Source organism: Sorex fumeus, unplaced genomic scaffold (assembly GCF_029834395.1).
Source record: "Sorex fumeus unplaced genomic scaffold, SorFum_2.1 ptg000051l, whole genome shotgun sequence".
In the NCBI taxonomy this organism is placed as follows: domain Eukaryota; kingdom Metazoa; phylum Chordata; class Mammalia; order Eulipotyphla; family Soricidae; genus Sorex; species Sorex fumeus.
The window spans coordinates 26,419,222-26,563,400 of record NW_026606108.1 but is presented as its reverse complement, the minus strand read 5'-3'; the positions used below and the strand labels follow the sequence as shown (position 1 = coordinate 26,563,400).

Below are 144,179 nucleotides of genomic sequence, written 5' to 3'. Positions count from 1 at the left end.
GTGGGAGGACGGTGCTACAGTGCTACAGCAGTCTTGCATCTAAAAAGATGAATTAAATGGACAAAGGACAGATTTTGGGGGAAAGATATGCAAATTTTTACTCATATGTGAAGAATTTCACATATTTTACTGATGTGTGAAGAATTTCACATGTCTAAGGGACTTCTTAGAAAAGTAGTGAAACTGCCAAATAGGAGGCAGACTCAAGGATGTCTGCATGACACAGCAGGAGGAAGAGCACAAAGGAGCAAGCATATGCCCTTTGGAAAGACAGAGGGGACTTTTGGGGAGCAGACGAGAGATAAGTGTGACAGGGTCTGCTGAGGTGTGGTGCTGAAGTCTCACCAGTGAAGGGCTTTAGGAAACCTGGGCTTTTCTTAGGAGATTGATTCTGCTTCAGAGTAGAAGAGGGGAACTTCAACACTCTCAGCTCCAAATCATTCTTATTCTTCCTGATCCCCTTCAGCGTGCCAAGTGGAGATTCAGGCTGAAGAGGATCTGGATGGTAGGAAGCCCACAGTCAGCTGAGAAATGCCACCCTGGGGGCCAGGAGCGGGTCACTGGAGACCACCCTCGACCCTGAGCAGGGAGTATTTGCTTCATGGAGACAAACCCTAGGGAACTTGGAGCCATGTCTTTTGTGCTCCCTAACGTCATGATTTATTGGAACTTACCCAAATGTCAGGAAGTCTTTCATATGTTAGGGGAAAAAAACCAGCTATGGTACCCAAATAAAAGGCTATAAAATATTGATTTAGAAGTAGATACACCTCCTCTTTTTCCAGGAAGAGTGCCTCTCTCCTGATTCCAAAGGGTTTTGTTTGTTTTGTTTCTTTTGGACCACACCCAGCAGTGCTTAGTGCTTATTTCTGATTCTCTGCTCAAGGTTTACTCCTGGAGGGCTCAGGGTACCATACAGGGCGATTAGCAATTGAACCAAGACTGGCCTTGTCCAAGTTCCTTACCCACCGTACTGTTGCTCTAGCCCTGAGTTCCTGTTCTCTGTATTTACCTCCATACAGGTCTGGTCATATGGGACTATTTACTGGGAGGAGAAACAAATAGAAAGTTGGTGGACTTTCACTCACACCCACTAATGATGGTAAGGTTGCTCGTTTTGGAGAGAGCATGATTCTTTGTCAACATAATACGTTTTATGGCATTTTATAGTTTTAAGGGTTTTACAGTTTCTATTATTTTATATACATCACAACATCTTGAAGACTATTGGGGGAGGCGGATTAGGGCTATATACAACAGTGCTCATGGTTCTGTGCTCAGGAGTGACCCCTGATAGAACTTGGCACAAGATGCAGTGTTGGGTACCAAATCAGAGCTGCATGCAAGCCAAATGTACCTTCTGTACTATCTCTTTGATCCGACATGGGAAACTTTTATCCCTTTTTTTAGGGGTCTCATGTAAAATCAGAGGACTCTAATCCTGAATAGCCTCAGTTGTGCTCTTGCTTTTGCCAGCTAAATCCAAAGAGGATGTACTTCCAGGGTTTTGCTGGAGACTACAACTTGACGTGGAGTGTGGATTTTCAGCCGATTGAGTACTCTGTTGCTTAAAAAGAGAAGAGTCTGTTGCTCAGGAAGGGTTTGGTGAGGGGACAGGGCATGGAGGGTTCTCCCAAACAGTGCTCAGGGGGCCTGAGGGCCACTCCTGGAAGCACTCAGTATGCTGGGGGCCACCCAAGCTACTCTGGCGATGCTTGAGGGATAATGCAGTGCTGCAAGCGGGACACAGTGATAGAGACAAGGGGGAAAGCAGGGTGAGATTAGGGATATGGCCCTGACAAAAAAAGGAATCACTTAGTATGGACAGTGACAGGGAGGCCTATGTGGTCCCTGATAACCTGGCAGACCCAGGTCCTGCTGGATCCAGACACCGGAAGGTAATCATCTCAGCATCTTCTCCTCCATTTTACTTATTTTGGTTTGGTGACCACACCCAAAGCCCTGTGGTGTTCAGGGCTTCCTCCTAGCTCTGCTCTCATGAATCACTTTTGTTTGGTGGGCTCGGGGCTATTGTGGGGTGAGGTGGATTAAACCTGTGTTGACTGCATGCAAGGCAAATACCCTGTCCACTGTACTAGCTCTCCAGCCCCATCTTGCCCACTTTAATGGCCCACATTCTTGGATCATAATAAGGAAATGCTCACCTTTTATACCTTTGTTAAAAAGGTATAAAAGGGGAAGGGCTTCAGCCTTTCTTCAAGAATCCTGCCGTAATTTGGAGCTTCCCTGCCTTACTCTCACTTTCCTTCTGTTTCCCTGAAAAAAAATCTTTTACTGAACTAGGCCTTTCACTATCCAGATCCTTGCTTTCAATTTTGACTGCTTGAAGACCAGAACCTGAACAGTCTGAGGTCACGCCAGCACCCAGACCTGTGTGCCGGACTGCACTCCAGCTCTTGAAGCTCTCTGACCAGCACTCAGGAAGGCTGTACCAGTGATTCAAATTATAGCCACATTCGGGCTGGAGCGATAGCACAGCGGTAGGGCGTTTGCCTTACAAGCGGCCAACATGGCCGACCCGAGTTCGATTCCTCCGCCCCTCTCAGAGAGCCCGGCAAGCTACCGAGAGTATTCGATATGCCAGACACAGTAACAACAAAGTCTCCAATGGAGACGTTACTGGGCCCGCTCGAGCAAATCGACGATCAACGGGAGGGCCTTTACCTTTTTTTACCTTCTCCATTCTGTAGACCTGATTTCATACCATTTGTTCCTTGAAGTGAGCACTTATTCCTGATGTTGAAAGTACAAAGGAAAATGTTGGTAGTCTTGAGCTGAAGGCTCTCCAAAGAATACATATGGAGTATTGTTTTCTTTTAAAAATTCATCCATAGTAGAATCAGTAGGCACATACCTACAAGACAAACTGGCCATAGAAGACTCCTTCCTTCCTGCCTTCCTGCCTTCCTTCCTTCCTTCCTTCCTCTTTCTTTCTTTCTTTCTTTCCTTCCTTCCTTTCTTTCTTTCTTTCTTTCTTTCTTTCTTTCTTTCTTTCTTTCTTTCTTTCTTCCTCTCTCTTTCTTTCTTTCTTTCTTTCTTTCTTTCTTTCTTTCTTTCTTTCTTTCTTTCTTTCTTTCTTTTTCTCTCTCTCTTTCTCTCTTTCTTTCTTTCTTTCTTTCTTTCTTTCTTTCTTTCTTCTTCCCTCCCTCCCTCCCTCCCTCCCTCCCTCCCTTCCTTCCTTCCTTTCCTTTCCTTTCTCTTTCTTTCATTCCTTTCTCTATCTTTCTTTTTCTTCTATCCCTCCCTCCCTTTTTCCCTCTCTCCCTCCCTTCCTTCCTTCTTTCTCTCTCTCTACCTTTCTCTCTCTCTCCACACTCAGTTGTGCTCAGGGCTTACTCCTGAATTTCTGCTCAGAGGTCACTCCTGTTGGGGCTTGGGGGACCATATGGGGTCTCTTGGGAGTGCTCTACCCTCTTTATCTCTACAGTCTCCATAAGCTGAATTTCATGTTGCAGCATTAGAGAAAATAATAGCCTTCAAGGAAAACATCAATACTATGTACTATCTACTAGATCATACAAAAGCATGCATAGTAAAATTGAAATACATCTTCAAGTTTCCCAAGAGTCAAAAATACTGATAGCTAAAGGATGTGTGTGCCTGACCCAATGCTTAGTCACATTTTTGACCAATGTTGCCAATAGAATTTGCTTGCAAGGTGTCATCTGAGACCAAGGCAGTCGAGCTTCCCAAGTTTAGTCTATTACACCACCTTTGGACGGTGGAACTCAGGTGAAAATCACCATATATTTCATTTCCCTCTTCCTCCATATGATCGCATGTCCTTTATTGTAGGTTGACATCTGGATTGGCCAGATTTTATTTATTCATTTCTGCCACAGCCACTCAGCTCTGATTGTGCCTTCCATTTTCTGTTGTCATTGAACTCTGAGGAACCACAGCCTGGCAAACACATTGGCTTGTTTTGTCGGCAAAGCTGACAACATGTCATGTTACACAGATCATCCGTGTCAGGGCCCCCTGCCTTATCATGCACCTGCTGTTCTTGTTCTTTAGTTGAGCCAGAAATGCCTTCACTTCCCCTGGGAGGGTTTAACAGTCAAGTGATGATTTGCTTCAGCCTTGAAAAGACCATACTGTTGGGGCTGGAGTGATAGTACAACAGGTAGGGCATTTTCCTTGTACGGGGCCAACCTGGGTTCAATCCCCTGGCATTTCCTATGGTTCCCCGAGCACTTCCAGGAATAATTCCTGAGTAACTCCTGAACATCTCAAGGTATACGCCCCCCCAAAAGAGAAGAAAGCACGGTACTATGAGAAGGGTGGGTGGAAGGCTGCTTGCCCATTCAGCACTGTTCTCTCCTGAAGAACCTTTCTTTTTTCTATCCCCAAAACCCTGGATTTTTTTTTTTAAAAAAAGTTTATATATATTTTAATTTAATCGCTGTGAAATCAGAAAGTTATTTATGACTGGGTTTTAGGCAGTAACGTTTCAACACCGATCCCTTCACCAGTGTCCGTTTCTCTTTGCCATCGCCTGCCACCTCCTCCCTCCCCATTTGCCTCACACCTACCAGTCTGCTTCTATGAGAGGAGCTTTTTAAGTTTTCTCTTTTGCCCTGTGGTTTACAGTACAATTACTGATAGAGTTTCATGCATAACATTTTACCACGCCTAGTACCTCCTCCTCCCAGTTGACCCCTCCACCACAATTATTGCCCCCTTCCCTGTCCTGTCCCCCAGCCCCCTCAAGAGGCATGTTTCCTACTGAGCTTCCCAAGTTTAGTCTACTACAGTTCTCAGGTTCTTTGTTCCATTGTCTTAGGGTATTTGTTATTTCACCATTACGTTTCTTTATATCCCACATATGAAAGAGATTTACTGGACTACAAGTCCGACTACAGCTGAACCTCACGAAAACAATGTTTATGAGAAAGAGTCTCGTTCCTGACATTCCATTTGCTCTCAATGGAACGAACATCTCCGAATGCAACAGTTATGTGTACCTAGGTTGAGAAGTCAACATGACGAATGACCTGGCACCTGAGTTGTGCAGGAGGAAGAGAGCGGCTTGGAATGCCTTCAAGAGTGTCAAAGAAATAGAGGACGAAGAACCTTCGGCTCCGGCACATCTCTTCAATTCCACTGTTCTTCCTGCATTAAACTATGCCTCAGAGACCTGGGCCCTATGAAAACAGTATGAGAATGCTATTCAGGTCTCCCAAAGAGGAATTGAAAGAGCTATGCTTAGAGTATCATGCTTCACTCAAGTGAGAGAAAGAATATGGAGTTCTGACCTCTGTCGACGATCAAGAATCAGGGACACTGTCTCGTTTGCCAAGGTGTTGAAAATCAGATGGGCTGGACACGTAATGAGATTTGGAGGCGACCGCTGGACTAGAGCTGTTACCTGCTGGATTCCACAGGATGGCAAAAGATCCACGGGTTGTAAAAGATCCACGGGATGTCAAAAGATCGCGTGGCTGCCCACCTACGAGATGGTCAGACTTCGTCAAGACCCTGAACAGTTGGTTTGAGGCTCTTCATGTTCCTGGAGCGAGCAGCCACCATTGGGCTAAACTAGCATGCGACAGGGACGAATGAAGATGTTACTGGCACCCACTTGAACAAATCAATGAGTAACGATGTCAAGTGATCAAGTGATATGAAAGAGATCATTCCTATGTAGGATATAAAAAAATAGGTCTCTCTCTTTCTGATTGACTTCATCCAGCATGACACTCTCCAGAGTCATCCATGTAGCAGCAAATTGCATTATTTTATCTCTTCTGATGGCTGAGTGGGCTGGAGTGATAGCACAGCGCATAGAGCGTTTGCCTTGCACGCAGCCAACATGGCCAACCCGAGTTTGATTCCCCCGCCCCTCTCGGAGAACCCGGCAAGCTACTGAGAGTATCTCGCCTGCATGGCAAAGCCTGGCAATCTCCCTGTGATGTATTCAATATGCCAAACACAGTAACAACAAAGTCTCACAATGGAGACGTTACTGGGCCTGCTCGAGGAAATCGATGACCAATGGGAGGACAGTGACAGTGACAGTGATGGCTGAGTAGTATTCCATTGTGCATATGTACCATAGTTTCTTTATCTAATCATCTACCTAGTACTGGTTCTGGGACACTTGAGTTGTTTCCAGATTTTGGCTATTGTGGATAGAGCTGGAAGGAACTTAGGGGTGCAATGTCTTTTTTCCATTTTCTTGAAAAACTGGGTCAAATGGGAGCTCAATTTCTCATTTTTAAAAGGAATATCCTTATTGCTGAAGAGCCCTTTATGCGAAGCAATCTAGGAAATTTCTTCACACTCCCCTGAAAGATGCCTCATGCTGAATATTTTAAAAAAATTTTTGGTCCATACTTGGCAATGTTCAAGGGTTATTCCTGTATCAGCACTAAAGAATTACTTCTGGTACTGCTTGGGGACTATCTGGGATGCCAGGGCTCAACTCTGGATTGACTACATGCAAGGTAAGCGCCTACCTGCTATACTATCTCTCTGGCCCCTGATGATGACTTTCTAACAAAGCAGTCAGTAAATAATAGCATTTTAAAAAATCCATTGTCTATGAACCCCTCCCCCCACCCCCACCTCCACTACCTCTCTCTTTCCAGAAGACTTCTGTGGGCCCTTTCTCTGAATTCAGACTAAAAGTGACCCATTGACATTTCAGTTTTTAATTAAGAATAAATGCCACTGGTTGTGATGTTTGATTGAGTTCAACCACAAGTACCAATCCTCAGCCCCTAATTTATCTGCAGAAGAGCCAGTCTCTGAGACTCTTTGGTGGCCCTGGTTGTCTTCAGGGATGCAGCCTCTGAGCCACTGTCTCCCTCTCACCTTCAGCCCAGGTATTCAGCTGCCTCCTTCCCATCTCCTGGTACTAGGGACTCCAGGAACTCCCTGAATACATCCTGCATGCATGTGGCAGGCAGCCCTGCAGATTTGCAGACAGACGCCTGCCTGCTCGTCCAGCAGGCCACTGTGCCTTGCCTCACATGGGTGAGGACACATCCTCCTTCCTGTTCTTCTCTCTGACCTGCTGTCCTGAATCCCCTGGTTCCTGACTCAGCCTTTGGAGCCCCATGTCTACTGGTTGGTTCTCACCTTAGCAGGTAGGATTGGGTCCTGCGCCTTCTTCCTGAGGGGATAGGGTCAAAGAGAGCACATGCTCAGCCTATGGGGAGAGAGAGGGCTTGGAACAGGGACATCACTTCAGGGATCCTGCACAACAGAATAGGAGTCAGTTGTGAGGAAAGATGAAGTCTTGCCATCTGCTGCCACTTGCATGGACTCAGAGAGGGTCAAGTGAAGTGAGTTAGAATAAGACAGACATCCGATGATCTCATGTGCAAAAACAAAGCAAGGGACAAACAATCCCCAATGGAAACAATCCCGAGAGAAGGTCAATAGAATTGTGATCTGAGGGTGTTGGGGGCCAGAAGAGTGGGAAGGGACCTTGGGATAATGAGATCCCATCCTGGCACTCTGGTATCAGGCATGGTGTAGCAGCATGTAAGTATAGAACAAAAGTGCATCAAAACCAACAAAACACTACTGTTCCCATCTGACCTAAAGTAAAGTAAAGTAAAGGCCCTCCCATTGATCGTCGATTTGCTCGAGTGGGCCCATCGAATACTCTTGGTAGCTTGCCGGGCTCTCCGAGAGGGGCGGAGGAATCGAACTCAGGTCAGCCATGTTGGCCACTTGTAAGGCAAACACCCTACCTGCTGTGCTATCGCTCCAGCCCTATAATGACAATAAATTACTGGGAACATTGGTGGTAGGAAATGTACACTGGTGAAGAGTGGGGTATTGAAACACTGTATATAACTGAAGCCCAATCGTGAATAATTTTGTAACTGTGTATCTCATGGTGATTCAATAAAAAAAAACACTAAAAATTATAAATGATCCAAGTAGGTTTGAAGCCCACCTCCAGCTGCTGTGCCCGCCTGGGTCTTTAGAAGGTGGTCCAGTTTTGGGGGCTGGAAGGAAAGTGCAGAGATTCAAAGGTGCAGGGCAGGTGCAAGATTGCAGATGAGGGGGCGCACCTCCTAATGACTGTAGAACTGTCTTGAGTTGGGGAAGCCTCTGAGGGGTGTGGGGATCTGCTGATGTCTTTTGGCCTTTGATGCACTGAAGCTTCAACACCTGTGCCGGCCACCAGGACGGGGTGGGAAAGGCGGGGACTCCCAGCAGAAAAGCAGTGCCGGGAAGGTGCTCAGCAACTCAGGCCAACCTGCCATGTGGGACTTGGCAAGCTTCCTTCTCGGAAACGGTGAGGCGACCTTCCTTGGTTTGCGGCGAGCTTGCCCAGTGTGGCTCTTGCTGGGAGGTCTGCACGTTCAGAAGGGTGCGTGGCTCCTTCCAGTCACTACGCTGCTTAGCGCTTCTCCACACCTGGTGGTTCTGGGATGAGCAGTTTCTGTTTTCTTTGATTCTCTGGGTGCACGGGATGGAGCCCACATTTGACACTGTACCCTGGAGCCACATCCCCGACTGTGTTTATTTTGCGAACTGTTCACAGTTAGATTCTTGTCCTCCACCTTCTGTTTTTGTTTTGGGGCCACACCTGGTGGTACCAGGGCTTACCCTTGGCTCTTTGTTCAGGGATCTCTCCTGGAGGTGCTAGGGGACAGAGAAAGAGTTCGGGACACATGAGGTGACCGGGCTTAAACAGGGGTTGGCTGTTATGGTGCAAAGCAAGCACCCTACCCCCTGCACTCTTTGCCTCCAAATTCTGTTCTGAAGGGGTTCTGGCAAGAGCCTCTGAGGTTAGAAAGGAAGAAGGGGTTGCTCCTTATCCTTTGCTCCCTAAAACATTTTTTGGGGGTGTGGGGAGTGGGGGTGTGGAAAGAGGCCTCCCAAGTTGTGCTTAGGGACCTGGGGACTATCTCTCCCGGCAGTTCTCACCAGGGTCCATGTCGGGGGTCCATGTGCGGTGTTGAGGACCCAGTCTGAGTTGTGGCAAACAAAGCACACACAAGCCCACCCCCCTTACCCCTACAGCTCTCCCTTGGCTTGGAGAAATTTTTTTTTTCTTTTTGGGTTACACTCAGAGATGCTCAGGGATTACTCCTGCCTTGAGCACTCAGGAGTTACTCCTGGTGGTGCTTAGTGGACCATATGGGATGCCAGGGATTGAACATGGGTTGGCCGCATGCAAGGCAAACGGCTCCCTGCTGGACTATCGCTCTGGCCCCGAAAACTTTTTCTTCCTGGTTCCATTGAGTATCACTTTCTCACTTTTCACCCCTCTTAAGTAGCACTTTATTTTTCTAGCAGCAGCTGAGTTCACTTTGCATTTTTGTTCCTGGCTGAAGAAGCCTCTCTGAGCAGCACCTGGTGGGCGGGTGTGCTGAGATCCCAGTGCAGCTGCTTGAAAGCACCCTTCTCCCACCCCCTCCCCAACCTTCTGCACTGGAGAGTTTCAGCCAGTTTCCCTTCCCCATTCTGAGGGTTACTGCTTCTGCATGCAGACTTGGACCTTTGCGCTGTCTCCTTTACTGTCACCAAGTTAACGATTCATTCCCCTTCATGTCACATTTTATCTGCTGTGGAATTTCTGCCTGAGGCACGGGAAATGGGCTAGATTTGAGTTCTGGTCAGTGTCAAAGTTCTGAAATAACCAAAGTGAAACCACGGAGTCTGTAAAGTAGAGATGAGTAAAATTTTATTATGCATACACTTAAAGAATCTTCAAGAATCTGAAGCTCAACCAATAGACCTCAGGATTGGATTGTTACAAAAACAGTTTATATGGGGAGGAGACATTATTTATTCATCACAGCATCTGGTTCTATTTATATTTTCTCCAGTGATGGGAAATTGGTCAGAGGTTATCTCCTATCAATAAGGTGAACAATTAATATTCTGCTTGGGATTTCCAAAGGTATAAACAAATGGCCAAGGTCAAATTAAGACAAAGCTGGTTTTATCTGCTCTGGGATTTTGCTTGTTTTTGTTTAGTGTTTGGGCCACTCCCAGCTATACTAAGTTTATCCCTGGCTCTGCATGCAGGTAGGCTCAGGGAACCATCTGGGGTGCCAAGGAAAGAACCAAAGTCCGCTGTGCACCTTACCCACTCTACTATCATGATGATACCCACTTGGGGATCTTTTCATGGCTGGTCTTCATTTCTTTTTTATTTTGATGCTTGAAAATACCAAATAGAGTCCAGACACTGTATTTAAAAAAATGTTTCATAAAACGTTTGTAATCAGCATTACAGTATTTGTAATTGGGATTCTGTCTGTAAATTTGTAAAGGATCTGCATTTACCAGAAAGTCTGGGACGGAAGGACAGTTATGCCCGAGAGAAGATAAGGAATGGAGCTGAACTGTGCTTGCCCGGATTGACTGGAAGAATTTTCCAACTGTGCTGTTAGAAAGGGAATCAGGGTAGAAGTGAGTTGCAGAAATGAGCTTGTGGGGCTGGAGTGATGGTATAAAGGGCAGGGCACTTGCCTTGGACTCAGTTGACTTGAGTTGAATTCCCAGAACCATCAGAATTGATTTCTGAGCACAGCTGTGCACAGACCAATGAAAACAAAAAAAATAAGCTTGTAAGAAAGTGGTGTGGTGAGTTTGAAGCGTAAATCACGGGAGAGGAGAAAACTCTCTTTGAAAGACAAAAGTCTCATCTGGAAGAAGGTGTTTGCAAATTACATATCTGATAAAGAGCTTTATTTAGACATCAAATGATTATTCAGAGTCCAGGAGAAGATGAGTAAATATTTGGATAGACTCTTCATGAATGGAGGTCTGCAGATGATGGAAAATAGTACATGAGGGCTGTGGTTATAACTCAGTGGGGCAGCACCTGCTCTTGCATGTATGAAGCTCTGGGCACCACATATATGAAAGCCCACCAAAAGCTCCTCAGTGCTTAGGGCTCACAGCTGGCTGTACTCTTAAGACCATATGTGGTGCAGGGATCCAATTGAGATCAGCTGCATGAAGGCAAAAGCTTTAACACCTGTGCTATCATTCTGACCCTCACCCCCCCATTTTGCGTGTATGTGTGGGGGTTGGGCCACACCCTGTGATGCTCAGGGGTTACTTCTGGCTCTGCACTCAGGAATAACCCTTGGTGATGCTTGGGGACCACAAGGGATGCCAGGGATCAAACCAGGTTGGCCAATGCAAGGCAAATGCCTTCTCTGTTGTACTATTGCTCTGCCCCCCCCTATTTCTTTTCCAAATTAAAATTTTATTTATTCTAGATGGGACGGAATGCAATGTAGAAGAAAACCAATTTTGATTAACAAAACATAAACACAGAAGGCTTAACCTGTAACAAGTAATCATAGTAATCTCTTGTACAAGGACTTAATGGTCAGAACAATAATTTTTACTAGCTTTCTTCTAAATTCTGTCTTTAGTCCAGTCTGGCTGCCAGATCATTCAGTTGCTCTTAAAATATGGTTACCATAACAATTCACTTTTTTGTCATTTCTTATTTTGTTTCTGAATCATAACTTGTTTCATTTTGAGTATTGCTCGGGGCTTACTCCTGGCTCTGTGCTCAAGGATCACTCCTGGCAGGGTTTGGGGGACCATCTGAGGTACCGGGAATTGAACCCTGTTTGGCCACATGCAAGGCAACCACCCTCCCCGCTGTCCTATCACTCCGGCCTCCTTTTCTCACATTTGCAACTGTGGTGTTCACCGGGGTTGTAATGAGGTTGTTGTACTCACACAGGACTGTGGTGCTGCCTGAGGTTTGCACTTGTTCCATGTCAGGCCTGCACATGTTCACACAAGTCTTGGTTTTGGTGCTCACCAGCGGTCGATCTTCTGAGTTACAGTTGCTGTGCCAGGAATTGCAGGCCTCAGAGCTGCCTAAAGCAGACCTTGCACACATGGTACACCAGGGATTTGAACTTGTGGCCTTGAGCTTGCAAGGCTAGTATTCATAAGCCCCTGAGCCATTCCTCTGGACCCTGGAGAGAAGTTTTTGTTTTTTCAATTTACTTTTTTTTTATTGAATCACTGTGAGGTAGACCCTTACCAAGCTGTTCATGATTAAGTTTCAGTAGTACAGGTGAGCACAGCAGCCATGTGTATGCTGTCTTCAGTCACCACAACAGTTTCAGGGTTTTTCCTTTGAAATTCACTGACAATTCAAAAATGGTCTAGAGGCAAACTTCTGCCAATCCAGACACTGGTAGGTGGAGCAGGGCAGAAAGCCGCAGAGAAGCTCATCAGAGAAGCTAAACCCTGTAAACTCCCCACTGGTTCAGAGCAATGCTTTTTTTGACAACCTTGGAGATTGCAATGGTGTAAGCAGGGGCCTGAGAGATCTCTGCACAGGAAGCAAGCACGGCGCTTGCCTTGCAGGCAGTCAACTCTTGTTTGATCTTCAGCATATAGGATCCCCAGAGCAATACTAGGTTTGACCTTTCAAAATTAATTTTTATTAAACAATGAGTTTATCTTATTATCTTGTTCTTACTCTGGAGAAACTGGCAGGCTACTGAAAGTATCCTGCCTGCATGGCAGAATCTGGCAAACTCCCTGTGGCGTATTCAGTATGCCAAGACCCAGTAACAATGATGGGTCTCATTCTCCTGACCCTGAGAGAGCCTCCAATGTGGCACTTGCTAAAATCTCAGGGCTAGGACGAAGGAGACATTACGGTGCCTGCTTGAGGAAATCGATGAACAACAGGATGACAGTGATACAGTGATTTCTTCTAAGAAACATTTTTTGATCATTCTGGAAGTAAATTGTTAGCAAATTTACTGATAACAAGCAACATATATAAATTATTGAGGGCCTGCTGTGGAAGCAGGCTTAATGGGTAGTTGGGAAAATTAGAGACAGTGGTGGAACGAAAGTGTAATGGGGTGGGATTTGTGTTGAAACATTGAATACTTGTAACAAATCATCATGAACAACTCTGTAAATCACAGTGTTTATATAAAGTATAAGTGGAAAATTTACATATGTAGGACTTACCGTGTATACTCCAAAATATATTAACATAGATTTGCTTTACAAGTGTTATTTAATGACAGGTGAGACATGATTATTACCATAACAAGATCCAAACGTGAAATTTAATGTAACATACCTTAGATTCCAGAGTTTAAAAATACATATGTAAATGAGAATAGGCATTTTAAAATATTGTATTAAATGGTTTTAATTTTCTTATTTAAAATTTATTTTTCTCGATTCTTATTTTTTATGTTTTCTTCACTTTATCATTGATATTTCTGTGATTGACTGGTGTTCACACACTTGGTTGTACTCCTCAGGGGTTGCACACTTGATTTTGACGTGCACACACTTTCTAGTTGTGGTGTTCACCAGGAGTGAGCACTTGGCTATGGTGCTCACATACTTGGTTGTGGGCCCAGCAGGGGGGATCACACCCTTTAGTTGCATTGCTTGTGTACTGCAGATCTCATCTTCATTGTGGCCCTGGGGATCAGAGCTGCTGGGATTGCAGTTGGGTACGTGGGGGCAGTGCCAGGGATTGAACTTGTGGCCTCACGCTTACCAGAAGGTGTTCTATGAAATATTGAGCAATTCTTGGGCTCCCTGTATTTTGTTCAGAACATTCACATTTTGGATGCTTATTAATACATAGGACTTCCTTATTGCCTTTATGTCCTTTGAAAAATTTATGTCACTGAAATTGATTTTAAAATTTTCATATACAAATAATATACACATTTTGTTTTGCATGGCAAAATAAAATGAAATGAGTCCACTGGGTGAATAGTCTGACTAGCTTTTTCAGAGAAAGAGGCAATTTGGGGTGGGTTGGAGCAATAGTACAGTGAACACGGTGTTTGCCTTGCACAGTCAATCTGAATTTGATCCCCATCACTCCATAGGGTCCCCAGAGCCTTGCCAAGATTGATCCTCAGGTGCAGAGCTAGAAGTAATTCCTGAGTGTGGCTCCAAAAGAGGGAGACCCAGGAGCCTGTGCAGACCCCAGAGAGAGGGTGAGTGTGAGGCACAGGAGGAAGGTGGTTTCTACAAATCCAAGAGACCTCAGAAGAAAGCAAAACCACTGATGTCTGGATCCGGGATTTCTAGCTCCCAGCACAATGAGGGAATCAACTTCCTAAAACAACCACCACAAACGTATTACCTGATAAGTTTGTTTGTATCTACCATTCCCCCTGGATGGTTTTCCTGGTGCATCTGTTTAGTTTTTTCTTCTAAGCATCTCTGATATAGACTTTTGTTTCATGGTTACCATGAGGATTATATTCATCTCTCTGCATAGATAACAGCATTTTTGTATATTGTGTGCTAGCGTTTATTAGTTCTCTTTAGACAGATTCCATTCCATACTTTGATGTTATATGTTGACTCATTTTATTCTTGTTTCAGAATTCCTACTATTTATGTCCATCCTCAAAGTTTAATGTTCATTTGCATTTTATTTTTTATTAATTTGTATTAAGATTTTTTTGGTTTGGGGGCCACACCTGGCAGTGCTGAGGTCTTACTCCTGACTCTGTTTTCAGGGATCACTCTTCAAGGTGCTCAGGGGACCATATAAAGTGCCAGGGATTGAATCCCAGGTTGACTGCATGCAAGGCAAGTGCCCTATCCACTGTACTCTCTCTTCAGCCCCATCATTTGCTTTATATTTATCTTTTTAAGCCCTCCTGTCAGCAGTGTATGGATGGTGGGGGTTGGGTCACCCTTATAGAAGTCAGAGGTGTGCTCTGGGGGTCCCCATATGGTGCCAGGGATGGGAATGGGGTCAACCTCATACAAGGCAAGTGCCTTATCTCTTGTTCATTCTCTCTGGTCCTTCCTTCCACATTTCTGGCAATGTAGGGCTGGTGGCAGTGATCTCCACGTTTTTGGGTTTGGGAAGGTCTTTATGTATCCATATTTCAGTAATAATTTTGCAGGGCAGAGCGTTATGATTTTTGTTTCTTTGGGTCATGCCTGGAATTGTCGTACCATATTTGATAGGGTTCAAATATGGTAACACCTACAAGGGTGATTAGAGGTCACCCCAAAAGCCTCTATCCCTCTCGGAAAGACTGGCAAGCTACCGAGAGTATTCTGCCCGCACGGAAGAGCCTGGCAAGCTATCCGCTATGTATTCGATATGCCAAAACCAGTAACTACAACTGGTCTCATTCACCTGACCCTGAAGGCTTCACTGACATGGCAGCACTGAGAAGGATGAGAAAGGAGAGGCTGACAAAATCTCAAGGCCGACCTAGGCTGCCACAACGAAGGAAGACAAAAATGATCGTCTGTACTTTCAATGCACGTATGCTAGCATCAGATGCATCCATCGAGGACCTGATGGTACAAGTGCAAATGATCAAGTACGACATCATTGGTCTGACCGAGACAAGAAGGCACGAATCTCACCATGCCGTTTTCGACACTGGAGAAGAATTGTTCCTCGGAACATGCGATAAAAGAGGTGTTGGAGGCGTCGGTGTCCTTGTCAACACAAACTTGGCCAAGAGCATTGATTCATTCGAATGCCTAACAACCTGAATTGGATGTTTACATTTGAATAGATGTGGCTCACTGCCTGCAGTTTCTATCTTCGTTGTCTACGCACCAACATCTCATTATGATGAAAGAGAAATCGAGAAGTTCTACATGGAGCTAGAGAAGTTCTATAAAGAAGACCACACCTTCTACAAGATCATTGTGGGTGGTTTTAATGCCAAGATAGGACCGAGAAGATCAGCTGAAGAACTTCACATCGGGACCCATGGCCTAGAATGGAACGAACAGGGTGAGAGACTGTCTGAGTTCATCATGTCGACCAAGACCATTCATGGTAACTCACAGTTCCAGAAGGCAGAATCTAAACGATGGACATGGGAGTCTCCTGGTGGACGATTCCACAACGAAATAGACCACATCATATTCAATCGACGGTTTTGCCTGACTGATGTCGCTGTTGTCCCAAAATTTCTAACGGGATCGGACCACCGTCTCCTTCATGCAAAATTCTACTTCACAGAGTGGGGAGAAAGGGCTGCAAAGTTCAAAAAGAGAACTCCCAGAATGACCACCAACTGGGAACTCTTTGGTACTATTGCGGCAACATGGGAAGATGCCATTGTTGACAACATTGATGAGGAATACGATCGACTGGTTCAGCACCTCCATGAATGTGCGAGGAACGCCAAGAGAGAGATAGCCACAAAAAGTCGCCTATCTTCGAAAACTCTTGAGCTAATTCGCCAGCGTGGTTTGGCGCATGCCTCAGGCAACCACAAGCTAACGTCCGAGCTTGCAAAGCAGTGCAGAGATGCGATCAAGGAAGACCTCAAAGAGAGAAGAGCAGAAGTACTGGTAGATGCGGCAGAAGCCGGGAAAAGTATTCGTAAGGCCCGCCTGTCCTTCGCCAACTATAAGACCAAGATGACTGCCCTCCGACGTCCTGATGGATCCATCACATCCTCCAGAACGGCAATGGAGGAGATTATCCATGACTTCTACTCAAATCTCTTCGATAGCCATGTCCACTTGCTGACATACCAAATTCCACAGGATGGGTATGTCGTTCCCAACGTTCTCCCCTCCGAAATCCGACACGCCATTTCGTCGGTAAAGAAACAAACAACACCCGGTCCAGACAAGGTCAGACCTGAACACCTGAAGAACCTGCCGTCAGTACTCATCAATACACTGGCTCGGCTCTTCACTCGCTACCTGTCTGAATACAAGGTTCCATCCCAATGGAAAACCAGCAGGACCGTACTACTGTTCAAGAAGGGAGACATCCATGACATTGGCAACTATCGCCCGATCTGCCTATTGTCTGTCATCTACAAGTTGTTCACTCGAGTCATCTGAATAGGATTGGCAGAACACTAGATGAAGGACAACCATGCGAGCAAGCAGGGTTCCGCAAAGGATTCAGCACCATCGACCATATCCACACGATAACCAAGCTCATTGAGGTTTCTCGGGAGTTCATGATGCCGCTCTGCTTAACGTTCATTGATTTAAAGAAGGCCTTTGATTCTGTTGAGACGGAAGCGGTCATTGAAGCCCTAGCCAATCAGGGCATTCAAGCCCAATACATCAGGATCCTCCGTGAGCTGTATTGCGGATTCACTACCAGGATCTCACCATTCTACAAAGAAGTGATCGTTGATGTCAAGAGAGGGGTGCGGCAGGGTGATACCATTTCACCGAAACTCTTCAGTGCCACCCTCGAGAACATCATGCGACGACTGGAATAGGAAGGAATGGGAGTGAAGATAGATGGTCGGCAACTACACCACCTCCGCTTTGCTGATGACATTGTTTTAATAACACCAAACATCAGCCAAGCGGCACAAATGCTGGCCGACTTTGACCATGAGTGTGGAAAGGTAGGACTACAGCTGAATCTTATGAAGACAATGTTTATGAGAAACAGCCTTGTTCCTGATGCCCCATTCGCTCTCAACAAAAAGACCATCTCCGAATGCAACAGCTATGTGTACCTAGGTCGAGAGGTCAACATGACAAATGACCTGGCACCCGAGCTGTGCAGGAGGAAGAGAGCAGCTTGGAACACCTTCAAGAGCGTCGAAGAAATAGCTAAGAGGACGAAGAACCTCCGGCTCCAGGCACATCTCTTTGATTCCACTGTTCTTCCTGCATTAACATATGCCTCAGAGACCTGGGCCCTACGCAAACAAGATGAGAACGCTATTCAGGTCTCCCAACGAAGAATAGAAAGAGCTATGCTTGGAATATCACGTTTCACTCAAATGAGAGAACGAATCCGGAGTTCTGACATCCGTCGACGATCAAGGATCAGGGACGCTGTCTCATTTGCCAAGATGTCGAAAATCAGATGGGCTGGTCACATAATGAGATTTAAAGATGACCGCTGGACTAGAGCTGTTACTGATTGGATTCCACGGGATGTCTAGAGACCGCGTGGCCGCCCACCTACCAGATGGTCAGACTTCTTTGTCAAGATCATGAATGATCGGTTTGAGGCCCTTCATGTTCCCTGAGCGAACAGATGCCATTGGGCTACACTAGCATGCGACAGGGACAAATGGAGACGTTACTGGTGCCCGCTCAAGCAAATCAACGACTAACGGGAATTTAAGTGATTAAGTGATAAGTGATAAGTGGGTCATGCCTGGTGGTCCATGGGGGCTACTCTTCGCTTGAGGCTTACTCCTGATGGTGCTCTTGGGACTGTGTGGTTCCAGACATCAAACCTGGACTCCTGCATGTAAAACATGCTGTCTGGTGCTTGAGTCATCTCCTTGGTCTCCAGAATAGAGTAATCCTGACCAGAAGATTTTTATCTTTTAGAGTTGCAGATATATCATTCTCCTCTCTCCTTATATATAGGATTTCTTTTTAAAAGGCTGATGAGGGGCCAGAGTGATAGCATTTACCTTACATGTGGTTGACCCAGGTTCAATCCATGGCATCCCATAGCATTCCCTGAACACTGCCACGTGTAATTCCTGAGTACAGAGCCAGGAGTAACCCCTGAGCATTGCCAGGTATAACCCAAAGAGCCAAAGAATAAAAAGATAAAAATAAAAAGCTGATGATAGCCTGAACAGGATACCATTATTCTACAATACTATTTTCCCTAGCTGCCATTAAATGTTTTTTTTCCTTTACATTCTTCATTTTTCCCTTTATCTTTCTTTTTTCTTTTTCTTTTGTGTGTGGTGCCGCAGATCAAAGCCAGAGTCTCACATATTCAATGCAAGTATCCATGTTTCTGACCCTATCACTGACTTCTGATAGTTTAACTGTGATATGTCTTGTTGCATTTAGAAATTTGGGTTTTCTGAGTAGTAGTCCATGGAGCATATATACCAAATCTTATCTTTTGATGGGTGCTCATACTTCTAAATCTTTTTTTTTTTTATATAGTGAATAGTGCTATCATGAACATAGGGAGGCATATGGAAGGAGAAAACAGTTAACAGAGATGGCTGGGAAAGACAGACACTGTCTCTCTGGTTAGAACCTGACACTTAGGGAAACAGAAATACTGTGTCTTTGAATTAGTGTTCGCATATTCTTTAGGTAAACCCAGAAGTAGAATTGCTGGATCATATGGTTGTCTGAAAGAAATTATTTTTGAGGAATATTCAGTGACATTTTTGTTTTTGTTTTTGGGTCACACACAACAGTACCCAGGGCTTCCTCCTGGCCTCAGGGCTCACTCCTGGTGAGGATTGGGGAACCCTATGGGGTGCCAAGGATTAAACCTGGGTTGGTCACATGCAAGGCAAAAAACCCTGCTGCATTGTCTCTCCGGCCCTGAATATAGTCAGCATTTTCTAGTGGCTATACCACTTTACATTCTCACCAACAGGGCCTGGGGACCTCTCTGCTCCATCCTTGCTGAAGTTTCTAGTCTTTTTTTTTATTCTTCTTTTTATCAGAATAGCCATTCTAACCAGTGAACCATGAAATTTAATGTTTTTTTTTTTGGTCACACATAGCAGTACTCAGGGTTTACTCCTGACTCTCTGTTAGGGATCACCTCGGTTGGGGGTGGGGAACCATATGGGGTGCTGGGAATTGAACTGAGGTAAGCTGGGTGCATAGCAAGCACCCTACCTGCTATACTATCTCTCTGGCCCCAGAAATGGTTTTGATGTGCGTTTTTCCTAAAAAAAGCAAGGAAGAGCATTTTGGGGCATTTGATTTTAAATTTTGGCCTTGCTTAGGACTTACTCCTGGCTCTGTTTTCAAGAATCACTCCTGGCATTTCTCAGGGTGGGACATATGGAATGTTGGGGATTGAAACTGGGTTGGCTGCATGCAAGGCACTTCAAATGCTCTACATGCTGTTCTATTGCTCCAGCCCCAAGGACATCATTTATGTGTCTGTTGGCCATTTCTATGCCTTCTTTAGTAAACCTCCCTTTATTTTTTTTAAACCTCCCTTTGAATAAATTGGATTGCATGCATTATTTTTGTTCGGTTTTTTTTTTTATCTTGAGTATTATCCTCTTGTCTGAGTTCTGTTTTTTTCACATTTTCTTTTTAAATTAAAGAAAAAAAAGATTTAGACATCATGATATGCAATACTGTTAATGGTTTGGTTTCATGAGTACAATTTCCAACACCACACTCTCCACCCAAGTGCCCCCCCAACCCCACCAATCTACGTATCTACTCTCCATGTATTTTCTTTTGATAGAAGGAAGTTCTTCAGGTTTATATAGCCCAATTGTATTTTTATTGTTGTTCTATGTATTTGTGGTTTCAAGTCTTCTAAGTCTTTACCCTGAATTCTTTTTTGTATATGGTGTATATATACAAAAAAATTAATGTTCTAGTTTTACTCTTTTGCATGTGACTGTCTAGTTTTGCAATCACATTTATGGAAGAGACTTCTTTATCATACGCTGGTGACTCCTTTATCATAAATTAAGGGTACATATATGTGTACGTTTATTCAGGGCTTTTTTGGGTGGTGGGGTTCAAACAAGGACTTCACATTTGCAAGGCATATGTTCTACCACTGAGCCACATTACTGGCTGCTTCTAGACTCTTGATTCTATTCCATGGATCTGTATGCTTGTTTCCTAATAATGCATGGTTCTGATTACTATTACTTTATCCCAAGTCAGCAAGTGTGATGATAATTCCATTTTAAAGTTTTTATGAAAAAATCATGTGAGGTTTGATGATTTTCCTTAATGGTATATACAGTGTATATAGGTTCTTTTTCATCTTCTTTTGTTATTTTAAGCTTTTGCTTTGTGGTTGCCATGAGGTTTGGATAAAAATATCTTTTGTACATATTATTATTAATTTTGTACTATATTTTAATTTATAGCAAGTTATGTTTGAATGCATTCCAAAGCTATGCATTTTATCCCTCTTCTATATGCAATATTCTTTTTGTTAAGTATTATTATGATTGTGATGAGTTTTATATTATGGGCAGCACCCAGCAGTGATCAGAAGTTACTCCTGGCTTGATGTTTGGGGGTCACTTCTGGTGGTTCTTGAAGCACCATATGGTGTTATGGTGTCATAAACTGAACCCAGGTTGGGCGTATGATCTAACTCTTGTACTATCATCTCCAGTACCTTATATAAGTTTGGTTGTTTTCTTTTGGGAAGCTACACCCAGTGCTGCTCAGGTTTTAATTCTGGTTCTGTACTTAGGGATCATTCCTGAGCTTGGGGAACCATTTGTGGTGTTTGGGTTCTAGCCATTAACTTCTGCATGCAAAGAAAGTGCCCTACCCATTGTACTACCTCTCCATCCCCTAAAATTTGTTTTTGTTTTGTTTTTTGGGCCACACCCAGTGGTGCTCAAGGCTTACTCTTAGCGTGTACTCAGGGATCACTCCTGGTGAGCTTGGAGGATCTTATGGTGTAGTAGCATTGAACTCCTATATAAGTCCTTTGAGCCACATCCCCATCACAGACCCCACATGTTTTCTCAAGGCCAATTTAGAAAGAACAGTGAAAGTGAGACTTTTGGCAGGATTTTCAGGGGTTGGAGGCCTCCTAAACTGTACTCTGGAGCTCTGGAGCCCTACCAGCAATTTTTGGCTAAGCAGGTGTAGGATCAGTGCAAGGACATGAGAATTCAAGGCTGCTCAGGCCCAGCAGTGCTGGTGATTCCAGTGCCCAGGATCAAACCCAGGCTGGGAGCATGGCAGGCTTGCACCCTCAATCTATGTGGAATCTTAGTGAGCTCTGGGGTTCTGCATGACTCAACCCGATAGCAGACATTTTTTTTTTCTCAATGGGAAACTGGGCTGTCCATGACCACATGTGGAGATTGCTGGTGTGAGGGCTGTGCTCTGCTTGCGTGCACGTGTGTGCATACACATGTGCACCTGTGCATGTGTGTGTTTGTATAGAGGTTGTACAATGTGGTTAGAAGCAGATAAAGGAAACTTATCAAAAGCAAGGTGAGGGTTCTCTTTTCCCCTCTCCCCAAATTACAAAACAGTTTTCGTATTGAAAAGGATTGGAATTCATAATTCATAATTATCAAGTTAAAAAGAACATTAATAAAGCCCATTTTGTAATGTGAAGTTTCACTACCCAAAGAAAACAAGCATTTTCATTACTTTACATTCCCTTCCAGGGATCAGTGCATGTGGCGGGGTGTCTTGACCTCAGAGTTCTCCTAAAATCTTGTGCTCTGAATTTTTTCAGTGAACAGGATAACATCAACTATCTCTACTGTTTTCTCTACTGTTCTCTGAGAAATGATGCTCTCCTAGAAGACAGAATGAGACTGACAGCAGACCCTAAGGAGAATTTCTGTGTTGTCAAGAGTAGGTAGAAACAAATTCTCAGGGGTCAGGCCAGAATGCAGACCTTTTACACACTACACCCAGAGTTCTGTCCTGCTACTTCATGGTCCCAAGCACCACCCCAAGAGCTAAGGAGGCTACTCTCACTTGAGGCTCACTCCTGATGGTGCTCTGGGGATTGTGTGGTCCCAGATATAAAACCTGGACTCCTGCATATAAAACATGCTGTCTGGTGCTTGGAGTTATCTGTACACCCAGAATTCTGTCCTGCTACTTCATGGCCCCAAGCACCACCCTGATGGTGTGTGTGTGGGGGGTGGGGGGTGGAGGCAGTCCGTGCAGTTCTGGGATCAAACTAGGGTCCTACTTATGCAAAGCATGTTCCTCTAGCCTCTTTGATATCTTCTCAGCCCATAAATGTTCAATTTTTATCTTTCACCACAACAGTTTGAATTTTTGCGAGGAGATTCCAAATTTTTCCCTGGCAACTGCACTAATTTACATTCAACAGTGCACAAGAATTTTCTCTATGTCACTGCCAACATTTTTTTTGTGTGTGTGTGTCTCTAAATGGTTTACATATTTTGGGCCATACATGGCAGTGCTCAGGGATTACTCCTGATACTGTGCTCAGGGATCACTCCTGGTGTGGCTCAGGGCACCATATGTGGTGTCGGGATGGGACTTAGGATGGCAACATGCAAGTGCCCTGCCCGCATTTGCATGTGGTAAAGCACTGACACGGAAGTTTTATAAAACTAGAATGTTAAACTTGGAAAACATTTATTTATTTATTTATTTTTGCTTTTTGGGTCACACCCGGCAATGCACAGGGGTTAGTCCTGGATCTGCACTTAGGGGACCATATGGGATGCTGGGAATCGAAGCCGGGTTGGCCGCGTACAAGGCAAATGCCCTACCCACTGTGCTATCTCTCCAGCCCCAAACTTGGAAAACATTTGAAAGAATAATGCAGTTCATTTGAGAATGTACTTGTCTGTCACATTTGTGTGCTTTGGAGACAATTTTACTTTTAATCCTCGTAATGATACTTTCTCTTAGTACTTCTCACCTTACTAGTAAAATGGGGGTAATGGCCAAATACACTGTCAGAGGCCACATGGCTCACAAAATGTGGGCCTACAAACCAAGCATTCGTTTTCTTCAAAATTCTTCTCTCTACCCCCAGCCCCCAAGAAGTTAAATCATTTATGTGTTTTGAAAATGAATTCTTGGGAAGAAAGAAGCATGGGGAGGTACTAGTGTTAGAGAAGAGGTGAGAGGCAGTTAAGAAGACTGTAGTCTTATAAGTAGTTATGAAGCAACAACACAAGTGTTAGCAGCGCCTTTTAACCAATGGGTATTTATTAAAAGCAAAGGGTGCACCAGGCACAGTTCTTGTCCAGAAGGCTAACAAATACAAATGACATCACCAATTCACTTATTAGCTTATTTGATTGAATAAAATACATTTCATAGAAATGATTATAAAATGCATTGCAGATAGGAACAGAGTATCTCTTATACTTACAAATCTTTTGGTACCTAGAGAGTCACTAATAAAAACCCAGTCAACCCTTTTGGAAAGTAAGAGTTAGCAAACCACCAGTAATTCATTTTAGTGAAAAATAAGAGCATGTTATTATTGCTATCTCAAATGGATTTTCAGCTTTGAGTTCAGCCATCCTGTTAAATTCCAAATATCCTCCATCTATGATCTTAAAACAATTTGGTGTTTTTCATCTTCTATCCAATCATTGTGCTGTTTTTGGCTTTAAGATTAGTTTGGGTTTCAAAGTTTAACTGAGCACTTCAGGATTCTTGACCTGGGTTAGGTGAGACTCAGCCCGATTATGTTAGAGAAACAAAAAAAAAGAGGAAAGTATGGATGGGATGGGAGAGGTTAATCTTGAGAGTTCACACATGCAAGAAGGCCCGAGGAGAACATCACAGCAGCAGGGAAGAAGGTTGGGATTGGGGGAATGGTTGGAAGTGAGTCTGTCCGTTGGAGCTGCCAGCTTTTGGCAGCCAGGACGAGTGCCTCTGGGGCAGCTTGAAGTATGTTTGCATGTGATGGAGCCTTTACTTTGAAAGATGATGAAAGCAGTGACAGAAGAGAAGAGACTGGGTTTTGTTTTTTTGGGGGGGTATGGGGGAATGAGGAGCAGGGAGTGGAGTGTTGGCTGACTGTCACCACCACCATTTGAGAGGCACCCCTGCCCCTTTCTGAGACCTCCCAGAGAGGTTAATGTGCTGTAGGCAGCAGCTGGGAAAACTCAGAGCCAAGGTCAACTTTTATTGCACAAGAACTGAAGCTCCCCCCACCCCTTGCCTGAGCGGACACCTCCTTGGTGCACATGTGCCCCTGTCCAGCTGCCCGTCTGCTCGCTCACTTGCTCCTCCGCCAGCAGGGAGCACTTTCCACTTTCCTAGGCCCGGTCGGGAGCATTGTCTTCTAAGGGAAGCCTGAGGTTTCTGGGAGGCCCAGGTCCTCGGGTTGGTCAGTCACCATTCTCAAGTAGCTTTTGTAAGTTGTTTTGTATCTGGAAATAAAAAGAAGTTCCTAGTGTGAAACAGGATGAAGTACAGAAAGGGCAGCCTAATTGCTGTGGCTAAATGCTGGTAATTATTCTAACTTGACAAAAAATTTTCATAGGTTAAATGTAGATGAGGTGATTATACATAAATATCTATGACTCAAATTGTTTGAAAAAAATCCATTTTAGTTTTTGTTTTGGGGCCATATCCAGTGTGCTTAGGGCTTCCTCCTGGCTCTGTGCTCAAGGATAACTCCTGATGGTACTTGGGGGACCACAGGTGGTGCATGGGATCAAGGCCTGTGCCTTAACCCTCATCTTAGCTCTGACCCTCTTGGGATTTTTTTCTTTTTTGTGTGTTTGATTTTAGAACCACACCAGCTGTGCTCAGGGGTAATTCCAGGCTCTGCACTCAGGAATTACTCTTGGCAGACCTCAGGGGCCCAACCATATGGGGTAATGGGGATCGAACTTGGGTCAGCCATGTGCAAGGTAAGTGCCCTGCCCACTGAGTTCTCTTGCCAGGCCCTCTCTTGGAATTTTCTTAACCTCTTAGTGACTTTAAGAATACAGCACTTAGTACATCTACCAGGTGAAATGCATCCGCCTGTATGTTGTGGGGAAGGCTCTGGTCTGGACCTGTTGCATCACCTCCGGGCTGTGCATTTGTCCAAGGGCCTCTAGGAAGATGCTAGAGCAGTCAACACACACACACACACACACACACACACACACCTCTCCCCCCCCCCCCCCCCCCCCAACACAGGATTCATACTAAGCGCTCCTGAAGCAGCTGCGTACAATCTATGACACTCAGGAACTTTGGAATATGCATGCTGGCCCCAGATCCACTGTTCCCTCCCGCAGTTTTGGAACAAGGTGGTTTTGGAGGGTGCTCTGGCCTATGAGCCCAGTGGCTGGACTCCAGTCAAAACCTGCCTTGCTTCAGCCCAGGCCTGCTCCCTGCCTGGGGGGAGCAAGCACCTCTATTTTTCTGTCCCAATGTCATGTCCCATCTTATCAGAGAATTTGGTGTCCTGGCCAAAGCCTGCAGGAGAGGAGAGGAAGGAGGTGTGGGGGATTCAGTGCCCTCTGGGCCAAAGGAAACCATTTGTATATCAGAAGGAATTAGAAGTACAAGTCTCCAACCCCTGTTCTTGGTAAGCCTGGAAGCCAAAGATCCGCAATTACTTTATTGCAAGCAGACAGGGCTGGGGGAGAGGGCTGTGGGTGGGGTTTCCTCAGCAGTTGTACATGTTTTGTATGGATTTTGCACAGATGAGGCTTGACATTAGTCGCCAGCACCAAAAAATGTATCTTTAGTCCTCAAAAACTATATTTTAGAAAAGAAACAAATTCTGATTGATACCCTGTATTTCTCTATTTTTAATCTCCTTTGGTGGGGCAGGGGGACATTCCCATCAATACTGGGTCAGGTAAGGGCCAGAGCGATACTACAGCAAATAGGTATTTGCCTTGCACGCGGCCGACCTGGGTTCAATCCCTGGCACCCCATATGGTCCCCCGAGCACCGCCAGGAGTGATTCCTGAGTGTAGAGCCAGGAGTAACTCCTTAATATCACCGGGTGTGATCCAAAAAAAGCCAAAAAAATATATACCAGGTCAGGTGGTTGCCTGGTGAGGGCTCACCTGGGCCATGCAGGGTTATATGGCCTGAGTAGTGCTTTGGGGGCTACAGGGGTCACACCGACTACCCATATTTCTTAATTTTGGTCCCCTCTTTTAAAAATAATTTAATCACCATGAATTACAAAGTTACAATGGTATTTGTGATTGAGTTTCAGTAGTATACTGTTTCAACAGCAATCCCTTCACCAGTACCCAATGTCCCCAGTGTCTCTCCCACTCCCCAACCTGCCCCTCTGTGGCAGGCACTTTTTTCCCCTCCCCCCCATTGTCCTAGTGTTCCCTCCCCTAAATTACAACCCCCCCACCTCCTGCCCCAGTGCCAAGCTTCCTATTGAAGACCAGCTTGTGAGTTTAAAAGAGAAAATTGCTGAGTTTGCTCCTAGGTGTATGCTGCTAGCCTAGGATCATCTGTCATGCCTTGGTTTAGAAACAGAAGCTCTCTTGGCTCTGTCTTCCTTCAGTAGTTAAGCGCTAGATAAGTTATTAATGCGAAACAGAATATTGTACTGGTTTGTTTCACATGTCTTCCAAGTAAGCATAATCCCACACTCACAGAATACCACCAAATACTGGGCATTCGTGGTCACAGTTTTAGTGGAAAAACCTAACTCTAAGCTAGGATGAAAATGAATGATCAAATGGCAAGTGATAGACATGCTTATTGGGCTTCACTTTGCCATGTTTCTGGTGGGCCAGCCTTTGCCTGGTCACGTTCCTCTGCTGTGGAATACTTAAGCATGGGCTTGCCCTAGAGCTTCCCGTGGGAAGGTGCTGAGGAGGGAAAGGAAGCTCTGTGGCCTTATCAGCAGATTAGATTCTGAGGAGAGGTGACCAGAGCACAGAGCCACGTCGGGCGGACATGGTTCACTGCCCCGTGTGCTGCCAGCTCACTAGGCGCTTCTCCCTTAGCAAGTCTAACAGATAGGAATTTGGGCACATGTCTCCAGGACTGCCACAGGGATGGGATGCAGTACTGTGTAAGAGCCAGGGAGGGACACGGACACTATCCCTGCAAGGACTCTGTGTTGGTGGTCGCATACAACCCTAGAGACAAATTCTGAACCAAAGAGGAAAACCAAAAGACCAGTAAGAAGGCTAAAACCTTTCTTTCTTTCTTTCTTTCTTTCTTTCTTTCTTTCTTTCTTTCTTTCTTTCTTCTTTCTTTCTTTTCTTTTTCTTTCTTTCACTCTCTTTCACTTTCTTTTGTTCTTTCTTTTGTTCATTCTCTTTCCCTTTCTCTTGCTCTTTCTCTTTCTCTTTTTGTTTCCTTCCCTCCCTCCCTCCCTCCCTCCCTCCCTCCCTCCCTCCCTTCCTCCCTCACTCCCTCCCCCTCTCTCTCTTTTCCTTCATTCCTTTCTTTCTTCCTTCTTTTGGGGCCTCACCCACCTGTGCCTTAATCCCAATTCTGTGCTCAGGGATCACTCCTGGAGGTGCTTTAGGGGGACTGTATGTTATGCTGGGGATTGAATCCAAGTCGGGCCACATACAAGGCAGATGCCTTCCCTCTGTAGTATCTCTCTGGCTTTAAAGCCCGTCTTCTGTGTGGAAGTGAATTTTCCCATTGCTGAGTATGGGACCTGCAAACTGGGTGTGATCAGTGAGGTTTTCTTGTACACCCATGCTGGTGGCCCTGAGCTGTGGCAATCAGTGGCATGACACATTGGCGCCCGACACAGGAAAGAAATCAGTCACCTTTTCTAATTTCATTATGTTAGCTGTAAGCTCTTGGCAGAGGACCTCCACATTTAATTGAACTTGTGACCCCAGGCCGGATGGTGCTGTCTGTCTGTAAGAACAAAGAGAAAAATGATCGTGGGCAGGAACGGCAAAGACAGAAGCCGACTGCACATGCTTTAAATTCATTTTAAACAAAGAAATGGCCACCAGAGAAGAGAGCGAGCATCTAACTTGTGAACATCAGAAAGGCCCTGCGGTAACCCACAATTGCATAATTGGTTAGATCACCACTTCTCACCAGCTTAGCTGGAAATGTCACGGTAGAGGTCAGTGGCTGCCTTGGCATCCTGGCAAAACCCAGACAGTTCTTCTGAAGCATGCAGTTTCTCTCTGACACCATTTAGTATGGTAGCCTCTGACACCCTCTACCCGCACCCCCACCCCGCCCCCCAACAGAGATTTGTAAGAATGATGGTGATTCTCAGTTTTCAGTGAAGCTTTTGGAATGTTGAGGAATGTCCTTTTAAAACATCAATTGAAATGTGAGTATCTTAAGAAGTGCCACACAAGTAGAACTACCTCTATCAGAAAATGTAAGCATTAATGTACTGTAATATAAATGCAAAAAAAAATATTCTGTTCTTTTAGTCATTTGCAGAGGTGGGGAATATCCTGTATGTGAAATCCTGGGATCTGGCTTAGTATATGATGATGTTTCTCGCCAGCTGTCTGTGGACTGTGGACTTGGATTGTGTGGCCTGTGAATGACATTATAAATATTCAATGGCCCTTGGCATAAAAAAGTTTTCTGCCTCTGATTTATGGTCTGATTCCACCTATACAGGGCTCCAGGCCAAGGCCTAAGGCCACTGGATTTTATTTATGTCAGCTGAAACTATAGAAGAGGGGAGGATGTACATTTTCTTGGAGAGCTGATCTAAAGTCATTTGCCAGGTCTTCATATTAAGACTAAAAACCATGGCCTGTCTGTATCTTATCTCTGTGAATTGGATGTAAATTAATCTATCGAGTAGTTGGTTAACAACTTTTTTAGATACAGAAACTTGGTAAGCTGCTAATGGCTATCAACATCAGTTTTTCCATTTACCAAAACTAAATTCTTTCCCTAGCCTTGATCTGTACTATCAAAACTCAAAATCCCTTAAAAAGGAAGTGGAATCAAAATATTTCCATTTCTAGATGAGAAATCTGAGACCCAAAGAACTGGTTTATCAGTGTGAAATTCTGATAGCCTGTAGGCTGAGAATGTATTAATAAAGCTGGTACAACACATGGATTTAAAAGAATCAGCTGCAACTAAAGAGTGATTGTCAGGTCAGTGTGCCTTTTCCTTCTTGGGTGGCAGGGTGGGCTTTCCAGGATGACTTATATCTCAGAACGTCAAGTCCTGTAAATGTATTTTATGTATTTTTACTTTTTTCTTTTTTATTGCTGTGGGTTCTTAGGGGGCCATGTGGCAGGGATTAAAACAGGGTCTCATACACATAAGGCAATTGTTGTTGAGCTACATTCAAACCCTAAGTCTATTTATTTTTATTTGTGGCCACACCTGGCTATGCTCAGAGATCTCTCCTGGTGGGGTTCAAGCGACCATATATGGTGCAGGGGATGGATCCAGGGTTGGCTGCATGCAAGACAAGCAACTGACCCACTCTTACTCCTATGTATGCTTTATTAATAGATCTTCTGGTAATGGGTGTTTTCCTGACCTCATGTCATCTTTGAGCTTTGTCATTTTTTTTTTAAAGGATTCCATTTCAGACTGTACTCTCTCCTGGGTCGATTATCAAAATAAATATTCCATTTATCTTCTAAGAGTGGAATTTCTCCCTCTTATCACCTTGTTCATTAAGCAATAATAGGATATAAAGTACATTTCCCTAGTAAATCAGCCACTTTTATAATACTGAACAAATAGCAACCATCTGGTCACCTCCTAGTGTAATATAACATTCTCAATGAGAGGTGAAAGCAAGGACAGAGTATGCATATACATCTGTTTCCATTAATAAGGCTTTTGTTATCAACTGAGATGTGCATTTATGTGAAAAAACACCCTGTGTATCAGCATCTGCATGAGTCACAGAACCAGACTCTTAGGTGAAATTAGGTTAGAGCATGATGAAAATGTGGCACCTAATTCTCAAAGTGATGACCCCTGGTTATCCATATCACCTGGGAACCTAAACACAACTGCAAATCCTCAGCTGCCACCCCAAATTGATTGGGGTGACAGTGAGGATGGACCTTGCAGAATCACAGCTCCATTTTCTTTCTCTTTTTGTGTCATACTCAGCGATGCTCAGGGATTACTCTTGGCTCTGCACTCAGAAATTACTCCTGGCATTGTGTGGGGGACCATATGGGATGCTGGGGATTGAACTCAGGTCGGCCATTTGCAAGGCAAATGCCCTACCTGCTGTACTATTGCTCTGGTCTCTGCAGCACCACTTTCTCTCAGAACAGAGCCTGGGTTTTGCAGCTGCAGCCTAGGGTAATGGTTTTCAATCTCTGGTCCAGGGACCAGTACTGGTATTGCAGGTAGAGTAGGGCTGCAGTCACTAGTCTAGGGGATTCCCCCTACCCCTGCACTAAAATCTCATGTTTGCATTCTTCCTCTCACACATATTTGATGCACCCTCAATCTTGCTGCATCTCCCAGGAAGTTTACACACTTTTCCAGGACCCCAATTTTTGCTTAAAAGGGCATTGCTAATTTCTTATCACTGAAGTATAAATGATAATGCAACATAAATTAGTTTTAACTAATGATCTGACTTTAAAAAAATCAAGGCACCATGACTTACGATAATGTTAATGTTTCATAAATGCAATGTCACTATCATGATTTGACATCTGTACACAATGTGAATATAATGACTCCCTCTGATGCAGAACAATAAATCTGTGCCTCTTTAACCTTTAACCCTTTCATCCACGAGAGCCTCCTCTCCTCCAGAAGTTACCATAGTTGTTTTCTGTATCTGAGTTTTGTCTACTGTTTAGATTCCACATCAAAACAGTATTTTTCAGGGCCAGGGAGACAGCATGAAAGGCTATAGCACACTATTTTGATTTTAACAGCTTTATAGTACAGTCATGGAGTTAAATACTTTGCACTTTGGTGGGGAGGTGGGCTTGGGTCACATCCAATGGTACCCAGGAGTCACGCCTGGCATGTGTGACCAGGAATCAAATGGGTTCAGTCACATCCAAGGCAAGAACTTTACTCCCTATCTTACTTTTCCAAGCCCTCCCCACAGTTTTTTTTTTCCTCTCCAGTTCCCATATTTTTATTCTGAGAATTGCATTGGTTATTTGAGGAGTTTTACTATTACACACAAATTTTAGTGGCATTTATTCTAAGTCCTTAAAGAATGTCATCAGAATTTTTAAGGCAATTTCATGGGATCAGTATAACGCTTTAGGTAGGATAGTCATTTGACAATGATGATTCTTTCTATCCCTGAACATGTAAAAATATTTACCATTTTTGCAGTGTGTTCTTCTATTTCCATAGTGACAGAGTTTTTGACAGGTAAATCTTTCATATTCTTTAAGGTGATTCCTAGCCTAGGCATTTGATTTTGGACACATCTTAAACATTTTTTTTTATAACTTCTAGCTTGTTGTTTGCATCTAGAAATGCAACAAAATTTTGTGTATTGCTTTTGTCACCTTTCTGGTGTATTTATTTGTCAGAGTAGCATTGCACTGTAGCACTGTCCTCCTGTTCTTCATTGATTTGGTCGAGTGGGCTCAGTAACATCTCTAATGTGAGACTTCTTGTTACTGTGCTTGGCATATCGAATACGTCACAGGTAGCTTGCCAGGCTTTGCTGTGTGGGTGAGATACTCTTGGTAGCTTGCCGGGCTCTCCGAGAGGGGCAGAGGAATTGAACACGGGTTGGCCAGGTCGGCCGCGTGCAAAGCAAATGCCATACATGCTGTCCTATTGCTCCAGCCCATTTGTCAAGAGTATTTATAGTAAAGTCATTAGGGTCTTCTATGTATATTATCATATATCATCTGCAAATTATGACACTTTAATATTTGGATTAGTTTATTTTCTTTCTTTGCTTAATTGCTGTGGTAAGGACTTCTAAGACTATATTGGATAATAGTGGACAGAGGGACATCTTTGTATTGTGCCTTATCAGAAGGAAGGCTTTCAGTTTTTTTACCCTTGAGTGTGATGCTGGCTGTGGGTTTCTTTACAGTACCATTACTATCTTGAGGTACATTCCTCTATCCTTATTTTGTTTTTTAGCACGAATGATTGTCAGATCTTGTCAAAAGCTTTCTTTGCATCTACTACTCATGATTTTGATCTTTTTATTTACATGGTATATCACATAAATTGATTTGTGTATATTAAGCCATCCTTGTATCCCTGAAATGAATCCTCCTTGATCATGATAGATGATCCTTAAAATACTTTTTGATTTGACCCACTAAGACTTTGTTGCAGATATTTGCATTGATGTTCATCAGAGATATCAGCCTACAGTTCTTTTTTTTTAGTAATTTCTCTGCATTTGGTATTTGGGTAATGCTGGCGTTATAGCATCCTGTTTGAAAGGCTTCCTGTTTGTTCAATGTTTTGGAAAAGCTTGAAAAGCACAGTTAATAGTTTTAAAATAAAGGTTTGGTAGAACTCACTAGTGAACCTTTCTAGACCTGAACTTTTGTACTTGGGGAATGAATGTGCCATTACTGTTTTCATTTCCTTACTTGTGATTGGTATGTTCAGATTTTTTACTCACCCCTAATTTAGTCTTGGAGGTGGTACGATACTAAGAATTGATCCATTTCTTGTAAGTTCTCCAGCTCAGTGGGAAAATTAATCATACAACCTCTTATGCTCATTTCTCTCTTTTTCTCTTTGATCCTATTTATTTGGATTCTCTTTTTTCTTGTGAGTCTAACTAAGAGTTTGCCAATCTTGTTTATTCACCCTTTGCTTGTTCCTCATCTTAGAGTAGTACTTTTTAAACTTTTTCCACCCACAATCCAATTTTGCCTGATAAATGCAACATGGGTGAAACAACTGATTCACTGTGAAGTTAATATTTATTTTGTCTTTGGGCCACACTCAGTTGTGTTTAGGGATCACTCTGGGCAAGGTTCAAAGAACTGCATGTGGTGCCAGGGATTGAACCTGGGTCTGTTACATGTTAGGCAAGTATTTACTGTACTATTCTCCCTTCTTATTTTGAAATCATTTTAGGTTTGTGCATTTGGAAACCTTTTACTGTTGTCAAACATTTCCCATCTCTTACATTCGGTTACCCAGAGCTTTAAGGAGCTGGGGCTTAAGGAACAGAGTGATATTGTAGTAGGTAAAGTGCCTGCCTTGGGTCTTGATCTGATTCAGTCCCCAGCATATGGTCCAAAGACTCCATATGGTCCTGTGAGTCCACCAGGAGTGATCCCTGAGCACAACCGGATGTGACTCAAAAACAAAAAACAGACAAACAAACAAAAAAAGGAAGCTGGGGCTTAAAGGCTTTGAGTTTTTCACCACTGATTATGATGTTAGATGTGAACTTGTTACAAATGACCTCTATTACTTTGGGATAGACTCCCCCTAAAACTATTTTGTTGAGGTAAAATTTTATTGACTTTGATCCTGCCATCTAACTTAGCTTCAGGTGTTAGAGTCAGTAAAATAAGTGTCCGTACATCCACATTAACATTTGCCACAATCTTAATTCCCTCTTTCAGATGATGGATCCTCTACCTGATTGGCACATTCATGCTCCTTCCCTTTTGGTAACTACTAATTTTCCCTTCTAGTCTCAAACTCATTTTTGTTTGTCTAGTCTACTCCTTTGTTACCTGTTTTTACTTTCTTTCTGTCCACACTTTTCTGGTGCTCAGGGAATCATGCACTACCAGGAATTGTTTAGAGTTCCAGACCTGAGAGGTACCCCAGACTGTAGTAAGCATGGCGGGGTGCTTGTTCAAATGAATGTCTCTGCATTCTTCATGTATACACTTACAAAAGGTGGATAACTAGATTACATTTTCTTTTTCTTTTCTCTTCCTCTCTCTTCTTTTATCCAAACTTCTCTCTCTAATGACCATAACACTTGACACTCCCACCAGCAGTGGACAAGGGTTCCCTTCTCTCCACTTCCTTAACAGCACTTGTTCTTTGTCTTTTGGGTGAATGCCATTCTTACAGGTGTGAAGTAATAACTCATTATTTTGCATTTCTCCAATAGTGAGATGAATTTTTTTTTCCATCTGCACGTTGTTTTTGGAAAAGTGTCTACTCAAATCCCCTGCCTATTTGATAGTTTTTTTGGTTGTTGAGAATTCATTTTTTAATTTGGACATGAATATTCAACCCCTTGTTGAATATACACTGTGCAAATACCTTTACTTATTCAGAAGTGTCCTTGTTTTGACGCCAGTGCCTTTCAGAGTGCAGAAGCTTTTGAGTCTGGTGTTGTCCCATTTGTTTATTTTTGCTTCCTTGCTTGGGAGTCAGGTTCCCACCCACATCTCTAAGGCTAATGCCCAGCACATTGCTTGTTTTTTTTTTTCAGACCTTTTACTCAAGTCTTTAATCCATTTTGGATTTACATCTGTATAAGACAGTGGTCTAGTTTCACATTTTTGCATGTGGCTGTCCAGTTTTCTCAGACATTCCTCACTCTAGTGTAGACTTTTGACCCCTTTGTTGAAAATGGATTGTCAATATGTGTGTGAAATTTATTTCCCAGCCTCAATTCTGTTCAATTTCAGAACCATGATATAATGATATTATTTTATAGATTGATATAATGTTGGGAAATCTGAGGAAAATGGGCACTGGTGGAGGGATGGGTACTTGATCATTGTATAACTGAAACCCAAGCATAAAAATTTGTAAGTCTGTAACTTTATCTCATGGTGTTTCACTAATAAAAAAAGAAGTTCTTTGATTTCCACATTATTATCCTTGTGACTTCACTAAAGAGTGATTTTTGTGTATATAATAAAATCTGCAAGAGAATAATTTTATTCCTTTCCAGTTTGGATGCCTTTTATATCCTGTTTAATTATTCAAGGACTTTATCACTGGCATGAATAATTGTGAATGAATACCCTTGTTCCTGATCTTAGAGAAAAGGCTTTGCTTGTCACCACTGAGTATGATGCTGGCTCTACATTTATTCTAGATGGCCTGCATTCAATTCAGGTACATTCCTTTTTTATCCATTTTATTGAGGGTTATGATGAAACGATGTTGTTTTGTCAAGTACATTTTTTTAACCTTGGTGCTGTGTTTTAAGAAATGTCCCCCAGTTTTTTCTACTGAAATTGTAGCTCATTCCAATCTGGTTGGTGTGATTTCAATCTTTCTGAATTTGAAAACTCTTTTGTAGCCTTAAAAGTGATTCATCCTGGAGGGGGCTGGAGCGATAGCACAGTGGGTAGGGCGTTTGCCTTCCACGTGGCTGACCTGGGTTTGATTCCCAGAATCCCATTTGGTCCCCTGAGCACCGCCAGGGAAAATTCCTGAGTGCAGAGCCAGGAGTAACCCCTATGCATCGCCAGGTGTGACCCAAAAAGCAAAACAAAACAAAAACAACAAAAACAACAAAAAAGTGATTCATCCCGGAGAATATTCCTGTACAATAGAGGAATATGTATTCTTCTGCTTTTGGAGGGACTCTTCTGAATACACGGTTTGCTCTAATTAATTATTTAAGCTAATATTTCCTTGATTTTCTGTCTGGATCTGTCCAGACAGAAAAGTGGAGGATAAATAAAATTAGAGGATAAATCTGTTATTGTACTGATGTATATCATTCCTTTAACATTTAAAAATAACTATTAACATTACTCTGTATTTTTAGCTATTCCTATATTGGTATTCCTGGAGGCAATACCTGGCTATACTCAGGGGACATATATGGTTCTGGGAACTGAGCCCAGATTCATTTCCTCAGCTCTTTGCACTGTAAATGCCCCACCCACTGTACTATCTTTCTGGACCCTGGATGAGTTATTTTTTAAGTCTGTCTAACCACTCTACACTTAAGCTTAGTATTGGCATTTTGTCCTCCTTTCTATCTTGTTTCCCTCTCTGTTCCTTCTGCAGTTTGATAAGTTTATTATTACACAAAAGATAAAAGGAAAAGAATATACTGTAGGTTTTTCCGTGAGGTTTTTGTAGTTAATTTTTTTTTCTTTTTGGGTCATACCTAGCAATGCTTAGGGGTCACTCCTGGCTCTGCACTCAGGAATTATTCCTGGAAGTGCTCAGGGGACCATATGGGATGCTGGGAATTGAACCCGGGTTGGCCGCGTGCAAGGCAAATACCCTACCCACTGTGCTATCGCTCCAGCCCCAATTTTTTAAAAAAGCTATATTTTCCTGATACTTGTAGGAGCTTTGGGCCACACCCAGCATACTCAGGGGACCAACCAGGATCATTTGCATGCAAGGTAAGTACCTTAATCATGTACTATCTCTCCAGCCCTGTTTAACATTTAGTAAAAGGCTGGTTTGATAGTGAGAATTCCTTTAGCTTGTGTGGGGTATTCTTTCGTTTCTCCAATTCTAATTGAGAGCATTGCTGGTTGAAGGATTATTTATGGTTAGAATGTTTTAATTTCCATGATATCAAGTGCTATTCTCTTCTGGTAAGAAATCCACTGATTTTTCTTATGGAGGTGGGAGCAGTCCTTGGTAAACAGCAAGTTGATTTTCTCTTTCTAGTTTTAAACATCTCTTTTGAACTTACTTGGAGTTTTGGGCTTCCTGGGACAGAGGTCTTATTCCTTCTACCTTTCCTGGTTTGGAAATTTTAGTGTTTCTTCAACTAGGTTTTCTATTCTTTTCTCTTCTGTATTTGCCATGACTGAGACATTACCGCATGGGCGCCGTAACTAGAGGTACTTCTCTCCAGTTCCACCAGTTAATTAGTAATAAGAAAATATATGAAAGTGTCCACTTCACTGATAAAGGCAAATTTTTACCTTTAAGGAGATGAATAATCATTTGAGGTTAGTATGAAGGTTAAAGGGCAAATTCAGAATAAGGATGTAAAGGTAGGCAAATGACTAAGATAAAGGCAAGTAGTAAAAATAACTCTCATAGTAGTTCTAGATATTAAATTGTTAAGAATACAGGTGGGTTTCTATTAACTTTATGGTAATCAGAGGGCAGACACCAATTGTAGGTATAGAGGCTAAATGAATTTAAGCATCCCTTCTAAAGAAGACAGTCACAGGCAGAAAGCTGTGACCAAAATGGCAGGAAGTACATACTGACCATAATCACCTTACTCAAAAAGACTATATGTTCTAATCAGAAGACATTGGATTTCTGGGTGTGAGAATTTCTCAATTAAGCATTTTAGCCTGGGGACACAGTTCAAGTAGAGTGCTCAAGCAGAGTGCATAAGGGTCAATCTCACCTACCAGGAGTGGCCCATACAGAAAATACATGTATGTATTTCATATTGTGAATTTCTAAGTACTAGAAAAATACTACAAAATTATTGGCATACTTAGACTTTTTTACAGTTTAATGCTTTTATTATGATTAGAGAGTATATGCTTTATAGGAAGTAAAATTTCACATGATCTAGCAATTCACTTCATATATGTTATTTCATTAACACAGATTCACTGCAGCATGATTTGTAATAGTCAAGATTTGAAAACAACTTTCATGTCGACTGATAAATAAGCTATAAAGAACAAAACATTGGCATCTGGACAATGTGGTTGGCATTAAAGGGATTATGGTAAGTAAAGTACAAATTCCATAGGATATCATTTATATGTGGGATCTTAAAAAGAACAAATTTCCAGTTATAAATAAGCCATAGGGGTGAAGGGAAGGAAAAGGTTTGTAAAGTACAGCACAGTGACTGAAAATGCCCATTTGAATATTGTTGAGGGTAGATATTAAGTCTTGTATCTATGGAAGCTGATGAAACCAGACTTGTATACTTAAAAAAAATCCAAAATGGGTAAAAGTATGCATTCTAACATGGAATAATTTAATTTTTGGCACATTTCCCCCTTCATATAAGTAGATAAAAAAGATAATCCTATGTCTGAATAGATTTAATTAGGCCAGGCATCTAAAAATATCTGGGATGGAAAATACTCAATTTCACATAGAACTCAGAGTCAATTGGATCTTTGCAGTAGTCAAGAGGTTTGCAGAGATGAGTTCATAGAAAAGAATTACACATGAGTTATTTGAATTTCTGCTTTTCAATAAATGTCTTGACTCACTGACATTTTACTCACTGACATTTTACAAAGACAAATTTGTATATTATATATAATAATGAACTGAGACCAAAACTGAGCCTTAAGAGAAAAACTTAGTTTTACATTATCTGTTATCTCGTCTTGTCTCCAGGGCAAGAATATACAGAGTCATATTATTCATTTCTACGAGTTTCCTACTTCTTTCCATATATTAATCTCCCCCTGTACTCTTAATGCAGTTATCAGCCTGACTGCATCCTTAGGTTTGCTAGAATCGATGCCCAGGTCAAATAAACATGGTATTCATCTGAGTATCCAGCAGATGGTAGCACTATCTTACTCATTAGGATGGGTGTCCACATTGGTGGTGAGTGACCCCAGCCGGTCCTCCAGGGTATTAATTCTGTATCTCATGTAGAAGGTCGAGATGATTAGTACACAGACACTGGAAAAGGATAAAAGAGAAATTCTCAGTAAGTCAATGGAAAAAGCTCTGCTAGTACAACATCTGAGGACAGACATTTCTCCAAAATCACTTGGTCAAAGAGACTACGAGAAGATTTTTTTCAACAGATTGATGCTTCTCACTAGGAGACTGAAAATCTTTTTTGGGGGGCAGGTCATACCAGGTGATGATTAGGGGACCATATGGGATGCTGGGGATCAAACCCAGTCTGGCTGTGTGCAAAGCAAGCACTGTGTGCTGTATTATTTCTCCAGCTCCAGAGACTGGAATTCTTTTAGCCCAACATTCTTCAATCAACTAATACTGTCCACAATGACAGGCTTCCTCAAGGCCAGCCAAGTAGATTTACTAGTTGGTGACCTTGGTAAATTCACATGCAGATGTGAACCTGGATCCCTGGGTTAGAGAGAGCCAGCTTTTCTTGTTCTTTGGTATCCATAAACTGAGGACATTCCCCTTAATTGTGAGGTACAACCTTGAATTGGGACAGGCTCTTTTCAGCTCAACTGGTCACAGAACTAGAGGCTGAAGAGTAAGTTAAAAAAAGTCAATGCCCAAGTTTTCAGTAAAGGGAATGACACTGAGCATTGTCTGGACCTCTCTGGGCAAGGGCCAAGATGCTTCATAAATCACAAAAAAACTTTCCCATCCAGTAGTGGTGACTCTAAGTCCTTTCCTGGACTTGGCACACGTTACTTTCCCTTCTTCCCTTCTCACTATTTATTTAAATGAGGGGAAGAATATGGAAATAGGACTGAAATCTATGGGGGTCAGGGGAAGAGGAGACAAAAAGATCTTGGTCATATTAGAACAACTGAGAGTTTTAGGGGCTCTTGGCAATGTGGAGAGAAGAGAGTGTACCTTTGGGAGTTATTTTCTTAACTACTTATATAAAGCCATTTACTTACACAACTGCATAGAATATAAGAATATGATGGAGACTCAGACATTTCTGAGGTTTTACTTTGTGTAGGATCCCTGTGGTTTCTGGCTGACCTGTTGAGTAGAAAGCAAAAAAAAAAAAAAAGCAATAGTTTGAAAAGTGCAAAACACCTTGCCTTCATCTAGCAATATTGCTATGGGGGAGGAGGTATGTGAGGGAGAGAATGGTTTCTGAGTTTTACTACTCTATTTTATAATTAACTGAAGGCTGGTAGCATTGTCTTTTTCCCCTGGGGTGATTGATGATTCTTTAATAGCTTTTGTTCACTCTGCACATAGGGAGACATTTCACATTGGCTGGATGAAAATAACATCCACATTACTAGTGTGGATGTTAACTTTGCGCTTTTTCACTGTCACTTTTTTGAATTGGTCTTGGAATTGTGAAGGGAAATGCCATGAAGACCTTTTGCACTGTCCCCCACCCCCCTCCAGTTCATACTGGAGAACACAGAATTGAGTGTTGTTTGTTGAGTGAATAAATGCATAAAGGTCTACAACTGGAAGGGAGTGGAAAGGAAATGTGACCCCCCCCCCCCCCCCGCCCCACCTCAACTGACACAGCTAATAATCTGTTGATTACCATGGGCTGGGAGGCTTTTAGCTTTTCCTTCAGGCACTCTGTTCACATGGGCATCTACCCGCGCTGGCTTGACTTCTCCCTTGGAGACATTCAAAGCTGCCTGGGATTCGGCCACAAGGAAATCTACCAAGTGAAAATGGGGCTAGGTTATGTTTTATCACCAGTGGATCTCAATGCATGGGATCGCTGACAAAGCAAATGAATCCTTGACCATGTATCATGGCCAAGAATATAAATGGATCTTCTCAGAAGCTGATTGGGACCGAAATCCATTTCTCAAGCAAGTAATTGATAGAAAAGACTTTGACAAAAGGCGATCCTTACTCCAACTCATGGGGACCACTCGGCAAAATACTACTGCTGAAATAAGAAAGCAATAATGTTTCTTTCTTGCAATCTCCCTAGATTAAGTGTGTATAAAGGGAATTGATTTATATATTTATTTATTTTTGCAGAGGGTGGGGTTTTGTTTCTGTGCCACACTTGGTGATGCTCAGGACTTACTCTTGGTGCTTGGGAGACCTTATAGGATGCTGGGGATAGAACCCAGGCCACATCTAAGGCAGATGACCTACCTGATGTACTATTGCTCTGGCCCCAGTGGATTTTTTTTTTTTTTAACCACAAAGGCATTTCTTTTCAAACTGCTTGCTTCAGATTTCCTTCTCAGTTGTTAACTAGGAAGGCAAGCTTCATTTATAGAAGTTTATTTATTAATTTGTGTGATGCCAGGTGATGCTCAGAGGACCTGGGGCCACTCAGTCAACCAGGCTGTACCCTGAATCCTCAAGAGGTGCCATGGACAGAACCCAGGTCATCCCCTTGGGCCTTGCATGCGTCCTAATCCTTTTACTAATAGATGGGATTAAGGACACGCCAGGGAGAAGTACATTTTAGGAAAGAGAGGAAATGTTCCCAGACCTCGAGAGTTCTCTGATTCTGGGGTCTGAGAACCAGAACTGCTGTAGCCTTCCATGTGTTTCCTTCTTTGCCGAACCACTCCATCCAGGTCTGAGAATTCATCGTTGAAATCCTGAAGGGAAAGCATGAAGAGTCTGTTTTCCCACATGAAACAGGCAGGCCTTTGGTAACCCCAGGCCTGACCTACGAAATACGGAAAAGGAAGGATTACCCACTGTGACTGAGATTTTCCCAACAAATTGCTGAGTATTTGATTACAGAATCTGAGACTTTTCTTCCCCAGGGCACTTTGAATTCTGTCACTCAGTGGCCAACTTGTTTGAAACAACACATGTCTATATGAAAACCAGCCACTGGAATGCTAATGATTGAGAAAGATGCTTCTAGGGTGAAGCTGGAACCGTCTCATAGGCACTGGGATAGACAGGTGAGAGAAAAACAAGGAAGAAAGCCTGAATGGCATGTCTGAATGTGTAGATGGAGACAGGGATTTATAGTTTTAAAAGATGTGTTTTTTGGAGGGGTTGGGGGGAGGGAGTCATTCCTAGTGCTGTATGCAGTGACTATATGGGATGTCTGGGATTAAATTTCTCCTTAAAGATGTTTTACAAATGAAAATATTATGTTTTTACAAATTGGATCCTGAAATTAAAATTTTAAACTTTTTTTCCCTGTCTGCTAAATCAAAATAGTATTCAGTGATATGCCACACAAATGAAAGAATGGTAGAGTAGTAGCAGGAATAGGTAAAGGTAAAGGCCCTCCCGTTGATCGTCGATTTGCTCGAGCGGGCCCAGTAACGTCTCCATTGGAGACTTTGTTGTTACTGTGTCTGGCATATCGAATACTCTCGGTAGCTTGCCGGGCTCTCCGAGAGGGGCGGAGGAATCGAACTCGGGTCGGCCATGTTGGCCGCTTGTAAGGCAAACGCCCTACCCGCTGTGCTATCGCTCCAGAATGTTACATCTTGTGTGTGTGTGTGTGTGTGTGTGTCTGTGTGTGTCTGTGTGGCGGGGGGGGCACACCTGGCTTGGTGCTCAAACCCAGGAAGGTATATGCAAAGCATGTGGTCCAGCTATTGATGTATCTCTTTGGTCCTGTGTCACTTTCTACCTTACTTGTTCCCCCAATGTACCTCAGAACTGAAGAGACAAGAAGTGTTACTAAAATGTCCGAGGCAAAAAAAAAAAAAAATCAACAAAAACCAAAACAGGGTATTAGGAAAAGGTAGTACAGTGTACTACTTTGTACAGATATTACCTTTTCCCTATTTCTTTAGTTGCTAAAAGACTCACAATCAACCTTTCACCTTACTCTTTTTCAATTACTAGTTATTAAATACATACCTGGCTTTATGCAAAGATCTTTATGCCGATGACCAGACCTCTGACCCTACCTCACCTTTACAGCCACATCACGAGACTGGCGTTTTCATGGAGAGAAAATAAGTCAGTGGTCAAAGAGCCCATCTGGTGGCATAGTTCAGTGGGGTGGAACCCAGATTTGACTGGGGATTCAGCAAGGCTGATTTCAAATGTGTTTTTATTCTGTTCTGTACTACTCCCACTACTTTTGCACCCCTTAAATAGATTTTTTTGGGAGGGGCAGATTTTGGGTCACCCCTGGTAGAATCATTATATGATGTTGGTTCAGTCCTGTGCAAAGTAAGCATCTTTTTGTTTGTTTTGGGGCCACACCCAGTGATGCTCAGGGGTTACTCTTGGGGGGCTCAGAGGAGCAGATGCAACCTTACCCATTGTTCAATATCTCTGGCTCCATATGATGAATTTTATGTGAATTTTAAGTGTGTACATATATTAAGTGGTTTTTTGGGCTATAAATCACCACTACATCATTTCAGACATTTCCATCATCTTAACAATGGTCTCTTTACCATTAGTAACTTCCTATTTATACTTCATTCCTTTTCTGGGAAAATAATATTTTATAATGGATATATTAAATTTTACTCTTTCAAAAGGTGAGAGACATTAGCAGTTGTTTCTACTTTTTGGCCACGGGGAATAGTATAGCTGTGAGCTTTGTTGTATACATTTTTTGATCCCAGTACATTTGTTTTGGGGTTACACCTGGCTGTGCTCAGGGGACCACACAGGATGCCAGGGATTAAACCTTCATTATCTATGTGCAAGGCAAATGTCCTACCTGTATATATTATTGCTCCAGCCCCTATTCCACTACTTTTTAAACAACATCTTGCAAAGAGATGAATAAATCTTGAAACCATAGATTCATACCACCTCATCCAAGGTATTTCAATATTTAACAATCATCAGCTAGGGAATGGTCATTTCGACAAGATGAATAGCCTTCTTAACATCATACAATATGGACAAATCTGTGCAAATGAAGGGGAACTCTACAGGCACAAAGCTCTAAAGGAAACAAAAACATCTCTCTGTGCCTGGTAAAGCGTTCTTCTTCCACAGTTATTTCTGAGTGCTCCTCAGCTTTCCAAGTTGTAAAGTCTTTGAAGGCAAGAACGAGTTTTGATCTTTCTCTGGTGTCCTTCCACTGCACAACAGTGTTGTGCCTTTCTGTAGCGGACACTCAAACAATCTGCAGGAAGGAATCATGTCCTTCCCCAAAGCGATTTTCTGAACCAAAACTATTTTGCTGGGAACTGGAGAGAAAGTACAGGGGGTGAAGTTGTATGCAGCTAACCCCTGGCTCCATCACTCGAATTGAACCATCTGCCTGGTTGGTTGAGAACCACTAGGTATGGCTCTGAACCACTTTAGCACCAGTTGGGAGGCCCCCTACCAAAAAAATTGAGAAGCAAATGTGGCTATCTCCACTACTGTGGTTCTCTTTTGCTGGACAATCCTTCTGGTACTTGGAATTCCCTTCTCCAAAGTTGTTTCTTCAACTTAGCCTTTAATTTTATGGTCCTGAGTTCTCCCTCCCCCCAGAGAGGTAGATGTACCATGATGGGGCATGGGCTCTTTGCACTTAGTTACATAGGTAACTCACCAGAGGCAGTGACGAAGGGCGGTCTGCCCGGAAACTGTTCTCAAGAGAAGACGGGTTGGGACTGTTAGCAACACTTGTATTCTGAAAAGATAAAAAAAAAAAAAAAAAAAGGAAAGAAAAGAAAAAAGCTGGTAAACTATGGACTCCTATGAAAGAACGTACAGACCCGAGATGACAACTGTGACCCAGAGATGCCACACTCACCTCTAAGTGACTACACACAGATTTTATTAACTTGTAAGTGGAATCTCTGGAGAGCAGGGAGACAAATATGTACTGAAAAACAAAATGGAAAAATCATTGACCACTACTGTCTGGCAAAATGAAAACTCATGCTAAAAAAAATTTTTTTTTTTTGCTTTTTGTTGTTTCATTTCTAAGTGATATAAAATAGTTCTTTGATCTGTATTCTCATTCAGCTGACTCAGATTATGTATCTCATTTCTGGAAGGAGGAATATATTCCCTCAGAGTAGCAACAAAACCCTTAAACCCAATTTAATTGGCAAACGTCAAACAGAATGAAAGCTCCTGTATACCCCGACATTGGTGCCTCAAACATGCTTCAAAGAGACAAGATCTTTAAAGTCTCTTGTTTTTTTGTTTCAATAACATTTCCCAAGGGCCCACTTTCCCTACTCTGACCTAATTTCCATTAAAAACTTCCCAGCAGTTCTTCCCTAGTCTAGTTCTTTTTCCAGCCACTTCCAGATTCTTCCTTGTACAAATATGGAGATTTTTCTAGTGGAGGCTAAGTTGTGGGAAATAAATAAATCCAGAGCTAGACAAGTAATCTGGAGAATAAAAAAGCTCACCCTTTCCTCATGTATTTGAGCCATACAATTTTCTTTTTGGATTTTATCCCCACAAGTCTGTGCTATGATTCCCCCTTCCCTCTTTGCCCTCAATCACTATAGAACTTTATAAGATTCTCCAGCAAGTATTGTATTCCAGAGTAGCTAATCTCATGGGTTCTGGCATTAGACATTCCTAGTTACAAAGTCTGAGTCTCCTACTTAGCCGTTTGCCCCAAGCCATCCATTTACTTAGTGCCACACCCTCCCCCCTTAGCTTCAGATTCTTTACATCTATACTTAGTAGCTGGGGATCTAAGGAGAGAACATTTAGTGCATGCTTGATGCTGTGTTTTTTTTTTTTTTAAAAAACCCACCAGGTGTTTGATCATTTTGTGATTGTAACCCAAACATGAAAGTTTATAACTATCTCATGGTGATTCAATAAAATTAAAAAAAAAACCACCAAACTCAGTATATATTAGTGTATTTCCTAGAACATCAGAATAGCCTCTTTTAACTTTTATTATTTGGTTTTGGGCACTCTCCTCTGGCAGTGCTGGGAGACCTGTTGTTGTGCCAGAGATCCTTCCCAGGTCAGCTGTGCGCAAGGCAAGTGCCCTACCGTCTCTCTGGTCTAACAACTACACTGTAGCACTGTCCTCCCATTGTTCATAGATTTGCTCGAGCAGCCACCAGTAACTTCTCCATTGTGAGATTTCTTGTTACTGTTTTTGGCATATTTAATACGTCATGGGCAGCTTGCCAGGCTTTGCCGTGCGGGCGATACACTCTCGGTGGCTTGCCGGGCTCTCTGAGAGGGGCGGAGGAATTGAACCTGGGTTGGCTGTGGTCTAACAACAGCCTTTCAGAAATATTTCCTTGCCCCCTCCTTCCTCTTCAAGTTAACTAGCAAGGTCAGAAACAAAAGAAAGCTTTTATGCTTTCATAGAAATCTTAGATAAAATATTAAAGTATGCTGTTTGGAGTGAAAAGGGGGTAATATGCTACTCCCTCTCTTGCCAAGCTCAAAGATTAATTTCAATGGAGGTATTTCTGGTTCTACATAATTCCAAGAATTTCTACAGAGAAGAGGGGCAGGTGACACAACCTGGAAGGGGCTGTGAAGGGCCCCAAAGCTCTCCCAGCAGAGAAGGCTGGATTTGGAGAGGTCCCACTTAACCCCCACTCTATCAACCAGGTGGTAGTGCTTTCAAATCTTATTAAACTGCATGCGTCTAGGTAGTTCAGCTAGCAGATGATAGGAAAGTTGAAGTATTTGCATACTTTTGATCTTAGTCAAGCAAGTATAATGAAATCATCAGGAATTTCTGAAATTGGCGACTTTTCTGTTAGAATAAACTGCCTTGTGAGAGTTAAGAACACAAGGGAAGTGTCTGAAGTCTGTGTTTGTAAAAATTCATTTTAATGCCTTCTGAGTCATCAGAGCAAAAGGAATTTCCAGCTCTGGACCTTGGTTCTTGGCCCAGGGCCTTTGAGGATCTGGTGCCCTGAGCCCCAGCCTGACATGTACTCACCCTGTCCGTGACTGTGGTGATGACCAGGGCATTTGGCACCAGCAGGGCAGTTTTGGTTTTCTTGAGCTGGGTGACCGAGAAAGTCGGAATGGCGATCTGAAATAGAATTATCCAGAATTACTATAGTCAATGTTGTGGTTCAGGCTTCACAAAACTCTATCTCTGAGCCTCTGAGTGAAAGTAACAACAAAGAGAAAGAAACCCAAACCAGCCACATAACCATTCTCAGTAATGTTGGGGGATAAATTCAGACCACTGGTTGTGCAGTGGGTCCTGAAACTCTAGGAGACCATAAAAAGGGCATGAGGGAGCAATGAACATTCCTGCAACCAAGGATTCTGGATTAGATTCTGGAAAAGGAGAACTGTAGAATGGAATGGGCCTCTCAGAGCCCTAGAGAGGAAAGCTAGAGAGAGAAAGAGGTGAATCCCAGTTAAACATTTTCTAAGGATTTTTTTTTTTTTAGTCAACTCTATGCACAAAAATGAAAGTGGGAAAGAATTTGGAAATTGTAAGTTGGGTAACTTTGGGAAAAAATGAATTCAAATCTATTAACCTGAATAATGTGAGAATCAGTTTAATTTTGCTTCTGAGCTATACAATTTTTTCCTCCACAGTGGAAGGCAAGGAATACCCCTTAGGAAGAAATTGTTAGTGGCTACATTTATGAACCTCAAATGACAATTAGAGAACCTTTGGGAAACAAAGTCTAATTCACTTTACCCTTTGAGTTGTAATGGGATGTGGCAATGCATTTGATTATCCTAGATTTGAAGAGATAGACTAAATGCTCCTGAGGAAACTAAGGCAACACTTTATAATTTCAGGGCGCTTAGAAAATGTCCCTCCTAAAAGCAAACTTGTTGCCTGTAGTTTATATTGGGACATAGTGCACCAAGGTCTGTTGGATAGATATTCTGTCACAGAATTTAAGCCCAAATGTCCCTGACATCCTCAGGAAGGAAGAACATATGTCACTTTCTTTTCTTATCTTCCCACCTGTTACTAATTTTCAACCTCTTGTCTGTGAGATTACATATAGCAAAAGCAGTATGTGCACACCTTTAAAAAACCAGAGTGACTCCTTCCAGGTAGAAGTAGGATTAAAAAAAATGATTGATAGAGTTATATTAGCATGAAACTGCACCTACTGGCCCTTTGAATTCTCCATCACTGTACAGAAACTGAGTCTCTGCTCTGAGGTCTCCAAACCTGCTGATCTGGTAAGAGAGACTAACTTGCCCTGATTCTCTAAAAATTATCTCCATCAGAGTGAACTAGAGATCCAATAAATACCCAATCTCCATCCCTACTCCATGAGCAAATTTTGATGATTCAGAAATCTAGAAATCCTGGGCTGGAGAGATAGCAGAGATAGCAGGGCACTTGCTTTGCATGCACCCAGCATCCATTATGGTCCCCTGAGCATGGCCAGGAGTAAATCCTGAGTCCACACCCAGAAGTAAGAACCAGTACTGCCAGGGTTAGCCCCAAAACCAAATGAACAAAAAAACAAAACAAAAAATAAAGAAAAAAAGTCTGCCTTGCATTATTCTAATTTGGATAATACTTAGATCAAAATGTTGGCTTAAGTTTCTCTATGTAATAAAGGGATGATAAAAAAAAGACTGAAAGAAGGGTGTGCTGGTCTGTTGATGCAACGTTAATAAAGTGAAGATTTTTCATATTTGTTACATGATCCTTCTGTAGGATGGCCAGTGGCTTTCAGGAAAATAGTAAAAAACAAAACCAAAACCAGAACCTACCATGTCACCCCCATAGAACAAGGTTTTCAGTTTTATCCTTCATAAGTGTAAAAGCTGCTTCTTCAGAACCTTGACTCAGAAACCCCGAAAACTTAGTGAGATCAGGCAAACCCTGGGTAGTTTCTCTGCCTCCTGATTGGACGGTGTGAGCATGCCAAGTGGTACCCCAGTCTAGAGGAAGAGGTTCCAGCCGGCAGGAATTCTTTTACTTCCATGGGGAAACTGCCAGTTCCTTCAGGCTAGTTCCTAGAGTTTCAGGTGGCTATGGGCCTCTGCACCCTCAAATCTGAGCTTTGTGAGAAGGGCAGGTGCTAATCAGTGTCCACTTGGCACTGGGATCAGAGGTGCTCCACAGACTGGCTGGAAGGGTGCCAGTTTTTGTCCTCTGATATGTCGCCTCTCCCCTGCTGGCCACAGCACCAGGTGAGGGCTGATAAGGAAAGAGCTGTTTGCTAAGACAAGGCTGATGGTAACTGGGATGACTGCACCCAGAATTTAGGGCTTCTTGTACATCTTTGAAATCGACAATGGCACATCCTAAGCCATCACCACAGCTCTCTGGTGATGTGGGGGAGAAGGATTAGTGATAGAGCAGGGGCTACTTGAAAAGAAGATGAGACAGTGGTGTTTGGGGGAGAGTCAATCCAGACTCAGTATGAACGGAAAACTTGGAACAATAAGAGAAACTTGGCATAATACTAATACAGGGACTTTATACATATTGCTTTGCTAAAAATATTTACAATATATAATAAAATACGTTAGCTTGAAAAAAAATCACACCCACCTTGGTGTCTTTCCCAAAGACCTTGGAATGAAAACAAATCCAGTTTTCTGATACGAAGAGCTTTCCTTGATACAGTATTTCTTTCTGGAGAGCACAGGTAAAACCTGGGCAAAAAGACAGAGGTATAAAACCATAAAACCATTGAGAATTTCCATTGGAGATAACAGGCATTGCTTACACAGCAGTGACGGGGTGGGAGGAGTTGTGGGGAGGCAAAAGAGAACAAACACATGCTTAATAGATTGTCACTTGTTCTTAGTCACCTTATTCCCTTCATATGGAGCAAGGCTGAGAGACAAAAAGTCTGGTTCTTAAAATCAGCCCTGAGATGATTTTGGCATGAAAGTCAAAATAGACCAACGAGTCTGTCACCACAAGTGGAAATGAAAAAATGTTTTTGGCATCTGCATTGGGGGAGGCGGTTCTCCCCCAGGGATGACAGTGGAGGAAGCCAGAGTCTCGCATCACTTTTGGGAGGAAAGAGGCTGGCTGGGGCCTGGGCTGGAGCAGCAGGACTCGGGGAAGGGAGAGCCTGGCTGGGGGTGAGGTAGGGTGGTTAGGGCGTCCCTCTGCCCCACACAGTACAGGGACATGGCCGACTTGGGCCTGGCCATTCAGGTCTCTGCTTCCTTTTCTCCTGCTTTTTGTTTGTTTCTTTTTATTTTTTTTGGGGGGGGGTCAATCCTAGTGGAGGTCATGGAACCATATAGGATGCTGGAAATGGAACCCAGGTTGGCTGTGTGCAAGGCAAGTGCCCTGCTAGCTGTGCTACCTCTCTGGCCCTCTGCTTGCTTTGCATCTTTGTTACGGTCTCTCTCATCCAATCCCGTTATCATCAGTATTGGGACCATTTAGTCACAGTGCCTTCTAGCAGGAAGTGTGGAAAAAGGAGGGCATGGTTCTTCTGAAACCATCTGGAATGACCTCATAGTCTGGACTGGTTCACTCTCTTTTACAAACTTGTCTTTGTTGCTGCTTTGTTAGGCCACACCTGGTGGCACTCAGGGCTTACTCTTGGCTCTGTGCTCTGGGATCACTCCTGATGGAGCTTGGAGGAGCATATGGGATGCCAGAGATTGAACCCAAGTCAGTCATGTGCATGGCAATCACTTTACCCACCTCACCCACTGAACTATTCCTCCAAGCCCATCTCTTATACCTTTTGAAGGCACCTGGATAAAAGCAGAATGACGCTGATCCTATTTCACTACCAGGAGGTAGAGAGATACACTTGTGATTCAGTCCCCACACCAGTGCCCCCTTCCTCCCATTATACCAACTAGCACCCTTCCCAATATGTCACCTGAAAAGTCAAGAAGGGACTGGGGAGCTCAAGGCTTCTTTGGCAGAGCACAGGCGAGGCATGCGGGAGGCCCCACATCGGACCCCTGGTACCACATGGCCCTTGGAGCACAGCCAGGAGTGGCCTGGCCTGTCACCCCCAAGTCTCAAACCTGAGTTAGCATCACTGGGCTGCTCCCCCTCACCCCCACCCCCCACCCCACTGGGCAGGACTGCTTCCTAAACAGCAGTGGTGGGAAGTCAGCACTTACTTTGCTGCAGCGGCTCCTCTGTGGGGACGTCAAGAAACAGCTTGTGGAAGTGCATGTTGGCTTTGTACTAGAATGAGAACAAGCAGTGAGAGGTGAGGGGCTTGGCGCCCTCATCTTCCCGACCATCGGGTCTTCCACACAGCCCCTCAGTGGGAGCAGGGGGAAACCTTCCCTCTGTTGTTCATTCATACTCCTACAGTCACCATGCCGGGGGAGGTGGGGGCGCCGGACAAGGACACCCCTAACCAGAAGTGACATGAAATTCAGAGGCATTTTGGCAGGGACGTCTCGGGGGTCTCAGGCCACTAGAGGTGGGAAGGGTGCCCTAGCGAGAGCGAGAGCAGGGGCCTTCAGGCTGCGGTGATTTAGGGACTCATGGAGGTCGGGAATTTTAAGTCTTGGAGAAATCTTTCCTTTGGTCTGTCTACTGAGCTTCAGTCAGCTAACTTCCGTCCAGGCCCGCCCCCCCCCCTTCCCCATGTGCCAGAAGACAGAAATGGTGCCTGCCTTGGGGAGCTAGAGGGTGCCAAGAGGCTTAGTGGAACAGTGCCTCAAGGGCTAGGCCATATGGTCCTGTCGCCATCAGTGGCAGAGGCAGCTGGGGGAGGGCAGACAGATCTCCTGCAGGAAGCCTTTCTTTTGACCTAGGCCACACACAGTTTTGTTTTCAAGACACCTAGCTGCACAGCTGGGACTGTGACGGATGTGGGATGTTTTCATGCCTGCAATCACCCAGGGATGGGTGTCCCCGATCCCTGGGTCAGGACAGCGCTTTGGGGAGCTCTGTGACCCCACAGGTGACTCCTGGGCCTCCTCCTATGCCAGCCCTGCACCTCACATTATGCCCATGATGAGAAGTCCCGGGAGTGGAGCTAGGGGGAAGCACATGAGGCCCCTCGGTATCTCTGCAGGGAGATGGGCCGGGGGACGACACACAGGGAGACTATGGACATCACCCAGAAGACAGCAGTCCTACCTGGGCTATCAAGGGACAACCCCCCCCCCCCACACCCCCCAGCAAGCCACCTCATACCACATCACCTTGCCTTGCTTTTTAGAAAAGGTATTTTGCATCCAGAGAAGCACTTGGTTAAAGTTGAGGTGCTCTATGGGGACTTTCCTGAGATTGGGGTTTTTGTTTATTTGTTTGTTTTAACCTTCCTGAGAGTTCCCAGAACTATACTCTGCAGTTCTGGGGATCAAACCCAGAAGGCTGAGTGTGGGTTAAACCATCTCCCTGGCCCTAACATTTGGTTTTATTGTAGTTATTTGTGATGCTTGGGATCAAACCCAGATCTGAGAGTCGAGTCTGGTTTTGATGGCCACTGTGAGCAGCCATTGCAGAGAGGATTGCAAATACACACACACACACACACACACACACACACACACACGTATAAATATTCTGAGCTTTTATCTCTCCCTTTCCATTCATTAAACTTGTGTTTTTGAAGACATGTGGTGTCTTCAAAAAATCAAAAGGTGGTAAGACTGATCTAAATTCAAACCCACATGGCAAATAAATATCACAGGGCTCCCAGAGGAGATTTTTGTGGAGAGAAGAACACCTCTGCAGAGGGCATCAGTTACTGGGACTGAGGGAACAGCTATTATTTAAGTTCAGATTGGCATGTCATTACTGTGTAGTTAAAGCTGTATGGTTTGTCCAGAGCTTTCTCTTATGGTTCTGAGAAGACACACTTTAAAGCACTTAAAGGTGAAGTGTCCAAAAAAAAAAAAAAACCATCCCTGGGGCTGGAGCAATAGCACAGCGGGTAGGGCATTTGCCCTGCACTTGGCCGACCTGGGTTTGATTCCCAGCATCCCATATGGTCCCCTGAGCACCGCTAGGGGTAATTCCTGAGTGCAGAGCCAGGAGTGACCCCTGTGCATTGCCAGGTGTGACCCAAAAAGCAAAAAAAAAACAAAAACAAAAACCAAAACCATCCCTAAACTATTGGCCCGGATGTCCCACTGACCGCTATGACCCAGGAGTGGGCAGGGTTGCCTCTCTGGCACATGCTGGGGCAGAGTCCCCCACGGCCTTTGCCAGAGTAGCCTTGTCCCTTGAATGCAAGATGTCACTCCCTTTATTCCCCTCCTTGTCACCCCTAACTGTCAGACAAGTAGCTCATGGTCAGGTGATCCTGATCCCTGTTGGGTTTAGGGGTCACAGTTCATCTGCTGCTGGTGGCAGGGACCCAGGGCTCTTGACCACTTGCAGGGATGCAGTGATGAAGATAGGCCGGAGCCCCTCCAGCAGTCTTTGGCTCTTTCCAACCTGAGCATTCCAGCAGGGCTGGCGCATTTGGGGATACCCTCCAGCATGGCCTTCGCCACTGACCTGGCTGGAGGAGGAGGATGACTTTTTCCGGTCCATCTTGGAGTCATTCTTGTCCTCTGTCTTACAGTCGTTCTTCTCACGCACTAAACAAGCATTCTCAGAACTAGTGGACTTTGACCTGGGGGAAGAAAATCCAGAGGGGGGAGGTGTGTTCCTATAAGGTGGATTGTTGATGGGCTCCTACTGAATTTCATCTGGATTATTACACCATCTCACGAGAAAACGGGAGGCCTTTCTCTTCTGGACAACGACAGCCACACAGACACGCAAAGGATGCGGGAACAGCACGGGTGGTGGGAGATGGGACTGGATTTGGCAGGCTGACGGCGCCAACTGCAGGGAAGGTGATTCATAGAGGGGAGAAGGAACCAGCTGAGCGATACAAGCAATGATGTCATCTCAGAAGCATTTTTATCTGTGTGAAGACACTAGAGGCACATGTTTTGCTTTGGGGTCACACTTGGTGGTGCTCAAGGAGCTGTGCAGTGTATGTGCCCCAACCTGGGGTTCTGACGTGTAGAGCAGGCTCCCCAGCTCCCCAGCCCTCTAGGGGCAAATTTTAATTTTTTTTTTCTTTTTGGGTCACAACCAGCGTTGCACAGGGGTTACTCCTGTTTCATGCACTCAGGAATTACTCCTGGCGGTGCTCAGAGGACCATACAGGATGCTGGGAATTGATCCCGGGTCAGCTAAATGCAAGGCAAGTGCCCTTCCTGCTGTGCTATCACTCCAGCCCCTAGGGGAAAATTTTAAACAAAATTGTAGTAATAGTCCAATCAAAGAACTTTCTGTTTCAGACTCCTATTAATATTTAAGAAGGGTTAATTGGATGGGGCATTGGGTTAAGTGCCTTGGAGCACATAAGAGTCTATTCTTTTTTGTTTGGGGATCCTACCCAGCTGTGACCAGGTCACACTCCTGGAGAGCTTGGAGGACCATATGTGGTACTGGGCATCGAACCTGGATTGGTTTGTTCTGACTACATATCAAACATCTTTTTTAAAAAAGGCAGTAAATGATGTGAGAACAAAACAATGCAGGAATAGGGAGACAGTATGCTATGACAAAGAGAAAGTGAGATAAGGGCCCAGAGGAGAATAGGAATTTCATATGCTGAGACCAGAGGATGAGCAAGAATTGCATGTGCTGAAAGGAAAAAGGAAACATTTCAACTGAGGAAAACAGTGTCGTATAATCAGGATAAACCAAAACCATGTTTGGGAGTTGAGTCTTCCTTTGTTCTCCCTGGGCAGAGTTCAGAGTTGCTGGGGTTCTTTCTAGAGGATTCTGCCCCTGGCTCTCCATTTTAGCAGATCTTCAACCCTACGATGAAAATCACTTCAAAGTGGAATGCGTGTACAAGTTTGAAAGGCATATATAAGAAACTTATTTATATGTGTCTATATATATATACAAATATAGGTATATGTATTTTATATAATTTATGGGAGGGGGGAAATGGTGCAAGAAAATAGTCATTACATGATATAATTTCTTTCTTATTTTTCTTTTTGGCTTTCGGGATCACACCTGGCAATGCTCATGGAATTACTCCTTGCTCTGCAATCAGGAATTACTCCTGGCGGTGCTTGGGGGACCATATGGGATGCCGGGGATCAAATCTGGGTTGACTGTGTGCAAGGCAAATACCCTACCTGCTGTACTCCAGTCCACCATAATATGATTTCGTCTTAAAAAATAATTTCTGAGGTGCGGTGGATTGAACTCAGAGACTCACACATGCAAGGCAAGTGCTCTACGCCTGAGTGGCATGCCCCACCCAATATGATTTCCTAGAAGAAGCTGGATTAAAATCTTAAAGAAATCCATGGTATAAGGGTATGATAGCAGGACAGGCATGGGGAATCAGAGAGTCCAGCTCTAGTCTTTCTGGCCAGGTCATATGGACGGCATGATGTCCACCTCCCCCTTCCAGCCACAGCAATCGAGTGGCTGATGCTAAGGAACAAGCATCAGCCACTGCAATATCTCGGCAACTGTGGGTCACCTGATAGGGATTCACCCTCCAACAACGGAGCCAAGCCACAGCTAGAAATTCCTTTGGAATTCTATGGATCGTATTTTGTGACCGCTGGTGTTCTCCCTGAAAAACAAACCCATATCGTACAGATGTCAGGTGGCTGAATATCTCCTGTGCAGTAAGTTGAGCTTCCCTCCCTCGCTGATTCAGATGAATAAATAGGAACATGATTGTTAAAAAAGGCATCAGAGCTGGCAGTCCTGTGGGTTGGAAGCAAGTTTTTCTGGACAGGACAGCAGGGCCTTGTACCTTCCTGGAGGAACAAGCGGGCGGGGGCGGGGGGCACATGTGCTTGGCAGTGAGGTGGGCTGGGAGGGACTAATTTATTTGAGCCTCTTCAGCTGGGAAACTCTCCCTTCCACAGGTGCCGGTGAGCAGGACTGGAAGCCCAGTGCCAAATGAAAAGGTCGGGACGAGTAATTTCTGACAGCGAGAATTGAGCATTAAAGCAGGAGCAGGCCTCTCTGAGTCACGGCTGGTGCCGTCGGACACACGTGCCCGCCTGATGAGTGTGTCATTGTTATCCCAAGCCAGGGGACGTCAGAGGAAAACCAAGAGCACTTGTTTGTTTTTTTGATGGGGCTGGGTGGGGGGAGCTCCCCGGCATTGCTCAGGAGGTCCAGGGTGGGGATCCCTCCTGGCGGCACAGCTGTGTGGGCGGGCAGCTCGGTGCTAAGCGTGGCATGCCAAAAGCGTGTGTCTGTCTGTCTGTGCTCACATGCAAGTGTTTGTCTGCTGGAGCCAGGCAGCAGACGGCATGCTGTGGGTGGCGGTGAAGGTGGGGGTGGGGGCAGCTTGGATGGGAAAGCAGCTGGAGGGGAAACAGGGGTCTGAAGGTGATAGGTGGCAGAACAGGCATGCAGGCGAGAGGGAGGGTGCCAGGGAGGGTCAGAAAAGAGCACGTGGAGGCCAAGCCAAGACTTACGCGTGGTCCTGAATGAAGTAGAGATTTGGAGAGAAGATGTGGGCTGGGCAGCCAGGAAGGAAGGGAAAAGCAGGAGTTACTGAACTGATGTGGGAGAGGAATCAGGGATGGTTGTTGAGAAGGGCAAGAGTGACTGACTCTCATGGTTCCTCCTCACCCCCTTCCCTCCTTCTGCCCTCTTCTCTCTCCTTTCTCCTCTCCTTCTGGGCTCTGGGCTCTCCATCACTGTTTCTCAACCTTTCTCTCACCATGGCTCTTCCAGAACTTCAGTTCCACCAGATGGCCCCTAATCCTGTGCCCTGGCCCCTCCACTTATTCAGTTTTCACCGGTGCCTCTCTTGGAATGTACTGGGGGGATACACATGGTCCAGGCTGAGGGGTGCTGCCCTATATGAAGGGCCACTCCCAAGTGGAACAGAGTGGGGCTGAACCATCTCCTGTGGTGGCTGAAACACAACCATAACCCTACTAGTTCCTTCTGTGAAACAAAGCCCGTCTACAGCTCTCTGAGACCCATGGGGACCCCAGATCCTCAGCCTCCTCTTTACCCCAGGGAGAGGGAACAGATGAAGGGATGGGTTTATTTGGGGGGGGGGTAAGGAGGAGAAAGGGAGAGAGGGGACTCAGGTGTCAGGCCAGGCCCCCTTCTTCCTCCTCAGGGGTGGTGTCTGCCCCAAGACCTTCTTGCTCTGTCTGCAACCATCGTGAAACTGCAGACCCCCTCCTCCCCCCACCCCCAAATCATGAGAACCTTGAGTGGCACCAAGGACTTACCGCAGGCAAATGATTTTCCTCTGGTCTGGGGACTCGGCCTCACTGGACAGGGTGGGGGACTGGATCGTGGGCGACCTGGACAACCTCTTCTTCTCCTCCACGCCATTCTCAGCCTCGGAGCTGGAGAAGAGACAGAAACGCTTCACCTTGGACATCCAGAGGCGGGGAGAGTGCAGAGGTGGGGCGGTAGCCTCGTGGGCCTGGGAGGTCCCAGCCTGGTGGCCCGCGAGCTCGGTCGGGGGCGAAGGCTGTGCCCGCTCCCAGGGGCCATGCACACCTCTCTCTGCCAGCACCTCCAGGGTCGCAGCTGCTGCTCGCACCTGCCTTCGGCAGCTAAAGGTCCAGTTTTATGCTGCAGGTGCACGTCAGAGTGAGCGGCCGGGCTGGCTCTGCAGCCCTGTACCCTCCGGCACCTGCCATGGGGCGGGAGTGGCCAGGCACCTGCAGGCCGTGGGAGGGCCACTGTGTGCCAGCACCACATGCCCCACGCCCTCGCGTGTGGCCTCCTGCCAGGTGTGAGCTGCTGGGCACCCGCAGGCCCTTTATTGGCACTGTTCTCTGTCACTCATCAGCCTCCATTGTCCTGGCACAAGGCTCGCTCAAGGTGGGCAGTGCCTGTCAGGAGCTCATTGCGACTCACAATCCTCATGGGTGCTAGGTAAGGTGCATGGCAGGGAAGGGGGGAGGGTTGGGGGGGTGCCCTTACACGCGGCCTGTCTGCACTTGCAGGACTGGCATCTGAGTTGGGGATGGAGCTCAGAACTCAGGCCTGCCACTGTGGACGGACACAGACGCAGACACATGCCCTTCGTCGTTCGCCCACGCTCCCACCCACCTCTCTCTCTCTCTCCCTCGTGAACTCGCAGTGGGCCTTGCAGGACGGGACCTGCACCGGAGGGACCCTGTGACCGTGCTGGCCTCTCTTCCAGAGAATGAGGTTTGACCTTGGCATGGGGCTAAAGAGGGGGAAGTGGGTCAGGAGGATCTGGACCCCCCCAAAGCACTCACAAATGGGGATCCGCAGTGTGTGTGTGTGTGTGTGTGTGTGTGTGTGTGTGTGTGTGTGATGCTATGAGCATCCTTGATCAGGGAATGAGGAGAGGAGAAACCTGGTCTTAGGGTCACTGACTCCTGGCATCACAAACATATGCCGGGGCACAGGCCAGCCCCTCACAGCACTCACAAGGAAGACCCCCTGAGAGGCCGCTGCTCTGCGGGTTTGCTATTCTGCCCCTCTCTTGGTGGTGGTGGACTGTCTGGTGGTTTCGGCTGCTAATGACCGCCCGGGCAGGAAATGTTCTCAGTTATGCTGAGCTCTGTGACCACTTGTTTCATACTTTTCCCAGCTCATGAAAATTCTCCCCCAGACAACAAGTCCTATTGTGTCACGTTCATGACCATACACCTGGCGAGACATCCCGGGAATGATCCACACCCGGGCAGGTGCTCGCAGCTAGTGGTGAGCACTGCTGAGCGCTGAGTGGGGTGCCATCCCAGGCCAGAGGCCCAACTTTCCACAGCCTTCATTTTTGTTGTTGTTCAGGGATTTTTTTGGTTTGCTTTTGGGCCATGCCAGGCATGAGTGGGGAACGATATGTGGTGCCGGGGATTGAACCAAGGTAAGCTGCATACAAGGTATACCCACCCTCTTCAATCCATCGTGGCTTTTATTTTAATGAAAAAAAGCATTTTGATTGTGGAAAGGGCCTAGTCCTGAGACTGAACTGCACCGTGGAGAAAAAAGGTTCATGATGCTCTTGAAATATTATTGGATTAAAAATGGCATAGGTTAAAGATACCTTTCCTTAAATTTCACTGTCATCACTGTCATCCTGTTGTTCTTTGATTTTACTTCAGTGGGTGCCAGTAATGTCTATTCCTCCAGGCCCTGAGATTTTAGCAGCCTCTTCTGACTCTTCTTTTACCAATGACTGGGGCACAGAGAGATGGTACAAAAGATAGGGCACCTGCCTTGCACACAACCAACCCAGGTTCAATCCCCGGAACTCTATTTGGCCCCCAGAGCCCCACCAGGAGTGATCCCTGAGCAAAGAGCCAGGACTAAGCCCTGAGCACTGCTGAAACAAACGAAACAAAACAAAAAAGCTCTTTTTCAGTGTTTCCCAGAGTGGGCTGTCCCACCATACCTGGACTGGTGCCCTCCTGTTGCTGGGGCAACTATGGCAACACCGAGAGGTGCCCTGGCCTGTGCGTGTGACAGTGAGGCCAGGGAGAGGAAATGCTTCAAGGCCTCATTCAAGTTCCTGTCAGGGGGCCAGCGAGATAGGGCGCTGCAAGAGGTTCTTGCTTTGCATACAGCTGACCAGGGTTTGATCCTTGGTACCACACATGGTCCCTCCTGTGCTCCTGAGCCCCGCCAGCAGTGACCCTCGAATGCAGAGTTAGGAATAAGTCCTGAGCACTGACAGGTGTGTCTACCTCCCCCGCTCCGTAAAAAAACAAAACAAAACAACAATTGTACAGGAATTATGGAGCTTGCCTTTCATGTGCCCAGCTCCAGTTGGATCCCTGGTAACATATATGATCCCCCAAATCCTTGAGCACAGAACCAGAAGGAAGGCCTGAGCACTACTGGGTATGGTCCAAAAACCACACGGATGCCCACGCACGCGTGCACGCACACACATACACAAATAAAGTTATTGTCAGGGGCCAGAAAGATAGCACAGGGGTCAAAGTGCTTGCCTTGCATGCAGCCCACCCCAGTTTGCTTTCTGGCACTGCATTCTGATCCTTTGAACATCACCGGGAGTGATCTCTGAAAACTGAACCTAAATGACAAGGGCAGAAATGATCATGTCTTTAAATCATGACAAGACAGAAACTTGTTTTTGTTTTGCTGTTCAAGAATACACAAAAATAAGGCCCTTTCAGGGACACGAAGGGGCAGCTTAAAAGATAGAGAAAACCAAACCGAAAACCAATCCTCTTCTTTGACATCATGTTTACTGGAAGGGTCGCTGCGAGTCCCGATCTAAGGCCCAGAGAAGCTACCAGAGAGGCGGGGGACAGAGCGTCCCTGTCATCATCAAGGTGTGCCATCTCAGGGGCTGCCACCTGGTGGTGGGGCACAGGCCGCCTACACCACAGCCACACTCCTGGGACAAACATCTCACCAGCTCCCAGGGGCACGGCTGCTCAATGCACAAGTACAGCTGGTCAGTGGCTGAAAACAGGTTGGTGTTGGCCATTGCTGGGGCCTCACCAAGTCTGAGGAGGAGTTGACTCCAGTCTGGCAGATTTTCATGATTTATAATTTTTCGCTGGAGCCAAGGATCTTCCTTCCTGAGACGGGCTCCCTGGGTTTAGGGTAACTGAAGGCTCCTATTTCCTGTCCCATCTTCTGTCCCCTCCCCTGTCCCGTCCACCCACCCCTGTTCTTTCCGCCTCCTGTTGACAACAGCCTTGTGTTCAGGCGTTGACAGGAGCAAGTTAGTAGCTTCCTGGCAGAAGGCTGACACCACTGCCTCACCCGTCAGAGCAAGCCGGCAAGTGGCACGACCTAGGCGGCAGAGCCCAGGCAGGAAATCTACCTGCAGGCTCAGTGGCTCTAAGCCACAGCATCCAATCTGCCATCTCTGCGGGGTGGGGTGGGGGGCTATTTTATAACTGCTGCCTGAATTAAAGAGCCCCCATCCTTTCCTACTACCGCCTGGAGAAGCAACGCCAGTTTTTTTTTTTTTTTTTTTTTTTTTTTTTGCTTTTTGGGTCATACCCAGTGATTCTCAGGGGTTGCTCCTGGCACTACACTCAGGAATTACTCCTGGTGGTGCTTGGGGGACCATATGGGATGCCAGGAATCGAACCCGCGTCAGTTGCATGCAAGGCAAACGCCCTACCTGCTGGACTACCGCTCCGGCCCAGCAAGGCCAGTTTTGAAGTCAGGGTTCTAACACCAGTGAATATCATACTCCAGAGTCCCTGCCAGCGAGGATAAAACCCTGGAAGCAGGACCTTCATGTAGACAGTGTCAGAGAACCGAGAGCACTAACAATAGCTGGGCTGGCCCAGATCTTGCCACTGGGCCTCCTGCAGGCAAAAGGTGCTTGCCGAGCTGCCTGCTTTAGGGGCCCCTGGGGCTGGCAGGTCAAGGTAGAAATACTTGGGGAGCAAAAAGTTGGGTTACAGGGAAAGGAATGGTCTCCAGGGAGTATTAGGTAGGTGTCTGAGGACAGGTGAACACATCAGGGGCCTCACAGTGGGGGTGCACCTAGGGGGAGATGAATTCAGAGAATCCAAAGCCCAGAACAATACCCGAATCTCAGTTATACTAGCAGAGATGGCAGGGACAGCCTAATTCAGGCTCCAGCTGGCCCAAGTCCTCTTTGCTCAGTCTTGGAGTTGCTCTGCTGTCATCACAGTGGACAAGTCAGAAGGGATAGACACACCTTCCTATGTACTCCCCACTTCATCTTTCCCAACCACTACTTTTATTCCAAAGCCTAAGAGAACTTACAGATCTCCAAACAGGCTTTCCAAGACCAAGATTTTGAAGATGAAAGAAGAAGAACCCCAACTCAACGTTTCTGTGAAAACCACCACCAGCCACCTGCACTCAGGGACTTAGCTTTGGCCGCTGCTGTAAGACGAGGTCAATCCGAGACAACAGCTATAGCTGGCACCCAGGCAAGACCTTTGGGGTCTGCCCCTCTAGCTTTCTGGGTGCTCAAGTCCCGATTTCTGCACCCAGGATTGATCTCCTGACGTTGGGCCTCTGCTCCCACCAACAATGGCTTCCAACAATGGCCCAACTGGGCCCCAAGCCCTCAAAAGTAAACTACTGCTCAACTTTCTCCCCAACCCAGCCCTCTCGCAACCTTATTTTTTTTTTTTAAAGGAGTTGGGGGAGATTCTGGAGGCCCACAAGGGGCCAGCTAAGGAACCTAGCTGAGGGATGCTGCTCTGGCTTCTACAGTCTCCTGCTACCTTTCTAGAGCTTTCTCCTCTAGCATGTAGCTTGTCCCCTCCACCCTCACCAGAACAATGCTCTCTGTTCCCTCCTCAACTGCCCCCACCCACTGTTCCATGCGCAGCACACACCCTCAGATGGATGGACCTTGAATAACACAGGTCTGAATTTGTGAAGTTCACACTCCATACACCAATTTTTCCCCAGCTGAGCCCTCAGCATTTAGGGGCTCACCCATCAGAACGAGGGTGGGCTGAGTTGGGAAAGTGGAATGTGCCTCTGAGGAGAGCTGTGATGCTATGGCCTCTAGAGACTTTTTTTTCACGGTGTTGGGGTTCCACACCTTGAGCCCTGTGTTGTTCAGAACAGACCAACTCTCAGTTCACTGGATGCCGCTCCCAACCCTCTGCTTCTAAAAGCTAAAAAGCTGTGTTTCCAGACAGAAATAGAAATGTTACTCAAAGGAATGAAGCCCAGGGAACAACACTCAAAGCACGGCATTAGTAAATCTTCTGCTATTATGGCAAATCTTCAAAAGGTGCAAGAAGTGATTGAAGATACGTCAGGAACTTTAGAGCTATCAGTGAAAAACCTCGGTGACAGAGCTGGTAATTTGGGCCTCTGGGATTATTTGCGGGAAGGGAGAAAATATAGAAATAGAATGTACCATGTGATATGCCCTGTCATGAGGACTGAATAATTCTGGATGATTAGTGAATGTTTCCGAGCAATGCGTGGGAGGCCCCTCCCCACCCTTACCCCCCAGATCACGTCATGGGAAGTAGATTCCTCTATGTTAGACTCCTCTTGAATAAAATGCTGTTTCTCTCTCATTTCATCCCTCCACTCATATCATATTAAGGGGAGGGGTGAGTCTCACACCAAAAATACATGTACTTAGCCCAAATAGCCTAGTCTCCCTATTAATCGTGCAGGAACATTCCAGGTCACCCCTGGCCCATTAGCAACCAATATAGTGCTAGTGCTGTGTGTGTGTGTGTGTGTGTGTGTGCGCGCGCGCGGGAACGCACGTTTGTGCGCATGTGTGCGTGCAAGAAGCTCTTCCTGGCCTGCCAGCCCCACAGATAAGTTGGCTACTTTGGCCCTCAGCTGTTTGAGGAGGCATTTGGACTTGAACCATCTGAGATAGGAGTTGTTTTTTGCCACCCTGCTGTCATCGTGATGACTAAAGTGCATTCTTACTCCTAAAGTTCTTCATTTCCTGGAACTGTGTTTTTTGGTTCCATACAGGGAAAATGAAACTCAGAGAAGAGGAGGGAGGCAGGTCGCTCAGTGGCAAAGGGCACCTGCCGGCCAGAGTAAAGCCACACATTCAGTTCCTCTTAGGCTAAGTGCCATCCCACGGCTCAGCCGTCTGCAGTCCCCGGCACCACAATGTCATGTGTGCTTCCAAAATGTCCAGAGTACTCCCACAGTGTCAGGTGTACTCTTGGGAATAGAGCCCCAGGCTTTGCAAGCACTGTCACCACCCAGGGGCCGCCATGAGAGGCATCACAACTCCAAGGTGTGAGGGTACCTGGATTGGGAGTACAGTGCAGCTTGCCTACAGCATTGAGCAGGACCCAAATGTGCAGGAGTACTGCCAGGGGCACCTCACATGGTTGTGGCTATTGTTCTTTTTGCAAAAGAAGGTGTGTGGTCATGATGTAAAGGTTAAAGGTAAAGGTAAAGGTAAAGGCCCTCCCGTTGATCGTCGATTTGCTCGAGCGGGCCCAGTAACGTCTCCATTGGAGACTTTGTTGTTACTGTGTTTGGCATATCGAATACTCTCGGTAACTTGCCGGGCTCTCCGAGAGGGGCGGAGGAATCGAACTCGGGTCGGCCATGTTGGCCGCTTGTAAGGCGAACGCCCTATCCGCTGTAAAGGTTAATTGTGTCTGAATTACTCGGGTTTGCTGGGTATGTGGGGAAATAATAGTGCATGAGTGACACCCCCCTCCCCAGCATTGAAACCTGTATACAAACACCACAGTCCATGTGGGTAATGGTGACACCCTGCATTGAGGCTACAACAAAGGGAAGGGAAGAGGACTCTATATCATGTTAAAAGGAGAGACAGAAATAATACAGGGCTTACTGCACTTGTGGGGCTGGAGCGATAGCACAGCGGTAGGGCGTTTGCCTTGCACGCAGCCAACATGGCCGACCCGAGTTCGATTCCTCTACCCCTCTCGGAGAGCCCGGTACCGAGAGTATCTCACTCGCACAGCAGAGCCTGGCAAGCTACCGTGATGTATTCGATATGCCAAACACAATAATAACAAAGTCTCCAATGGAGACGTTACTGGGCCTGCTCGAGCAAATCGATGAATAACAGGAGGACAGTGACAGTGACTGCACTTGCATTGCACATGACCGAATCTGGTTCAATCCTTGACACCACATATTATTACCCAAATATCACCAAGAATGATCCCTGAGCAGAGCCAGAAGCCTTGAACACCCCAAAATGCCCTCCCCTGCAACCCCCGTCATTGAAAATTTTTTTTTCTTTTCAATTTTCCATTTAATTTTTTTAAAGGGATGCTAACACTTTTTTTTTTCCTTTTTGGGTCACACCTGGTGATAATCCTGGCTCTGTACTCAGGAATTACCCCTGGCGATACTTAAGGGACCATATGGGACCTGGGTCAGTCGAGTGCAAGGTAAACGCCCTACCCGCTGTGCTACTGCTCCAGCCTGAGGATATTAATACTTTAGAAGAAACCTGTTTTCCTTAAAAGATTTGGGTTTAAACCACTTCTAAACTATAAACATGAAAAAAAAACTATAAACATGAAGAATTTTTGCTAGAGTCAAAAAAGGGAAAAAAATTAAAAAGGGCTTTTTAAATGAGTTGAAGTTGTCTCAAAAGTGTTCATAGAACCTACTTAGGGAAAGCCCATTTATTAACTCTCTAATCTGTATTTGTTTTTCTCTGTAACCAATCCCTGTGTTATGCACATATTAATGTGAATGATATGGAATTGTTTCATATCATTGTCATATATATATCATTCTGATATAAGTATTGATTTTCTCCATACTGTGGTACATAATTATATAGGATCATTTTTACTATATGTATAAAAGCATGAACTAATTAGCACAACTTCTCAGTGCTGTTGAAAAGCATTTATCCCAATGCTTCACAGACAAATAACTTGCCTAGGGGAGAAGACTTAGAATCAGTGTCATTTGTACACGGCAATTAGTACTTCACTTTAGGAAGTCAGCGGTGAAGCTAAATCTACTTCGCTTAAATTGTGAATCTCGACAGCCTGACCTTTTGCTTCTCCACCATCAAAAAGTACACTCCCTGCGTTGGTGCTCGAAGTTGAAGGCTCTGGAAACATCTGCTCTCTTCACCTTCACTCCAACCTTCCTACTAGCCTCCCAGGAGACCTGACGAATCAAATGGCAGGGCTGGTGCTGGGCCTCACGACAGCCTTCGAGGCGAGAGTGTAACACAGGTGTTCCCTTTACCACATGATGAGGAAATGGGGTAAGAACACAGAGGGATCTGAGTGACCAGGATCTGAGTGACCGGGATCCCCATTACTCTCAGACTTGGCTCTGTTCTCCACACCCTGGCTAGGCTCTCCCCTCCCTGTCCTGTGTCACCTCTGCTGTCCTGGCTGGGGCTGTCAGGGTCTCTGGTTGGGGCTGTCAGGGTTGCTATTGGGGTCTCTGGCTGGAACCACCTCTACCATGTCACCTTGAGTTATGTGCAACACTTGCTAGTTCCACTCCCTCCTGTGTGAAGGTCACTTTGCTGTGGGATCGTTTGATCCAGCCCACGAACAGTCCCTTTTGGCTTTCCCTCCACCTCACTGGAGCGAGCTGAAGGAAAGCCCAGCTTTCTCCTGGCCTGGGCAAACCCTGCTTCCAACAGTCAGCTCTGGCAGTGTGTCACCTGGAGAAAGGCTCCCCAAACCCATTCTGTGCCCTCCCTTTATCCTGTGCTTCTCCCTAACCTCTGACCACCGTGGCAACTGGACACTTTCATGTGCAGTACATTTTCATGAAAATAATGGGTCGCCCACTGTCATTCTCTGCTTACACCACAAAAGCCCCATCTGTTTGTCTGTGTCCTGGGGGGTCAGGCAGATGCCCTACTCATCTCTAAGAATTTCACATTTCTTTTTTTGGCCTTTTATCGGGGCGGGTGGTGGGGTCACACTTGGCGATGCACAGGGGTTACTCCTGGTTCATGCACTCAGGAATTACTCCTGGCAGTGCTCAGGAGACTGTATGGGATGCTGGGAATCGAACCCAGGTTGGTCGTGTGCAAGGCAAATGCCCTACTCACTGTGCTACCACTTCAGCCCCAAATTTCACATTTCTTGCATACATGAAGCCCCATCCTTAATAGCAATGCAAATCCTCCAACTAGTTCCCAAGGCCAGACTTTCTGATTTCTAGCCCTTCCTGGAGACAGCATAAATAGCAACAGGAAGGACTATTTCACTCAAAATTCCTGGCCTTAAGAAAACTGGCATGGGAAAGGGCAGAGAAGCTGTGTGTGTGTGTGTGTGTGTGTGTGTGTGTGTGTGTGTGTGTGTGTTTCTCTGCTGGTGGTAAGATGATTATATTCTGACACACAGCCAAGTGAGGAGGGCTGTGGGGTTCGTGAGGCAACAGCCCGCCCTTCCAACTCTTCTAGGCAAAGCCCTGACAAGTCAGTCCTGCAGAAGTTGTGGGCAAAGAGGAACCCAGTTATCATTTCTTCCCACGGAACTGGGTGAGAGGTGACAGTGCCAGCCTGGGCGAGGCCAAAGTAGCCGTCATTACTGTTGACAGCACACAGCTGAGCACTCCACGTGAAGGGTTTAGAGAGCAAGGACAGGGTGTGGGTAAGAGGGGGTTCACTTTTCCTCCTTCACCCCTCCTCTGAAAAGCAGAAGGCAGAGGAAATTCCCTAGCCTATGGCGAGTGGCATCTGCTGAGCAGCATGGTGCTGGGGTCTGAGAGTGGCTTGTCACAGGGATGTTGATCCTGCTTCACTGCTGTAAGTGGGGGGCTCGCCCCCACACCATGTCTCCTCTCCCACAGTGCACAGTGGCCACCAGCCACATGAAATGTGGTAGAGCACTTGCCTTGCAAGTGTCAGGTCCTGGGTTTGATCCCCAGCACTGCAAAAGCAAAGAAACAAAAACCACAACCCCAGAAATAGTACAGCAGGGCAAGTAGTTGCTTTGCAGGAGGCCAACCCAGGTTTGTTTGTTTTGTTTTTTTAATCTATCTTTTAAAAAGTTTTAAATTTATTTTGATTTTACTTTTTAACTTTTTTTAATTGAATCACTGTGAGATAGACCCTTACAAAGACGTTCATGATTAGACTTCAGTCATACAATATTCCAACACCCATCTCTCCACCAGTATACACTTCCTAGCACCAGTGTCCCAGGTTCCCTCCCATCACCCCCAACCCACCACCCCCTAGTCTGCCTCTACAGCAGGTGCTTTTTTTCCCTCTCTGTCTCTGTTTCTCTCTGTCTTTCTGTCTCTGTCTTAGTCTCGCTCTCTTTCCTTTTGGGCAATGTGGTTTGCAATAAGGATACTGAAAGTTTATCACGTATATCTCTTTACCTACTTTTAACACTCAGATCTTGTCCAGAGTGGTCATTTCCAACTATTCTTGTCATACTGGTCTCTTCTCTATCTAACCTAGGTTTTATCACTCGCACCACATGTGGCTTCTCAAAAACCACCCCGAAGAGTAAGCACAGAGCCTGGACTAAACCCTGAGCATAAATGGGAGTGGCCCCAAAATTCACAATCACAATCATTCTGTTGTTCGTCGATTGCCTCGAGCAGGCACCAGTAACATCTCCTTCGTCTGAGCCCTGAGATTTTAAAAAGTACCATATTCAAGGCTCTCTCAGGGTTAGGAGAATGAGACCCATCATTGTTACTGGTATTTGGCATATTGGGTACGCCACGGGGAGTTTGCCAGACTCTGCTGTGTGGGCAGGCTACATTCGGTAGCCTGCCAGGTTGTCCAAAGTAAGAACGAGGTAAGAAGATGTTTCAAAAATTAAAAACAGAAATGAAAACCAATTGGGGGTAAGGGAGTTTAGGGAGTGCATGCATTATGTATTTGTCCAGGGAAGAGAATCAGTCACAGATTTCATTATGGAAACTCAGACTGTCCTCCATTTCTGTGATTAACATTTGATTTATATCAAGGCTGGCTGACTGGGTAATTAAGCAGTGCCCATAAATTTTCATAAAGTGTGAAAATTTTATGGTGCAGGCAAAAGTATTCAGAAGAACAACTACTTCTGGCCAATCTTATTTCAAGTATATCCCTGCCCACTCTGCTTACCTTCTGTTTGTTTTAATTGAAATATAATTAGCATTGGCTTAGAATATACAATGCAATGATGCAACATTTGTATGCATTACAAAATTTTTAAGTTTTTGGGTCACACCCAGTGATGTTCAGAAGTTACTCCTGACTCCACTCCGGAATTACTCTTGGTGGTACTTGGGGAACCAAATGAGATGCTGGGGATCGAACCCAAGTCAGACACATGCAAGAAAAGAGCCTTACCCACTGTACTATCTCCCCAGGCCCTGCATTGCAAAATTATCACTCCCTCCCGAAAAAAAGTAGGGACCCCCTCTTGGAGATCCGGGCAAGTTACCGAGAGTATCTTGCCTGCACAGCAAAGCCTGGCAAGCTCCCTGTGATGGAGTCAATATGCCAAAAACAGTAACAACAAGTCTCACAATGGAGACATTATGGGCTCCCGCTCGAGCAAATAGATGAACAACGGGAGGACACTGACAGTGCTTCCTGTGGCTATGTCGTCCTCTATTCTCTATCACTTCCCAGTAGTTTTTAAATCTATAATACAATTTTACTGAGTAGAGTCTTTTACTATAGATTGCCTTCCATGACTAATTTCGCAACTAGAAGTTTGTGTCTCCGCCTATTTATTGGAAGCAAATCCCAACCTTATCTCTGTATCTGTAACTACTGTATTACGTAACTCTAAATGATAAGAATTCTGGGGGTGTGTGTGTGCCAGGAATTGAACCCACAACCAGCAGAGATGAGCTCCATAGCTCAGCCACATTCTTGGCGGAGGAGTCTTTTGGCCGGGGCCAGGGGCCGGCCAGTCAAGCAGGCTGGATGGTTCAATGCAAGGGCTGGAGAATGCAATGCTGCTTATGTTCTGCAGTGCTGGGGGCCCTGTGGGGCACACCCAGCAATACTCAGGAACCAGGTGGTGCCAGGGACCAAAGCCCCTATACTACCTACCTGACTTCTTTATGCTTTTACTTTTTTTTTTTTTTTGATTTTTGGGTCATACCTGGTGATGCACAGGGGTTACTCCTGGCTCATGCACTCAGGAATTACTCCTGGCGGTGCTCTGGGTGGGAGGGGGGGCATATAGGATGCTGGGAATCGAACCCGGGTTGGCCGTTTTGCAAGGCAAATGCCCTACCTGCTCTGCTATCACTCCAGCCCCTTCTCTATGTTTTTAAAAGGTAAACACAAAACCAATAACAAGCTCATCAAAGATGAACAACTGAAATCACTTAGAAATAAGTGCAGCCTGGGTATCGTTTTGTGGGGTACTAGCAAGTGTCCCTGTTTGAGAGTAGGACAGGATCCCTTAGGATGCCACCAGGGGGATTATTCTGAGCTGCAGGCCCTTGGAGAATGTGGGGAGAGGCTTTGTCTGCACTTCCCTTAGCTGCCTAATCAGGTCCTCCAAGAGGCACTCAGCTGTTCTAACCCTTGCCTCTCCATGGTTCGGCAGCAAGGGAAAACTGACTAAAGGGTAAAGATGAGGAGAGCAATTTGATGGCTAACTATCTTCTCTCAAATGATCCTTTTCAGGGAAGTATAACAGGAACACACTAGCCCTTTGGGGACATTTCCTGTCTTCCCCCCTCCCCCCACCCCAGAAATTGCTCCTGAATGCTTATTGTCTTAGAGGTTTTTTTAAGGCTCTCTCTGTAATCATTTAATTTCCCCTTCCTTTCCCTTCATTTTTTTGGGGGGGTCACACCTGGCGATGCACAGGGGTTACTCCTGGCTCTGCACTCAGGAGTCACTCCTGGCAGTGCTCAGGGGTCCATACGGGGTGCTGGGAATCGAACCCAGGTCAGCCGTGTGCAAGGCAAATGCCCTACCCACTGTGCTATCTCTCCAGCCCCACCCTTTCCCCTCATTGCTGTTGCGATGGCAGGGTTGATGGGAACTACTTGGTCTTGGATGCTTACAACCTTTGGGCTCTCTGGGGGTTGGGTGGTACCCTGGAGAGGCGCGTTGTGCACTCTCTGGTCACAGAGCTTGTATATCTTTAGCTGTGGTGTTTGTGCACACCTGGATGACTGCTGAAGCTCACACACCGTGCCAGTGCCAGATGGTAAAGACCATGCTGGGTGCATGTGGGCAGTACCAGGGATCTAAAGTGTAGCACTGTGCTTGCAGAACATGTGCTTTTGCCTCTGAGCCATCATACCTGGGTCCCTATAATGATTTCTTGGGAGTCTTGTCAAGATTTCTTTGGGGGGATGGGGTAAGGAGGTAACCAAAGGGCTGGAGTGCATGCCTGGCATGGAGACGCCCTGATTCAAGCCCCAGAACCACACGATCCCTTGAGCACCACAAGGGGTAGCCCTGGTGGCTCCCAGTATTAATCCAAGCACATCACACAGTCCAGCATCAGTAGGGGTAGCCCTAATTCCCTAGAGCACTACATGTGAACCTCTACTGTCCTCCATCCATAATAGATTTTGGAGTTGCACAGAACTTACACATTTAGGAATTTAGGACTGGAAATAAAGGACAGTGGGTAAGGTGCTTGTCTTGCCTGTTGCAGACCTGAATTCAATTCCTGGCACCTCATATGGTCCCCTGAGCCCCCCTCCAGGAATGATTTCTGAGCTCAGAGCCAGAAGTAAAGCCCTGAGTGCTGCTGGGTATGGCCCCAAAACCATTAAAAAAATCCTAAGAAACCACCTATCTTTACAATGCTCTAGTTTCCTCGTGAAGAAGGGAAATCTTATTTATTCAAGTTGTCTCCTTTTTAGTGGGTGCGTTTTTTTCAGGTTTAATAAATTTATTTGGGGGAATAATATATTTCTGTGGCTTGTCTACTTTTTCCATCATTTTCATTTTTTTAAATTTGTTACCGGGCTCGAGCGATGGCATAGTGGGTAGGGCCTTTACCTTGCATGTGGCTGACCCAGGTTCTATTACTCCGCCCCTCTCAGAGAGCCCAGAAAGCTACCGAGAGTATTCCGCCCGCGCAGCAAAGCCTGACATGCTACCCGTGATGTATTCGATATGCCAAAAACAGTAACAAGTCTCACAATGGAGACGTTACTGGTGCCCACTAGAGCAAATCGATGTACAACAGGAGGACAGTGCTACAATTTGTTATTGCTGGTAAGGATGGTCACTTGTTTGGTTTTTCTGAAATTTCTCAGGGACTCAGTCAAGCTATTGAATTACTTCTGCTTCTAATCTCTGTAATGTTAGTTCATTTAAATTTAATGAAGAAAATCAATCATTGCCTATACTCTGCACACAGGAAGCCCGCTCTCCTGGGATATGCTCCTGATTGCCCTTAGCAAAACACTGATCACTTTCCCTTTCTTGAGGTCTCTGACAACTGGATCTTTCAGTGTGCCTGTGAGCGGCACCCAACAACCTGGTGGTCATGCCTGTGACCTTTGCTTTGACTTTGCATGGATCATGGTCAGGGCTGGCTTTCATCACCACACAGCTTGCTCCATAGAAATGCTCATGGGTCAGCCATCTGCACCTCCTCTGGTTTACCTCCTTCCTCCTTACTGTCTAACGCCTCTCCCTCACCACTCCCACTGCTTGTGTTTTTTGGCTGCAGAGACTGACCACATTGTGCTTGCTGGTTCCGCATCCTCCTGGCCTTTTCATCAAGGGACTTAACTTCCTTAAGCGGGTCAGACCACACAGGTGTTTGGTCACCTTCAGTTTCCTTCTGCCACACCTGCACAGCACAACCCCCCCACCTCCCCATGTCAGCTCAAATGTAAGTCCACCTTCTGACCCTTGGATACTGGGCTCTGTTGAAGGGGGAAGATTTAGCCTTGATTGTCAGCTGGGGTTTCAGGAGCCACTGGACTTCCTTCTTACCTCGTGATTTGGACTTGGACCACTCTCTATGCTCTTCAAGTCCCCAACCAAACACAGATCACCTCGGTGGAGGAGAGGGGGCCACACCACCATATCATAAAGAAAATTAAACATGGAAGGGGCCGTTGAGAAAAAAGAGAGTGTAAGTTACTTGGCTTGTATACAGTGGAACTCTGGTTGGATCCTGGCACCGTGTCGTCTCCGAGAATCACCAGAATAGGTCCTAGTGTGGGCCCCAAAACAAACCCAAGAAATACAAGTATTAACAAAAGCCCAGTCTGGCCATGGCCTCTAACTGCATTGGCCATGCCTAGGTGTTCCTCTAGTTCTTTCTAGAAAACACGGATCATCTACACTCAATGATATCCACTCTATTTCCTTTAGCAGCCGCCTTCTCTCTCCTTCACACCTTAGCCAAGCCTCATTGAAGCGAAAGTCTGCACACGCTGTGTGGCTTGCTCCTTCCCCATTAACCCAGTTCACTGGGTCTGACCCACATCACCATTGCGCCACTACAGCTGAGTTCTATAGTGCTAAATGCCATGGGCATTTCTCAGATTCCCTTAAGTGCTGCTCTTGGTAGCACTTGTCACTGGTGATAAGATTCTCCTTCCCTAGCCTGTTTTTCATGATTCTGTTCTTTCTGTTTCATTTGGTTTGTTTCACCTACTGAGTTGCTTCTTCTCCACCATTTTTGTGGCCTCTCCTTTTAATCTTTATCCTAGCATTGTGTGGTTCTCCACATTTCTCTCCACTGGAAAATTCCATTTATACTTATGGTTTTAACTATAACCCATATGCTCACAATCTTCAAATTTATCTCCCAACACTGACCTGGTAAGTTTTCTGACACCAACCACCAATTCCTTGATTATCTCTCCCAACTCCACCTGGGGATCCAACACCTCAATTTTATTTTGATGCTGCCTGGAGTTAGCACAGATACAATTGGGAGATGGCTGTATACCACAAGAGTGTCCCAGACCAGCAAGCTAGCAAACGGAAATATTTGTGTTTCCTGGGTTTGTTTTGGGGATCACACCAGACTAATGACTCTCTCCTTGGAGAAGGCAATTTATTACCAGAGAGCAAAGAACCAAAGGAAGCCCTTTATATGTTAATTTTTCAGGTTATTCTAAAGAATAAACTCTAGAACAGCTACATGAAGAGGCTACATGAGGCTGGGGTAGGCTGACTGTTCCCATCTTCTAATTTCTTGGTCTCTCTGGTGACCAGTCCCATCTCAAGCCTAAGGGTTTGATCCAAGTCACCTCAATAGCACAAATCCCATTTGGAATTAAGCTGTTTTCTATGAATAATAAAAGATACTCTCAGATCATTCAAGAAATTCCAAATATTTGAGAAGCTCTCTATCAGGAATTAGGGACAAAGGACCAAACACATGTTTCATTTTTAGCACAAACCTCCAGCCCAGTATCAACTTGCACATGTGAGGCCCTGGGTTCCATGTAAGGCCATGAGCACTGCTGGACTCAAGTGCCACCAAGTATGGCTTAGGTGCTTCAGCACTGCTGGGTGTGGCACCATAAGAGAAATATGCCTCTACATATTCTTATCACAATAGGCTGAAATGAACATTTACTGTTCTTCTGCTCAAACACACTGAAATCTGTTCTAATGCTCTTGAGAGCCAGGCTCAGTATAATACATTCTAATAATAGAGAACAGCGGTCACGGTCCTCCTGTTGTTCATCAATTTTGGCTGCGTGCAAGGCAAATGCCCTACCGCTGTGCTATTGCTCCAGCCCAATAAAGAATGGCACCTTTAAAAAAATAGGTTTTGGGGACTGGAGCAATAGCATAGCGGGTAGGGCATTTGCCTTGCACGTGGCCGACCTGGGTTCAATTCTCAGCATCCCGTATGGTCCCCTGAGCACCGCCAGGAGTGATTCCTGAGTGCAGAACCAGGAGTAACCCCTGTGTATCACCAGGTGTGACCCAAAAAGCAAAAAAAAAAAAAAAAGATTTGGGGCTGGAGCACAGCAGGTAGGGTATTTGCTTTGTATGCGACTGACCCAGGTTCAACTCCCAGCATCCCATATAGTCCCCTCCGCCAGAGTAATTCCTGAGTGCAGAGCCAAGAGTAACCCCTGTGCATCTCTAGCTGTGACCCAAAAAGCCAAAAAAAAAAAAAAAGGATTCAAAAGTGAATACCCAAAGTCCTGTGCTCAGCTATCAATGAAAATAAAATTATTTAAAGGATACAAAATATTTTAAAAGTTATATTATAGGTCTGGAAAGACTGATCAACAGACTGAGTTCACGCTTTGCAAGCAGGAGCCTATAGTTGGATGCCCAACTTGGCATGGGGATCAAACTTAAAAGCATCATCGGGAGTTGCCCCTAGCACTGCCAGGTCACTGTCACTGTCATGTCACTGTCCTCCCGTTGTTCATCAATTTGCTTGAGTGGGCCCAGTAATATTGTGAGACTTGTTACTGGGTTTGGTATATCGAGTATGTCATGGGTAGCTTGCTAGGCTTTGACGAACAAATTCCTATTATGGGGTTGGGGATGTAAGTCTGTGGTACAGCACTTGCCTTGCATTTGTAGACCCTAGGACTGATTACCAGTACCATACAGTCCCCCAAACACTAAGCCAGGAGGGTTCCAAAACCCTAAAATGTATTTGAGGGTCAGAGAGACAGCACAGAGGGTAAAGCACTTCTTTCCATGTGGCTGACCTGGGTCCAATCATCCACACCACAAACAGTTCCCTGAACCTGTCAAGGAGTGATCCAGAGAACTGAGCCAGGAGTAATTGGGGTGCCGTCCAAACATGAAACAAAAACTGTATTTGAGAGAAAGATGATTATTTTCAGACCTCTGAGGTATAGCACAGAAACTTGTAACTCTATTGAGAATGTGGTCCCTGTACAGATTTTAAAGTATTAGGCATGGTTAGTCTGAATAGCCTAGAAAGCAGGAGGCCCTCCCCACTGCAGCCAAAGGCTGAAGCACAGTTGTCTGAACGCTGATGGTATCTGTAAATGCCAAGAGGGGTAAGAGGAGTTTTTAGAATGCTCTGGCCTGGCCCTAACCAGGTCTAAGTTTACACAGGGGTGGGTAGGAAGAAAAATAAAAGACAAAAAATAAGAGACCAAATCAAGTAAGAAAGCTAGGATTCAACTGGTATATAAAGAGCCTGCCTTGCTTGGCTCAGTCTGATAAAATTCTTTACACAAAGCCTACCCCAACAGCCTGAGAAGTAGGGCAGTTTCTTCAAAGACTAATTAATACCTTCAGGTTGAACAGGATTGAACAAATCAGGTCATGCAGCCCTCACTCTTTACAGAGGACGAAACAAAACCCTGAGAGAAGTGATTTCCCTGAACGTCTCAAAGAATCTGCAGGAGTTTCCAAGTTGAAAGGGAAGCCCAGAGGAAAAGCAGATATTCTAAAGAGGGGCTCTTGGTCCTTCCATTCAGGACTCCTGCAAGTTTGTCTGGCCCAGCCAGTCACAGGAGATCCTGAAATAATTGTTCATGAATAATACTAATTTGGACTTTCCAATATTCTGTCCTTTTTCTTCCCTTTAACTTTTATCCCACTCACACTTACCCATAAACCTCACTTCAAACATCACCCCTGATAATGCAAGGGAAAAAAAAGAATTGCCTGGCTGTCTTTTCTCACCGGGGTCTGATGACAGCTGTGGGTTCATATCACAGGAGACGGGTGTGTGTGTGTGTGTGTGTGTGTGTGTGTCCTTTTTCCATGTCCCTGGGAAGCACTAGGGAAATGCTGCCGCCCCTTCCCCATTATCTCTATTACAGCAGAGGAGAGCCACAACACATACAGGGTACCTAGCAACACATAATGGCCTTCAGACCTAATTCAAACGCTGTGCTCAAGAATCCACTGTGGGGATTGGAGAAATGATACAGTGGGAACACACTTGCTTTGCATACAGCCAACCTGGGTTTGATTCCTTTTATTTTTTTTGTGCCATACCCGGCAGTGCTCAGGGGTTACTCCTGGAAGGCTGGGGAACCATCTGGGATGCCAGGGGTCGAACCTAGGTCAGCTTCATGCAAGGCAAGCACCAATACCCACACCAGCGATATATCACTGGTGTATAGCTCTGACCCCCCCCCCCCCCATGGGTTAGATTTCTGACACCTGGGCTGGAGCGATAGCACAGAGGTAGGGCGTTCGCCTTACAAGCGGCCAACATGGCCGACCCTAGTTCGATTCCTCCGCCCCTCTCAGAGAGCCCGGCAAGCTACCGAGAGTATTTGATATGCCAAATACAGTAACAACAAAGTCTCCAATGGAGACGTTACTGGGCCCGCTCGAGCAAATCGACGATCAACGGGAGGGCCTTTACCTTACCTTACCATATGAATGCAAAGCCAGAAATAAATCCTGAACACCACTGATGCGACCCCCAAACAAAAACAAAAAACAAAAACTTCACTCTCACCACAAGACAGTACTTTGCCACATTGTTATGAAGGGACCCACCTAAAAGAAGAATAAGTGAAAAAGGCTGTAATAAACTTTCATTTTCTATGCTATCTTAGTTCACGGAAACTTTTCCATTATAGATGGAAAATCTACAATGAAATTACAATGTACGATCAAATTTTCCATTTTAGTAGGGTATATTTTTGAAGAAAGATTTTTTCATATTACATTTGGAACCTCAAACTACTTTAATGTTGATATATGCTCAGCACCTACCTGGACATATTATAGATGCTGAAAAGATGATGAGGATGGAATAATATATTTTAGTTTTTATGAGATCACAAAGAATTGAACTCATAGAAGATGGAAGTTGGTTTATCAGTATCAGAAATTTAGTCTTATTATTTTATGATCGTATCTTGTTTTAAATCAAAGTTGACCCTCTTCATGAACAGTTTAAAGGTTTTAAAACTATTCTTACCCACCGTTTAACCCAATTTGAATTCAGACTGCTTCCAAAAATTGATTCATTCTCAAAGGAAGTGAATTTTGCCAACCTTATAACTATTCAGAGAATGGACTCAAGGCATTGCAAGTAAATTCGCTACAAGAATTTCAAAAGGGTTTTGTGCAACTGCAGCATTTCTGGAAAAGTCCTTTGGTTCCTTTGGTGACTATTTTTAAAGATATTACATTCACATCTTTTTGTTTTTCTTAAACAAATCAGTTAATGTTACTTTATAGAAATACTCTGAACTTCTGAAAAGAAGAGCTGAATGATGGTGTATAAAAATTGGAATCTACAGATGCAAATCATCATGTAAAACTACAACCGAAAAACCACGAAGTCTCCCATGGTCATGCCTGAGCACATGAAGGCAGAAGTGCCCAGAGAGCACCTGGGCCTGACAACGTACAAAGGAGTTTCAGTGCCCAACTGAGAGCTGGTGGTTCTCTCTCTACCCAGCCCACTACAGGAGGCAGAACTCTCTGAATGTCAGAATAGCAAAATATTTTGTTCTAGAGTTGAGAAAATAGCTCATGAGAGTTAAGAGATCTACTCAATAACTCACAGACGTTTTGCTTCCAGCCTTAGTTCTTCCACAGTCTAATTAGGGTGCAGAACGGATGATTTTAGCAGGCTGATTCAGATTAGATTACCCTTGAATTGAGGCTTTAATAGTCCAACAGCTGGTGCAACCTTGGGCCAGCCACTGTCTCTGCTATGCACTAACGGAGTTAACTGCCCAACCTCACTCTATTTACATATAAAATAGCACTTGGAACAGTGTCCAGCACTTAACAATGATTTTTCCTTATTTCAACTAAACTTTGTGATGGATTTTCTGAAGCTACAGTATCTCTTCTTTGACAGAAGCTCAGATCTCAAAACAAAATATTTCCCTCCTATATTGTCCTTGTAGAAAAAGGCTGTATCGTATCTTGGTGACAGCCGTAACACAGCATGGTGCCCAACACAGATCAGATCCAGGAAATGTCTTTTGAGAACCTGCGTCATTGTCCCTGAAAAGTATCCGCTGTGAAATTCTATCTTTCCTGCAAGTCAAGACCATCTTGTTCTCTCTCATTTGGGGTTCTGATAGAAAATCTGGTATTTTGTGATTTTTAGAATCTGAATTCAGGAAAAGTGTGATAATTCTTTTTTTTTTTTCTTTTGCTTTTTGGGTCACACTCAGCGACACACAGGGGTTACTTCTGGCTCTGCAGTTAGGAATTACTCCTTGTGGTGCTCAGGGAACCATATGGGATGGTGGGAATTGAACCCGGGTCAGCAGTGTGCAAGGCAAATGCCCTACCCATTGTGCTACCTATCGCTCCAGTCCCTTTTGCATAAAATCCAGAAAGGATAAAATCAAGGACAAACAGACATCTGTTAATGTCATGCCAAAACTGGTACAACTTTCTATATTAATGAATTTCATTATTAAGAGAGAAGGGAGGGGAAAATGTTCTTGATAGTTTATGTGAGCTCTCAGAGTATTACAAAGTTACAAAGTATAGAGCACAATGTTGAAGTTGTAAGATTAGTTGAGGACTTGTTCTCCAGTGAATTATCAAAACAAAACTGTCAATTGAATATCCAATGGAATAATGGAAGTTGTCATAAAAATTTGAAACTTCTTTGTACATTGTCAGGCCCAGGTGCTCTCTGGGCACTTCTGCCTTCATGTGCTCAGGCATGACCATGGGAGACTTCGTGGTTTTTCCATTATCCTTATTTCAACTAAACTTTGTGATGGATTTTCTGAAGCTACAGTATCTCTTCTTTGACAGAAGCTCAGATCTCAAAACAAAATATTTCTCTCCTATATTTTCTGCATAAAATCCAGAAAGGATAAAATCAAGGACAAACATAATGGAAATTGTCATAAAAATTTTTTTGCCATCACTATTGACAAACAGTAACTCAATTCACTACATACTGGGGGTTTGAAAATAATTTGTGGGATCACACACTAATTGCTTTCAGATAATCTAAATAGTCAAAAATTAAATAAATGAATAAATAAATAAAAATTATTAGCCTATGTCTGAGGTTCTTTCCTAGCACAGGATGTAAAGCACAAGTTGACACGCTTACAAGAAGACAATGAGGATAATCATGATATACTGATGTGGGTGGAAATCCAGGAAGTCCAACATTTGTACAAACATCAAAATCTGCTTTAGGGAAGACAAGACACATCCACCACCCACTGCAGTGCCTGAGGTCTCTCTGCAGAACACCCATAGAAAGAAGACAGAGCCTAGGCCAGCATACAAGTGGGAAATCATATGGGTTATTAGTAGAACGGTGCTTTCCTTTTTCTTTTCACATTAACTCACTGTTCACCGACACCCACCCCTCTTCCTTTCTTCTATTCCCTCCCCATCTCTTTGTTCACTGTGTTGCCTTCACAGTTCATCTTTTCTACTAGTATCACCTCTTTTTTCTCATCACTACTGGGCTTCTCATGAGTTCGGAGGGTAGTCAGATATGGCACCTCCTCCGGGCCTGTTTAGGGATATTCAGTTAGAAGAGGCAGAACCAAGAAGATAAGACAATGAATTGACAACTGGAGAATGACTCAGGCAGAAGTCAGCTCTCATACTTAATACCACAGGTCCACTTGGATAAGGTCATCTTAAAAATGCTGTGCTCCCCAAAAGGAGAGATAGAACAAAAGGGAGTGCCCTGCCACAGAGGCAGGGTGGGACGGGGGATGGGGGGTGGGAGGGATATTGGGATTGGTGGGGGTGGAGAATGGGCACTGGTGGTGGGATGGGTACTGGATCACTGTATAACTGAAACCCAAGCACAACAACTTGAAAGTCTACAACTGTACGTCATGGTGTTTCACTAATAAAACAAAACAAAACAACAACAAAAAAGAAATATAGAAAAAAAAAGAATGCTGTGCTCTGATGAATTGGTTTATTCACTTATAAAATTTGTGTGTCTTGGTTTGGGGCCACATCAGCAGTGCTCAGGGCTTACTCTTACTCTGTATTCAGGGATCACTCCTGGTGGTGCTCATATGGAGTTCCACAAATTGAACTGAGTAAGATACATGCAATGCAAGTGCCCTATCCACTGTTCTACAAGCTGTTCAACACTATCTATTGCTCTATATACCATAAAAGTTCCTTTATTGGTAGCTAACTCTTTTGCAAGGGCATTTGGAAGACACTTAGTTCATGGGAATATTAGGGAAGGTGGGAATATTAGACTCAGATGCTATTAGATTCTACCATTGACTGAACATGTGCGGTGCACCACACAAGCACATTGAACCCTCACAAACACCTCACAAAGGACTTGGTTTTGTAAAGTCCACATATTGACATGCACACATATATTACATTAAAATATACTGCATCAACATGAGGTATGGGAGATGGTTCAAAGGGCTGGAGCACAAGCTTTGCATGTGGAAACCCCATTTTTGATCTCTGACACCAGTTGGTCCCCGATACACTACCATATCTAACCAAAACACATCCAAACACACACACACACACACACACACAAATTCCACAGAACTGAGTCAGAGTGGGGGAATGGGAGAGATTTGGGAACAGTGGTGGAGGGATGTGGGCACTCAGGTGGTGGAGTAGTGTTAGATGATTGTATACATTGACGTATGCATGAAACACTGATTAGCAATGCTGCAAATCATAAATCACCTCAGGAGTAAAAACTGGGGGAAAAACATCAAAATGGACAGAGAGATTACGGTTCAATTTTTACATTTATTTGTATAAAATAATTTTGTCATTTAAAAAAATCTTAAGAAGTTTTACATGCAAAATGTTGGGGCTGGAGAGACAGCATATCAAGTAAGATGCTTTCCTGGCATGCAACTGACCCAGGTTTGATCCCTGGCACCCATATAGTCTCCTAAATCTTGCCAGGAATGATTCCTGAATGAAAGCCAGGATTAAGCCCTGAGAATCACTGAGTGTGGTCCACAAACCAAAACAAAACAAAAACAAGCAAAATTTTAAGAGATTATCTATCTAGCTATATTTCCATCCATCCATCCATTCATCCACCCATCCATCCATCTATCTATCTATGCCCAAGAGTTTGAGTTTGGATAGATAGCAGGTAGAAAGCTTGCCTTGCCAACTCAGGTCTGATCCTCAGCATCCTATATGGTCCCCTAAACAGTGCCAGGAGTATTGCTGAGTACAGAGCCAGGAGTACTCCTGAGCATTACTGGGTATGCCCCACCCCCCCCAAAAAAAAACAAAACAAAAACAACCAAAACAAAATAAAAGGAACCTAAGAATGACAGTCAAAGTAATATTTGACATTGTGATTTGGAGAAAACCAGTTTGACAGTTCTTCAAACATAGAATTACTACATGACCCAGCATTTCTACTTCAGGGTATACTTCCAGAGAAATAAACTCATACATTCACATAAAGAATTGCACACAAATTTTCACAGCAACATTAATCTCCATAATATAATATAATAGAGAAGGGGAAACAACCTCAATAATCACGGAAAGGTGGAAGAAAACCAAAATGTGGCCTTTCCATATAATAGAAGAGAGTCCAGTCACACAAAGGAATGTCACATACTATCTCACACATGAACCTCAAACATACGATGTTAAGTGAAGGATCGGACAGAAGAGACCACATACTCTCATTCCATTTATCTGAAATGCTCAGAAAAGGCACATGGAGCTAGAACATAGATTTGTGACTAGGTGGTGGTAGGTGGGAATGGAGATTAAATATAAGCGGGCCCATGAAAGCTAAGGCTTTAACCAGGGAACGTGGTGATGCAGTGCTTGGCTTTTCTGTTCGTTTGTTTTCTTTCTTTCATTCTTTCTTGTGAAGCAAAATCTTGTGAAGCAAACTGACTCAATGTCTTTTTTGTCTGTTTTCTTTCATTCTTTCTTGTAAAGCAAAATCATTTTTATTGAAAGAAATTAAGAGAGATATGAGGGGGGAGCGAGAGAGAAAGATAGCGTTCCAGGGAGAGTGGCTACTTTCAGAGTAGAAAAAGCTTCAATGTCCTTTTTTTTGGTTCACACCCGGCAATGCACAGGGGTTACTCCTGGCTCTGTGCTCAGGGGACCATATGGGATGTTGGGAATTGAGCCTGGGTCGGCCGCGTGCAAGGCAAACGCCCTACCCGCTGTGCTATTGCTCCAGCCCCAGCTTCAATGTCTTTGACCAGAACATGTGAAAAGGGTCAATGTTACAATATATAAAATATTATCTCAATAAATGATAAAAAAATCTGTATCCTGGGACATCACGAGAACATGAGATTAGTTCTCCCTAAGGACTGCTGTGTAAATTGGTTTTGAAGCAAATTATACAATGTCCACCACCCCCCCCCCCACCCCCGACCAGCTCCGCTGTAGAGCTTGTCTCCGAGCGAGGTTCTCAAACTTTGTATCAGTTGGACAGCTTTAAAAAATTCTCAGTTCCTAATTATCAACCACCCTGCTGAGGGCCAGACCACAGCCAGACAATGATATCAGAATAATCTGTGGGGGGGGGGGGGGTGGTGGCAGGATCCAGACTCCAGAGAGTTGGGGGTTGCTCCTAATTGGTGCTCAGAGGACAGTGTGGTACGTGGGACTGAACCTGGACCTCCTACATACAAAGCATGAACTCAGCCCATTGAGCTGCCTCTCTGCAACCCTTAAACTTTGATATTTTTAAGTCTGTTCAGATGATTCCAATGGGAAACTTAACTTTGAGAACCACCAACCTAGCATCCAGGAGCCCGAGGGTTCATCCCCAAATACTGAAAAATTAAAAATAAAATCACCTCCCTCCCCCCCACAAAAAAAAAACCCACAAAAAATCCAATCTCTTTCTTGTCTTTAAGGAGAAGTATCCTTAAAGTGGCTGTGGAGGGGTACCTGGAGAGACAGGATAGTGGGTAGGGCCCATGCCTTATGCCTGGCCAAGCTAGGTTCAATCCCCAGCACCACACATGGTCCCTGAGACCTGCCAGGAGTGAGCCATGAGCACAGGGTTAGGAGCACAACCAGGTGTGGACCCAAAACAAACAAAAAACGTGTCTGTGAAGAAAACTCTCTAGGACTTGCACACAGTCATTTGAAACAAGTGAAAGCAGAACATTAAAGCATTAGGAAGACACTGAAGGAGACCAGAGATTAGCAAAGGAAAGAACTGGGCAGTTTAAAATGGATAGAAAAGTTCAACAAAGAGACTGAAAATCAGTGGATCACAGGTGAAAAATACATGTTCATCCCAAATCCAGAAGTGGTGGCATGAGAGCCATTTGCACAAAGCACACTCTGAAAATGAACAGGCCATGCTGGAAATGTGGGAACACTCTGCTGCTCTTTTTTTTTTTTTTTGCTTTGCTTTTTGGGTGACACCCAGCGATGCACAGGGGTTACTTCTGGCTTTGAACACAGGAATCACTCCTGGCGGGGCTCAGGGGACCCTATGGGATGCTGGAAATTGAACCAGGTTGGCCGAGTGCAAGGCAAACACCCTACCCACTGTGCTATTGCTCCAGCCCCACTCTGGTGATTTTATGTCACTGTCACTGTCCTCCCATTGCTCATCGATTTTCTCAAGCAGGCCCAGTAACGTCTCCATCATGAGACCTCGTTGTTACTGTGTTTGGCATATCGAATACGTCACGGGTAGCTTGCCAGGCTTTGCCGAGTGGGCGAGATACTATCGGTAGCTTGCCGGGCTCTTCGAGAAGGATGGAGGAATCAAACTTGGGTCAGCCATGTTGTCTGCGTGCAAGGCAAATGCCCTACCCGCTGTGCTATCGCTCCAGCCGGGTGCTTTTATGTATTTTTTAAAAATTATTTATTTATTGCTTTTTGGGTCACACCCAGCATTGCACAGGTCTTACTCCTGGCTCATGCACTCAGAAATTACTCCTGGCAGTGCTCGGGGGACCCTATGGGATGCTGGGAATTGAACCCCGGTCGGCTGAGTGCAAGGCAAACGCCCTACCCGCTATACTATCGCTCCAGCCCCCACTCTGGTGCTTTTAAAAACAGCCCCAAGTTCTTTGGGCAGTTTTCTAGTTTAATTACATTTTATACCTTCCTCACCCCAGCACACATCTCCCAGTCCTCCAAGGAAGCTACAGTTAAAAAAAAGTCTGTCAGAAAGCTAACAATGAAGGCTCTAAGAATATTCTTGTTTCCATTTATTTATTTAATTAATTTTTGTTTTTTTATGCTTTTTGGGTCACACCTGGTGTTGCACAGGGGTTACTCCTGGCTCATGCACTCAGGAATTACTCCTGGCGGTGCTCAGGGGACCATGTGGGATGTGGGAATCGAACCTGGGTCAGCTGTATGCAAGGCAAACGCCCTACCCACTGTGCTATTACTCCAGGCCCTCTTGTTTCCATTTTAACTTCAAAGTGAATCTATATGCAACAGCTGACTAAAGTATCATCCTTTCCAGAAAGTGAGGCAGAGAATTAAAGGTGCACCTACCAAGTAACCTGCCAGGAATTAAGTAGCTTGACAAGGTCACACTTCTCTCAGGTAGGAAAGTCAGATTTCAAATCCTAGTTTCCTCAAGCCTGCATTCTTAACCACTTCCTGTAATAGCCTCAACACTTGCTATCTGCCTCATGGAGCCCACTTGGTTCCCTGAATTTCTTTCTAAGATGTTAAAAATCGTAACACCTGTGTGTTTGTCTTCATTTTTTCCAAACTGCTCTATTGATGGTTTTACTCCAATATTTATATTCCCTAATAAATTTTTATTTTTCCTACCCTACAGTGTTCATTAAAATGAGCACTGAGTAATCTGTCAGATGTGGTGACCTGGAAATTAAAAGGGAAAAAGCATATATACACATTACACATATGAACACACCCATGTAAAGAGACTATACATGGTGTAGTTTCTCTTGCTATATGGGCGCTTTCAAAGTCTGCAGTTAAGTAATCACTAAGAAACTGAGCTATATTTGATAACTGTTCTTTTGTTTCTAATCAAGAACAGATCCTAAATCTAACCCTTTTCTGCTTGTCAAATACTCACTATATGCCAGGCATGAATACTTGGATGATACATGCTATTACTTGGGGCTGGAGCGATAGCACAGCGGGTAGGGCGTTCGCCTTACAAGCGGCCAACATGGCCGACCCGAGTTCGATTCCTCCGCCCCTCTCGGAGAGCCCGGCAAGCTACCGAGAGTATTCAATATGCCAGACACAGTAACAACAAAGTCTCCAATGGAGACGTTACTGGGCCCGCTCGAGCAAATCGATGATCAATGGGAGGGCCTTTACTTTTACTACTTTACTTACTATTACTTGAATTCGTTGTTCGTAGTCAAAATATGTCCTCAAATCCATGATCACTTCTTTATGTTGCTTAAATTGTGGGGGGGGGGGGCGCACATTGGCAGTGTTGGTGGGGGCATGGCTTGTTGGAGAGGCAATCTTGCCTTGCTGAGCAAGACTTGCACTCTACCCCTTACATCATAAAACCAGAAGCCCATGATCACTTATTATTTATTTATTTATTTATTTATTTGGGGACCACACCTGGCAGTGCTCAGGGTTTACTCCTGGCTCCATACTCAGGGATCACTACTGGCAAGCTCAGGGGACCATATGGGGTGCTGGGGATTGAACCAGCTGGCTGTATGCAAGGCAAGTGCCCTACTCATGTACTATCTCTTCAGCCCAACTCAACCATTACACTTCTTGATAACACCAAAGGATTTTAAGAAAAATGTTTAGGTTGTTTATATCCACTCTCTTTCCCTCCACCCACATATATGGAATTGAATCACTTTCTTAAATTCTTATGTCCAAGTTATTCAAGTTTCAACATTAAAAATTTGAATTACACATCTGTCTGTCTGTCCTCCCGTTGTTCATCGATTTGCTCAAGCGGGCCCAGTAACGTCTCCATTGTGAGACTTCTTGTTACTGTGTTTGGCATATTGAATACTCTCGGTAGCTTGCCAGGCTCTCTGAGAGAGGCAGAGGAATCGAACCCGGTTCGGTCGGGCTGGCTGTGCGCAAGGCAAACGCCCTACCACTGTGCTATCACTCCAGCATGTAGCTGAGCCAGGTTCGAATTACACATATAAATAAATATATATTTAACATGTAACTCATTATTTAAAACAGAGGTTATGGTTATTTTTACAGAATTAGAGAATTTTAGAAATCCATTGAAAGTAACCAATTAGATTCTTTAAGAAATTAGTGCATTTTAAAGACTTTAAGAAATAAAAAAAGTGGACCAGAGAACTAGTACAGGGGTTGTCTTGCATACAACTGAGTGTGATATAATCCCTGGCACCGCATATGGTGCCTCAAACATCCCAGGAGTGATCCCTGAGAACAGAGCCAGGAGTAAGCACTAAGCACCACCATGTGTGGCCCCCAAACAAAACTACTACAACAAAAGAAATAAAAGTGTACCTTGTAAACAGTGTTCAGTGAGTCAGACCATTTTAGAACTATGTAGTAGTTCAACATAAAATTCCAAATTAAAAAAAGTTAAAGTATGGGAAAACTAAGACTGATATGGGAAACAAGGAGTGAAACAAGCAACTCCTGGCAAGGGGAGCACACTGTATGTTTTAATCAAAGAGGCAGCTGGGTGATGGGTTAAGTCTGCAGCCTCTCTTTAAGCTCACAGACAAATAAACCGTGGTTCTTGGACCAGTAAACATACCAAAAAATATTTTAACTGCTACCAATAGAAAATTGGGTGAAGAGATTTTTAAGAGTAGAATTTCCCCTGAGATTATCAAGCTGCATATCAGCTCAGAGAATATGAGCAATCTTAATTAGGAAGCACTGGGCTTGGCTGCCCGTACTCACCAACAGGTGGTTATTGAAGGTAATTATTTGTTGGACTCTTGGGAAAAATTCAACAGGGGAAAACAAGATTGCAGTTTGCAATAAAGTTAGGGGGGAAAATGACTAACAGACACATTGCACTAGTGTGTGGGTTTACATAAATGTAAGAAAAAAATCCTTTGTACACAAAAAGCATTCAATAAATGCAAATTGTTAATTAATAATATTATTAGCAGCAGATCAATATTGTAGGGCTGACCATATGTTTGGAAAGTGAGCACTGATAAGGGAGATGAAAGGAGAAAGTCCAGAGAAAGGAGAGTGGGGGCTGCTTGAACAAAGGAATCGAGATGAGAGGAGGAGAAGCTACCTTTTTAGGCAAACAAAATTTGTGCTTGATTTAGATTTCCTTAGTGTCCCTCTGCTCTCCTTTTTTTGTTTTGGGAATCCGTGCTCAGTCATGTGTCTCTGGCGCCTCCTGTGATGGGTGACAAGGCTTGACTTTCCTTTTTTATAATGACCTTGAGGGCATCCACCCTTTAACACATTTGTTGCTTACTCTTCTGCATTATCACCTCCTAAGCATGAGGCTGTTCGTATGACTGTTTGGCTATGGAAGCTGGTCCTGCTGGCTAGACATCAGGTTGAAATGATCTTGGCTGATGGGTCTGCTTTAGAGTAGGGCACTGAGGGTCAGCCTTGATTCTGGAGTTGAAGGGTAAAAGTAATGCATTCAAGTTTTGACTGCACTTTAAAGGGTATTTATCTGAGCTTGAATTAGAGTCATTCTTTTAATTGACAGTGTCTCTGCTTAGTTGCGTTAATTTTCGGAGCGTACGTGTTCTCTCGTATGTACAACGGAGTGAAGAGTAGTAACAACTTCAATCAGTAAGAAAATGAATGTCAATTATTAAGCAGCCCATCAGCCACGTGGCACACATTCTTAATCAACAGCAATTGATATTACTGCGAGGGTGGGGGGGAGGAGGCAAGGTCACAGGTGACTACGCCCTTGTAGCAAGAGATACAGACATGGGAACGGGGTAGTATTTCTTTAGACCAAACATGATTGCCACTCAATGTCTCTTTTGCAAACCACAGCACCCAAAAGGAGAGAGAGAACAAAAGGGAATGCCCTCTTACAGGGGTGGGGTGGGGAGTTGGGAGGAATCCCGGGAGCATTGGAGGTGAGAAATGGGCACTGGTGGAGGGATGGATACTCAATCATTGTATAACTGAAACCCAAGCACAAAAATCTGTAAGTCTACAACTGTACCTCATGGTGTTTTACTAATAAAAAAAATTTTTTTAATGCATGTTATTCCTATATTCTTGGGAGAAAATCTTCATTGAGACTCCTGGACTTCAAGAACTTTGTACTCAGTGACAAGTTATGAAGTTCAAAACAAAGAACTGAGACTGGTTTCTAATACTGAAATTGGCTACTAAAAATAATTTCAAATGTGAAACTATCACAGCAACGTGTCACTGTGATAATGTATCAAAGTCCCTCTTACAACTACTCTGTTAACAAAGCAGAGATTTAAGAATTCAGAAGAGGGTGTCTAAAACTTTAAGACGAAATCAAAAGTAAGTCCAACAGGGGCTGGAATGTTATTACAGCAGAGAGGGCATTGCCTTGAATAGGGCAGACCCAGGTTCTATTGCTCGCATCCCGAGCACCACCTAGAGTGATTCCTGAGTGCAGAGCCAGGAATAAACCCTGAGCACTGTGGGTGTGGTCCCCCCAAAGCACAGACAATAAAACAAAACAAAAACCAAACCAAACAAAACAGTGAATTCAACAGGCCTGGAAATGACCACTTTGTAGGTGAAAACAAACAAAAGAACCAACGAACCAAAAGAATTTTATCAAAGACTGCAAAGCATATTAACCAAGGAAAAGATTGAGCTATAAGTCAAAACTTTTATTACTTGTTCAAGTTTAATTTGCAAGGGTCACCAATGTTATTAGAATACAGTAAAATATACATTGACCATCCCCCTTCCTCTCCCATACATTGTTCTTAGCAGTCCAGAAAAGTTGATACCAAATTTTCGATCACATTCATTCTAGTATCTCCCAACAATTACTGAAAAAATAGTTGCTATTCCAGTATTTGTTGAACTGACATGAATTAATGAAACTGTGAGTTCCAGGGACTGGAGTGATAGCACAGCGGGTAGGGCATTTGCCTTGCACGTGGCCGACCTAGGTTCGATTCCCAGTATCCTATATGGTCCCCTGAGCACTGCCAGGAGTAATTCCTGAGTGCATGAGCCAGGAGTAACCTCTGTGTATTGCTGGGTGTGACCCAAAAAGTAAAAAAGAAGAAAAAACAGAAAAAAAAAAGAAAAAAGAAACTGAGTTCCAAATGAAGGGCTATGTAGCAGCCTTGAGCTTCAGTACTTATCTTCTACATTATTTTTCTAGCATCTAAAGAGTTTAAGTCAAGAGAATTAATCTGAGTGCTACAGAAGAGGTCTTTCTTTATTGAATGACCCAGAGTACTTTTAAAATTATAACTTTAATTTTTTTTTTATTTTTCTTTTGGGCCACACCCAGCTATTCTAAGAACTTACTCCTGGCTCTGTGCTCAAGTATCACTCCTAGGGAGTTCAGGGGACCATATGTGGTTCTGGAGATAGAACTTGGGTTGACTGCATGCAAAATAAGCACCTTACCTTGTGTACTATCTCTTGCCTCCCTCACCCCCCACCCTCACCCCCACTACCTCCCACCCACCCGGCCCCATCACATGGATGAGGGCCAGGTGATCATAAAGGCAATTGATCTCAGTATCATCTGGGGCAGGGTTTGAGAGAACTGAGGCCGGAGGATTTTTAAATCTGTTGAGATGATTCTAATAAGCAATCCACTTTGAGAACCACTGTCCTAGAGCACCTTTCACTGCATCAAATGATTGCCTTAAATGAGCATCTACAAAAGTATTTCTCAAAAGAGGATCATATGGCCCCAATGAGCCCACAAGATATTCTGAGGGGACCACAGATGGAAACTGCATAAATGAGGTAGAGGGTTGGCACAAGGCTAGGGACCAATTTCTAGGATGGTGGTGGTGGTGGGGCTCACAAGAAGTAATCAAGATCAGAATAGAGCCACAGTCAGAAAAAGGTTGAGAAACACTGGTCTGATTAGTGATCTTCACCAGTCAGTCAGTGCAGATGCAGGAAGGTTGTAGGAAGGTAAACAACTGGTCTACCGCCTTGGTTGTAACTGCTGGTCTGTGGACCCAGAACTCATCTGCAGGGGTGAAAAAAAGGCTGAAGAGCCAGTAATCTAGATGAGTAGGACTGTTAAATTCCAAAGCTCAGGAGCCCTGTAGATTTGAAACATTCTGCTTTTTGAACTCAGTACTGCCACTGTTGAGATCTGGATGAGTTTAAAGTCCAGGGTTCAAGTCTTGCTAGTGCCTCTCAACACGCCTACCATCTACGAAATGATGAAAAGACTACCCACGATATCTCTTCTTCAGGAAAGTATGGAAAAGCATTATACAACATACAGTTATGAGAGAATTTTTCAACCCCCACTCAAATTTTTTTAGTATGAGATTAGGATTTTATTTTGGGGTGAGGAAAATAAACATTTACTAAGGACTGTGCCTATAGCAAATTTTTTTCACTTTTTTGTAAAAGGAATCACTTTTGTGGACCATACTGAGAAGGGATTTCTGCCAAGGAAACAAACACAGCAAGAGAATATGACCAAAACCATTTAAAGAAATCACAGCTAATAAAGCTATTCTTCCAAAACCTCAATACAAACTCCATAGAAATACACATGGTATATGTATATGTGTATAGCAAAGTTGTTTTACTTAAGGACTATGAGGAGGGAGAAGAAATTATAAATTCAAAAGAGAAAAAGGGCTTCCACAGAAGGGAGAGAGCCGAGAGTACTGTATACAGTACAAGAAAGGAATTACACATCTTAAAGTTGAGATGTGGGTGTCCTTAGAACGGGGATAAGCCCGAATGTGCTTTTATAAACACAAGAAATGATATAGAATCTGGCCATGAGTTTTAAACTGTGAGCAAATGCTAAAACAATGAACAATGGTAACTGAATCTTCATCAGTAGAAGATGTTACCATCCTTTTATACAAGTATCAATGAAACATTCTAAGTACTACCAAAAGCTTGGTGCCATCAAAAGGAAACTGTACCTATTATTTACCTTAAGATTACTTAATGTAAATTGCAAGTAAGTAAACATTACTTTCTTTACTTATTTGCAGTAATGATTCTTTTCTTCTATAGAAAAGGATGTTTGTGGAGTCTGAGAGATAGTACAGCAGGTAAGGCGCTGGCTTTGCATGTGACTGACCCAATCTCCAGCAGGACTGATCCCCAGCTGTCACATATGTCCCCTAAGCACAGAACCAGGCGTAAGTCCTGAACACAGCCTGTCTAGTCCTGAAAGAATTTAAAAAACAAACAAACAACTATGTTTGGAAATATCATATACATAGCTACACTTCGGGATTTAAAAAGAAATCAAAGAAGCAGGGAGCAGAAAACTATTATGGCAGGAAGCTGATCCTTGTAATATAAAATACTTTGTTTCCATCCAGCTTCTCAAACCAGAAGCATTTTTTATGGGTCAAACAATGTGCAAATCCTGGTGTGTACAGAATCTTTTAAAAAGATAGTGACAGCCCAACAGTTAAGGCGTTTTATTATCTACTCCTTGCGCTTCCGCTCCTCCTCCCCTCTACCCGCTCTCCCCCTGCTCCCCCACACCCTCAAAACTATGAACTTGGTGCTGAGTATGCAACTAGAGGCAGGCAGTCTTGGGGTGGGGTGGTTATGGTAGTGGTGGGGGAAGAATATTTTCCACTTGCCCTCTCTCTGGAGGGGAATCATGCGGGGGTGGAGGAAACTCCTCTCAGGCTCCGAAATCAGAGGACAAGCAGGCATAGCTATGAGGCCAGTGACCAGATGTCATCCGGAGACAACTGCATCTTCCCACACATCAGGAAGAAGTAGGACAAGTGAAATCAAGGTTGGCGCCCGGTGCCTTCCAGGACTGCGAGATCCGAATGTGAGGAGGTGGGTGCCCACCCTCCAGGCCTCCCTTGGGAGGACAAAAACCAAACCAAACCAAACTAAAAGCCGACCACAGCGCTCTCGGCTCAAACAGTCCCCATCCCCACCGGCCCGAGAGGCTGCTGTATCTTAGAGCCACTGAGATACAGAATGGATAAAAAGCGACCGCGCACCACCCCCAAGCCCCTCATCCCACCCCAAGCTTCTGCCCGACTCCAAGCTCCGGGAATTGTTTTCCACCCCGACTCGGGAAGACCCGGCAGTGCGTTCCCCGCCGGCTGGGATGGGACGGCGCGGAGGCTACTTACGGGGCTGAACCAACTTTGCTCTCTCTCTTCCCCAGCCCTTTGACAGGCTTTGTGTCGTCCACATCCTGCTGTAGTTCAGTCATCAGGGCCGCAGCCGGGACGGCACCTTCAGCTCTGGGGTCCCCGCGGCTCCCACCGTCCCGGGCGGCGACGCGAACCGCGCCCTCCCCTGCGCGCTGCGCTCATCCAGGCCGGCCGGGCGCGCCTGGGGCCGCCAACCTGGACACGTTGGAGGCGGCGCGATTGGCCGGCGAGAGCGGGGACAGGCCGGGAGGGAGGGCGGGAAGGGGGCGGAGGGAGGGCGGGAAGGGGCGGGTCGCAGCCAAGTGACAGCCTCTTGCCCCAACCCCGGCGGCCGGGGAATCGGAGACGCAAACCTGTTGAACGAGTCTTTCTGGGAGAGGGAGCTAATTGGCCGCGCAGGTGAAACATTTGCCTAGCCAGGCACGCTATATTTCACCTCCTGCTAAACGACGCTTTTTCTTTTTCTTTTTTTCCCCCCTTCTTCCTCCGATCTGGAGGTTGACTTGGGGGACTGTGCAACGCGCAGCGGCGGCAGATACAGGAAATGGATAGGAAAGAGTAAGGGGCGCGCTCTCTCGCGCACACATCTGCACTGTGTGGGCTGGCCTCTGCCCCAGCCTAAATTATTCAGACAGGATATTGCCTCACTGAGCAAGGCCTCTTCGGGGCTTAAACACCGGGTCTGCTCGATAACAAAGGTAATGAGAGATAATTAGCATTTCTGGTCTCTGGGTTACGCGCCAGTCTTTGGGTGAGGGAACACGCATCCAAACCTCCTTAGCAACTTGACTTCCTATGCAACCGACCACCCGAGCAACCGAACCCTCTTCTTCCCGCCTTCCCAGGACTCTGGCTTTTGCCTGGTTTTGTAGTTTTCCAGTTTGCCAAGAGTAGTTGGGAGTAACTCGCTGAAGGCTGATTTTAATTCCCCTCCTGAGTAACCAGGGCAGAGCATGACACACTAGGAGCCCACAACAACAACAAATCGACCCAAGGCTGCAAGACTCTATTTTTTCTTTTATAAGTCAATGTATAAATATAAGAACAAGTACAATGGGTAAGTGAGGCAATTGCCTTGCAGTTGACTCCAGTTTGATCCCCAGCACTACGAACCGTCAGTGATTCCTGAATGCAGAGCCAGGAGTAAACCGTGAGTACGGACCAATGTGCTCCCCACCTCCCCAAATCAAATAATCATCATAAGAGGGCCAGAGATGTGGTTCAAGAGTAAAGCTCATATTTGCACAGACAAAGAAGCTCTGGGTTTGATGCTGGGGCCACCAAAAGGGGAAAAAAAGGTTATAAGAAAAGCAGCCGGTCTCCACATTGGACTTCTTGGACCCTCTTGTGGTAAGTGGCCTCTATCCTTTCTCGCAACCCTTAGGGAGGTCTTTTTCATGCATGTGTGCTTAAATATCTGGTTTGGTGACAGAGAAGGAAGGAAAGAGCAAAGACCAGGCACTGCAGAAAGATTTATTCTAATATACTTTTCCTACCAACTGATGCTTTAAGCTCAAGCTTGGAGTAAAATGATTTAGGGGGACAAGTTCACCATCTTCTTTGTTGCTAGCACCTGTATAAATGAGTCACCCTGTCTAGTACATTGGTTTGTTAGCTGCTCACACACTGGAACTACATTTCCAAGTCAAAAGCACCTGGAACTTCAAAACAACTTCAACCATTTGAGAGATGCAAATTCTTTCTGTATTTTTGTTTTGGACCACACCTGTGTGGTCAGGGTTTACTCCTGGTACTGCTCTATGCTCAGGGATCACGCCTGGTGATGCTCCTGGCAATGCAAGACAAGTGCCTTACCTGCTGTACTATCTCTCTAGTCCAATGCAAATTCTTTCTGAATCTTTCTGGTTCTCTATTAATTAGTTTATATCACTGGATTAAGAGAACAGAAGTACCTTGCCTGTGACCGATCTGGTTTTGATGCCTGGCATTGCATGTGGTCCTTGAGTCCTACCAGGAGTGATCCCTGGCTCAGAGCTAGGAGTAGTCCATGGGCATCACTGGGTGTGCCCCTGCACCCCAAAAATAAAACAAGAAGTCAAGGAAAAAAATATAAATCCCATAGGAGTTGTTTTATGCTTTCCTGATGACAGACCCCATCCATTCACAGGGTTCCAGGCCAGGCGGAAAAACCTATATCCAACCTCTTCCTGCTCCTTTCTCCTACTTTTATCCTGTCTTGGGACTGGGTAGGATTTGGAGTATAGATAAGACTGACACTATCCCATGCTCTGGGTGGGTGGTGGCTAGGGGACATCTCAGCTGCCCCATTATTAGGCCCAGATCAGAAAGAAATGGGTCTTTTCTGTTTGTTTTTGGGGCCACACCCAGAGTATAGGGTGCCGAAGATCAAACCTAGGATGGCAGCATGCAAGACAAATTCCTTCCCCTCTGTACTATCTCTCCAGTCCTGAGAAAGAACTCACTCTTTTTGCCTTCTCCACCCCAATTTTTTAGTTTGTTTTTAGGTTACCACTGGTTGTAAATTTGTTGTAAATTTACATGCTGAAAATTTGTTCCTCACTTTGGGAATGAGGTTGTTGAGGTCGTTGAATAGTGTGGTCTTACTTGAAAGCAAGAGAGGAGAAGGTAGAAGTAGGCGGTGCAAATCGCAGAAGCAAGGGGTGCAAATATGCTACCTCAGCTCAGTGCTCAATGGTCACAAATGGTGGTGCTCTATGGACCATGCAGTGTGCCATTTGGTAGCCCTGTCAGTGTACAATCATCACTGCTACCTATACACCTACATTCAAAACTTGGTCACCTCCACTAGAAACACAATGCATTCTATGATAACACCTCAGTCCCTCATCCCTTGGTATATCTCTTCTATGTCCTATCTTTCTGAGTTAATCTATTCCAGGTACCTCACGTAGTTAGAAGCCTCCCTTATTTTTTCTTTGGTGCCTGGCTTATTTCTTGAAGCATGATGCTTGCCAGCTCCATGCATGTTGCAGCACACATCGGTAGAGTCATATAGTGCTTCCTGGTGGTTTGGTTGACAATGGACAGCCAAGGTTGACAATGATGGCCATCCCAATATGCTACCTCCTATAGCCCAGCTCACCATCTTGGTTTGTGTCATTACATTCTATGACTATCCCACAACAACACAGCCACTTAAAGAGACCTTTCTCAGAATTCATCAGTCTTTACGCAATGTCTGACTGTACTTCATTCCATTCTATGGCTGAATTTGTCCTCGTGTATATCCCACATTTGCTGACTCATTGTTTACTGGTGAGCATGGCTGTTTCCATCAACAAATTTAACTTAAAGCTATGGTGAATAATTCTGCTATGAATACTCATGCACAAATCCCTTTCAAGTCCCTACTTTTAATTCTTTTTCTTGTTGGGAGTGGGCGGTAAGTGTGTCTCCCTAGTGGTGCTTAGGAGGCCCCTCTCAGCAATTCTCTGCCCACAGGACCAGTAGTTTAGTGCAAGAGAGCAAGGAGGTGCTACTGCCAAGCTCTTACTGTGTAAGAGTCTTGGACCACTCTGGAGTGCTGGAGGGAGTGAGGGGCCTCCTGGGCTACACTCAGTAATACTCTACCATGAGGTGCTGGGGATTAACCCTGGTACTAGCTCTCTGGCCCCATTTGATTCTTTTGAGTAAATATGTAGGAGAGAAATTGCCAGATCATATGGGAGTTCTGTGTTTAATCTTTTGAGAAACCATGGTCAGGTCCATTTTGACTCCTGTTCTATAAGGCATCAAAGTATCCCCAGCTTCCCTGGTATGGGCTGACTACTCAGTGAGATTAGGAATACTCAGATGCCTTAAAATCTGTTCTTCACTTTGGGAATGAATAGTGTGCTCTTACTTGAAAGCAAGAGAGGAGGAGGTAGAAGTAGGGGGTGCAAATAGCAGATAGTCCTTTTCTAGAGTGAGGAAGAATTAGAAAGGAACAAGGTAAGGACATTATTTTGCCTAATGGCATTTACTTAAGTCTGAAAAAAATATTGTTAGAACCAGGGAAATAGCTCAGGGGCAAGAGGGCATGCTTTGCATGTGGGAGCCCTCAGCTCAATTCCCAGCATTTCATGTCTCTTGCAGAACAATTAAAGAGATGTCTGAGCACTAAATTGAAAATAGCCTCTGTGCACTTCTGGTGTGGCCCCCAAATAATTAAGCAATAATATTGTCAAAATGCATCCTAATTAGTTTGCTCTTGGGGTTATTATACAGTAAAATGAAATGCAGTCTCTAAAAGTCAGCAGCAGGAGTGATAGAAACAGCAGGTACAGAGTTTGCCTTGCATGTGGTCTACCTAGGTTTGGTCCCTGGCATCCCATATGGTTCCCCCAGCACCATCAGGAGTAATTCTTGAGTGCAGAGCCAGGAGTAACCCCTGAGCATCTCTGGACGTGATCCAATCAATCAATCAAAAGCAACAAGAGGAGAAATTTCATTGCAATGTATAAAATAGTAAGTATATATACAATGATGTCAAATATTTGGGGGGGATTCCTTTGACCTGTTTCTAATAAAAGATTCTTTACATTGTCTTTCTCACAGCTCTGGAAACATAACTTCTTATGGCTACAAACAAGGCGAAGTTCAAGAGTTGGGAATGTGACTGAGTAGACATATATGCCTTGTAGCTGCAAAGCCCTGGATTTGCGCCCTTGTACCACAAGACCCTACCCCATATTACCAACTGTGAATCCCCTTCTCAGGAATTATAATCAGCACTTTCTCAACTTATTGGATCAGGTCTCGTAGAGAATGTCTAACCCATCCCCTTCCAAGACATGTGCCTATTTATCATTGATGAGATTATTGATCAAAAGTGGGTGTCTTCTTAACATTGTTCAGATTCACTATGTATCTGTCCTTAGGCTCAGAAACAGTTCAAATATAAGTTTGGAAATTTGAGAAGAGATTTGATTGCAATGTGTCATCAAATAGATACTAAGTTTTTAGCACATGGCAGTGTATGTTTTTATTAGCCCATGTAAGTATGTATAAGGTCATCAAATGCCTGTCATTTTATGTATATTGTCTGATGACATATATTTTAGAATATGTTGATCAAGATTAACTTGGAAGCTCTATAATAATTTGACTGTATGGTGTTTAACATATAATATCATAAGTCAAAGATTTCCATGAATGCCCATCAGGCCACTCCTGTTTTCAATTTAAGGTCAACATCCAAAGGAGGGAAAGGCGAACAATATGGTAACACTGAAGAACTAATTATAAAACCTAAAAATGAAATTTAAGAATGGGTGTGAAGAAATATCATATATGGGAAACTTTACTGAAAAACTCTCAACTAGAAAGGAAAATTTCTTTGTTGAGGGGGTGGGGAGGGAGAGCTAGACCACTCCAGCTCTGCTCAGGGCTTACTCTTGGCTCTGTGCTTATCGGTCACACCTGTTATACCTGGCAATGCTTGGGAAGCCATAAGCTGCGCCAGGTATCAGCTGCATGCAATGCATGTGCTTTGCTTCTGTACATCCAGAAAGGAAAGGTTCTTGATGAATACAGTACATATATAAGAACCTTCCCTTTTTTGAATACACACACATATGAATATATATATATATATGCACACATATACAGAAATAGATATATTTAAACAGAATGTTTTAAAATTTGTATTTCCCAAGCCAACCTATCCTGGATGTGGAAAATTTGAAATTCTGTCTCTCACCTACTGCTTGAGTGGAAGTGACAGGCCATGTTCATCAGGCATGTGAACAAATAGGTTTTTTGGGGGGGCTTTTTTGGGTTACACCTTTTTTTGGATACACAGGGGTTACTCCTGGCTCTGCACTCAAGAATTACTCCTGGTGGTGCTTGGGGGACCATATGGGATGCTGGGAATTGAGCCCGGGTTGGCCGCATGCAAGGCAAATGCCCTACCCGCTGTACTATCACTCCAACCCACAAATAGTCATTTCTAATAGCACTTCTTTAATGCCTGAGATAGAGAAGTGAGCAAAATGGGCAAAAGAATGTTCTTGAGACACTTATATCCTAATAGAAAAAAACTGAGGGTGGGTAAGTAGGGGTGGGAGAGATAGTACCGTGGGGGAAGGTGCCTGCCTTGCATGTCGCACACAGATGACCTAGGTTCGATCCCTGGTACCATATAGGATTCTCTGAAACTTTCCAGTAGTGGTCCCTGAGCACAGAGTCAGGAGTAAACCCTGAGCACAGTCTAATGTGGCCCCAAACAACAAGAATACCAATAGCAACAACAGCAAAATCAAGCACATGAAAGATGTAGCATTGACAGAGAAGAGGTAAAAATAGAAGACTAAAGGGATCTGCATTACAAAGATCATCGGAGAAACTATTTTGTTGTGTTTGTTTATTTTGGGGAGCCACACCCAGAGGTGCTCAGTGCTCACTCCTGGCTTTATACTCGGGGATCACTCCCGGTGGAGTACTTTCTACACTCCAAGATCACTTCTGGTCTCTTGGGGGACCCTATGGGATGCTGGGAATTGAACCAGGGTTACTCCTGGCTCTATATTCAGGAATCACCTCTGGTCCCTTGGGAGACCCTATGACATGTTGGGGATCAAACCTGGTTTGGCCGCATGCAAGGCCAGCACCTTCCCCACTGTACTATTGCTCCACCCCCCAGGGAAACTCTGAGAGGTCACATATCAGAGGACAGTTGAACAGAGGGGGAAGGAAGTCTAGGTGGAGTTTGTCAGCCAGAGGGATGAATGTGGGTAGATGCTGAAGGCAGGGCTGAGCTGGGCTTATTCTAGGCTTATTCTAGAGACAGGAAGACGCCTCAGGTCTCCACTGAGTCTGGAGTATAGGGCGCAAAGAGAGGAAAGGGGCTGGGACCTGACCTCAGAGAGACATGTTCTTTGTCTACCTGTTTATCTCTCCTTTCAAACGAGAGCAGAATCTTCTCAAAACCAAGGTGCCTAGCTGCTATGTTCACTCAAGTATCCAGTGTCTGCCTAATTCATGCCAGACATGCGAGAGGTCTGTGTCCAAACGACTCACCCTTGAGGCGGCTGACCCTCACCACCCTCCTTGTACCTGCACCTCCCACAGTGTTCTGAGGTCAATGGCATCAGTCTCCCCACCACACCCCTCAACTTGCAAGGGGATGTAACAGAATCGATGAAAAAGAGATACAACTGGGGGCTGGAGCAATAGCACAGTGGGTAGGGTGTTTGCCTTGCATGCGGCCGACCTGGGTTAGATTCCCAACATTCCATATCGTCCCCTGAGTGCCACCAGGAGTAATTCCTGAGTGCAAAGCCAGGAGTAACCCCTGTGCTTTGCTGGGTGTGACCCAAAAAGCAAAAAAAAAAAAAAATGAAGAAATGCAACCTAAATCCTCCCTCGGTCCCCAGCCCCCACCACTAGAATTCAACCTTTTGGTTTGTGCTATTGTGGCTAGGTGGCTGGCTGGTGGACCGCAAATGCTTCAAATGGGTTAGCGAGGTCCCTGTGCTCCCAGATGGTGTAGCTCTGGTGCAAGTCCGAGCAACACTGTTTATAAACCACAGGCAGCAAGTGAGAGTTATGGAATGTCTTGTATTTTCTTAGAGAAACATTCACACAGTAACTTCCTCTCCTTGTTTTGAAAACTCAGCTCATGCCATAGGCCTGTGCTGTTTCCTCACACCCAGTATTCACTGGCGTTGGTCTGCATATGACTTGGAAGCCGTGGGCCGCATTTTTCTGCTTCTCACATTTTCAGAAAACATAATCTATACCTCAAACATTCTGTTTTCTTCTTTCACATGCTTTCATTTTATTCCTCCTTTTTTGGGACAGTTACTTTAAGTGCTTTGTCATCTTTTCTTCCAATCTGTTCTTTAGCTAATACGACTAATTAATTTTTTTAATCTAGCAAATTAACCGGAAAAGAAGGAACAAGGAAGAGGAGAACTCAGACAATACCCCAGGCAGATCAAATTTTTCTTTTTCTCTGCAAGAGCTACAAATGTGCTTTACATTTATGCGTTGATTGACTTATAAAGAGGTTTTTCATTTGAGCAAATTGTGTAGTCTGATAGCCTTTCCTTCCTTCCAACCAAAATTTTGCTTATGCCTTTGATGTGGAGGTGGACTTTTGGGTGATGGAAATATAAAAAGAAGTAGCTGTGCTGAGTGCATGCTTTGCATGCCAGAGGCAGTTTTAATCCCTTGCACTGAGTTGTCTGTCCTTTGAGCATGACTAGAAGAAGCCCCAGAGTACTGCCAGGTATGGGTCAAAAACAAAAAACCAAAGAGAAAAGTACCTGCATGTGAGAGATTATGATTTAATCCCTATAATACCACACACCCCCAACCCCCAACACACAAATAGCAGTACATATGATGAGATTTCAGGCCCATTGAAGGAAGAGAGACCAAAGAGCAGGTATTAACATACCTTATGTTATGTTAACGAACCCTAGTCAAAAAAACATCATGTGGGACCAGGAAGAGAGCAAGCAGGGTAGAGCACAAGCTTACACTGTGGGAGGCTCTGAGTTTGATCCGTGGTACCACATGACCCCCACCCTGCCACCCTAGCATGGTACCACCTGTCCAGAAAACTAAACCATCCATGCCAGGCTGAGGGGCTCAGCATAGCTGGGTGTGACTCAAGGCACCCCACTCATGTATCAAGGCCAGACAGTAGCACCAAGTGACATAATGACACCAAAGGGTGGGAGGGGCAGAGATGTGTATGGTCTGTTCTGGGTCACATACAAAGTCATTCCAGGTTCCCATCTATCCCAATTCCTGCACACACATAGAGGAAGTGGGGGGGGGGAGAGACAGAGAGACAGAGACAGACAGAAGGAGGGAGGGAGGAGAGAGGAAGGGAGAGAGAGAGAGAAAGAGAGAGAGAAAGGCATAGAAGCATCTGTACACTTGTCAAAAAGGCCCTCGGCTGGAAGTCAGGAGAACTGGGCGCTAGTCCAGGCTCTGTGCTTTGTCCAGGAATGTGAATCTATTAATGGAATACAGCCTTGAAGTAAGAGAATGCCGGCCCTGTACAGGGCCCCATGGCCTCCTGGCTATAGCCACATCACTCTCTGCCTCACATAAACTTTAAGAACCAGGTTTGCAGGGGTGGGCACTTTTTTTAACATAGAAATATTGCATGCACCAAGTGTAAAAATGGGAATTTTAAATAGCTTTCACGATGAAAGAGTAATGTAAATTTAAAGTAAAATTTATTTCCTCAGGAACCTCAGTGCATTTATACTCTTTCTACTGAGTTTTTGTGCTTCTTTGCATTTGTTTCAGATGAACATAGAATGTTCCCCTGAGTGTTTGGGACACAGACAGGTCAATATCAGAATTTAATTTTTATTGTTGGTAGTAGTCCATTACAAAATGATTAAAAGGTTTCTTTTTCCTCCATGTGAAAAAATAGACTTGCGAGCAGAAAGTGGCTCAGTGGCTTAAGAAGTGCCCAGGTAAGTGGAGAGCCTTGAGTTCAACCTCCAGGTTTGTGGATTCCTATGTGGGGGGCGGCGGTTCATCCTAACCCCACTACTATCTGGGGATTCCAGGTGGGGAGACACATACAGATACACACACACACACAGACACACACACACACACACACACACACACACACAAAGACTTTCCCTCTCACTCTTTAATAAGATACATAGTAGAGGGAAATTTGGATATTGGATCCCCACGGCATTCTACAGCCTTTGATTTTTCTGCCCTGGATGTCCAAGGGATTGCTGGTGGTACTTTCCCAGTAAGCAATGCCCTTTACTTGAACTAGTGGAGTGAAGGGTCCTGGCAATAAAGGACTACTGAACTAGAGGGGCTGGTAGGAGGGAAAGAGCAAGGTGATGATTAAGATGTGCAAATCCTAATAAGCATCTTTTTTTTTTTATCATCACTTAATCTTTTTTTTTTTAATTAGTGAAACACCATGAGGTACAGTTGTAGATTTACAAATTTTCGTGCGTGGATTTTAATTATACAATGATCAAACACCCATCCTTCCACCAGTGCCCATTTTCCACCACCACGAGTCCCAGTATCCCTCCCACCCCCCCACCCCCCATCCCACCCTGCCTTTGTGGCAGGGTATTCCCTTTTGTTCTCTCTCTCCTTTTGGGTGCTGTGGTTTGCAAAAGAGGCATTGAGTGGCAATCATGTTTGGTCTATAGTCTACTTTCAGCATACTTCTCCCATCCTGGGAGGATCCTCCCAACACCCTTTATTTGGTACTCTTATCTCTATCTGAGCTCCCTTATCTGGGAACATAAAGTAACAAAATAGGAGGCTAACACCCTAGAGTGGCCGAGATTAGTACCAGGAATTTTGCTCCTAATAAGCGTCTTGCAACCTTGAATGAGTTACGGACCTCCTCCAAGCCTCCTTGTTCTTAGTTGGGGTAGAGATGGGAATAATGCAGTACTGATTTTACGGGTCATTGGGGGGGCTTTAAAGAACTAATGTACAGATGGAAGTTCAGTATGTAAGCATTCAGTTTGTGAATTGCTTAATCATTGAGCAGAATAGTTTTTCTTTTTCTTTTTTTTTGGGAGGGGTGGGGAAAGGGGTGGCCGATGTTGGGTAGTATTCAGAAGTTACAAGGCTCAGTGATGGGGGGAGGGGTCCCTACCAGCAGTGCTGGGGGAGCAACATACATTGGTAGATATGAAACCTGGGCTTTCTGTGTGCAAGGCATGGGATCCAGCCCTTGGAGCCACCTCCACAGAATAGGTAAAGGTAAAGGTAAAGGTAAAGGCCCTCCCGTTGATCGTCGATTTGCTCGAGCGGGCCCAGTAACGTCTCCATTGGAGACTTTGTTGTTACTGTGTCTGGCATATCGAATACTCTCGGTAGCTTGCCGGGCTCTCCGAGAGGGGCGGAGGAATCGAACTGGGGTCGGCCATGTTGGCCGCTTGTAAGGCGAACGCCCTACCCGCTGTGCTATCGCTCCAGCCCCCACAGGTAGGGCGTTCGCCTTACAAACGGTCAACATGGCCAACCCCAGTTCGATTCCTCCGCCCCTCTCGGAGAGCCCGGCAAGCTACCGAGAGTATTCGATATGCCAGACACAGTAACAACAAAGTCTCCAATGGAGACGTTACTGGACCCGCTCGAACCACAGAATAGAACTGGAAGAAATTGGAAATTTTGCCCTCCTTCTATTCATTAGCTCTCTGCAGTGACCGCCCACAGTGTCTTATGTCACATATTGCAGCAATGAGATAGAGAGAAGGTAAAACCTCTGTTCCCTGAGTACTCAGCCCTCTCAGGCTGAATTCCATACCTCAAAAGCTCAGACTGGATCTTTAGATTAGAGGTATTGGAATGTTTACGTTTCTAGAGCTCAGACACGATTATTTAGCTCCCTTCCCAAGACCTCTGGCACCTTATTTTTTGGCACAAAGCTTTATATAATAAAGAAGACATTGGAATTCAGAGTTCAGCAAAGGGCTAGAGAGATAGTCTAGGAGGTAAGACACTTGTTTTGCATGTAGCCAACCATGATGAAAAAAAAAAAAGATGCTTATTCAAAAGATCTTTGAATGTCCAACACCACACATTGTCCTCTGAGAGTCCCCTCAGCCCCCCCCCCCCCAAAAAAAAAGAATTAATCAACGTGATTGCTCGTGGAGTAAAGGATTATGAGAACCAGAAGGGTCATATGTCCTGGTTTGCTTGGGACTGTCCTGAAGCACTGTGTTGTCTGACATAAATACAGGAGTCCCCCTTTCAATGTCAGAGGTGGTTCTCTTTGGAGAATTTGTTTAAAGCCAAAATGTACTACTAACCAAATGCAAGTAACATATTAGTTACAATGAGATGAGACAGCTTATCATAGGCTTAGACGAGACACCTACTGACTAAACTCTTGGTCTGACTGGCTTGTCTCTCACCCCCACCCTACCACTTTCCTCCTTCTGGCAGACTGTGGGGGCTCTCAGTGTGGGGGGAAAACAAAAGAATGCAAGAATTTTAGCTTTTACAACAACTTGAAAAATAGCTCAAAGCTTATGCTTAGTTGGTGTCAAACCAGAAGCCTCTCTGTGCATGGAGTTGATGGTTTCATGACAGAATGAGGAGATTGAGGGAAATATGGGCTTTAATGTTTCATTAAAGCCCCTGCCCTTCCATCTATGAATCAGTGCCTCACCAAGGACCAGTGTGAATTGATGACTTTGCTGCAGGCTGTGAAATTCTGGGATTCGCTGGTTTCAGAGAAGCAAGCTATTGTTTAATTTCTGAAATAAATCTCAGAACTCAGAAAAGTTAACCTTGGAACTTCAATAGCAGTGGAATATTGTTTATGGCATGTAGACCTTTGAGACAAGCCTTCTAAATATGTAGATACAAGTGGTTCATCCTGCTTTGGCCAGACTGTGAGTTTTTATTTTTAAGTAACATATTTTAGCTCCATTGTTTTAAAATTCAAATGCTGTTAAGTGCCTACTTAAAAATTTTTTTAAAAATGATATTGTTATTCCACCGTGAACTTCACAAATTGTTCTCTTTCAGACAGTTGCTTCCTTATTAGCAGAACTTGAGAGTAAACATATCCATTTAACAAACCTCTCTGGCCATGTTGAAGGCTGGGAGTCTTTTACGTTACTAAATATAAAACTTAAGAGTGTGACAACTTTTTATTTCAGGAACTATAAAGCTGCCTTGAAAGAAGAGGAAACTTACCATAAGGAAGTTTGGATGTATAAAATTACAAAAACAGTGTGACTTTCCTGAATACCTCTTTTTTTTTAACTTTTATTTATTTTATTTTTATTGAACCACAGTGAAATACACCATTACAAAATTGTTTCAGTCATATAATGTTCCAATACCTGTCCTTACACCAGTGCACATTTCCCACCACCAGTGTCCCAGTTTTTCCTGAATACTTAATGTGATGTTATGATGAGCTAATTTTGTTGTTTTAATGTATTATTTATTTTTAATTGTAGTTTAGATAATATGGTTACAACAGTGTTTCAGTTTATAGTATTGAGGTATGTAGTTACTGCATACCAGCAGCATCAAAGAACTCTTGACCCTCACCTCTGTCTCTATATCACCTCAAGTTTGATTTCTATCCCATCATCTGTCATTCCACTACTTTTGATCAACAATTAAAGTTTTGGTGCATAGTGTCCTGGTACTCTAATTCCACCCGTGTGTCCTAGCCTGTCCATCTATGCTGTTTCTGGATGAGTTTACTGTATTTAGCAATGTTACTCATCCTGCCTCTACATTTACCCCCTTCACATCTAAGGGATGTGAAGCTGTTTCACTATCTCTTGCTCTATTCCTTCTTGATCAAGAAATAATAACAATCAGAAAGACACTAAAGTGTATAAGTCATTTAGGCATTGCATCCGACATTAGACTGTATTTCATTATTTGCTCTACAGGATGCATTTTTTCAAAGGCAACATGGGAAAGACTGGAGAGATAGTACAGCGGGAAGGGCTTTTGCCTTACATGCAGCCAGTCTAGGTTTGAGCACTGGCACCCTAATATGGTTCTCCAAGCATCGCCAGGAGTGATGCCTTGGCACAGAGCCAGAAGTAAGCCCTGTGCACTGCTGGGTGTGGTCCCCAAACAAGAACGAACAAACAAAAAAGGGCAATGTGGGGGCTGGGAGATAGTAAGTGGTTAGGGCTTATGTCTACCCTGCATCTGATCTGGATTTGAGTTCCAGCACAGCATGGTCCCCTGAACATCACTGGGTGCAGTGCTGGAGGGTTCCAGCACCTCTGAGTGGCCTGCATATCCATGGCACTGCACGATCTGAACAGCCTTGCATCCTGGGCCTTGCTCTGAACCAATGGCACAGTTGGCTGAAAATTTCCAGTGGGGCCCCTGGACCTTCTCAGTACCACTTTAAAAACTCTCTTCCCACTCCCCCTTCCCCCCACTCCCCACACAAAATGAGCAACATGAAAAGAGCTAGGCTCAAATCCAGAATAAAAATTTCCTGGGTTATATTGGGAATCAAATCATTACTGAAAACCCACAAAATTCAAGATTAGATTTTTTTTCTCTGACTTTTTCCAGGTTAATAAAGATATGAAGAGATGAGAAACCAAATCAGATACAAAGAGGTAACTACTGTGTTCTCCCATGGTTGGGGGAGATGTTTTTAACTCCTGGCTATATAAAAGCACATTCCTTCTATGAAATTCCCCGCTAAATTATGAGTACTTCCAATTTCCATAATGTGACCTTCTCCTTTTAGCCACACATCCTGTATGGAAAATAGCGAAGGAAAACTCTGGAACTGATTTAGAAGTGACTACAGATCCACATGTCTTTATCCCAAACCCATGGGGCCAGATGCGATTTGCAACTCAAAGATATTTTTGGAGTTTTTCAAGAGGTAATAGGGCACATTTGCTGCAAGAGAATACAGAATCTCAGGGTTCGTGATCCAATGTGATGATGTTTCTTCCGCTAAATTCATGATTATTTCTGCCGTGATAAAAATGACAGTGCTGAGAGCCTCATACCACTCCCATTCAGGTACTGCCAGCAAAGTTAGCCAAGCCGGCTGATTTTCCAAGCTTTCTCTCTCCAAACTGCTGAGAAGAATTTGTAAGTAACCAAGGAGATTTTTGTCTCAAAGAAGAAAATGCAGGTTGTCTCAGTTTTGAGCCCTAGACAAGTTTCAGAATAACATGACCCTCCCAGAGACAGAGGTGACCCTCTTCTGCAACACACACACACACACACACACACACACACACACACACACACACACACGATCCCCTTGGTGTGAGTCTCTAGGGTCAACGGTTGAGAACGAGCTTCAGAATGAAATTTTCCATCGCCTATTCATTCAGCCCACAGCCGCCTTCTGAGCTGACTGAAAGAAGTCTCACATCAGAGAATAAACATCTTTTCACAGGAGCTGGGGCAGCAGGAAGCCCCAGACCACAGAAGCCCCCAAAAGAGCAGGCGATGCTACAGAGGACACTGGGGTGTGGGGATGCTCTGGAACCATGAGTGGGCTGACCCCTGATATGGTGTGGACAGTCCCAGGCTCTGATCTCCCGTGGTCTCATTCAGCCATTGTCAAAGAATGGCCTTTAGCAGAATGTGACAGCTGGTATGTTTCCTTAGCCTGTGTGCACCTCATAACAAGCAGGAGCCTTTTGAATGGGCTCATGGCCCCATGGTTCTTATTATCTTACCTCTGTGACATCCATTTGTGTCATCTGCTAGGATTAGAGTCTGAGGACCCCTGTGTGACCTGAAGTTATAAGGATTACTTCCATATTTCATTGTCTGAGTCTAACCTGTTGCAGTGATACCTTGATTATTCTGAGGAGATTGTATCAATTTAAGACATGTGGTTAGAAAATTAGGCTGGGAGGGAGAGCTCAAAGGGCTGGGGCACATGTTCTGCCTCTAGGAGCCCCAGATTCCATCCTCTGGCCTTGTGTGGTACCCTGAGCACTTCCAAGTGTGTCCCCAAACCAGAGAAATTGAGGAAGGAAGAAAGGAAGGAAGGAAGGAAGGAAGGAAGGAAGAAAGGGTTGTTAATAAAGTCATAACTGCTCTATTTGATAATAAATGTCCATGTTTAAATACTGAGTACAGCAGATTTATATCTGGAAGTTTCCACACAACTCCTACTCTTGCTCTGGAAACTGAGTAACAGGTTCGGTCCCGCTGCTTTTGGCTTTCCAGCCCCTGACACTGGTCTTTTTTTCTTTTTCTTTTTAAAAATCTCCTAGCATTGGCTAATGCATGCCTGAATAATAGATTTGGGGGTATTAATTTTAGCAATCAAGAAAATCTTTAGAAAAAAATCCCAAAAAGAAATGAGCTTTTGTTAATGTCAGTTTATTTTCCGTGCACACATGTTTGTGAATTCTGTGTTGCCTGGAGCCAGGCTGGGCCGCTGAGTGCGGCCAACCTCCTGGAATTCCCCCAGAGCTGTTCCTTCTGCCTCCTGTCAAGCTCCAGGGGTCTTTTTGGTTACAACAGGTCATATTTTTCCAAAATAAATCAGTTTCCAAATCAACACCATGGTCCAAGATCACAGTTGTTAAATTCAGATTAAGGCAAAATGAGCCTATCATAAGGTGTCTAGATTAGGAAAGGGATTAGAAAACAAATTTAATGAATTAAACAGGCAAAAATAGATTGTACTTAACCACATGGAAACACAACCCCATCCAAAAGAGGGGCTGGGGAAAAGAGCTTCAAAGACACTTCACTAAGATGTATGTTTGGCCAAAAGGGACATGAGAGGGAAATGCTAATTATCAGTTATGGTCTGGGAAATATAAATCAAAACAACAATTACCTCACCACCCCCACCCCTCTCCAGAATGACATATATCAAAAAGACCAGAAACAATAGGTGTTTGTGAGGTGTGGAGAAAGAGGAATCTTCATACATTATGCTGTAATGTAAATTGGTTCAGCCTCTAGAGAAAACAGCATGGAGATTCCTTGTTGTATTAAAAGTATTTCTACTCTACTCCAAGGTATGGGAAATCTCGAATTCAAGAAGAAAATGTGGAAATGTTGCCTTTTACAACAAGAATGGAACTGGAGAGGATCATATTAAATGAAAAGAGTCTAAAGAAAGAGGAAAGTCCTTTGATCTCTGTGGGCTACAGAGACCCAAAACGGGGTGGATGGGGGTAGACAAAAAACAATGGACTTTTAACACTAAGTGCTTATCCAGGGTGATCATTTCCAAAGGGATATACATGGTAACCTTTCAGTATCTGTAATGCAAACCATAATACCCAAAAGGACAGAACAGAGACAGAGATTCAGAGAGAGACAGAGAGTGAGGTAGAGAGAGACAGAGAAACAGAGAGAGAGACAGGAAGAGAGGGGTAAAGGAGACACACACACACACACACACACACACACACAGAGGTGCCATAGAGGCAGCCAGGTAGCAGGGAGGGTGATGGAAGGAAAGATGGGGACTCAGGTGCTGGAAAATGTACACTGGTGGAAGGATGGGTGTTTAAACACTGCATGACTGAAACCTAATCATGATCAGCTTTGTAAAGGTCTATCTCACAGTAATTCAATTTAAAAAATCTACGAAAAACACAACAAAACAATGGACTCAGGTGACAGATTGAGTGGTTGGCAGATGGGAAGGGAAGGGGGCTCTCAGGACTGTGATGGGAGGATATTAGTGCTGGGTTTTGGTTGGGTATGGTGACATATAGTCTGTAGAGGTAAGAAATAGCACCCCTAAAGCAATGCACTCATGTCAGGTAATAATGAATGTTATTTAAAAACAACCACAAGCCAAGATTATTTTTAACCAGCTTAGTGTAGTACATCAAGGGCCTTAATTCTGAGACTAAATATTAACCATTTTAAAGCATCTTTTTTTAGTATGTTTCTACAACATGTACCAACTTTGTGTTTCCTAACGCAAAGCACTACTATTTCATATTTTCAAAGGAATAGTATCTTCTAACCATAACACACACCTATAAAATTCTAAGTTATATGAACTATAACCCAAAGCAAAAGGATTATTATAACTAGTTCACTAAGGAAGATAGGCTTCAGACTTTTTCCTTAAAGAACTGTTGAACTTTAACTTTGACCCAACAGCATCCCACATTTTCTTTAAGCCAGTCTTATGTTGCTTTATTAAAAGCTATTAATCTGGCTGGCTCATTCTTGCTAGAAAAAACTTGCTTAGGGCCCTCTAAATACAGGATAACTCCCAGTTTCCCTCACACATACCCTGCCCCCTAGAATTTGCTTTTTGCTATTAGAAAGAACTGCACAGTTCTGGAGTCCCTTCTTTTTTTTTTTTTTTTCTTTTCTTTTTGGGTCACACCCAGCGATGCTCAGGGGTTACTCCTGGCTCTGCACTCAGGAATTACTCCTGGCGGTGCTGGGGGACCATATGGGATGCTGGGAATCGAACCTGGGTGGGCTACATGCAAGGCAAACGCCCTCCCCGCCATGCTATCACTCCAGCCCTGGAGTCCCTTCTATGTACCAAACAAATCATACACAGACTTCAGGTGAAAGCAGGAACCATGACTTTTCCATTTACCTGTGTTCCCAATGTGGAACACTGAGAATAGAAAGTACTTGGACCAACACAGAATGTTCCCACAGAGACTCTCAGGGAGGCTAACTATGAAGATTCACCCTTAGCATAGCAGGAGTGCAACAAACATGCAGAACCCCCACCAAGCACAATGAATAGAAATAATAACATAGAAAGCTCTACCAAAATTCTGCAAACTCTCAGAGAGGGACTTTAGTGACACCACATTGAGGATGTTGAATGAGCTCAAAGAAAGGATGGCACAGGCAGTCAGCAAAAGAAAGTATGATGGTGCAAATGAGAAAATTACATTTATGACTGACAGAAATAACGTAAGAAACTCGATAGAGGGCCGGAGTGATAGTACAGCAGGTACGGTGTTTGCCTTGCATGCGGCTGACTGGGGTTCAACCCCAGCATCCCATATGGTCCCTGGGCACCACCAGTAGTAATTTCTGAGTGCAAAACCAGGAGGAACCCCTGAGCATTGTTGGGTATGACCTCCAAAAGACGAAATAAATTATAAATAAATTAAAAGAAACTTGAAAAAGAGAGAGAAAATAGAGGGTCTGAGCAGTAGGGTAACAGCAACTGGTTGGGGAATAAAAGGTCATGATGTGTAAGAAAGACGCAACTTCAATAAGGAATTCCTGCACGGCCTCATAATGATCAGGGTCTAGTTGGCATCAAGGTTATTCCCTGAGGGACTTGGTGGGGGTGTGGGGGGATGGCTCAAAGGGCTGGAGCATGTAAGAGTCCTGGGTTCAGGGATCTGTCCCTAATACTGCATGGTCCCTGAGCACTGATCCAAGAACCACTGGCTCTGGCTCAGAAATCAAAAGCAGATTAATCCTTGAACCGGAATTCCTTCCTGGAATTTCAATCTGCCAGTATTGTGCCAGTGTATTTCTTTTTTTTTTTTTTTGCTTTTTGAGTCACACCCAGAGATGCTCAGGCGTTACTTCTAGCTCTGCACTCAGGAATTATTCCCGGCAGTGCTCAGGGTACCATATTGGATGCTGGGAATCAAACCCAGGTTGGCCGCATGCAAGGCAAATGCCCTGCCCACTGTGTATCACTCTAGCCCCAGCCAGTGGATTTCTGACTTGGGAATCCAACCAGTCACTGTTTCTTGGACTTGAAACCTAGCTCAGTCTATTCCAGCCTTTTAGTCCTCTTTCTCTTCTCCCAGATCTGTTCTCACCAGGTGGGGGGTTTGAGATTGTTTCTCACGGCTGAGCAGGAGAGTCAGCTTAGGAGATCCGACACAACTATACTTAGAAAAGCCTGTTTGCAGGGTTGACCTTTAGCTGGCTTTGGAGAAAGAACTTGGAAGTGTGTGTGTGTGTGTGTGTGTGTGTGTGTGTGTGTGCGTGTGTGTGTGTGTTGGCGGTGTTGTTCTATCCTTACTAGTAAAGGTGGCTCCCTGGGCTGAGATTTATGGCAAGCACCCTTGTACCCTCTGGGAGTCTATTTTGATGTATAAGCAAGGCAGAGACTAAGTGATTAGCCTCTACTAATACCCTTAGGTCCTGGCCTCCAAAGCTCTTCTCAGGGCAGAAACATCATCCTTATGCTGTGATCTTGTTGCTGGGGAAACGCTTCCTCCCATGATCCCACATGGGCAGGAGAGAGGCTATAGAAGCCTGCACATAAGGCTTGCCAGAGCCACCTGCATCCTCTGCCCCACTGGTTCAGCTATGATACCTTTGGAATCAGTCGCAGCCACATCCACCACTGTGGGCTGAACTCTTGGAGCCCTTCCAATGACCCTCCTAGAATAGGGTGGTTTTGGGAACCCCAACATAAATCCCTTCTTACACTATCGACCGTCCCACCTCCTTTTCCTATTCCCACACACTTTCAGTGAAAGGATGAATGAGTAGAACTTTAGAAAAGTTAAAGGGCAAAGAGGATATTCACCTCAGAAGATCTATTCCAATGAACAATGTCTCTGTCCTTTTGAAGATCATGAAATCAATGGATCAGTCATGAAATATTAGTTACGGACTTTGCACTTAAAGAATATGAGCTTTGTAAAAAGGAAATTTTGGAGGATTTGTCAGTAGCTTTTTAAAAATTAACAGTTTTGTTGAGATATAATTCATATGTTGTAGAATTCACTTTTAAAAATAATAAAATATTTTATTTTATTGGATTAGGGCCCATAAAGCTCTTTGCAGTGCTCAGAGTTTATTCCTGGCTCGATCCTCTGGGGTTACTCCTGGCAACGCGTGGAGGACCATATGTGGTGCCAGGAATTGAACCAGGGTCAGTCACATGCAAGGCAAGCACCTTACCACTTGTATTATCAATATAACCCCTGAATTCACTTTTTTTAAATGTTCAATTCATGGTTTTAATGTCGCTCAACAGAGTTGTGCAGTGAACACCAGTGTCTAAATCTGGAAAATTGTGGTTATTTTCATTGCCCCAAAAAGAAACTCTCTACTCACTAGTAGTTATTCCCATCATCCCTTTCTCCAGCCCCCCCCCCATGACTAATCTTTCAATCCATATAGATTTGCCTTTTCTGAACATTTCAACACCCATGCTGCAGCACAATAACAGTATCTCATCCTTTTATTTAGTTGAATATTCCAATCTATGACTGTACCATATTTCATTTATCCATTAATCAGTAAATGGACTTATGGATTATTACCACTGCTTAGCTTCTATGAATAATGTGATTATGTACATACACATGCAAGCAATTGTATATATGCATATATAGACATTTATATATACAAATGGAATTGCTAGGTCATTATAACATTGTTTAACTCTTTGAAGATCTGCCAAACTATTTTTCAAAGTGGTTAAATCATTTTATATTCCTACTGATAATGTATGAGGGTTCCAATTCTTATACTCTCAGTACTTTTTGTTATTTTCTGTCTTTCCTAGCCATTCTAGTAGATATAAAGTGGCATCTAATCATGGGTTATTTATTATTTTATTGCTGTTATTATTATTCGGGTTTTGGGCCATACCCAGTACTGCTCAGGGGTTACTCCTGACTCTGCATTAAAGAAGTACTCCTGGCAGTGCTCAGGGGATCATATGGGATGTCAGCTTGGCTGTGTGCAAGGCAAATGCCCTACCCATTGTACTATCTCTCTGGCCCTTCTCATCATTGTTTTAATTAACATCTTCTGAGTGACTACAAACTTCTCAATCACATTGAGAAACATTTTGAATCTTAATGACCATATCTTCTTTGGAGTAAAAGCTATTCAAAACCTCCCCCGCTTTTGTGATTTGGGGGTCAGACCTGGTGGTACTCAGGCTTTACTCATGGCTCAGGGATCACTCATAGTGATTCTCAGGGGAACTATATGTAGTATCAGGGATTACATCTGGATCAGCCACATACAAGGCGAGTGCTCTATCCACTGTACTATCACTCTGACAACTACTTGTTTATTTATTTAAAATAAAATTGTATTGAGTTACTACTGTTTTTAAAAAAAAAATGTAATATTTAAAGTTCCCTACATCACCACCAAAGTTCTAGTGTCTTTTTTTACTATCTAAGCAAGCCCTTCTGGGCTAGAATGTATGCTCTGCATGAAGAGGTCCTGGTTCAGTTCCCAGCATACATGTTCCCCGGAGTATCATATAGGGGAACCCCCCACATTCCCCCCACCCACCCACCTGTCCCCAGCACTATCCCAAACAGAAACAAATATACAAAAAGAGCGCACCTCCTGAAGACTCAGTTTTCTGCCAGGAAAATGGGCTACTGATACTTAACTTTTTTTTTTGAAGTTAAGGCTGAAAGAACTCCGCTTCGTGCCTGGTTGTAACACAGGAGACATTTAATAATCATTAGGTTGCTGCACTTAAAAAAATTATTGGGCAGGAGAGATAATATAGTTTGCTTTACATGCACTGGCGCATCAGGGTTTGAACCCCAGAACTGCCTATGATCTTCCAAACCCTGCCAGGAGTCAGCCCTGAGCACCACCATGTGTGACCCTCAAAAAAAATTAAACAAAATGTATGAAAAAAGTGATTATGAAACCAAGGCTGAAATTAATCAAAAATTGCCTATGAAAACTTTATTTCTCATTTGGGTCCAACCCATACATTTCCAAGAAAGAGACTGTCAAATTACAAAGAACTATAGCGATGGTTATGATTAGACTCTGAGTATTAGAGAAAGAAAACCTGAACCAGTATTCCTCCTGACTTCAGGGACCAACAGTGGCATGGCTGCTCAATATTCAGAAAAAAAAAGCCCTTCCTTGGCCGAAAGGCTGTGGATGGGTGTAAGGGGGTAGCTCATCCCCGTGTAAGCCACTTGTATTTCCCGTTGATGAAGGAACAATGTTACGTAACTCCACTGATGGAAAAAAAGCAAAGCTCCTTCCCTGTCACTTAGATATAAGACTTTAAGAAAGGTCACTTGATATTTCTGTTAAATATTTACCTTGCTTAATAGCATTGCCTCAGAACTTTCATATTAATGACTCAATCATTTGGTGTTCACAGGTATAGAGTAGTTTAGAGCCATAATGAAACAACTGTTTTATTATTATAAGCCTGGATACTGGAGAAAGTTCAAAGTCAAATAATCTTCATTTAGTCTGATCCTGAGTGACAGGTGAACTAATATATGAGGACTCATTGTTTAATAAAGATTAATAGCTTATTAATACTTAATAAAAAGAACCCTTTCTACAATTTTTAACCAGCTCAAAGTAAAAAACTGTTACTATGTTCACTCTTAACTTTTAAATTCTGGATTTATATGCCCTAACGTGGAGAACTTAGCAATATCAAAACACTTTTATGAAAAAATCCCCCAGTAATATACCATTTGTGATTTTGTTCAGTTTTATCTTCGCCTGCAAACCACCATCTGCACCCCCCGCCCCATATCTTCAAAAAACTTACAAAGGACAGAAGACTCAATATTTTCAAGAACTTTACAAAGGACAGAAGACTCAAAATTACCTTAGGGTAATAAGTAAGTGACAGTGTCTTTACTAAAAATTACAGGCTGGAAGCAAGATGTGGTCACTCGAGGGAGAATGACAAAGATAAAAATGCCCATTGTGACCAGGTTGTGAGATGCCAGTTTGAGATAGAAATCAGCTAAAGCTGTCTGAAGTTATGCTGTTGTGCTTATTATACAGGCTGCATTTCTTCTAAGCACTTTATGAGTACGGGAAGCACACTTTAACTGGCGAGGAAGCACCCAACAGGGGCAAACTCCTACCAGATGAATTGGGAGTTCTCAACAACTGGATTTTATGTTACTTCTCAGTACAAATACAAATCAGTGGTAGTAGGGTAGGTTTTGGATTTCTAGACTCTATTTCTTTTTTCTTTTTTTTTCCTTTTTTTAACTTTTTGGGTCACACCTGACAATGCACAGGGGTTACTCCTGGCGCTGCACTCAGGAATTTCTCCTGGCAGTGCTCGGGGAACCATATGGGATGCTGGGGATCGAACCTGGGTGGGCCGTGTGCAAGGCAAACATCCTACCTGCTGTGCTGTTGCTCCAGCCCCTGGACTCTATTTCTTAAGAACCCCTACAATGTGGCATACAGTGATATAGGCAAACAGAAGATTCGATGATATTTTTTCACTGTGGAGAAGAGTAATAAAGCTGCTACCACTTCTGTCTATATTTTACTCTAAAATAAAATTCTGTTTTACTTTTGTGTATGTTGTTTGTGAGTTACAAACATGTATAAGGTTAAATATGTATGTTGTTTGTGAGTTACAAACATGTGTTAGGTCAAATATCTGATCAGTTTGTGTAGGAATATATTTTATTTCCATATTTTCCATGAATCAATCATTTTGAAAACCCCTTTTGTGTTATAACTATTAGTAGATAATCTCCGATTTACTTGTATGAAATCAGTAACAATGATAATATTTAAAAGCTGTCTAGGTTGTTAAATGTATCCTTTAACTTACAAAAGGACATGCAAAAGGACAAATTCACATTTGTAAAGTTTGAAGTATATATCCACTTTTTAAAAGAAAAAATTACAAAATTTGCTATGAACATTTAATATTGACTCAGCAGAGATTCATCCAAGTTTCAATGTCATTGATTTCATAGTAAATCTACCTGTTCTGAGAGTAACTAAAAGTAATTTTAAAAACCTATTTCATAAGTGGGAGAAGGGAGGTGGAAAATACCAAATGAATAAGAATAGAAGATTCCCTGAAAATAATTCAGCCTCCCCAAGAAGGAGCATAGAATGTTAAACTTTATATAGATTCTCTCATCTAATTTCCTCCTCATTTTAATTTCTCTATTAATTTCTGGAACAAAGTCCTGGAACAAAGTCCTGCTCCCCAAAGACCTCCCTGTTTTGTGAAAGGAAAAAGAAGCATGGGGCTTAGCCCTGGGCAGAGATATCAGTGAGTACCAGTGCTGGTACTTAGCCCTTGACCTTCTTTGACTCTCAGCATATGAATTTGGAGAAATGAAAATTTGATTCCCATATGAAGGTGTGTCTTTATCCTTCTTTTGCCAAGGAAGGATCTCAGGTTGGAGCCATGTACAGCAGAATCAAAGCACAGACTCTCAGGTTCCCAGGAGTTCAGAATACTATTTACCCTGATACACAGTAGAAAAGTGGAGAAAATGTTTCATTTTAACTTGAGACAGGGTTTGACCCTTTGGACTTGTCTTTTTTTTTCAAACTAATTCCTTTCCCCCCAGATGAACTATGACTTTGAGAAAATTCCTTAGCTTTCTCCCCATGTGTCTTTTAAGTCAGAGGAGATTTATGTGACAGGGAAGGAAAGAAATAAGTTGCTATTGGTTGGACTCTTCAAGTACGGATCTTTTTTTTTTTCTTTTTGGGTCACACCCGGCAATGCACAGGAGTCACTCCTGGCTCTGCACTCAGAAATCATTCCTGGTGGTGCTCAGGGGACCATATGGGATGCCGGGAATTGAACCTGGGTCAGCCGTGTGCAAGGCAAACGCCCTACCCGCTGTGTTATTGCTCCAGCCCTTCAAGGACAGATTTTTTTTTTTATAAAGGAGTACTGCTATTTATTCAGCCACTGATTAGCTGATTGAATTGGGCATGAACTCCACCATGCTTTTTTTTTTCATAATTTTATTTATTTATTTATTTTTCTCTTCTTATATTTATTTATTGAATCACTGTGGGAAAAGTTACAAAGCTTTCAGGTTAAAGTTCGGTCATACAATGATCAAACACCTTTCCCTTCACCAGTACTCATTTTTCACCACCAAGAACCCCAATATACCCCCCCACCACTCCCAATGCCTGTGAGGCAGATGATTTTTACTTAACTTTTCTCTACACTGATTACATTATTTTGCCAAAAGATGCACCATTATTTAGAATTCCCCACCCCCCCAACAATCAGAATTGCTGAAAAGGCATTGTGAAATACTTTGTTTTCTATAGCTGATTATGAGAGTCATATAATGATTTTGGATTTCTGCAAAGAGCCAGATAATTACAAGATTGCTTTCTGTTCATCTGGTGTTATGTGTTATGGCTGTGCCATAGAGCCACTTGTGGGGGGCAACTCGTGACCTCCTTAGAGTGTGAAGGATGAGCCGGTACTGCCCCCCTTCCCAAGAGACTGCAGTTGCCCCGTCACCACTGGCTCATACCTGACTCTCCTATAAGCTCTGAGGCGGCAGCCACCCTGCTGCTGGGGGGGACAAAGGCAGAAGGGAGCAACACCCTTTCCCTCCCAGGGAGGCATGGCGCCATAGTTTAATGCATGGTGCATTCACTTTTCTGCCGCAAGCTGTTGGGCTCTAGATTAAGTCCTTTTGCCTCTGGAGCCATGGCCATGCCAGAGAACCGCTCGTGGGGGGCAACTCGTAACCTTGGTAGGGCATGAAGGATGAGCCGGTACTGCCCCCCTTCCCATGAGACTGCAGTTGCCCCGTCACCACCGGCTCATACCTGGCTTTCCTATAAGCTCTGAGGCAGCAGCTATCTTGTATGTGGTTTAGATGCATGAGATTTGTTTCTGAGTCTCTGGGATCATGGCCATTAATCAGCTTGATCAGGAGCCAGGGAGGCCGTTTGTAGGTGGTGACTTGGAGTCTCGTTGGGATGGGGAGGAAATGGCCGGTTCCACCCCCTTCTGGTGAGGCCCCGCATGTCCCATCACTGCAGGCCCAAACCTGACTGTCCAGTGGCCTCTGGAGGATGGTGGTCACCGGGCCACCAGGGGGAACAGGCCAAGGCATGGAACCTATTCCCACCTGGAGTGGCCCAGCGCCAGTAAGCTACTGCAGGAACAGGACGCATTTCTGCCAAAAGCCTTTGGGTTCCAAGATTCATTTCTGAGTCTCTGAGATCATGGCCGTTAAGCAGTTCAATCAGGAACCGGAGAGGCCATGCTTCCAATTATATAGCTGAGCCAGAGGTGGTTTGTGGGTGTGTCTCCCACATACCTGACTTTTGGCCATTTACTTTCTTGGTAAACTTTGCCCCAAGTTTTTAAGTTCTGGCCAAAGGTGCAGAAGCAATTTTGGGGTATCTGAAAGTCTGACGGTGCCATCAGGCTGCTGATGCACTCGTCTCACAGGTACAGATTGACCTGCTGGCAGCACCATACCCCCTTCAAGTACAGATCTTAAGTTCCTCATGATTTTACATGTATTTAGAAATATGGAAGGATAGCCATCATAGAGACCTACATTTCCTCAAAACTATTCTAAAAGGCAGGGTTTGTTTTTGCTTCATCTTACAAATGAGGAAATTAAAGTCTAAGAAAATAGGTAAATGGACCAAAGTTTCAGAGTAAATTGAGACACAGTCCTTGATGTCATTGATAGTTTCTTGGAAGTTCTGATTTTAAGAGAAATATCATACAATAAAAACTGGTTCTCAATTATCACTGCATTCAGCATTGGCAAGATTCCTCTTTTTCTCATCAGCACGAGAATGAAGATATGAAATGCAATGATACTATTTGCGGAACTTGAGGTATATGTCTGAGCATCTCCCATGTATTATTACACTGTTAGCATCTACCACTTCTCAGCTAAATAACTTATGGTAGAAATAGTGTCACCTTAGCTATCTTGGAGGCCAACCTCAAAATGATCCCCTTTGTTCAGTGTTCTCACCCTCATCCTGTTCCTTTCCAGGTGTAATGTGCAGGATCACCTCCTGTACCCAGTGGGATAGTGAGGAAATGATGACATCTGATTTCTGAGACTGACTCCTGATACAATGGGTTTCCTAGTACACTTTACCCTCAGACAACACAGTATCAAGGGTATCAGATGCCCATACAGTCAAAAATCCTTCAATAACTCTGATCCCCCAAACTACTAACAGCTGCTATTGACATACAGTAATGTTGGTTTAATGTTCCTCCCTCCCTCCCTCCCTCCCTCCCTCCCTCCCTCCCTCCCTCCCTCCCTCCCTCCCTCCCTCCCTCCCTCCTTCTCTTCCTCCTTCCCTCCTCCCTCCCTCCCTCCCTTGCCTGCAGCATTTCTCTGTCCCAAGGGCAGCCTGGCTAACACACTCCCAGGTACTAACCCTGCAGGAAGATTCGAGGTGAGATCACCGCATACTGTGTTAGGAGGCCCCGAACCAGGCCACAGCACCAGCCACCTTCTCTACACAGACTTCCTTCCTCAGTTTGGAATGCCCTGGCCAGATGGTTTTCCTGCTCATGTCAATGACTAGTTTGGAGTTCAAATCTGCCTCTGGATATGGGTTCTGCATGATCTCAAGCAAGAATTGCTAGGCAGAGCTGAAGCAGTGATGGGTGAGAAAGCTACTAAAGAGACAGTTCCAGAGATGGCCTGTGGAAAGTGGAGTGTGACCTCAGTCCACATCAAGTGAACACTCTAAAGGGACAACAGAAAGAATGATACTATTTCTGTGGAGTGTTTCATTTTGTTAGAACTGGGGACAAGATCAAAATTTTGAATTTCCTTTTCATTCTTTGGTCTTTTAACCTGATTCTCACTCCCTCTCCCCCAGTTCACTTCAGGGTCCCAGTGCTCTTTCAGCCACTTGATATTCATTTTTCTCTTCTAGAGAAAATAGTAAGTGCTATATTTCCAATATGGTCTCTCTCTCTCTCTCTCTCTCTCTCTCTCTCTCTCTCTCTCTCTCTCACACACACACACACACACGCACACACACACACGTGTGCGCGTGCACACATGTGCTCTCTCCTTCCTCTCATTGTCAACCCCTTTGTCTGATCTTCAATTTTCATGTTAGGCCTCATTCTTTTTTGGGGGGGTCACATCCAGTTGTGCTCAGGATTTACTCCTGGCTCTGTGCTCAGGGATCACTCATGACAATGCTCAGAGTACCACTTGTGTGCTGGGGGACTGAAGTGGGGTTGGCAGGCACCTTACCCCTGGACTGTCTCTTCAACCAGGTTGAGCTAGGCCCGGTTAGCTGAGAATCGCTGGGTGGTCTCTGGGCCTCCTGATCCCGGGCTTTGGGAGGCTCGACTAATAAACAAATAAATTAATCGCTTAACTCTCCAAACTAGAATTTCCTTTTGTTCAACATGTCTCTCCGCCTCCCCATGATACCATCCTGAACTCTAGAAATAAACACACGTTTCCCAAAAACCTAATAGGTGCCAGGAGCCCCCAGAAGAAACCCTCTCTGTCGCTCCTTCTGGTGAAGCCACAGGGGCAGAATGTGCAGCCCAGGAATAAGGCTGGCCCTGCCCGGGGAGTCCATCTGCATGTTTGCTCATCTCACTGCTCTCCTTTGTACTCTGAGGAGAACTCTCAGTGACCTGGTTACTATTCCTAATCACACTCTTGACCTCTTCATGTCCTTCTGGGAGCCTCCCACCTCAGTCATGAGTGTCCTTACAGACCTTTGCCCTCTCTCCTCTCCTGTCACCCCATTTGTTCTTTGCTCTCTATGCTTCCTCTGCCTAGCTGCTCTGCACAGCTTATGTCACAAAGTAGACGAAAACAGAAGGCTCTGGAGGAGATTGTGTGGTGGGTTGTGGACAAATAGTGACAGGCAAAGATTCACCAACAGTGACAGGTAAGGCTGACCCTCTCTGGGATGTTGCTGACAACACCCCAGAAGGACCCAAGCTTAGCTAGGGAGTCGGCATCTGGGTCAGGAGCGTGTGCAGTGCAGGAAGAGGTGCGTGGGACGCTGGAGTGACATTTCAGGCTTCTGACCACACCCCAGGCCTTTCCACTTGGCTTTTGGAACATCTGCAGGGGGCTCCCAAAGATTCTGTCCTTGCTAACGGGAACAAGAGTGAAGTAAAAAAAAAAAAAGAAGAAGAAAAAAAAGAACTACAAGGAGCAGCAGATGAGGCTGAACTGGTACTTGCTTTTCTCATTTAAGCAGAGAAGCACAGTCCACCGTTACAGTGAAGAGCCACCAAAGATTCTGGGCTGACATCTGTAAAAAGGTCCCATGAGAGAAGAGATGGGAGCTTATGGCTGTCACTGCTGGGGAAGGTCAAAGGGCTCACACAGCTCTGGAACTCCCAGATTCCCTCAGGCAGCTCTGCCTAGTTACTTGAGGAGCAATTCCAAGAACTTTCAATTCTGTTCCATTTGCCAGGGTCTATTTTGATAAACATGGGGGTGAAAGAGAGAAGGAGAGTGCGAGGTCAGAGTAAGGAGGGAGAAAGGGAAAGATGTAGGTGTGAAAATGAACTTGCTCAATTTTTGTACTCTGTTATGATAAAAAGCTTTTGTTGTTTGGGGGTCTCATTTGGGCTCAGGGCTTACTTTGGGCTCTGCATTAGAGATCAATCCTGGTGAGTCTTGGGGGACCATATACTGTGCTAGAACCTGAATCTGAGCAACGGGCTGTACTGTCACTCTGTTCTCTGATTAAAAACCTTTTAATGAACGTGGGGGCCTTTAAGTTGAACTCATTCAAGACAGATTTTCACACGGTTCTGAAACATCTCTTAATAGTGGGTCAAACTTCTTTTAAAATGGGGAGAAGGCTCTCAGGGCCAGTGTACAACAATTTGCTTGCAGGAGGCCCAGGTTCTATCTCTCTGGGGGCACCACAGGGAGAAAGGGAGCCCCAGACATCAAGCCCCTCCACCCCACCAAGAAAAAAGTGACTCAAAGATAAGAGCTTCAATTATTCAGCTGTGATTTTTTTAAATCATCACAAAGTCACAATAAAGCTGTTATAGGTATTCTGAAAAGTGAGTACTGAGCAAAGAAGGTTTTTGTAAAATTAGTTTCCCTGCAGTTTCAAAATTGCCAAAAATAAGGGACTGGTAGCAGGCAATCACCTACAAGCCAACGTGCACTCTTTTGGGATGTCATTGTCCCTGCACCCTCCACAACTCTGGGGGCCCAGTGTGAGCCAGGCCTGCAGAGACAAGAACTCACATCTGTGGGAAAACACAGATGTGGATGCAGAGTCAGGGACAGGTGGGCATAGGAGGGTTAGATTCTAGAGTTTTAGCATCTTTGAAGAAAATGAATGAATTAAAAAGTGATAAATAAAATATTAGATATGGGAGTGAATATTTAGAATGAGGAAAGAAATCAAATACCTGATTTTAAAAATCTGGTACACTTTTAAAATCTGGAGCAATAGCACAGTGGGTAGGGCGTTTGCCTAGCACGCGGCCAACCCGGGTTCAATTCCCAGCATCCCATATGGTCCCCTGAGCACTGCCAGGATAATTCCTGAGTGCAAAGCCAGGAGTAACCCCTATGCATTGTCGGGTGTGACCCAAAAAGCAAAAAGGAAAAAAAAAGAGGAAGATGAAGAGGAGGAGGAGGAGGAGGAGGAGGAAGGGGAAAGGGAAGAGGGGGAAATGTTTGGTGTAGTTACAATTTTTATCAACTGGATTAACAGGGAATATAGACTTAAGAGAGAACTTGTTTTGACTTGGCATTAACAAGAATGCAACCTACCACTTACTATTTACACAACAGATGACTGGAAGAATTTGCCAGATTCCTGGCTCCATGCATTTCCAAATGTTCTTTCCCATCACTCATGACTTCAGAGGCACAGCACTTGTGGAATATGCTTGTATCCTGATACCATGTCTCAGCCTGCCTTACTCTGTCACCAAGCTCTATGAATTGGCTTAATGGATTCTGGGAATATTCCTAGAGCCAGGATGACCTAGCCACTACCTATGTACATATAGAAATGATAACTAATTATATCGATATATTCCTCTAGTCACAAATTGCATCGATATCTACAAACAACTTCTCCTTCACTAAGGCCGGAATTGCCCTTGACTACTTGACCAGACGTGTGACAGGTGAAAGGTTGGAGTGGAGAGAGACAGCAAATGTTTTTTGTGTCTGTGAACTTACAAAAGTTTATCACTGTGACCATCTAGCTAGGGACAATTCCTAAGACCATGAGGCCTTAGAAGAGGCCCATGTAAATGTGGAGAGAAGCTTAAGTTCGCTGATTTCATCATAAAAATAAAACTTTGTAATGTGCATGTCAGGCTGACAGGCCAGGGAAAATTGAGGTTAGGGTGGGAGGGAATCTCGGAGCACTGGTAGGGCGAGTTGACACTGATGGAGGGGTTGGTGTTAAATTATTGTATTCCTGAAATGCAAGTATCAGTAACATTGTATATCATAGCTCTTTAATGAAAAAAAAAATATCCCTGATGGGAATACATTCTGAGAATTGGTTAATGCAAAGTATGCTGCCAATATATAAGAAAAGGCTTCTGAGGGGTGAATGTAGTAAGCCACAAGGAAGTATTCCCAGATTTGGGTTTTATTTTGGATTCAGGCCACACCCAGCAGTGTGCATAGAATGGCCCATGCTCAGGAGTGACCTGTGGGAGTGCTGGGGGACCACATGTGGTGCTGTGGATCAAACCAGCATTAGTCTGTGCAAGGTAAATATCTTCACCACTATACCAACTCTCCAATTCTTCTCCCTAGATGTTAACCTGGACTTTTCAAGAAGCGCATCTTGAAAAATGAGTACATGCTCAGGCAGAGCCTCATGCACAAGTGAAATCCGACAAAACCCAGGTAATGTGGAACTTTGTGACCTTGGACTCTGAGTTCAAGGGGACCAGGAGCAGAGATCCTCTGCCCATTTTCCCCTATCTCCTGGTGTTCCAGGGGTCACAGCCATAAGCCACTATGCCAGTGCCAGATAATCTTGTCATTGGCCATCCAGATCACACGACTTTTTGTCCTGGAAGGGAGCAACAAGACGCCCGCCATAGCCATGCCACCGAACTCCACACCGGGCTGTTCACTCGGGGCGCCCCAGAGGAGGACACGTGAGAACCCTCCATGCCCCAAGGGACCCTGCCCCGGCAGCTGAAAACCCCCACAACCCAACCGTCCCCAAGCTCCCCACATGCTCGGGCCAAGCCTCACCCACAAGTGAATGTATTCCTGGACCGTAAGACACTCCCTATCCATTCTCCAAGAGCACCACACCACATTTGATAGGATTCAAATAGTAGGCAACCAATCAGAGAGGAAAAAAATATATGTATAGATATACATATTTTTAGATATGTATATGAAAGCTCACATCACTCAACCTTTAACAACATGTTGATGATATCCTACAGAATGTTTTAATGGCCCCTGCTAAAATAGAACAATCCTCATACTGTTTCCTTTATGCATACTTTTTTGGTAGCATTTTTAGCAGTTTTTCATAACAGACAATATAAAATATATTATTTCAGTTGTGCATTGGGACAAGGCTTGGAGCTTGGGATGGAAACATCCCTAATTTGTTGGTGGGAAGGTGTAAAGGTTGTGGGATTGGTGTTTGAATATTAAATGTAATCAAATATTGTGAACTACCTTATAAAATAAAAAAGAAAAAGAAATGTGAGTAGTATTACTCTGAGGCAATCAAAAGGAGCCTCATGCTTGTTCAAAGATAGAACAAGTATACCGAGAGGGCGGGGGCGCCCTGTGTATGTGTGGGGGAAGTGCCTGGAGCACTTTGGGATGGAGCAGGCGGTCCCTTCTTTCCCATCAGGCTTAGCTGCTGGGGCATTTTGTTTGCCACTGCTTGTATAATCTTCAGCTTCCCATTAAAGGGCCCTATTCTTCTCTCCTTTTCCCCTGCACTCTCACTTTCATAGCTCCCCCCATTCCGGGGGACCTCCATCTCCATAGGCCTCCTGTGTATCTGCCCTTCATTTTCTGAAGCTGGCTGGACTCAGACTCTGTGACAGACCCGGTCACCCTGACTTCCCAGGCTGACTGACTCCCCTCCCTGACAGACCTGCCTCCGTGGGGATACTAACAATCCTTACTTTATATCCTCCTAGACCATCCTATTTTCTGTTTTCTGTGACTACCACCCCTTAACCTTGCTCCCGGGGAAGGGAACCCATTTCTGAGAACCCAGCCTTCCGCCAGCTTTAACTCCAAGTGAGGCTGATTGATCTAGTGAAAACCAGCAGGACCCGCACCCACAGGGTTTTTCTGTTGTTCAGGTGCCAGCCAGTGCTACCGGGCATTCCCTAACAGCTGGTCACTGTTAGGGATGGGGGAAGGGGAGTGGATCTGACAACGGGTAAAACAAGGCTCTCGAGAGGATAGAAGAGAAGCTGCAAACAAGATGGGCTTTCTTTGGACTGGCCAACGCGGCCATCATTGCTGTGACCTTAAGCCTAGAGCACAGCTGGAGTGGGAACAGATGCAGGCTGGCCTCACCTTCCCACAGCCCACAAGTGGTGCTTCATCTGGGCCCTCCATGGAGGCTAAGCGAGCTCCTTCATTCCTGCAAAGCCCAGGGCACCTGCTTCTCCACACTTGCCTGGCTGAGCGACTTTCACATGCTGCCTGAAACAGAAACTGACAAACACTGAGACAAGGAAAATATTTAATATTTGTTGTGACCCGGGTTTGATTCCTCCATCCCTCTCAGAGAGCCTGGCAAGCTACCGAGAGTATTCTGCCTGCACGGCAGAGCCTAGCAAACTCCCCATGGCATATTTGATATGCCAAAAAACAGTAACAAGTCTCACAATGGAGATGTTACTGGTGCCCGCTCGAGCAAATTGATGAACAACAAGACAGTGCTACAGTACTGTCAGATGTGGGGGCTACAGCCTGCAGTGCTGGGGAGAGGAGACCTGTGTGGTGCCAGTGATGGAAACTGGAGTCTCCCACACACAAATATTCTACTCTAGCCTTATCCCCAGCCCCTAACAGAGAAAATATTGGGGAAAAATAAATTTATTAAAAGCATCTCAGATGGGCTGGGGCAATAGCACCGCGGGTAGGGCGTTTGCCTTGCACGCGACTGACCTGGGTTCGATTCTCAGCATCCCATATGGTCCCCTGAGCACAGTCAGGAGTGATTCCTGAGTACAAAGCCAGGAGTAACCCCTGAGCATTGCAGGGTGTGACCCAAAAAGCTAAATAAATAAATAAATAAATAATAAATAAATAAAAGCATCTCAGATCTCAATACTAATATGTATTCAGTAAATTTCCCACAGCTTATTCATTTGATATAGATTCCATATTTTTATTTGCTACATGACTAATTTATGGAACTATGAATTCATCAGAGCCTTTCCTAGTCAATGACTTGTAGAGTTTATAGCAATTCATCTAGTTTTTTCAAGGGTACCCAGTATTCTGTATTTTGGGGACCTGGATGATTTCTTGTGAATTCCAAATGTTGAGGTACTATGAAGCATTATGAATGTTGAAGATTATCAAATGGAGATCAGTTCAATGAAGGTCAGGAAAGCAATCTACAATTTCAGCAGCTTCTGAGAAAATCTCCATTAGCAGGGATTTTTTTGTTTTTAACTTGCAGAAGCCTGATAAAAGCTGAAATATTAAAAGTATTCCCTTTAAAATCAGAAACAAAGCAAGAATGTCTGGAATGACTTTTGGTGTTTTGGGGGCCACACCCTGTGGTGCGCAGGGGGTATGCCAGGCTAAGTGCTTAGAAGTTACTTTTGAAGGTGTTGAGGAACCATATACAGTGTTGGCGATATAGTTAGGATTAGCTCCATTCAAGCCTTAACTCCTGTACTATCTCCCCAATCCTGGATTGATTGTCGATTTGTTCGAGCGGGCCCAGTAACGTCTCCATTGGAGACTTTGTTGTTACTGTGTCTGGCATATCGATACTCTCGGTAGCTTGCCGGGCTCTCTGAATCCTGGATTATACTACTTATTTATACTTAATATAATAATGGAGTAGCATGCTTTATAATAACATGTTAAAGGTAAGGTAAAGGTAAAGGCCCTCCCGTTGATCGTCGATTTGCTCGAGCGGGCCCAGTAACGTCTCCATTGGAGACTTTGTTGTTACTGTGTCTGGCATATCGAATACTCTCGGTAGCTTGCCGGGCTCTCCGAGAGGGGCGGAGGAATCGAACTGGGGTCGGCCATGTTGGCCGCTTGTAAGGCGAACGCCCTACCCGCTGTGCTATCGCTCCAGCATGTTAAAATATTTAAAAGAGGGTAAGGATCAGAGTTAACCATTTTGGTAAATACTATTTTTTTAAAATTTATTTATTGAATCACTGTGGGAAAAGTTACAAAGCTTTCAGGTTTAGGTCTCGGTCATGCAAATATCAAACACATTTCCCTTTACCAATACTTATTTTTCACCACAAAGAACCCCAATAAACCCCCACCCCCCAACCCTCCCAATAGAATTCATCTGTGAGGCAGATGAATTCTAGTTAACACTCTATCTACTTTGACTAGATTCATTGTTTCGATAAAAGATGCACCATTATTATTTAGAGTTTACACCCCCAAATCAGACATGCTGAAAAGGCATTGTAAAATGATTTGTTTTCTACAACTGGGTTCAAGAATTAAATGATGTTTTGGATTTCTGCTATTTTACTTATTAACCCTGGAAGTATTTCTGCTGAGAGTCAGATAATTAAGAGATTGGTTTCTGTGCTCTGGAGCCATGGCCGTGCCGGAAAGCCGCTCGTGGGGGGCAACTGGTGACCTCGGTAGGGCATGAAGGACGAGCCAGGAACGCTCCCCTTCCCATGAGATTTTAGTCGCCCCACCACGACCAGCTCATACCTGGCTTTCCACAAAGCTCCCAAACGGCTGCCATCTTTCTTTCCAGAGGGAAGAAGGCGGAAGGGACCAACACCCTTTCCCCGCTGGGCAGACAAATACTATTTTTTTTTTACAAAGAAAACCTCTTAAGAATCTAAGATCAATTTAGAAATTAGCATTTCCCTACAGCATCAGTGAAACAAAATGCAATCACAAATATATTTCTAATAATGTGAAAGGTGTAAAACAGATGGTAATAAACTTAAATTATATATAAACTTTTATTTTTTTTATGGTGTGACATGCTCTAAAAAGGGGCTGGAGCGATAGCACAGCGGGTAGGGCGTTCGCCTTACACGCGGCCAACATGGCCGACCCCAGTTCGATTCCTCCGCCCCTCTCGGAGAGCCCGGCAAGCTACTGAGAGTATTCGATATGCCAGACACAGTAACAACAAAGTCTCCAATGGAGACGTTACTGGGCCCGCTCGAGCAAATCGACGATCAACGGGAGGGCCTTTACTTTTATGCTCTAAAAAACTTTCTTGAAGGCTAAATAAGAGGAGGGATATTGGATGCAAAAGGTTAAATTTCCTCAACTGAGTTGTAGATTTAAGGTACGTTCAATGAAAAAAAAATCTTACTCAACAAACATTCTGAAGTTGAAATGGAAGAGGAAATGTTAAAGAGTAGACAAATACTTCTGAACTAGGTTAGAAGTCTTGTCTTATCAGAGAACAAGACTTTTATTATTCACTAAGAGTAAGTAATACAGCAAAGTATAACAAAACTGACATGGCAGATTTGTAGAGAAAGGTAAGACCATTCAAAAATAATATGGGATAGTTTTGTATCCACATGAAAAATTAAATGATATTCTAGTTATTATAGAAGCAAAAATAAACCCCCAAAACAGAAAGGAAAATTTGAAAGGAAACTATACATTGAGACAAAAAATACATAAGTACATTATTATAACCTGAGGGTAGAGTAAGAGTTAAGAAGAAAGTGCAAATTGGAAAAATAATAACAACTTGATAAATGAAAAACAAGAACTTAGACATAACACTGTATAAACAAAAAATCACACATTGGAATAAAATAATTGAACACATATGACTAACAAGTGCCTTGTACACGGACTATTTTTAAAAGAGTTAAAAGAAAAAAATAGCAACTCTTCACTCTTCTGTTCCAAAGGGATATAAGTCCATAAGCAGACATTTTTTTCAGACGAGGGAAGGAAATGACCAACAAATAGGTTGAAAAGATGCTTCTCTAGCAATGAGCAAAATGTACATTTGAAACCACACCAAGCAACCAGAGAGAAAGTACAGAAATTAATTGAGTTAATTATCTGGGGTGCCATCAACTTTGCAGGAATAAGGAAGGTCCTTGGAATCTTGCATGTGACTGACCCTGGTTAAATTCCTGGCATAGAACCAGAAGTAAGCCCTGAGCACTGCTGGGTGTGGCCCCAATGTAAAAAACCACAGTGAGATGCCATTTCACATATTCCAAATTGGGAAAAAGACTCCAGGCAATGCAAATGTGGTGGGGGGAATGTACCTGCCAGTAGTGGCATAAATGACATAGTACCTTGGGATACAGTTTCACATCCTAAGTTAATTAAGTCCCTAATCTATGTCTCAATAATTCCTCTCCTGGGCACACAGCCTAGAGACACTCTTGAACAAACACAGCAGAGGAATCAGGGTGAGAGATAGCATTGGTTGCATGAAATAAAAATGGAAATAAACCCAGAGTGGGGCCAGCAGGGAAGGGAAAGACCCTGCTAAAGACCCTTCTACAGTACCATGTCAAAATATTCCCTTATTCTTAACCTTTGGCCACTTCCCACTGCAGTTTGAACAGAATTCTGACCATCACCACCTCCAGCCCATCCCCTTCCTTCATCTTCTGCTCATCTTTTCAGCTCACCAGATGTTACTCTCCCAAGTTCTTTTTTGTTTTGTTTTGTTTTGTTTTTTTAAATTTTATTGAATCACTGTGAGATAGTTACAAGTTTTCATGTTTGGGTTACAATCACACAATGATCAAACACTCATCCCTCCACCAGTGCACATTCCCCACCACCAATATCCCCAGTATACTTCCCCTTCGGAGAGCCCGGCAAGCTACCGAGAGTATTCGATATGCCAGACACAGTAACAACAAAGTCTCCAATGGAGACGTTACTGGGCCCGCTCAAGCAAATCGACGATCAACGGGAGGGCCTTTACCTTTTACCTTATACTTCCCCTTGCAAACCCTCCCCCTGCCTCCATGGCAGACATTATTCCCCATAATCTCTCTCTAGTTTTGGACATTATGGTTTGCAATAAAGACACCGAGAAGTCATCATGTTTGGTCCTTTATCTACTTTCTGTACACATCTCCCATCCCGACCAGTTCCTCAAGCCATCATTTTCTTAGTGACCCCTTCTCTACTCCAGCTGCCTTCTCCCCTTTGCTCATGAGGCAGGCGTCCAGCTATGGAGCAATCTACCCGTCCCGTGTATCTACTATCCTTAGGTGTCATCCTCATGTTATGTTGTTTTATAGTCCACAAATTAGTGTAGTCCTTCTATGTCTGTCCCTCTCTTTCTGACTCATTTCACTTAGCATGATACTCTCCATGTCTATATATTTATAAGCAAAGTTCATGACTTCATCTCTCCTGATAGCTGCATAGTATTCTATTGTATAGATGTACCAAAGTTTCTTTAACCAAGTTCTTTAAGACACAAGAGCTTCCTGACCTCGGGGTACCTACTCCCTCCATTCCCTCTGAACTCAGCTCCTTCTTCATTGCTCAGAAACAGCTGCTCAAATACCAGTTTTGTAGATAGGCGTTTACTTGCCAGGCCATCTACATTCATTTTTTTTCATCTTATGCTTTAACCTGACCCTCTATCACTGCATCAATTAATATCTGAATGATGTATGCATTCACTTATGTTTTGGCCTGATTTAGACATTATTAATCTCCAGGAGGGCAGGACTAGTTCTATCTCACTCATGATTACACTCTCTGTGCATACCACATAATCTGGTCTTTAGGTCGATCGGAAGAATTGAATAAAAACATTGCATAAATTGTATCTGTGGTTTGGGGGAGTAGTTTGTTAATCTGAGAGTGCATTTTATTACTCCACTTCATGGGAAGACCATATAAGCCTCATATATTCTTAATAATTAGAAGTTAAAGGAACAGGTTCACCTGGCCTTAGTTTTGATCCCTTGTAATAACTAATGCGATCCTGAGTGTTTCACTCAAAGCAAATCATTTTTCAATAACTTTATACCTATTACATTAAGTAGATCTTTCAACTAAATACTTTCCAGTACCCAAGCCGATTGAAGATATGTGTAGTATTTTGTGGTGCTTTTAAATGTTTTGTTGTTGTTTATGCTGGGAATCAAGTCCCCATGAGACATATCCTCCATCACTGAGCCACATCTGTGGTCCCTCAACTACACATTCAAAACAAAAACACTCAAAGATACTAATACAGAGATTTGGTGCTGAATTTTCAAACATGCACATGAAAGAATACATGGGCTCCTTCTTAAAGAATCCAAATATACAGATAAAATAGACATTGCCTCTTTTTTGAATTTGGGTTGATGCAAGATTTTATTTTACTTTTATTCTATTTATTTACATGTATTTAAGTTATATGTAACATACTTAAATTAGATATTGCATGCTTTATTTATTTTTTAATGCTTACCTATTTTTGTACTTTACTTTTTTTGGGGGGTCACACCCGGTGATGCTCAGGGGTTACTCCTGGCTCTGCACTCAGGAATCACCCCTGGTGGTGCTTGGGGGACCATATGGGATGCTAGGGACCAAACCCAAGTGGGCCGCTTGCAACGCAAATGCCCTGCCCGCTATACTATCACTTCGGCTCCTGTTTTTGTACTTTAACTGAATTAATTTTTTCCTGTTTAGAGGTTGAACTGCAAATAGTTTGTATATTATATAAGATATGGATTAAGCAGATGAAGTGATTCAAGAAATGCTCAGCAAAATATGGAAAGAACACATGGTTTTTACATTTATAATCCTAGTACTTGTGCTGTTGCTAAACAACCATGAATACAAGTAAAATAAACTCATCTTATTGATGGATGGAGAAATTAAACTAACATTTGTTGTCTTAAGTAAGATTTTTTTTTATAAATTAAGATTCTTGGTCTCTAAAACCTCTCTTTAAAATTATTTAATAGTTTTAATGACCTGTGAATTTCATTAGATACAATGGGACTTATTCTTTGCTTCTTATTTGATATTTTTGTTTAGTTTTTTGTTTTGTTTGGTTTTTGGCCATACATGGTGATGCTCAGGGGTTGCTCCTGCCTCTGCGCTCAGAAATTACTCCTGGTCAGCTTGGGGGACCAAATGAGATGGCAGGGATTGAACCCGGATCAGATATGTGCAAGGGAAGTTTCTCACCGCTGCACTATTGCTCTGCTCCCAGTTTCTTATTTGATTTTTAAAAGCTATAATTTTGTACAAATGATGTCAACCCTTGACTTTTGAGATGTGGTACATCTTGAGATGTGTAAAATTCATGTATGGAAACCATTCCTCTACATTCACTTGAGAACTTTATATCAAACGAGGATAAAAATTGTTTTCTGGTAATTTATTTCCTCTGGCACTTGACCACTATGACATAGAAGTTGCTAGAGAATAATTATGAAAGGATATGAACAGTCAAGATATGAGTTTTCATTAAAATACAACTATTAGAGAAATACTGGTATAAATACCAGTACTTGCATCTAAAAAGAGTATGTTCTGAATCTTATTAAAATTTTCTATAAAGATTGCATTCATCTGGGGGATATAAAGTAACAAAATAGGAGATTAATACCCAAGAATAGCTGAGATCAGCACCAGGAGGATTACTCCATAACTTAGAGGCCAGCCGGGTATCCTAGAGGAAAGGGCAGCTCAGATAGAGAAGGGAGCACCAAATAAAGGATGTTTGGAGGATCCTCCCAGGAGGGGAGATGCATGTCGAAAGTAGACTATGGACTGAACATGTTTGCCACTCAATGCCTCTTTTGCAGACCACAACACCCAAAAGGAGAGAGAGAACACAGGGGATTGCCCTGCCACAGAGACAGGGGGGATGGGGGGATGGGGGTGGGAGGGATATTATCTATGGTGGTGGAAAATGGGCACTGGTGGAGGGATGGGTATCTGATCATTGTATAATTGAAACCAAAGCACAAAAAATTGTAAATCTACAACTTTAAAAAAAATAAAAAAAAATAAAGGAAAAAAAAATTTTCTATAAACCAGGGCAGAGAGATGGTACAGCAGTTAGGGACCTTGCTTTGCACATACTGACCTAGATTTGATCCCTGGCATTGCATATGGTCCTCTGAACCCTGCCAGGAGTGATCCTTGAGAACAGAGGCAGGAGAAAGTCCTGAGATTGCCATGTGTGGCCCCTGACCTACTACCTGACTCCAAAACGCTGCCAATAATCCACTGCACAGGTATAATTTAATATCTCATTTTAAAAGCCCAGAACAGGGCAACTATTTAAATAGTTTAATAATTATTAGGCATTAATAAGCCAGATAACTTGTACACCAAGTCAGCTGTTTGGTGTAGCCACTTGGTTTGGGAGCTGAGGACCTGAGTACCCGGCCAGCTAGCCCTAAGTCCCCCTCTGCAGGGTGATGTTCTCATTTGCTCCCCACAACACACCACTTTGCTATGTAATCCCAACAAACAAACGTTCAAGCCCCAGAAACCAGATGTTAAGGGGTGCTGCTGGATGCCACCTTCCAGACCAAGAGGGAGCCCTCCAGCTTGCCAGGGCACCCCTGTGATGCCGGGGGGGGGGGGGGGTTGGCCTTGAGGGAACCCCAAGGTAAGTACCCACCTGAGGAAGACGGAGTTGGGGCTGTCAGCGGGGCTGAGCGGGGCCCTGGGGCTGTTGGGAGCCGTGCCGGCTGTCCTGGGGCTTCCGGGGATCTCAAATCTGAACACCAAGTCATTGGAAGACATTCTTTTCTTTACCATCATGTGTGGGCTGCCGAGTGAAGAAATCAGCTCAGGGGCTCATGTCCCGATCCCCGCAATAAGGTGGAAAAACCTCAGCGCCTCAGCTTTGCACAGCGCCCACATTGCAGGAAGCGCTCTTTTCACATGACTGCCAGGCTGGCTGAGGAGACTTTTTTTTTCTCTCCAGTTAATGAGTGACACAAAAGTACAGCCCAGGGAGGCTTTCATCCTACCCACATTTGCTCTGAAGGAAAAATAAACGTATTTGGGAAAGGCAGCTTTCTGTTTACTCACAGCATACCTCAGGAGATGCTTGGGGAGAAGAAAAGACGTAAAAGAAAGAAAATAACAGGCAAGGAGACTGGCAGTGTCTAAACATTAGATGAGGGGATGCTTTTTTTCTAAGCCCTGGCTGAGCCTGTCCAACAGGGGAAGGAATGTGGATGCTGAAAGGCTCCACACACTGGAAATAACCAGTCCACCTGCTGTCACAGCCAAGTACTGGCAAGACCCATGCGAGCTTTGAAGACCACATTCCTTGATCCACGGGACAGGAAGCTTCTTGTATTCTTTGGGAAGCATCATGTACTAAGTCAGGGGCATGGGGGTTCAACCTTCTCCAGCTTGTGTACTTTGCTGGTAACAGGAGACTGTGATCTGTACCAAAACAGCAACCATCACCAGTGAGAAACAAACAGAAAGCGCTAGAAGACTGCCTGCTGACTGTGGAGGGATCCCCACCAGCGTGTGGTCTCTGGCACACTTTGCTCACAGGGTGGAATCAGGTAGGAGGAGGTGCCACGGAAATTCACCACTGTGCAACGCACTGTTGTTACTGATAGCACCTGGAACAACCATTGGACCCCGTGCAGGAAGTTCAGAAAATACATTTCCTCATGCACCTGATCACTTTCCAAGTTCCCGCACAAGGGACAAAAGGTTACGCCTCCACCTTTGTTACCAGGCTCATGAAGAAGGGTCTGCCCGGGAACAGGTGTATTCTCTCCGTGTGTTCCCCTGGTCAGTGGTGGCACTCTGGAGAATGCCTGGCTGAAAGGGAAGTATAGCAGTTGTGACTATGGAGGAGAGCCAAGGTTTCCCAGGAAATTCAACCTTTAGCCCTGGCCTCAGCAGCACTTTGCTCTCACCTGCAGATAAACCACTTAGGGGCAGGTCTGTCCTGCTGGTGTACTGTATGGGCTTGGAGGAGACTTTTCAAATCGGAGAGAGTGTCTCTGGGTAGGGTTTCGCTGGTGCCTCACGGAGTCACCAACTCCTCCCAAGTGGGTCTGGGATTTTCCCAGTTTTCTTGCTGGACAGCCTCTGCTCCCCAGCAGACTGTCACGGGTGGGAACCCTCTTTCTCAGAGCCCTCCAACTTTCTTTCTTGTTCTTTCTTGGCAGGACACAATCTCTATTTCTCACTTTCCTCCTTACCTGTATTCTGTAGTCATGCTGGAAAGAATAGACAAGCTAAGTTACTCTGAACTGTTGGACTTCAACAAACCAATCACTGGAAATTTAAATAATAGCAATATACTTCCAACCGACTTTCTGCTCCTCTAAACAGAAAAATCTAACATCACAGATGACAGTAACTGATGAAACAGACAATGTTGCTGTCCTCTTGGATGTCCTCTTGGATTTTAACTGGAGGTGATGCTTAACTTAGAATAAAAAAGTTCCTAAAGTGGAATCCCAGGGTAATTGGGCACACACACACACACACACACACACACACACACACACACTACATATATATATACATATATATATATATATATATATACATATATATATATGTGTGGGGCTGGAGCGATAGCACAGTGGAAAGGCATTTGCCTTGCACGCAGCCAACATGGCCGACTCGAGTTCGATTCCTCTGCCCCTCTCAGAGAGCCTGGCAAGCTACCGAGAGTATCTCGCCCGCATGGCAGAGCCTGGCAAGCTACTCGTGACATACTCGATATGCCAAACACAGCAACAACAAGTCTCATAATGGAGATGTTACTGGGCCCGCTCGAGCAAATCGATGAACAATGGGAGGACCGTGATGATTATATATATTTATATATATATGTATATTGGAGCCATACCTTGTGGTTTTCTGGCTCTGCACCCAGGGATCATTCCTGGGGGTGACCATATGGGGTGCTGGGGACAGAATCTGTTTTGGCTCTATGCAAGGCAAGCACCCTACTCACTGTATTATTTCTCCAGCCCTTGTACTAATTAATCTATTTATCTATCTATCTACAACTTTCTTTAAGGCACTATGATTTACAAAGTTTCTCATAATAGAGTTTTAGGCGTACAATGTTCCAACACCAATCCAACTACCATTGTGACCTTCCTGCTGTACTACCTATTATCATTTGAGTCTATTTCTGCTAGATAATGTCATAATAATAACTCATTTAGTCCTTGCCCAAGTGACATTTTTTTGGGCAGGTGGCAAACTGCATTCTAAAAAATTTGGATGCCTTGTCCATAATGAAGTTGTCTTAAGAGTGCAGTCATGCCAGAGGTTTTTCATTCACTCAACAAACATTTTCTGAGCATTTATATTGAGAAGGGGTCCAGACAGGCTGGGATAGAGAGATAGGTCAAGGGCTGAGCACATGTTCTGCATGTTTGAGGCCCAGGTTCAATTCCCAGCACCACATGGTCCCCCAGCACCACTGGGAACAACCACCAAGTACAGATTTGGAAGTAAGTAACCCTCGAGTCCTCCCAGGTGTGGCTCCTGGAACAAATTTTAAAAAATAAAAGGAGGCAAGGGAATTTGGGTCTGGGATGACTAGAAAAGATGGCGTTTGAGTCAAACTCTGAAGAATGAGAAGACAGTGGAAAGGTAGGACAGAAACAGAGTAAAGCAAGGATCGGGTGTGTGTTTAGGAGTGGAGAGATTCAGAAGTAGGCTGAATTCTAAAGGGCCCTGAATGCCAGTGGATAGCTCAAGCATTACCTTGACAGCAATGGGAATAAATTGCTGAAAGATTTATTTGTGGACTTTGTCATGAGAAGCTTTGGAAACGGAAGATGAGTTGGATGTGACAGCCGTCATCAGCGGACACAGTCCTCCCATATAGGAAGCACCTTAGCAGCCTAAGGGAGGCTGTCCCGAAGTAGTTGAAACAGTATTGATGGGATTGTACATTCTAAGAAAGTGTGTTGGGGGACCTGAGGTGTCTGAAGGGGTGCTGGTTTGCTGTGCAGGCCTCAGACTAGGAGTCTGAGTAAGTTCCCAGACTTTTGGGATCCCTGATACTGTAACAAAGTGAGTATGTGGTCCCTGGACATCAAACCTACATCAACAAAGGGAATGGGAAGGAAAGGGGCAAAAACAAACAAACATAAAAAACAAATTGAAAAGTATAAAAGGTGAGATTGACTGGAATCTACAATAGTAGAAGGAACTCAACTGCCTTCAAGAACCGAAAAGGCAAGGAGAAATGGGGTAGGAGCCAGTGGAGAGGACAGAGAGGGGAGTCTTCTGGTCTCCCTCAGGGCATAGGCAAGGGCAGATGCCTGTATTTGGCTGGGAGGCTGCCCAGCTGTGACTGGCCTCCTGGATTTTACTTCCTGCTGTGGGCTGTCTATGTTAGATCTTTCCAAATGTGCTTATGTTCCAATGGAAACAAAGTCCTGCTGAGACACAGCCACTAAAAGAAAATGTGAGGCCATTCTTAGCCTGGTGCCTGGGGACTGTGTGGTGCCGGGGACAGAACCTGGACTTCTCACATGCAAAGCAAGTGCTTCAGCTCCTTGGTCCATCTGCCAGTCTCAGTTGCTCTCGGCGATGAATGGCAGCAGCCAGTGACTCAGGACAGCACTTGTAGACGGGCTGTTATCTCACCCCCTTGACTGTTCAGACTAGATTCCTCTGCTCAGGAGAGCCTGAATGGCAGCCTCCATTTTTGTGTGAAAATTGAAACAAAGACCAGGCAGCCTTAGCTAAACAAAGGAAGCCTGATGATTATGTAAATATAGCTATAAAAGGCATATACACATCAGGGAGGAGAAATCTATGGTAATAACTAGAATACAACTAAAACAAAAGGGGCAAAGAGCCATTTATAGCCTTTCACAAAAGTGGAGCTTAAAACCAAACCAAACAAGACAAAAGTTGACACTGAGCAGACAGCCTCAAGTTAGGTCACCCACCATTCAAATAACTCATTATAAGTCATTTTACATGTGTGCTCCGGGAAGCATCTTCAGTATCAATTTTCTAGCTGAATAAAGGCTGAGCTAGAGAAGACAGCGATGACCTTGGCTTCTCCCATTTGCTAAGTTTCTTTCTTTCTTTCTTTCTTCCTTCCTTCCTTCCTTCCTTCCTTCCTTCCTTCCTTCCTTCCTTCCTTCCTTCCTTTCTTTCTTTCTTTCTTTCTTTCTTTCTTTCTTTCTTTCCCTCTCTTTCTCTCTCTCTTTCTCCCTTCCTCCCTCCCTCCCTCCCTCCTTCCCTCCCTTCCTCCTTCCCTCCTTCCCTCTCTCTCTCTCTCTCTCTCTCTCTCTCTCTCTCTCTCTTTTTCTCTTTCTTTCTTTTTTCCTGTAGAGCCACACCTAGCGATGCTCAGGGGTTTCTCCTGGCTCTGCACTCAGGAATTACTCCTGGTGGTGCTTGAGGTACCATATGGGACACTGGGGATTGTACCTGGGTCAGATGCATACGAGACAAATGCCCGATCCTTTGTAATATTTCTCCGGCCCCTTGCTAAGTTTTTCTAACATTTCTGGACTTTGCTTTCTATGAAATGAAGAGTTAATAGGTTAGACTTGCCTACAGGTATGTTCTGTTGGGCCTTGAATATGTTTTCTAAGCAGAAATTTTATTATTTTTTTTATTAGGGTCACAACGTGTTTGGGCCTTGAACATGTTTTCTAAGCACAAATTTTATTTTATTTTTTTAATAGCTTTGCTCAGAGGTCACTCCTGGTGGGGGTTAGGGGCCAAGAACTGAGCCGCACTTGCCTTCCCCCCTTGACCACCTCTCTGGCCTGAAGTTTCATTTCTTATTTCATATAAAACACGTTTCTATGGATTTGATCTGGTTTTTGCCTGAAAAAATCAGATCTGGCGAGAGTGGCAGTGGTGGTTTCCCATATCAAGTGGAGCAGATTCGAAAAACCTAAGTTCCTACTTCAGCCCTGTTACTGACTTGGGTAAGTCTTTTCATCAGACTTCATTGTGTTTGCTTAAATTTGTAAAATGAGTTTAGAAATTTGAATTTAGCTTCCCCCCCTTTTTTCGGGGGGTGCAGTAGTTCAGGGGAACTTGTGGTGCCAGGAACTGATCAGGATCTTCCTTTTCCTTTTTCCATTATTTTCCCCTCTTATGTTGAGCAACACTGGTAGTGCTTAGGGTTTAGTCCTGGCTCTGCACTCAGGGATCACTCCTGGTGGACTCAGGGGACCATATGTGGAAGCTGGGGATTGAATTCAGGTCAACAGCATGCAAGGCAAGAGTCTTATTCACTATACTATGACTCTGATCCCTTGACCAGGGCCGCCTTCTTCTTCTTTTTTTTTTTTCCTCTTTGGGTCACACCTAGTGGTTCTCAGGGATTACTCCTGGCTTTGCACTCAGGACTCACTTCTGGCAGTGCTGGGGAACCATATGGGATGCCGGGAATCAAACCCTGGTTGGCCACGTCAAGGCAAATGCCATACCCTCTGTACTATCATTCCGGCCTCCATGACCAGGGCCTTCTGCACAGAAGTGCACCAGCCCTTTGAACAATCTTCCCTGCCCGAGAAGCTGATTTTAAACATTTGGGCAGTCAAGTGTCTGTTAATTGATAGAATTATTATTTAGAACCTTTATCGGTTTGGTTTGGTTTTGTGTTGCTAGGGACTGAACTCTGAGCCTCACTATAGGAAACCTATGATCCACCACAGAGCTATAGCCCTAGTGCCCACCATAATTTTTTTTTAAGTATAGGAGAGTTTTAAAGTATAGGAGAGATAATACGGCAGGTCAAATGCTTGCCTTGTAGGTGGTTGAACTGAGTTCAATCCCCCTGCATCCTGTGTGGTCCCTGAACATTGCCAGGGGTGATTCCTGAGTACAGAGCACATGCATAAACACAATCTTGCCCTCAGTCTCAGCACCACATGACCCAGAACACTGCTGGGAGTGGCCTTGGTGGCTCTAGTAGCACAGCTGCACCTATTAAAACAATAAAATGGAGTGAAGAGAGACTTCAGAAACCACCTCCTAGAGATGCTTGGTGCTAGGGACCTACCATTTGTGTCCAGAGCAGCTAGATGACCTATGTGAGGTCAGTGTGCTCTTGGCAGTGAGGCTAGAGCTGCCCTCTGACCCTCTCTTCACTCTTGGCCTGGGAGTCTGGCTATTCTTGGCATGAGGCATCCCTCCTCCTGGAGCCCATGTGAGAATAACAACATGCCTGAGACTCCCAAGCACAGTTCATTATGGTCTTTTTAGGGGACAGAGAGGGCCCCTATTATATCATCTACAGCTTTCATTTCCCACTGCCATGGTGGAAAGGAACACTTTTTTAAAAAACTCAGAGGCATGCACTTTCTTAGATTCTAGCATTATTTATAATAATATACATATATATGATAATTAAAAACGTTATAGTTAAGGTAACATGGTTACAACAGTATTAACATTTGTGGTTTAGATGTACAAAATTACTGCCCCTTTGCCATGGCCAATGCGCCCATGTCACCTTCAGTTTACCTTTCCATCCCCCTCCTCTCCTCCCCTTCTTATGTAAATAATTAAAATATTAACAATTCTCCGAGTTTTAGGAATTTCCTTCCCATATTTTGCAATGGGCCTCTAGGAGAAGTATATATTTTATTGAAAATACAGATTCTCAGAGCAAAGGATGTAGCTTGGTTGATATGGCATGTGTGAGGCTCTGAGTTTGATTCTTGACTTTGTGTGGTTCCCACAATGAAAAGAAGCAAAACATAAACCAGCTTTCTCTGTATTTGAAGTCTCATGATGCCACGTGAAAGTTTCAGTTTTTCAATCTATAAGGCGGGCTTATTAATAGTATTGACCTATTAGGTTTGGGAAAGTGAATTTGTTTATACTCATAAAGACACTGAACACTCCCTAGTGTATGCTGAGCACTTGATAAATAGTTAATCACTAGTCCCAGCATTTATATTTATTATTATCAACATTTATAATGATTGTTACCAACCGATGTAATAAAAATCACAGGATCCTATTTAAAGTAACTAAAACTGCTTTTTGGAGGTTTTAAAAATAGTCAAGATTATTAATTTAGATAATATCAAATCCACCTGCTTAAAGTGTATAATATAGTGGGTTTTATTATATTTACAGAGTTACAAAAGCACCACCTTTATCTAATTTTAGAACATTTTCATCGCCCCTCCCGCAAAGAATCCTATATCCATAGAAGTTACTCTCTTTCTGTCTTTCATATCCTATTCTCTGCTCTAAGAAGTCACAAATCTACTAATTTTCTGTCTCTATAGACAGTTTATAGCTCAGTTTTAGAGAAAGAAAGTACCTATTCTGGACATTTCATATAAACGAGTGCATTCTGTCAATGATTCTGCATGACTTGCTTCTTCCGCTGTGCAACATGCTTCAAGGTTCTTCCATGCCATATCACTGATTATGACTTCATTTCATGTACAACTCAATATTATTCTATTACATGTTTATGCTACATTCTCTTTATCATTCTTCTTGATGAATATATTTATTTCTTCCTTTTAACCTGCTTTGGAAATTTGTATACAAGTTTTGTGCAGACAGGTATTTGCAGTTTTCTTGGTTATATAACTAGGAGCAAAAATGTTATGTTTGATTGTTTGGAGAACTGCCAAACTATTTTCCAAAGATGTTGCGCCATTTTAAGTCCCAACTGGGAATGGAGGAGGCTTCCAATTTCTCTGTATACTTGCTAACACAGTTTAGTATTTTTATTATTATAGCATGCTAGTGGATGTAAAATTGTAACTCATTGTGGGTTTGGTTTGCATTTTCCTAAAGCAAACATCTTTTCATGTTGTTTTGGCAATTTTTAAAATCTTTTCTTTTGGTGGAAAACACATTTAAATTCTTTGCCTACTTTAAATTTGGGTGACTTATCTTTTTATTATTGGGTTGGATTCTTTATGTATTCCGGAATATGTCCCTTATCATATATATGATGACGAATCTCGTTTCCTATTCCATATGTTATCTCTTGACTCAATGGTATTTTTAAAGCACAAAAGTTTTAATTTTTCTTATCACCAACTTTTTCTTATCACTTGAGCATGTTGTTGTATCTAAATAATAATTGCCTAACCCCAGGCAATAAAGATTTACTCCTATGGCTTTTTTTTTTTACCTAAGAGTTTTATAGTTTCAGCATTTATATAAGTGTAAGCATTGGTCTAAGAAATAATCACTCTAACTCAAGGTTGTGAGGAAGAGTTTTAGCATTCACACAAATGTGAGACTTCAGCTCATTCTTCTGTGTATTGTGAGGGAGGAAGAAGTCCAGTTTGATTCTTCTGGTCAGGGTCTGGCCGTGTCTGCTTTCTTTGAGCTTCCATTAAAAACCTTTTATTTTCTGTCTGAATTATCTTGTCTTTTTGTTGACATGAATTGACCTTAAATTCTGGGGTTTATTTCTAGCTAACTCCTCTTCATAAATTGTATTTTTCTTTAAAATATAACTTAAATTTGGATGTTTATTTTTCTTCTATAATTATGGTGATAACAAAGAATAGTTATAATGAGGTTTCTCTATAAAAGCTTTGGGTATTTAGAAGAGATGAGTTATCATCTCTTAAAACAGGCAAAGAGAGACTGGATAATACAGGGGATAAGGCACTTGCAAGCTGTTGACCCAGTTTCCATCCCTGACATTGCATATGGTCCGTTGAGCATCTCTATGGGTGATTCCTGAGCACAAAGCCAGGAGTATGCGAAAACAAGCAAAGGGGCCAGAGAGATAGCAGAGTAGGTAGAGCACTTGCTATGCACACAGCTGACTCAGGTTTGGTCCCTGGCACTAGATATGGTCTCCTGAGCCTGCCATGAGTGATAACACAAAGCCAGAAGTAAGTCCTGAAAACTGCCAGATGTGGGCCCCAAAGCAAACAAAGCATACATACAATAAGCCAGAAGTAATCCCAGGGTATGGCTAGGTGTAACACACCCCCACCAACCAAACAAGAGCAAAAGGACAAAGAAAAAAAGAGTCATAGACTAACACATATTAATGCTATAGTTGATTTACAGTTGATACAGTTGGTCAACTTAGTGTTTGTCCTACAAATTTTATTTTATTTATTTATTTTTAATTTTTGGTTCACACCCGGCAGTGCACAGGGGTTACTCCTGGCTCATGCACTCAGGAATTACTCCTGGCAGTGCTCAGGGGACCATATGGGATGCTGGGAATTTAATCCGGGTTGGCTGTGTGCAAGGCAAACACCCTACCCGCTGAGCTACTGCTCCAGCCTCTACAAATTTTAAAACCTTGAACACCAATAAAAAAACTTCAAAATGAAAAAGAAGAAATAAATGGATAAATAAAACCTGTGAAAAGAAACCAGGATGAACTGGATTCCAAACAAGGGGCGGAGCTGCAGTGAAAAGGCTCTGTGTGAGAACTCAGGTCCTGTGTCTGTCAGGATGTGAGTCAGGCTGGAGTCATTTACCCCAGAAATCACCTGATTAATAAACAAATGAAAAGGATTCTCAAGGAGTTGTCAAAAACCCGCAGAAGATGACCTCATTGGGGCTGGAGCGTTAGCATAGTGGGTAGGGCGTTTGCGTTGCACGCGGCTGACCGGGGTTCAATTCCCAGCATCCCATATGGACTCCAAGCACCTCCAGGAGTAATTTCTGAGTGCATGAGCCAGGAGTAACCCCTGAGCATTGCCGGGTACTTTGGAATTGGATGTTGTGTGGTTCAAGAAACGGTTCCGCAACCAAGGCCCCGCCCCACTCTCCCCGTTTTGCAGATGAAGATGAGGCTGAGAGAACCATTCCGATGTTTCACAGCTTATGAAGAACAAAGTTGAGGTGCAAACACAGACACATGTTCCTACACTGAGCCCAGGCGGCGGACAGGTCCTTCAGAGGTTCCTGGTCTGGCTGAGTCTGAATTCTGCCTGAATTCTCTG

General features: G+C 44.1%; 1 protein-coding gene across 4 annotated transcripts; it reads right to left on the bottom strand.

Moving 5' to 3' along the window:
* Positions 1-24,362: 24,362 nt before the first annotated feature.
* Positions 24,363-134,177, bottom strand: GRAMD2B (GRAM domain containing 2B). 4 transcript variants are annotated; one of them, XM_056124636.1, is made up of 15 exons: positions 133,916-134,177; positions 56,776-56,895; positions 55,998-56,044; positions 53,036-53,146; positions 50,692-50,758; positions 49,139-49,242; positions 46,586-46,681; positions 44,459-44,530; positions 44,255-44,335; positions 41,261-41,372; positions 40,340-40,462; positions 39,723-39,810; positions 38,689-38,793; positions 28,113-28,206; positions 24,363-24,776 (listed from the first exon to the last, which is right to left on the bottom strand). In XM_056124636.1, exons 4-15 carry the CDS (start codon positions 53,069-53,071, stop codon positions 24,735-24,737), a joined length of 1,020 nt encoding a protein of 339 aa, XP_055980611.1. In that variant the 5' UTR covers positions 53,072-53,146; positions 55,998-56,044; positions 56,776-56,895; positions 133,916-134,177; the 3' UTR covers positions 24,363-24,734. The 4 variants fall into 4 exon arrangements, with proteins under 4 accessions (XP_055980611.1, XP_055980609.1, XP_055980610.1 ...); XM_056124634.1 differs by lacking the exon at positions 55,998-56,044 and having other exon boundaries at positions 56,772-56,895; XM_056124635.1 differs by lacking the exons at positions 55,998-56,044; positions 133,916-134,177 and adding an exon at positions 91,982-92,080 and having other exon boundaries at positions 56,772-56,895.
* Between the last annotated feature and the right edge of the window lie 10,002 nt (positions 134,178-144,179).

What these genes read in the sequence shown, in the direction of transcription:
- GRAMD2B (XM_056124637.1), bottom strand. Translation starts at nt 56,930, where the DNA reads ATGTCCAAGGTGAAGCGTTTCTGTCTCTTCTCCAGCTCCGAGGCTGAG. An exon ending in TAAAAGCCTCCCAGCCCATG is followed by an intron (nt 39,811 to 40,339) that starts GTAATCAACAGA and finishes TCTACTCAACAG; the next exon opens with GTCAGCCAGAAACCACAGGG. An exon ending in GTGGACACCCATCCTAATGA is followed by an intron (nt 28,207 to 38,688) that starts GTAAGATAGTGC and finishes TTGTTCTTACAG; the next exon opens with ACAGACAGCACCATCCGGCC.